The sequence below is a fragment of the Enhydra lutris genome, unplaced genomic scaffold (genome assembly GCF_002288905.1).
Source record: "Enhydra lutris kenyoni isolate GAN:26980312 unplaced genomic scaffold, ASM228890v2 scaffoldscaffold7, whole genome shotgun sequence".
Classification (NCBI taxonomy): domain Eukaryota; kingdom Metazoa; phylum Chordata; class Mammalia; order Carnivora; family Mustelidae; genus Enhydra; species Enhydra lutris.
Window position 1 is genome coordinate 30,856,995 of NW_019154091.1, and position 144,179 is coordinate 31,001,173.

The 144,179-nt window shown below is 38.2% G+C and overlaps 3 protein-coding genes, 1 long non-coding RNA gene and 1 pseudogene across 4 annotated transcripts; 2 read left to right on the forward strand and 3 right to left on the reverse strand.

The window, feature by feature from the left end:
* Positions 1 to 6,887: 6,887 nt before the first annotated feature.
* LOC111141950 (leucine rich repeat containing 10) lies at positions 6,888 to 7,811 on the forward strand. The gene has a single exon (XM_022494832.1). It carries the CDS (start codon positions 6,888 to 6,890, stop codon positions 7,809 to 7,811), a length of 924 nt encoding a protein of 307 aa, XP_022350540.1.
* A 4,228-nt stretch (positions 7,812 to 12,039) lies between these two features.
* LOC111142081 (chaperonin containing TCP1 subunit 2) lies at positions 12,040 to 30,108 on the reverse strand. Its single transcript, XM_022495030.1, has 16 exons — positions 30,012 to 30,108; positions 29,173 to 29,247; positions 29,005 to 29,070; positions 28,291 to 28,402; positions 27,470 to 27,546; positions 27,237 to 27,349; positions 26,113 to 26,315; positions 23,923 to 24,023; positions 23,604 to 23,731; positions 21,470 to 21,573; positions 18,352 to 18,471; positions 17,861 to 17,989; positions 17,564 to 17,667; positions 17,180 to 17,279; positions 16,084 to 16,225; positions 12,040 to 12,338 (listed from the first exon to the last, which is right to left on the reverse strand). The coding sequence occupies exons 1-16, from the start codon at positions 30,012 to 30,014 to the stop codon at positions 12,308 to 12,310; spliced, it is 1,608 nt and encodes a 535-aa protein (XP_022350738.1). The 5' UTR covers positions 30,015 to 30,108; the 3' UTR covers positions 12,040 to 12,307.
* A 3,743-nt stretch (positions 30,109 to 33,851) lies between these two features.
* LOC111142213 (fibroblast growth factor receptor substrate 2) lies at positions 33,852 to 59,187 on the reverse strand. Its single transcript, XM_022495239.1, has 7 exons — positions 59,090 to 59,187; positions 50,158 to 50,252; positions 44,342 to 44,433; positions 42,908 to 43,094; positions 41,937 to 42,095; positions 41,386 to 41,549; positions 33,852 to 39,586 (listed from the first exon to the last, which is right to left on the reverse strand). The coding sequence occupies exons 3-7, from the start codon at positions 44,405 to 44,407 to the stop codon at positions 38,636 to 38,638; spliced, it is 1,527 nt and encodes a 508-aa protein (XP_022350947.1). The 5' UTR covers positions 44,408 to 44,433; positions 50,158 to 50,252; positions 59,090 to 59,187; the 3' UTR covers positions 33,852 to 38,635.
* Positions 59,188 to 78,851: 19,664 nt separating this feature from the next.
* LOC111141959 lies at positions 78,852 to 94,833 on the reverse strand. Its single transcript, XR_002640230.1, has 3 exons — positions 94,743 to 94,833; positions 93,732 to 93,774; positions 78,852 to 78,908 (listed from the first exon to the last, which is right to left on the reverse strand). It is a non-coding gene; the product is annotated as an uncharacterized LOC111141959 (long non-coding RNA).
* A 27,900-nt stretch (positions 94,834 to 122,733) lies between these two features.
* On the forward strand, positions 122,734 to 123,083 carry LOC111142318 (annotated as a pseudogene).
* The last annotated feature ends 21,096 nt before the right edge of the window (positions 123,084 to 144,179 follow it).

Sequence of the window (144,179 nt, forward strand, 5' to 3'; positions counted from 1 at the left end):
GGCAACCCTGGCCTCCATCCACGGGATGCCCGGTGCCCTCTGAGTTGTGACAGACAAAAATGTCTTCAGACGTTGCCAACTGTCTCTTAAAGGGCAAGATCACCCCTAGAGAAGCACCACAGGCAAAGGCTGACAAACTGGGAGGACCTATTACCTTACAGGCAGAGCCGGGAGACACTCCAGCGAAGTAGAAAGTCCTGATCCGTGCTCTGGTAGCAAATCCTACCCTCCGCACAGCAGGGAGCAGAGGGTCTCTGAACCGGCCTTCAAGGAAGCCCGCTTCAGAAGAGGTGTCCCCTCACAGCTGGCTCCTGAGGGTTGCCAGACAGAATCCCCTCAAGGCCCGTTTTCCTGAGCGGGTCCTTTCACTCACTTGCAGGCTGTGAGGCGACTGCCATTCCACCTTCTGGTCCCCTCCAGCCTGGCTCTCCCTCCAGTGAGGCCCGAGTCCGTGGAACTCCCTCAGGGCCAGCGTTTCAAGGCACTGCTCACGTTGGAAGCTCCATTTTCTCAGAATAATTGTCTTGGCTCAGCAGTTGCTACTGAACCGATTCCAGCAGTTCACGCCTGAGAGACAATCTAGTGAACTTGACAGAGTATCTTGGGAGCTGCTTAGGAATCCATCATCGGACCTGTCCACGGCGGGACTCGGCCCATGCCAGGGTCATGGGCTGCAATCTCAGGGGAAACCCTCAGCTTCCGCCCCAGCACTGCACTCGGGCAAGTTCATAACAGTCGTTCATTCTACTGGCCACCCAGAGACTGTGACCTCCGTTCCAGGTTCTTCCAACTATCCTGGGTAAATCCGAGTCCTTCTCAGAACCTATCCTCTTTTACCTCCATGATAATCAGTGGTAGAAAAAAATCTATTTACTCAACATACATTGTGAGTCACTGGTTGCTAGTGATTGGAATTTCTGTTATCAAACTGAGAGCAATGCATCCTTCTTTCCTTCATTCAGACGCTCGAGGAAGGCGGGGAATTCTGTCTGCAGTTCCTCATTTATTTGTGGAATAAATTGATGCCCACTTTGTCTGAGGTGCTGTCATTATGCCGAGAGCAAGAGCGCAGAAGTGAATGCAATTGGCACAGCTCTGGCCTCAGGGACTTCACAGTTCTGCAGGAGAGCAAGACAACTAAGAAAGAAAACAAACGCAAACTGGGATAAGAGCTAAGACTGGGCGGGGGGGGGGCTGAGGGGGGTGGGCAGGGGGGACCACTGTAGAAAGGAAACAGCCTCACTAAATAGGGTGGAAATGCTTGCTAAGCTGAGACAGGAAGATGAGGAGCTGGCCGGAAAGCATTTTCAAGGAACCACATACATGTACACAGGCACACATGCACGTCTGCACACACACATGCATATACCCGCGCACCAGCATATATACCACATGCATGTATGCCACGCACACACACACGCACACACACACATGTGCAAACGTGCAGCCACACACACACACACGCATGAATATGTGCGCCACATACATACACACAAAGATATACATGCACACATGCAGCTACATGCACATGCCACATGCATGCACGCATAAATATGCATGCACAGATACATATGCACAGTACGCACGTGCATGCACACACACATGCACACACACGTGTACACATGTGCATGTGCACCGCACACGAATGCCACGTGCATGCACACATAAATATGCATGCACACACACAGATGTGTACACATGTTACACACACACACCCTTTGCTTCAAGGGAACACTTCAGGGCTGAGGGAAACGACTCGAGTACAAAGACCCTGACACTTCGTTCTCTGTATTACTTAGTAAAAAGGGTAGAAGACACTCTTATTTCCCATAACAATTACCACAACACTGGGGGATATATATGTAAGAAGACCTTGACCTAGTGGAGCTGGAGGTGATAGGAAAAGAGAAGCCTTTATTCCCAGGCCTAACCTTGGACTTCCTCCAAGATATATAGATTTTATTTTTTTAAAGATTTTATTTATTTAGAGAGCGTGAGCAGGGGAGAGGGAGAGAGAAACTCAAGCAGACTCCATACTGAGTGGGAGCCCAACACAGGGCTCGAACTCACGACCCTGAGACCACCACCTGGGCGGAAACCAAGAGTCAGATGCTTAACTGACGGCGCCACCAGGTGCCCCAACAATTACTTTTATAATGTGAAACTTTATACTTATATATCACATTCTAAATACATTGTAAGTACAATCAGTTGTGTGTGTGTTAAACTCAAGGTTTTTTATACAAGGTACTCTCTATAGCAGTACTGATGAGCATAATAAATCACATCTGTGTTCCTTCCTATATTTAGTGCTGTCTTTAGTACTTAAAAATAATATCTTCTGTTTGTAAATCAAGGGTTACTTCAGGGTGCCTGGGTGGCTCAGTGGGTTAAAGCCTCTGCCTTCAGCTTAGGTCATGATCCCGGGGTCCTAGGAGCTAGCCCCACATCAGGTTCTCTGCTCAGCGGGGAGCCTGCTTCCCCCTCTCTCTCTGCCTGCCTCTCTGCCTACTTGTGATCTCTGTCTGTCAAATAAATAAATAAAATTAAAAAAAAAAAAAAAAGGTTTACTTCACCGGCCAGTTAGCATCAGCTCATTTATTGTGGCTTGCTGAGGACCCACCAGGGGCCAGGCACAGAGTGGGAGACAGACAGATTGAACAGGAAGGCAGTCCCAGCAAATCTGCCCTCGTGGGGATTATAGTCCCTTCATGGAAGCGGAACAATCAGTTTTATAGGAAAGTATCATCAGCACGGTGTAAAATCACTAGATGGCGTGAAACCCCATCTGAGAGGTCAGGACATAACACACACGGTACAACAGCAGAAATCAGAAGAGTGGAGAGGGTTGGGGCTTGGGGAGGGCATCCCAGGTGGAGGGAGCTGCATGGGGGGGGGGCAGGGACGTCCCCTCTGATGCAGGACAGGTGGCACATTTGATTGCGCTCCAGGAGGCAGCAGGGGAGGAGAGAGCTCTCAGTGGACTGGAGAGATGGGCAGTGGCAGATCCTGGAGGGTCCTGTACGCCTCTCTGAGGAGTCTGGGCTTCGTTCAGCGGGAATCAGAAGCCCCTGCTGAGATTCGAGGTGGGGCTTTGACGCCACAAGGAGGCATTGCGGCAGACAGGTGGGAAATGGGTAGGTGGGGGCTGGTAAGGGCACAGTGGATAGAACAGCAGATGGAGGGCAGAGATGAAGCAGTCAGTGCTATTCTCCTGAAGCCTCAAGATCACAGCCCTATGTGCCTTGAGGAGTGGGGGGCTGTGAGCACGAAGCCCTTGGGAAACCTCCCAGGAACGAGTCATCGTCAGCAGCAGGCCTGTCTCCCCCATGTCTTGCTTTAAACCGCTGCTTTCTTACACTGTTCTGACACTCCCTTTCAGAGACTCCTCACCATCTTCAGTTCTTGGTTGAGCTGAGCCTTGAACATCTCCTACCTGTCCCTTAGATCAACCAGTACAGCGCCCTCTGGGGTCACAGGGGTCATGTGATGCATTTTATGTATTCACAGACATCTGTAGCCAGAAAGGATGGGGTCTTTTGTGAAGAGGGTCATGTGGGCCTATGAAATGCCATTGAATCTGCAGGCTGTCCCTTTGCCAGGGACAACCACTGAAGTGGGTAAATACACCAGTCATGGTAATGGTTAATCCATAACCCTCTGTGCTTCCTAAGGGATATTTTATTCATTTAAAACCCAGTACAAAAGCATGAAAAATGAGGGCAGGACAAACTATGAAAATACTGTAGTATGGCTAGTTATAATCCTCTCCTCTCTCCATTATTTTTGGTTTTTGTTTTTATTTTTGTTTTCTTTTATTCTGCTTATTTCCATCTCCAGCTTTGATTTAAAAAAAAAAAAAAAAAAAAAAAGAACTTTTCTCAACCATAGTGTTATCCTTAGCTACCTGCTCATATTTAGGGGCTGGTATTTAAGTGCCGAGTGGAGGGGCGCCTGGGTGACTCAGTTAAGCATCTGCCTTCAGCTCAGGTCATGATCCCAGGACCCTGGGATTGAGTCCCCCATCGGGCTCTCTACTCAGCAGGGAGTCTGCTTCTCCTTCTCTCTGCCTGTGAGCTCTCCCTCCATCAAATAAATAAAATCTTCAACAACAAAGACATAAAAAATGCTGCATGGAAGTTCTATGATGGCAGTTTGTCAGTTGGTGGGACTGTCACTCCAGGAAGAGAAACCACCATGCCCGCTCTGGTGCAATTGTACACTTAGTGAGCTAGAATCCTAGCTATCCTGTTAGCCACAAGATTCCCTGCATCTAGAACATAGTGGGTGCTTGATAAATATTTGATGTTATAAGGTAAACTTTTGGAGCCTCCATTCTCTCATCTGAAATGGGGGATAAAAAATATTTATCTAGGAGTGCCTGGGTGGTTCAGTCAGTTGAGCATCCAACTCTTGATTTCAGCTCAGGTCATGATCTCAGGGTCCTGGGATCGAAGCCCTGCATTGGACTCTGTGCTCTACAGTCTGCTTCTCTCTGTCTCCCTCTGTCCCTCCCACGCAGGTCACTCCCTCTCTAAAATAAATAAATCTTTTTTAAAAAATGTATCTGGCAGGTGTTCTGAGAAGAGATGGTAGATGGAAAGTACCTGGCACAGTGTTTAGTATTTAGCAGATTAGTTACAAATAATAGTAACAGGTAGCAATCACTGTTCTCGTTATTTCTAGGGGCAACAGGGCAGCGGCTCCATGACCATCTGTGGTCACCAGTGGCGAGGCTAAATATAGAAGCCAAGCACAGTCCTTGTTGAGAGGCTAGTTATTATAGTACAAATCAACAAAGCAAGGAGAAGGCTCAAGATAATAGCCTCTGACATTCAATGTGTAGAAGGTCCAAGGACGTTCAGTTTTGTACTGAGTTGTGACTGAGAAGAAAGGCGGGTAGTGGCATGGCATCACCAGAGAGCTCTGGAACAGCCGTTCACGCAGAATGCTCTTCTGCTCCGCTCAGGCTGTCGGGGGCAATTTGAGCAGTAAAGGCCCTGGAGGAGAGTAAAGAGTATGCCAAGCCTGCCCCAAACCCTAGCACTCTGCCCATACAGCAGGCAGGCTGACGGATTTTTTCTTTTGGAATAGGTTTAAAATATAGGTCTATAGTTTAAAAGAGAAAAAACATTCAGACAGTGCAAGAGGATACTTGCAGAAAGATGGAAAGGTCAGGATCACCCCAAAACCTTCAGGCAGATTCCCCAGAGATACTCACTCTTATGGCTCAGCGATCTTTTTATGCACAGACAGGAATATATGCATATTTGTTCACAGATGGGCTCATAAAATAATTCGGAAATGAGCCTCGCCCCACACACTTCACTTACCCTGAATATCTTTGCATATCAGTCTCCGTAGACTTACCTCCTTATTTTTAACGAATGTTCTATTCATTAAGATATTGTAATCCATACGCTCTCAGATCTGGATGGCTTAACAAAAGTGAGGTTTATTTGTCACTTACTAAATCCAGCGGGTGGCAGGGAATGTGTGTGCAGGAAGGCGGGGAAGTGTTCTGATCCTAGCACTGATTCAGGGATCCAGGATGACCAAGGCCCTGCCAACTTCAACATGTGACTTCCACACGGTGGCTTCTAAGGTCACCCTGGGTGTTGATATCCAGCAGGCAGATGGGGAAAGACAGTGTGCAGGAAGGCAAGGTTTGTTTTATATGAGCCAGGCCTAGAAGAGACGTGTAGCACTTCTGCCCACATTCCACTGGCCAGAATTAGATTCTCTGCCTGAGACCAGTACTAGGCCCTGTCCTGGCTGGCCAGCTGCTTCCTATGGCTGGACACTGTGGAGGAAATGCAGAAACCTTAGATTGGCAGTTAGCTGTTCTCTGCCACAGACGGCTGGAGAAATACATCCTCATTTATTTAAGCTTCAGGAGGCTGGCCTTCCTCTTCTCTCTTTTCTGCTTATCTTTTGTCAAAGGCAAACTGTAAACTATGGAAAACCATTACCTGGGAAGGGTATGTACACCAGTTCAGACGTGGTAGGGGTAGGGAGGAACACTATCAAGGAAAAGCCTTTAAAAGATGTGTATCTTTGACCCAAGAGCACATCTAAGGACATGTCCTGGGAAATTAGTGGATGATTGCTCACACTGCATGTACGAGGATAACTGGAAGCCAGCTAGGTGCCCGACATTAGAGACCTGTATGCACTTACGATGCCTCCGTATAATGGAATACAGGTGGTTAAAATAATTGTGTAGATACCTGCAAACACAAAAATATGTCCATATGTTATGATAAAAGACTCCTAAACAGTGTAAGTAAATTTTTTTTTTTTTAATTTATTTGACAGACAGAGATCACAAGTAGGCAGAGAGGCAGGCAGAGAGAGAAGGGGGAAGCAGGCTCCCCGCGGAGCAGAGAGCCCGATGTGGGGCTCGATCCCAGGACCCTGGGATCATGACCTGAGCCGAAGGCAGAGGCTTTAATCCACCGAGCCACCCAGGTGCCCCTGTAAGTAAATTTTTTAAAATAAATTGGTTACTTGTAGCAAAAAGGCTAGAGGATGTACATTAAAATGTTTACAGTATTTACCCGTGAGTAAGACATTAAAATGTTTACAGTATTTATTCTGGGGCAAGAGGACTATTTCCTTCTGTTACACATTGATATAATGTCTGAATGTTTTATCCTTAGAAAAAAACAGCGAAGCTATTTTCAGCTTGAAACGAACAAAAAAATGTAGATAAAGGCCACAGGAGCTTAGGTGACTGAAAGTGAGTCTGCAAGTCAGACCTGGCCTCCCAGACCCTGTGCGTCAGGCTGTCACCCGACACTCAAGTGGCTGTCATGAGCACTTTTCTCTGTTGAAGAGACTGGCTTTCGTCAGGCCGATCCCAGGTTATAAAGGAAGAGAGGAGAATGGGGCTCTGGGCAGTCCACCTCCCCCGGGGGAGCCCCTCAGCGAGTCAGTGGGCTGGGGCTCTCTGTGCCTCCACCCTCTGCATGGGGAACGCCATCCGGGCCCTGATGGCCTTCGTCCCCGCCGACTGCTGCCAGAGCTACCTGGTCAGAGACCTCCGGGAGATGCCGAAGGACAAGATGGTGGATCTGAGTGGGAACCAGCTCCGCCGCTTTCCCGTGCACGTGTGTTCCTTCCGGGAGCTGGTCAAGCTCTACCTGAGTGACAACCACCTTAACAGCCTGCCTCCGGAGCTGGGGCAGCTCCAGAATCTGCAGATCTTGGCCCTGGATTTCAACAACTTCAAGGCTCTGCCTCAGGTGGTGTGTACTTTGAAACAGCTCTGCATCCTCTACCTGGGTAACAACAAACTTTGCGACCTCCCCAGTGAGCTGAGCCGGCTCCAGAATCTCCGGACCCTGTGGGTCGAGGCCAACTGCCTCACGCAGCTGCCAGATGTTGTCTGCGAGCTTAGGCTCCTTAAGACTCTGCACGCCGGCTGCAATGCCTTGCGTCTGCTGCCGGCCCGGCTCCAGTGCCTCCGGGAGCTGCGGACCATCTGGCTCTCAGGCAACCTGCTGACCGACTTCCCCGCTGTGCTGCTGCACATGCCCTTCCTGGAGGTGATCGATGTGGACAGGAACAGCATCCATTACTTCCCCAGCCTGGCCCACCTGTCAAGTCTGAAGCTGGTCATCTATGACCATAATCCTTGCAGGAATGCACCCAAGGTGGCCAAAGGGGTGCGCCGTGTGGGAAGATGGGCCGAGGAGACACCAGAGCCTGACCCCAGAAAGGCCAGGCGCTATGCTTTGACCCAGGAGGAAAGCCAGGATGGAGAGGCACTAGCCCTGCCTTCTCTACTTCTTCCTCCCAACTCCTGAATGCTTCAGTTGTCGGTCGAGGCCAAGGACACAACTCTGGTGTCTTCTGGAGACCTTCTGGAGACCTCTCCTTTAGAGTGCAAAGGATTGCTCGGGGACATGTGGGGTGCCTTTGCAAAAAACTTCTGGCCAACATCTCTACCAAAGCGAAGCTGTGTGCTCTGGGGAGCATGAGGACTTCTTTGCAAGAAAATCAGCTTCTCCAAACAGATATGTTGAAACACTGAAGATCAAGAAGTGCTAGGACATTTTGTCCTTCTCCCTCTCCAGAAATGGCTGGTCACGATGCTCATGACCTCCTCGAATAAGGTATTTATTAAAGAATTCACCTGAGTTCTGGTGGCCTGGCTCCAGCTCTTTGCAGGGTATATCGGTGTTACTGTGAATGACCATAAGTGATATGAAAATATTGCTAATTCAGGCCACTTTTTAAAAGACATTTCTACCTAGTCAGTCAGACTCAGAGACTCTGTGCTGTTGCAAAGGCTCAAGATGAAGCTTTTTCCCTGCAGCTCAGTGCATGCCGAGAAGACCCCTGATGGAAAATGCCTCCTGATGGAGTCTGGCTGCCACTTCACACTTGACAGAGGTTCACGCTGAGCTGGTTTATCCCTAAGGGGTTTGACCCAAGGTCTGCTCTCAACTGCTTACTGTTACTACAATGCTAGAAGTCATCCAGACAGTAGACAACGTGGTCTTATCAAAATCAAGCCCAGTTGTAATCCTGCCTGGCTCTGTAGAGCACAGCCCTTCTGTTTACTCACATTAATGAACCAGAGCGGAACTGAATCCCATTCCATTGAGGGAAACCACATTTCCAGAGCCATATTAGAATAAAGGTAGTAGGTGAAAAAGGTTTACTTGAAACAGCATCTGGAAATCTGAGTTGCAGGTTGTGGTATACATAGGACACTTCTGACTCTAGCCATAGCTTCTCAGCCTTTGTTCTGATTTGTTTTGATTTTTGTAGATAGGGACTTTTGATGGTCAGTGTAGAGCTTAGATAGTTTGGCTGTTTTTTAATATGTAAATTGTGAACTTTTCTTCTTCCCACAAATACATCAACCTTAAAGATGCTGCTGTCACAAGGGGTGATTTAATATAGTACTTAATGTTCTTGAACCTTTCCATCAAGGACACAAAAAGTATAATCTTTACTAAAATGGTTTTGTTTTTAGTTACTTCTGCTGTAAAAGCATCTTTACCCAGCAAAGTCTGGTCCTAAGATGACACTGCACAGACTATTTTCATGTGTTTTCCTACTGTAAATATTTCTTGCTAAACCAGAGGAAGAAAGTTTGGTATGACAATCTCTTCCTATTGCTACCTCCCGCCGTGCAGAGTATCTACAGCCCGCTGATTAGACTGCCAAGAGGTCCTTTTAATCATTCCATGTCATAGGCTGTCAAATATTTAAGTCCTTTGTAACCCGTCCTGATTTCTATTAGGCAGCTAGGATTTAGTTTATTTTCTCATGTTTGACTCAAATCAAACTATACTCAGCTGATGCTAGAAACCTTATGCCAACAGAACTGCCTTCTGGGCTGTATCTATAGTCAGCCTTATAGATGGCTCATTTTCTTTTGACCCTGTCTTCCTCCTCCTGAGATTACTGGGCCCACCTTTTCCAATACAGCTGCAGGCTGCAGCCATGAAACAAGTGTGACACCAGCTGACATGTACACACTGCTCGTCTAATGAGCTAACTGCTCTGAACTGAGTCCAAATTATAAACATTTGGCACACAGTCAAGAGATTTTCTTCTAATATACAACAAACATTTCCCAAACAGTATGTTTAAGATTTCACCACTGATTTAAGCTACCCAAAAATGTTTTTGCTACAGGATTTCAATTAATTTTATCAAGTAACCATGTAAATGCATATTAACAGTTCCACAACCCGCTGATGTTTTCTTGAAATTCTGACATAATTAGAAAGTTCAAAAGGGGAGAAAGCACCACCACATATAACTTTTTTCTCATAATTTTAAAAGTCCCCAAATCCAAAATGTTATGTATCAGGAGAAAAATCTTTTTAAGATTGATTTGAGAGAGAGCACACAAGTGCACACATGGGGTGGGAGGGGCAGAAGGAGAGAGAATCCTAAGGAACTATTACTAAACAAGATTGACGGGATGGGAGGAATCAAGATAGTACTGAGACAGCCAGATACGTAGGCTATGAGCAGCAGTCACCACTCATGAGGCTAGATGAACAGGGAACAGCAATGTTATCCTAATTTCCCAAGAGCTAAAAGACATGAAGGGGCTACCAGCAGAACAGCACTGATAGGTCTCACAAGGATGCAGACATTTCCAGAGACAAAGAGCAAAAGCAGGAAAAAAATACCCATTTCCCTATCTCCACATCCTGCCCATGCCTCCTGAGTTAAACCAAAGGAATCTGAGAGGCAGTCAGCAAGGAAAGTGGGCCAGTGGCCTCCAAGCAGGCAAAAAAACGGATCCTCGCTTGAAGACAGTAAAAGGAGAATAAAGAGTATACATATTAACCTTCAAAGAAAAACTGAAAGCTACTTAGAATAGACTTAAAAATCCTAAGAACTCAGACAATTTTTCATGTGGTTACTATTTACATTCCAAATCTCTACTTCAATGTCACAAGTTTTGTGAAAAACTCACTGCTGCCATATTTACTGTTTCTGAGTTATAAGAAACTCCATCCTAAAATTCTTACAGGAATACGGGGGCCTATGCTGGCATTTAAGTTCTGATTGAGAAGACATTAAAATTCATGATCATGAGATAGTCTAGGTTTATGACAACAATGTAAGGGCTTCAAAGGTTATGAATTACAAAGAGGATAAGAGGCATGGGTGTATCCTTGGATATAACAACGAAGCTCCCATGTTTCCACCTCTTTTTAGATTAATACTTAAAGGTGTATTCTTTTTAAGACCTCTGGAGAAAACATGCCCAAGTATCCTTTTAAGATCTTACACCAGACTACCTAGTACTCTCAGCACAGATGTTTAAACCTACTTCTACTGAAACCTCTGTAGGTTTTCTTGGTTGTGATATGCTCACCTGTTCTACCGGAGGTGTGGAGATGAAAAATGATGTTATGACGTGATAAAGTACTTAAAAAAAAAACAGTACAATTCTCTTTGATAATCTCAGGAAGTTTCTCCTTTATGTGAATATTGGAGGACATACATACACCAGGACCACAAAAAAACACAACTTTTCCCAGTTTTAATAGCTTCTACAAAAGTAGTATTAAAATGTTCAAACTTCTTAGACAAAAACAAAACAGATTGGGGGCGCCTGGCCAGCTCAGTCGGTAGGCTTCTTTAGAAAAACAAACACAACAAAACAGGCTGTTTTATCAGCATTTCTTTGGAAAATCCTTTTGCTCCTCTATGGGAATAAAATATCTCTCCATTAAGGTAGCAGAGATACCTTCTAGGAACTCAACCTATGGCTAGGCTTTCTCTCATTTCTTGGGCATTCTGCTATACACTGACGCATTAATAACCTCCAAACCTGGGGCACCTGGGTGGCTCAGTGGGTTAAAGCCTCTGCCTTCGGCTCAGGTCATGATCCCAGAGTCCTGGGATCGAGCCCCGCATCGGGCTCTCTGCTCAGCGGGGAGCCTGCTTCCTCCTCTCTCTCTGCCTGCCTCTCTGCCTACTTGTGATCTCTGTCAAATAAATAAATAAATAAAATCTTTAAAAAAAAAAAACAAAAAACCTCCAAACCTAAATTCACCTTTAAACCATTAACTCAGTACATACCTATCCCTATTCCCACTCTTTCTTGAATCCATTTGCCAAAAACAAAAAAATCCTAAACCAACATCTAAATCTAACCACATCCATCTTCTTTAAGTGAGAGGATATTACCCGTTAAAGCATAAAAGATGCTTGAGAAGCAGCCTGTAACAACTTTTAAAATAGGACTCTTTCAACCCTGAAGTAACAGAAACCACAATCATTTTGTCCTATGTTAATAGACAGTATTTAGACGACACAAAATTATATTGGGAACTAAACTTTAAGATACTTTCACTAAACAAAATTAAACAGCTAATAAAGGTTACATATGATTACAAACCAAGAGATTAATCTATGTTTATCACATCTGACTTGGACTTGACAAGATCATTATTTCATAAACGTGTAAGATCAACCACTAGTTAAGCCGAACAACTCCATACTGAGAGAGTACAATCACTTGCTCCCATTAAATAAAAAAGTACAAACCACTAAGATAAGAACAATTAATTGTTCAAATTTTTATTTTGATGCACAGTATGAGAAATGAACTTTTAAATCAACTGAATTTTATGGAAAATGAAACAGTAAATAAATTAGACCCATGTTAAAATAGAAGGTCAGTTAAATGTCCAAACTTAAGGATATAAGAGCCACAGATAAACTTCGATTCCACAGTCTTCTTTAAAAGGTCGAAGTCTTTCAAACACAACTCTGCTATGAACTAACTCGTCCAGAGCTCAACAGCACATGGGAATGTTTAACAGGGGTGATGATCAGGAACACGTTTCCTGCAAGTATTACAAAACAAACACTTAAGAAAACGCAATGATAAAATTAAAAAGCATGATTGTAACCAAAGGTTTATATAAAATACAAACACAGCTGAAATCCTAAATTTTATCAAAACCATCATAACCAATTCTTTATAACAAGGATGTTTCTACCTCATTACTAACATCCCTCAATTATTACTATATTAGTAAAAAAACAGTACAGAATCTGTGGAATGTGAAGACCTGTAGGTATTTAATAATTTTCAACTTCTCATCCAAACACCCTATTTAACAAATACATATTCTCCAGAAAAAGATTAATTCAGGTTTTCAGCTAATGTGTTAGGGCATTTTACTAGATCAGTCATAGACAAAGACAGTTTACTCTTAATCAGAAGTTGTAAAATGACAAGGCTTTGGGGCCTCTAGATGAGAATCTCTGTATCACTTTTCTAAATGAATGAAAATGAATGCCAGTAGATAGGCTAATGACAGGGTCAGGTAACTCACCTAAGTATGAAAACACTGCTCTTCACATACATCTTAGATGTTAAACTTTTATTCTTTGGTGAGAAGGCATGGCAGGGTACTAGAGAATTTTTTTACTTTACACCTAAATAAGCACTGCCTCTAGAGTCAAGTATAACAATCATTTTAGAGAAGCAAAAAAAGTGTAAAAACAAATTCAGAGTACAACATACTGGAACCATATAAAGAAAAAGATCTTCCAACCCTGGAAGCTTATGGGAATATAATTAAGGATGCTAAAAGATACCAATACAGAAAAAGTTCTCCAGCAACTGTCAGAGGGCAACTAATCTGGAAAATGAGTCCCCTGGAGGTTAAGTATGAAAGAGTCCAAAAGAATCCTTTGGGAAGGTTGAGTTAAACACAATTACCCATGTTTCTTTATTGAAAATTACTGAGTACAGCTACTAAATTTAATTGACACTTAAACAGGGGCGCCCAGGTGGCTCAGTCAGTTAAGCGGCTGCCTTCAGCTCAGGTCACGATCCTGGGGTCCTGAGGTGGAGCCCTGCATTGGGCTCCCTGCTCAGTGGGGAGCCTGCTTCTCCCTTTCCTTCTGCCTGCAGCTCCCCGATTGTGTGCTTTCTCTGTCAAATAAGTAAGTTAAAAAAAAAAAAAAAAAAAGACACTTAAACCACTAAAATAGTGGTCTCAGATCAAATGAGGTATTTTAGTGCATATTTCAAATGTGGTTGAGGGTGCCAAGTCATGGAAAGATTTCTGAGGGTGGGTGTGGATATGTGACCTTGCCACCAAGCCAGAAAACTTAATGGACCTGTTTCCTTTTGCTATCATTCTGCTTAAAGGCAGGAGAAAACAGAACCAGACTCAACCATCTTTGCTTGCCCAGCTTCCAAGAAACTTTCAACTCCTCCTTCCTTCACCAGTGCTCCATTCCAAAATAGGACTATTCCCCATTACCCTACCCTACCAGTATCCAAGGTGGAGAATCTTCAGATTTTTTAGCCCAGTCCTCCTTCCACTACACCACAGTAGATTTAAATACCACTCCCCTTTTCTCTCCACATCCAAATCACTATTTTCTCCTCTTTCCTTCTAATAATAAAGGGACAACTACCATTCACAGAAGCCAGCCACTGATGTGGGTGCTACTGGGTTCTGCACAAAGAGATTCCTCGTGACAGAGTCCATTTAAGGTCCATCTCCTGATAGTGCTCCTCCTTCCCTTCTGTTCCCAGGGATAAGCTCTCCGTGCTCCCATTCCTTCTCATAGCTACTTAGCGGGCTGCTCCCTCTTCTGCATCCATCACCCCCCTACGAGATCACTCCCACATACAGCACTAACTGTTCACAGTAGAGACCCATGTCCTCTAGCTCCCATCACACTTCTCTGCTTCTGTTCACAAGAGACTCCTCAAGAAAGCAGTCTATATACACATCCTCTGTTTCTTCTTTTCCTGGCTTCATTGTACCTACTTCAGATTTTTGATCCCTCCACTCCACAAAACTGCTTGTCAAGAATATCCATGGCTTCTGTCGCTAAATCCAATCTTTTAAGGTCAATTTTCAGTTTTTATCTTACTTGACCAATATATTTGTACCGCTATGGCAGTTGATCACGCCCCATCCCTAAACACTTTCTTCATTTGGCTTCTGAGACACACATTCTCTGGTTTTCCTCCTACCTCAGGGGCACCCATGCTCCCAACCTTTAAAATTTTGTATTATGGAAAATTTCAAATGTACAAAAAAGCAAAGATTAGATATCCCCAGGTATCCATCACCCAGTTAATAATTACCCTTTATCTGCACTTCATGTTCCTTTTTAGTGTCCTCTGCCACTTGCTCTGAATCTTTCCAAACTTATTACTGGAATTCTCAAGTGTCTAGTGCCTAAAACCCCTTCCTTCCTTTAGCTACATTCCCTCTTTTGGGAACACTGTCAGTCTCATGGCTTTAAATACCACATGTAGGCCGACAATTTCTGAACTTAAAATTCCAGCTCAAGCTTCTCTACTTCAAGCTTTGATTACCCAACTGGTTTCTCAATGGAAAGCTCAAATGTCCAAGACTTGACACCCCCAACCTCCTTTCCAAAGTCTTCTGCATCTAAAAGAAACGTTCTTATCCCAACAAAACCTTAGATTATCCTCCATTCCCTTTCCTTTCACACCTTATACCCAAACCACAATCAAATTTTGCTGGCTTGGGGCACCTGGGTGGCTCAGTGGGTTGAAGCCTCTGCCTTCGGCTCAGGTCATGATCTCAGGGTCCTGGGATCGAGCCCCGTGTCAGGCTCTCTGTTCAGCAGGAGGCCTGCTTCCCTCTCTCTCTCTCTGCCTACTTGTGATCTCTCTCTCTGTCAAATAAACAAAATCTTTAAAAAAAAAAAAAAAAAAAAAAAAAAAAAATTCTGCTGGCTCTACCTTCAAAATCTTTTATCAACTCCTTCTCACCATCCTTACCTCCATCTCCTGCTATAAGCCACCATTGTCTCCCATCTCCCTGAACCACCACAACAGGCAAACTTGAACGTTTTAATAAGTACTAGTAAGAACAATTAAAATTATTAACTGAATCTTCAAAAGTTAAGATTTTCTGGCTACTTAACTATTTTTTGTGTGAATGAATTTCTGAAAGAACCTAACAACTTAGAAAAACTGACGAGGGGCCCCTGGGTAGCACAGTCAAGATAAGTATGTGACTCTTGGTTTTGGCTCATGATCTCAGGGTTGTGTGACTGAGTCCCACATAGGGTTCTAAGCTCAGCGAGGACTCTGCCAGTTTCTTTCTCCCTCTCCCTTTGCACCTTCCTACACTCGTGCTCTCTAAATATATAAAACTTTAAAAAAACAAAACAACAAAAACTGCTGAAATGGGAACATGTTAGGAACTCAGCACATTATGAGCTTAAGATAATCTATATGAAAAATGAACAGGACAGAAAACGACTGGAGCGGACTCAGCCTGGGGAAAAGACATTTGTTCTTACCACTACAGCCCTTGCCCCCATGCAGTCTGGTTCTTGACCTTTTCAAGCCTGGTTCTTCATGTGACCTTTCAATCCTGAGAGCTCCTCCATGTCACACACACGGCTTTCCCTTTATGCTTTCCTGACTTAAATCTAAGAGTTGTGACTATGTATTTTAAATAATGTGCATGATACTTTTAGCTGGGCAGAAATGCCTTTTACTATCAATTACAATTACCAAATACATGCAATTACCTATTTTTTGCTTCCTAAAAAATGTCTGTTACAGTGCTACGATACCTTGGTGCTGCTTTGATAATGTTGTCCACACGAAGAATCACCTCTGCTGCTTCAGCTGCGCTCAAAAGAACTTGTCGCTTCACCTGGAAACTTTCTGTTATACCCAGTACTGCCATATCTCCAATGGTACCTTCCTTCATATCTGAAAAAAGTAGTTATTAAATAAACAATAGTTTTAACATAAATTATCAAAATCTCTAATGACTTACAAGTAAAATTAATACTTTTATGAAAAGTGGGATTACAAGACTCAACTACTCAATTTATTTAGTACATTCTCATCAGCTTAACATTGAAGAAGAGCCTTTTAGAAAATTAAAAGGTCAACTACTGATCATCTGCACTAATGGAGGATAACTAGCTCAGGTAATGGAAAATTTACACAGAACACTCAATGACCTTTTCCAATGACCTTTTTCACATACACAGATGTACATGTGCATGCCTGTGTGTACATATAAATATATATATAAAATTATTACAGAAAATGTGCTTGTCACTAATTACCACGGATTTTTAACAAGCAGAAGAGAATTTAAAAGTCACCTACTTCTCCTCTTGTGAGAAAAGTACTTTACCTTCTGAAAGATCATTAATTATTCATTATATCTCTCTTCTCCAGTGGCAGGATTATCTACCCTCTATGACTATTCCTGTGTCTTGGACAGTACACTGGGAAATTTTTCAATTTGAATTAAATTTACCCTTTTGGCCACTGTTATCTATGTAAAGACTACACTCCAGAATGCCTCATATGTTTCCTGTGAGAACAGGATTTAATATAAGAATTTAATAAAGTTTATACTTACTTCAGGATATTAGTACTACTTACGAATTTAAGTCCTATAGTCACCACATAATAAATTACAAGTCTTCTAACTAGTTTTATACCCCTTATGGAAGAACAGTTCTGACAATGTTGAGAACATGAAGTTAAACATTCTCCTAGGAAATACAATGGTGACAGAGGCAACCACCACAGAAATCTTCTCTATGATTATCCTAAGAATTCATCTTAAAAATAAAAAAATAAAAAAAAAAACAAAAAAAGATTTTGGTAAAGAGTTACTCTTTACGTCTACAGTCGCTTTCTTACCCAGTCCAGCAGTCGTGTTGCCTTCACTATGGGCAGCTCGGAGCTGTGCCACCAGGTCCGCACTGTCATAGCCTGCATTATCAGCTATGATAGTTGGCAACTGTTAAGTGAAAAAGACAAATGGTAACTATTCTACAATAAGAAAGTTGATTTAGTCCAAACTAGCGCAGCTTTTTAAAATTATACATTTAGGAACAATGTAAAATTGTTCCTTTTAATTACTGCTCATAAAGATAAGCTCCAGAATCAAATTTAAGTGGTATGAACCAGTTCTTTTTCTTAAAGCCAAAAATTAGCAAACATGTCCAAGAGAGAAAAATGTATTCATTTAAAGAACCATCAATACTCACAAATGTGTAAGTTCAGATGTCTTTATTAACTTACCATTCTCAGTGCTTTAGCGTAAGACTCCATCGCAACAGCTTCTTTGCCTGGTGTTCTACTGGCAAGCTGGGTCACAGCATGAGCCATCAGCATCTCAGAACAGCCTGCAGATGAAAATGAAATTCCAAGGACTATGATGTTTAGTTATCTCCAACACACTGACTTACTGATTTCCCTTAGACATGTCAAACATTTTAAAATTAAATGCAAATGCATTACAAATTTTCTAAAAATCATTAAAGCCAAAACCATTACTATACTTGAATAAAACATGTTTAATATTTTTAAAACACTTACCTCCTCCATAAACTGTTCTAGAATCCTTCACAGTTTGGGCAAGAACACAAAGAGCATCATGCAAAGATCTTTCTGCCTCATCTAAAATTTGCTGAGTGGCACCACGAAGAACAATGGTACAAGCTTCGCCTAAAGTTAAAAGAAAAATATTCTTAGGTCACAGTGATTACAAAAAATAAGAGTTTGCCTTCTATTATTTATGTAGATACTGGTTATGATTATTATTTGGTTTTAAAAGCTAACATTTCCTCTCTGCTGTTACACATTCTTTTTGATAATTATCCATGTTCACAAACAATCATGTTGAATACACACTGTTCACAAAGGCAAGGTTAACATGAGTTTGACCTCGACTGAAATTAACATACACCCTAGGCTTCTCAGGAATTAAGATACATCATACTCTAGTAAATATAGTAACTATTTCTTTTAATGTCAACAGAGCCTCTCAAAGCCTTAGGAACCTTATCAGGATCTATATAATCACTCACCAAGGGCTACCCCAGAAAAGTGGATGAGTTTATCCTCTCCAATCATGACTTCCTCAATAAGCTTGCAACTTCCAAGCTTCACTAGTTCTGGGTGGTCAAAGGTAGATGCAATTTCACCACCTATGAACATAAACACATATAAATGCAAAATATGTTTAAAATTTGTTTTCTAAAGAGAACTAATGAACAGACTTTAAGTTGACTGCTTACCATATGCCAAGCACTCTTGAAGCACTTCATATAAACTGACTAATCTTTATAACAACCCTCGTAAGAGGTGCTCTATTATCTGATACAGAAGTAAAAAGAACTGAGGCAAAGAGATATTAGAGTTTCTTATTCAAGGTTACACAACTCAAACAAATATATGGTGAAGCTGGGATTCAAATCCAAGTAGTCGATCTTTAAATTTAAATGCACACACTGTATAATACTATTTCCCATAGGTTAAATTGGGACTTTAACATTTACTTTTAAGTCTGAATTTAAATTCAGATTCTCTTTTCATCTAGTACAAGACCAGTACCCCTATGATCCAATTTCCCAAAACATAAAGCATTTGACTAGTTCTATCATGTCAACAGATACAGTCATTAGAAACTGCTGAGAGGAACACCTGATACCTGCTAATCATAACTGAAATCTCACAATGCCCCTATAAGGCCCAGGAAAAGGGGAAATGTAACTGAGAATATCCCAGAGCAAAACTAATGAGGTATCAAAAAAGTGAATTATTTTGGGGCGCCTGGGTGGCTCAGACAGTTAAGCATCCAACTCTTGGTTTTGGCTCAGGTCATGGTGAGATCCAGTGGTCCACCAGGCTCACACTCAGCATGGAGTCTGCTTGTCTCTCTCCCTCCCCTTCTGCTGCTCTCCTCCCATGCACTCTCTCAAATAAATAAAATCTTTTAAAACAAAAAGCAAATTTTTTTATTTTTAGGTTTTATTTCTATTCCTGTTTTCTCTGCATCTCCCACGGTGTAAGCTAAAAGATTCAGCTATTTCCTTCCCTGGTTCTTAACTGCCAAAGGTCGGTTTCCACTTTAAAATCCTTTTCTCTAGTTCTTTACTCTTTTTTAAGAAAGTAGATTCCCTCTACCATCAACAACCAACCCCTCTTTTCCTACTCTTTATTGGTAAGTTTGATTAGTTGGTACTATGTATCTATTTTCTAAAAAATTTATTAAAACTCTGGTCTTTCCAACTCCACTGATTTATACTCATCTATTTAGCTGACTTTTTGACTTCTGACTGGCCTAAACCTGAGACTGCTGTGTGTTCTAGATTGAGACACAATAGATATTTAGGACACCAAACCTCCAAATGAGACTGATTTGGCTTATGAGAATTTTCACTTAACCTAAATTCACTCACTTATGTAGAATTTGCTGACAATGTATTTCCAGACATTTATAAACCAATTTCATACACCTTGACAACACATACACTAAGGATGGGAGGCACCCTGGGGTCAACTTTGCAGTGGGTTGTGCTTGGTACAGTGAATTTTCTTCTGAATATACATGGCAATTCATGTACCAACTTATGATATCAAATTATCCCATGAACGTGCTATCATTCACATTTATGTCATTATCTTTAATTTTGTTGCCTTAAAGGAGGAATTACACCATAAATTTTATCACCTTAAGCATCAAGTATGTAATGGCTCTTAAAGAACTTTAATTAGAGCAAGTAAACCCACTTCAAAGTAACTGATGAAAGAAAAATATCTCTTTTTAGGTCAGAAGACACGCTTCTCAAAATATTAAAGGTGGATTTAGAAGTTATTCTGAGATGAAACCAATTCTACTCTTTACAGTAATTAGTAATACTTTTTATTTCTAATACTTATGGCATTTGAAAACTGAATTCAACATTCCTAAGAGCTTTACATCTCAAACCCCTCTCCTTAATTCTCATTGCAAGTTCTCAAGTCAACTTTCCAACCCATTCATTCATTATCAAGGGCCTGAAAATTAAATAAAGGCTGCAAAACTTAGTCTTTCAAGGGCTACTTAGCAGTTACTTTAAAAACTATTACTATAAAAAGTAAACAATTTGCACACTATGTCATTTTGGCGTAAACATTTCTTACTTATAAATACATTTCTATTCCACATAACTGGGATTAGGAAACTCATACCTCTATTGAAGAAAATTACAGGATACTATCTTTTCATTATTCACTGCTGGATTGTTTCGCACTATTTCAACATTACTTCCACAATTTTTATTTTTAATTTTTTTTTAAAGATTTTATTTATTTATTTGACAGACAGAAATCACAGTAGGCAGAGAGGCAGGCAGAGAGAGAGGAGGAAGCAGGCTCCCCGCCAAGCAGAGAGCCCGATGCGGGGCTCAATCCTAGGACCCTGGGATCATGACCTGAGCCAAAGGCAGAGACTTTACCCACTGAGCCATGCAGGCGCCCCTACTTCCACAATTTTTAAAAAGGATTTGATGGGTGGCGGGGCGGGGGTGTGTGTGGCACGAACACACGAGTAGCAGCAACAGAGGAGGGAGAAGCAGGCTCCTCACTGAGCAGGGAGCCAGATGGGATGCGGGGCTGAATCCTAGGATCCCAGGATCATGACCTGAGCGTAAGGCAAATGCTTAACTCACTGAGCCTCCCAGGCACCACATTACTTCCACAAATTTAAAAAAAATCAACAAAAACAATATTTAAGAGCACTTGACCCATTCTCTGACATATAGTTAAGTGTTCAATAAAGTTATTATTACAACTTACTACCACAAAGGGCACAAGGCATTCAACTACTCAGCACCAGAAATAAACGAATAAACTAGATAAAACTTAAGAGAGTCCTTTTTGAAGCTTTAGTTTCTTTAGACAAGGAGTGGAACACTGGTCCTGTGGGTTTGTGAGAAAGGATCTGGTATCTTTAAAACAATGTAACAAAGGTAACTATAACCTATGGCAAATACGACAGATAATTTGGTATCTAAGGATGTCAAAAAAACTGTAAATCAGAATTCAGAATATTTTTATTCAAAGTCCCTTAAAGTATCTCTTTGTACTCTCAAAAGTTACATATATTAACCATCAATAAATCAGAGTGTTTAGCGTTAGAAATTAATGCCTTATTTCCCATACCTGTGACAAGAGCTAGGCGTTCCACACCTGCAAAATCTGCATGTTCAATCGCCATGACACCAGCAGCACCAAAGAGCTGCTCAGGATAATTATAAATTAATTGCCTACAAATAAAATAAAAATGTTCGCAATTATTATTTCACAAGTCTAAAATTCATCAAACTAAAAAACATGGAACCATTTTTACCTTACCAAATAAAAAAATACAGATTAGAAATATCGTATACAATAGATAAATTACACAACTTAGTGCCTCCATGCTAGCACTGCAAGCAAGTTGTTTTTTTTTATATTGCTACTGATACAGTAAACTAGACCGTAATTCTGAAAACCAATGTAGCAGAAATGCATCAAAAATCATATAAATGTTCCCAAGCTTTAATTTCACTCCTGAGGCTCTAGAGCAAGAATATTCAGATATTAAAAATCTTTAGTGAAAGTATGTATAAAAATTTTACAGAGAATGGCAAAACCTGCCAATGACTTCAATGTTCACTAGGAGTGTGCCTGTGTACAGTTTACCAATTATAAAAACTGTAATTTTAAGTAAAAATTTATACTGTTAGGTTAAAAAAAGGGCAAGTTACAAAAGTTAATAACGTGTTCACAGCTAAGTGAAAAACGGAAACTTGAACACCATACATACATACATACACAAGTCAGCTTAATTAAAGAATGAATTTCAGGAAGGTTAGACCTCAGATTCTGTTCCTTCTTTATACTTTCCTATTTTCCAAAATGCAATCTTATTTTTTTTAAGATTTTACTTTTATTTATTTATTTGACAGAGAGAGAGATCACAAGTATGCAGAGAGGCAGGAGGGGAGGTGGGGCCAGGAAGCAGGCTCCCCGCTGAGCAGAGAGGTCAATGTAGGGTCTTGATCCCTGGACCGAGATCATGACCTGAGCTGAAGGCAGAAGCTTAACCCACTGAGCCACCCAGGCGCCCCAGATCTTATTTTTTAGTAAGAGTAAAAATGACATGTTTAAAAGTATGGGATGTAAAAAAAAGGCCAAAATTTTTTTTTAATTAGTGTAAGGGACCTCTGGGTGGCTCAGTCAGTTAAGCCCCCAGCTCTTGATTTCAGCTCAGGTCATGATCTCAGGGTCGTCGGATCCCCACTGGCTCCATGCTGGACATGCAGCCTGCTCAGGATTACTCTCTCTCCATCTCCCCGCAAATATTTGATTTTTCACCAAATATTAACTGTCAAAGTTAACCACTGCCATTTCATTACTAGAATTAGGCTGTTCCTCTTGGTATTTTCACCATTTAAAAAAAAAATCTGAGAGATCTAAGCAGATGGAAAATTAGACACAAAGTCCCTGATGTGGGAATGAGCAAACAGTTCAAAGCAGTCAGGACTTCTTGCCAAAACTCCAGCCTAAGCTTCTGGGGGCAAACAAAATTCCTCTGCTGCCCACTCTAGACCCTGATATGAGGTAGCACACAGTACCACTGGATCCTAGGTACTTGACCCTGTAATATCAGGAACCCAAAGGTAGGAAATGGCCAGAGAGCCATGGAAGAAAGCTGTGAGCCCAGACTGCCTGCCACCTAGACACTGATTCCACATCATGCTGCCTCAGGCCACTGGACTGGATAGAGTCATGACTTTTACAGAGCCTCTTCTAGTTTTACTGAAAAAAATTTTCCACTGCCTTGCCTTTGGAAAAACAATCCATAAACATCTTTGATACTAACAATTAAGAAAGAAAACATGGGAAAAGTTACACATACTTTTTCATACAAATTAAAGCCCTAAAACTATTACTTTTCATTTCTTCATTCTTATTTTATTCCTTTGCTATTAGCTTTTTGCTATTTCAAAGTCCCACCATTAAATATGAAACTGAAGCTCTCCACCAAGTATATGTATACAACAGCCCAAAACTACAATATAACTGCCAGATCAGAAAACTCATTGTTAATATAAAAAGGTCAAGTATATTAACCTAAAACATCACCAAAATGGTGATGGAAATGCCTTGCTGTAGAATGGTGGGAAAAATACCAGTTCCTAAATAACAAGTCACTAATAAAATGAAGTATTTGCAAATGCCTTTGTAGACAAAAATCATTAGATTATTACAAATAATAGCAAAAGCAAAATTAGCAAAAGCACATACAGACCTGTTAATAAAGCAATTTATCCCATGCTTAAGAATTCGTTCAACTTTCTCCTTCATTTTCTCCTTTTCGGCATGTTCTATTTCAGCAACCTTTGCTGTAGAATCAACTCTTACCCTGGAACCAAATATCTAAGACAAAGGAGAGCATAAAAATAGCATCATTTTCATTACTCCTGAATCCCACAACATAAATACTTTTATGTAAAGACACTAAAATTATGTCTTTGAATATATTCTAGGTTTTTTTAGTGGAACTGCTTCAAAGCCTGAATTCATAAAGCAGCTAACAATTAGAATTCTAAGAAATGTAGTTAACATACCTTTATTTTGTCTGTATCCATACCAGTATTTGCAATGAGAATTTTAGCATTTTCAATTCGCTTTGGTTGATTTACTCCAATTTTTTTATCCAACAGAAAGCCTACAATACAGATTATTTTAGTAAATACTTCAAAGCTATATTGATAAATCTTTATCTCTGCTTTATCAAATTACTTTCAAAGAATCCATTTAAGTCCAATTCACCAAGTCCCTAGAACCTATAAAGCATTCCACTAAAGCAAATAACCATAAAAATCAATTTAGCAGGAAGAAATCTAAGGGCACAGCACAAACCTTAAGAATAAACACAGTACTCTGAAACTTTTGTTTCACATACATACACAATATGCAGGTGTGGATTGTAATTAAAGCTGGTTAAGTCCACTTTCATTAGCTTAAAACTAACACAACAGAAAACTGATTAAGATTCAGGAAAACGAGGTATTGCTAGAGAGTACTGAACTTTTTAAAGAACTGACACAGGTGATAAAATGAAAAACAAAAAAAACCCCAAAAAACTATGTATAATGGAGTCAAACGAACCTAACCCCTGTCTTGCCCATGCTGCTTACAGGCTGGGTGCGCAACCCTGAACAAATTAACCTTAGCTATTCATCTGTAAAACAAGAGTTAATCACAGCAGTAGTTTCCAGCCTACGGGCCTGCTATCTGGAATACTCTCTCCAGGCTTCTTTTAGATGCACGTGTAACTTTTACCTTTTTAAGACATTATCATCTTGGGTTTCTGCTCTAATCAGATGAACCTAATTTTCAAACACTAGGTCAACATCATGAGGAATATATGAGATTTTAAGTAAAATTTCCCATTAGAATGCTTGCACAGAACATTCAAAATGGTAGCTATCCTTGTTCTCATTATCTTACCCTACCATTAGCCTCTATTAAAAATGCTACACAGCCCTTGCATGTAAAATCAACAGTATTTTTAGAATTGTTACTCCTCTGAAACGGAGACAAATGGGGTGCCTGGGTGGCTCAGTTGGTTAAGTGCCTGCTTTCAGCTCGTCATGGTCCCAGGGTTCTGGGATGGAGCCCTGCACTGGGCTCCCTGCTCAGTAGGGAGTCTGCTTCTCCTTCTCCCTGTGCCTCCTCTCTCCACCCCCACCCCACCCCAGCCTGCGTGCTCTCTTCTCTCAAATAAATAAAATCTTTAAAAGAATCGAAATAGAAATATAGCAAAACCTGGAGTACAAATCACTGGTAAAGCACAACTTGTTCCTGTTTCTCCTCTATAAAAGAAAACGTTTACACATTCCACTCCATAAGCCATTTTGTAAACACGATATAAAGATGTTTTGAAAAATTCATACTCTAAGAACAAAATACACTGTTACTAAGGAAACAGCAGTTACTAAGACTTATTTACTACTTTTTAAGAACACCAACAACTGTAACCTCAATACCTACCAATAAATGATAGGACTTACACAAACTCTTCCTGAAAAAAGCCATTTAAGAAGAGCTTTTACTAAAACTACCAATTCTCTTTATTAGAGACTACACAAACTTCAAGGTATAGAGTAAAACCCAGAGATTATCAAAGAAATGCTGGGATGGTGTGAAATGAAGCACAAAGTATAATAAATGGATTAAAAAGACAAAAATAGTTCTAATATGATCTGTATTTTTTTTAAGATTTTATTTATTTACTTGACAGAGATCACAAGCAGGCAGAGACACAAGGCGGGGGGCGGGGGAAGCAGGCTCCCTACAGAGCAGAGAGCCCAATGCGGGGCTTGATCCCAGGACCCTGAGATGATGACTTGAGCTGAAGGCAGAGGCTTTAACCCACTGAGCCACCCAGGTGCCCCTGATCTGTATTTTTTTTTTTTTTAAGATTTTATTTATTTATTTGAGACAAAGATCACAAGTAGGCAGAGAGGGCAGGGAGAGAGAGAGGAGGAAGCAGGCTCCCCGCCGAGCAAAGAGCCCAATGAGGGGCTCAATCTTAAGACCCTGGGATCATGACCTGAGCCAAAGGCAGAGGCTTTAACCCACTGAGCCAGCCACCAGACACACCACCCATCTGTATTCTTAAAAAGACAAATTTTCTTTGTAAAGTGTCACCAGTCCTGACTAGCTAAAACCAAGAATCACTCTATAGCCCTCAATGTCTGATCAAAGCCTGTTTTCCCATATTCAACATATATATACATATATATATATACCTTCATCTAAATAGGAATCTGCCAGACTTCCTCCTAGCTTCTTGATGACGTGAATTGCCTCCAGATTACCAGAACCTTTCAGTCTGAGAACAGCTTCTACAGCTAACTGAGTAAAATGGTCTTTGTGATGAGTAAGAAGTTTTGAGGATAATGTTGTTCCCGCAATGTTCATTAAATCTTGGCGGAATTTAACTTCATCAGAACTAAAAGAGAAAAACCAAAAAGACTCATGCCTGTTTTTGAAATGCTTCTTCAAAGGTATCAATCCTATTTTTCTTTTTAAGAAAATACTTGTCAATAGATAATTTCACCCCAGTTAGGGCTCAAAGCCATAGCAAAAAAATTAAAGTTCACAGTAAACAAACAATGCAAAATTAAAGGATACTATTTTCCCCACCAATCAGACAAAAAAAGAAACACAAAAAGAGAAACACAAGCAAACAAAATACCAAATTCTTCAAGGACATGGATAAATAGGTATTGCTATACAGATACTAGAAATGAAAATTAATAAACGAATGAAATTAATAAAGAATTAAGAATGCAATTAAGAATGAAAATAAAGATTACTTATAAATAAAAATGCCATAAAATACATATACGTGTTTAGACCCAGCAATTATACTTCTTGAAACATTCTTGAAGTTTGTCACAAATATTATTATAAATCTAAAACTTATTAAAACAGACTATAGATAGGTAAATTACACTACAGTCACATAACCAAATGCGTACCCCTATTAAACTACTGCAGAAAATACTGACACCCAAATATATGCTTATTGATCAACTAAGTTAGAATGATTATGCAATGATTCTATTTGTTTTGTTTTTTTGTGATTTTTACCTACAAAAAACTGGAAACCCAAACTATATCTGGAGTGTAATGTGGGGGTTTGTTACTGGGGCAGGATGAGGCAATAGAGTCATATTTGTGTATGCTTTTCACTCTTTTTCAGACATCCTGCCTATTTTAAGCCTATTTAAAAAATTTTTTAATTTCAATTTTAATTTAAAATTTTTAATTTTATTTTCAGCCTATTTTAATTTAATTTAATTTTATTTTCAGCCTATTTTAAAAAGAATGTTAAATGTTTAAAATGGTATTATTTTGGTATACCAACCCATGATCAACTGCAGAATTCAACAGAGCTTGTCTTGCTGCCTTTGTGGCTTCTCTCCAACCCGCAATGATGGTCTGTGGGTGAATCTTTTTTGCAATCAAAGATTCTGCTTCCTATTAATAAATAGTAGAAGACATTCTTCAATAGAAAACACAAACAAAAGTACCTGACTACTTCTGATACAAGAGTAAAAAAACAATAAAATGAGGTTAAAGTTTCTCGGATACTCTTACCCTTAGTAATTCTGCTGCTAAGACAGTAACAGAGGTAGTGCCATCACCAACTTCATCATCTTGAACTCTTGACATATCTAGAACAAAGAAGCTAGTTAGTTAACTCATTTATATTTGATACAAATGCATTCTAGGGACGCCTGGGTGGCTCAGTCGGTTAAACCACTGCCTCTGGCTCAGTCATGATCCCAGGGTCCTGGGATCAAGTCCCGCATCGGGCTCCTTGCTCGGCAGGGAGTGTGCTTCTATCTCCACCTCTGCCTGCCCCTCTGCCTGCTTGTGCACTCTCTCTCTCTGACAAATAGATAGATAAATAAATAAAATCTTTTAAATGCATTCTAAATTACTTCTCCATAGCTCACCTAATTCTCCAAACATACCCACTACCAACCAGAATCTCACTTATCTAGGTTTCCTCACCTGACAAACTCTTTGGAACTTCTTACTCTGAACATGTTTTATCATTAAAAACTGCATGGAAGCACAGAGGCTTATATTTTAATAATAATAATAATAATTAAAAAGACATCAACTAATTGAAAAAAAAAGCCTATTTATTTATTTATTTATTTAAAAGATTTTATTTATTTATTTGACAGACAGATCACAAGAAGGCAGAGAGGCAGGCAGAGAGAGAGAGGGAGAAGCAGGCTCCCTGCTGAGCAGAGAGCCCGATGCGGGGCTCATCCCAGGACCCTGGGATCATGACCTGAGCCTAAGGCAGAGGCCTTAACCTACTGAGCCACCCAGGCGCCCCAACAAAGCCTATTTAAAAATGTGTTTTAAAAATGTTAATGAAAACTTATCATTTTCAGACTCACCAACTAAAACTTTAGCTGCTGGATTGTCTACACCGATGTTTTTTAGAATAGTTGCACCATCATTGGTTACCATAAGAGAGGCATCTCGTCCACTGCTTAACAGAATTTTATCCTAAAAGGAACATACTTGACTCAAGTTAAGATATAAATACATCTCAAGAATGCCTGGGTCAATATGTACTCTCATTTACTAATGTGTAAATACTCTGGATGGCAATTTGGCAGTATCCATTCAGACTTTTTTAATGCATACACTCCAAAAGCAAACCCTGGTGTCTGTCCCTGAAAACACTGTAACAGGGAGACACTAACAAGGTTGTTTCAGCATTGTAATAGCAAAAACAAATGAATAAATATAAAATATAAAAATCTACAGCAAAAGGGATTTTAAAAGGCAACCTACAGAAAAATACAAATACCTACAGTAAAAATACTTATAACAAAACACCTAATACATAATATGCACACATATCTACATAAAAACAAGTATTAGGAAGACTGACATCCAATTATAACTATGGTTCTCACTGGGGAGGGGATTGAGGAATGGTGTGACCCAAGGGGACTTTAGCTGTAGGAGTATGGTTTTGATTTTTAGGAAGGAGAACATACCCATGTCTTATGCATACAGGCATCCCAAAAAAGTGAGCTATTAACTAGATTTCCAATAACAGCTGTAAATCAGTATCAAAACACAAAAATTCTTTTTCTTACCATGCCCTTAGGTCCTAATGTGCTCTTTACCAAGTCTCCAACAGCGATGGCACCAATAAAAGAAGACTGGAGTAAAAATCAGAGATTGAAAAGTAAAAATCAATTTTACAGTCTTAAAATTCCTGAAGTTCAACTGCATCTTTAAAAGAATGGGAGAACAAGGCTTACCAGACGAGCAGTCTCTGCCCTCTCTTCATCAGCCCCAGCCTTGAAGATGTTAACAGGTGCAAGGGAAAGGGACGCCTAAAAGGGAAAAATCAACAATCAGTTTGAATACCGATTATTTAACGCGTATAGATACATTCCGCCAGAAATACATGTACATATTTAAAAGAAATTTAATTTATAGCACAGCGTAATTTTTCAAAGAAATGACGTTCTCCATCGCTGGGACGTTCATTCACTAAGGGGGCGTGAGGGACTTATACAACTTGTACAGCAAGGAGGGTTTGCCTTTGGGTCTACAAGTACTCTATGAGTAAAAATTATACACCAAAAAGAATGACTGTTAAATACCGCAAGACTTAAGATGACTTTAAAGATAAGACAGGCAGGGGGTGCAGACCACTCGCGCCAACAACCGCCAGGCGGACGAAGCAACGCCGCCGAAGTAACGCGGCCGACTCGCCTCCATCTTCACCCTCCAGCTCTTCCAGCCCTGCTGCTGCAGGCTCCGCCCCGGGAGTGAGGGCGGGGCCTGTCGCGCCGACCCGCCCGGGGCACTAGAAATTTCTCCTCAGGTTGACCCCCGGGCCTCGGGTCCTTAAACTATGGAGAGGCCGAGTCGGCACAAGACGCTGGCATGGAGGCCCACACCTCCCCGTCAGGTATGGAGGGCTTCGCCGGCGGACCCGGCGCAGGCCACACGCCGCGGCCCGCGCCATGTGCGACGGTCTCCGGGACAAACATGAGGAGCCTGCGGCCGTGGGAGGACAGAAGGGGCAGCGGGAGGCAGGGCGCGGCGGGACGCGGCAGGGTTTAGATAGGGCCAGCGGGGCCGGGCTCACCATGGTTCCGAGGAGTTCAGCACACACGCGAATTCCTCAGCTCACGCCCGGGACCAGAGGGAAGAGAAGCCGGAAATGACGGCACACGTTCTCCTGCATGGGGCGGAGCCCCGGAGGGCGCGCAGCTCCGGCCTGGCACCGCCCTCTGGGGGAAGGGAGGGCGTGCCGGTTTTGAGTGGAGGACCGCGGTCAGAAACGCCGCTCATCACACTGGGGGGCGGGGCTTTGACTCGCGCTCCGCCCCCTGCGGCATCCGCTCCGCACGAAGGAGGGGAGGATCTGACATATTGGGTGGAGCCGGGGAGTAGAACTCCCCGAAGAACAAAAGCAAAGCTGCGACGTGGAGTTGCTATAACAACGGAGTTTCTGCTCGCATGTTTAATTTTTCTTAAATTTAATCTTTAAAAATTTGCCTTAAAGTACCACATATACACAGTTTAAAGTGTTATATGCTAATAACGAAAAACAATTCACCGATCTCACCACTTCTTTCCTCAGAAGCAAGCGCATTCAGCTTTTTCAGTTTGTGAAGGTTCTGGGATTACGGTTTCCTTACTAAATATTTCTATTGCGATTTTAATTTTAAACGTTATTTATTGAGTTACGAGGAAGTGTTACAGTCCTTTCATTGAACTTTAAAAAGTGTCTTTTAACTGGACGTTGACTGTCTAGGACAAAGTCTTGTGAACTTTGATGGAGACATTTTATCTTTGCCCTGCTTGCTCATTTTCATGTATCACATTTCACTCGTTCTTTTCCCCTCCACTAGTAGAGATGACTAATATACTTTTACATAATGTGTTGGTAAAGACCAAGATTGAGTCCAAATATTTCAGTTTATTAAAAACAAAATTTTCTACTTAACTCCAAGTTGACTGCCTAGGACGGTTACAGTAAAATGTGCTTTAAAAAAAAAAAACTTTTAGTTTTATATCATCTACTGATACTCTTTTCTCCCTCTGAATAATTGATCACTTAGCAAATGCTTGGACTTACTGGTAATTGTTAGAGTTCACTAAGTGAAATAAGTCAAGCAGAGGAAGTCAATTATCATATGGTTTCACTTATTTGTGGACATAGGGAATAGCATGAAGGACATTAGGAGAAGGAAGGGGAAAATGAAAGGGGGAAACCAGAATGGGAGAAGAACCCTGAGAGACTATGGACTCCAGGAAACAAACTGAGGGTTTTAGAAGGGAGGGGCTGTGGGGGGGATGGGTAAGCCTGGTGACGGGTATTAAGGAGGGCATGGATTGCATGGAGCACCGGGTGTTATACGCAAACAATGAATCATGGAACACTACATCAAAAACTAATGATGTACTGTATGGTGACTAACATAACAATTTTTTAAAAATGGGTAGATGTTTACAATTTTTAATTGTTTTAACTCTTCAGATATACTTTAAGAGGGTTAGTTTACATCAGGGGTTGACAAACTATGGGGAGGGAACCAAATCTAACCTCCCACCTGTTTTTTTATGGCTAGAGAGTTAAGAATGTTTTTTACATTTTTTAAATGATTGGGGCAAAAAAAGAAGACTATTTCATGATACATTAAAGTTATATGAAACTTGTATTTTGGTGTCCATAATGCTTAGTTGGAACACAAGCATACCCATTTTGTTTAATATATATAGTTCTAAAGTTGTTTGTTTGTTTTTAGTAATCTCTACACCCAAAGTGGGTCTCGAACTCATGACCCTGAGATCAGGCGTCACATGCTCTTCTAACTGAGCCAGCCAGCTGCCCCAGCCCACTCGTTTTTATACTGTGCAGCGCGATACAGAATTATATACAATAGCAGAGTGGTTATGACAGCCTGTCTAGCCCATAAAGCTTAAAATAGTTATTATCTGATCCTTTCCAGAAAAAAATATGCTGACCCTGGTTTACACTATTCTCAAGGTCCATCATGAAAAGTGGTGTTCAGATTGGACAAATTGCTGTTTTAAATAAACCAAGATTTTGAAAACTTGCTCTTCTTGCAGGAAATGCACTTTAATGGGCAGATTCCAAAGCACATACTAAGAAGAGTCACAGTGAGAAGCTGAGATGCCTGCACAACATTGAAAAGGGTCGTTTTCATTGTGGACCAATGGACCCACAGGCCTGAGATTTACCTAAGCCTGAGACTGTGGGTGATGGAGAAACCAATCAATGCCCCTCCCTTCTGGAATTTAGCAAAGTTGGGGGGATAGCCAGGGGCATTTGGATGGAGGACAGAAACCAGGAGCTAGGACATTTGGAGCTAGGACGGAAACAACCAGGAGACCCCTTATTTGGGGACTCTAGGCAATCTGTCCTTTCCCCTTTGCATGTGTTTTTGACTCTTCCACTTTTCCAACTTACTTTGGTGTCACCCTTGTACCCAAGGGATTAAACGCTCAGCTTCTGGGACCAGGCTGCCTAGGTTTGGATTTCAGCTCCTCTGTTTACTAGCCTTGTAACTTTGGATGGGTTCCAAGGTCTGCTCACCCTTATCTATAGCTATAGCAATGGGAGAAATAACAGGATTTGGTGCTTTAAGCCACTATATTTTAGGTGGTTTGTTGCACAGCAGTACCTCACCTGTAAATACTCTTTCAACAATGCCTTTGAAGAGGCATTCATCCAGTGTAGGTTCCATTTTTACAAGAGCCTAAATCAATCTCCCTGCTTCATTACAATGTCACACCCTCCAGTATTCCTCTATGTTGATGTCAAAGTCATCTTTCTAAACTATTGTTCCTCCAATGGTTAAAATCCTCCAAATTCTCACCTCATTTAAGCAAAAATTCCTTCGTGTTCTACACCTTTGTGCTCTCATTTCTTCCTCCTCCTCTATCCCCCACCCTGCCTTTGCAATCTATGCTCCAGTAATATGGAACCCCTTGTCACCACTGAACAATCATGATCTATGTATAGTTATATACAACTGTGTCTTTTGTACCTTATTCCTTCTCCCTAAGACATCCTTTCCTCTCCTGCTCTAAATCTACGAAGACTCTCATCAGACACCTTAGGGATTACCTTCTCTAGGTTTTTCTTGAAAATCTCCGCTCTTAGACTGAGTTCGATGCCCTTCCTATGTGTGTATCTTTATCATACCACTTTTATTAATAATTGGAGTAACATTTTTTTCAATTCTCCTAAGGTATACAGCTAATACCGTTCTAGAAGTATCAGAAGAATTTATTGTATTTGTCTCAGGGCTTAGTTCTCCGGGATGGGGGCGGGGCAGAAGGGCACTGCCCCCATTAGAAAAGCGATTCTAAACTTTTGAGCACAAGGACTGCTATCTTTATTGGTAGCACAGGACCTAGTTCGTGCTCATCCATTAAATAAGAATAACGTGTGAATGGCTAGTCTTCAAAGAAACTCAAAAGAAAAATACAGAAATAATCCAAAGAAGTTTTAAATTTCTGAGAACAAATGCTCTAATTTCCCAAGATGCCATCTCTGCCACATCTTAACCAATCTGTGGGTTCCATGGTGTCTGGCACACAGTAAGCAGCCAAGCATACGTGGACTCGTCTACCCCTCCATTGTTTAAATGATCTCCATCTTGAGCTGTACCCAAATAGGCTTTGCAGTGCTCACGCTGTGACTCAAAAATAGGTTTGGAGTCTCAAAGCTGAGAACTACTAGTTTGAATGGCTACATGGATAAAACTGTGAGAGAGTCTGTCAAACACTTACAATTTCATTTCACTTTGATGAAACATGGTCTTTTAACCCATTCATTACACAATCGCTTTGAAAATGGGAGGCAATGATAGGAGACTAAGAAATAAAACCTCTTATCATAAAGTTTTAAGAAATGTATGAAATATAAATACAGGAAAACTTTAAATAGGTATCCAACCAAACTTTTATTGGGGTTTTATTGCAATCTACTTTCGGCAAGAAGGGGAAAGTAACCATAAGAACTCCAATCAGATTTTATTCAACAAAGCAGTTTTTCATGAATGCTTAAGGTCAGTGTATAGTCAGCTCAGATTCCAGTATCAACTTGAGTACCTCATTATGGAAATTTATGCCAGAATGACAACAGTAAGGCATTGCAAGATTCTAAATCATCTAAGATTAAACCATATTTTACATATAATTTTTAGGACAGTATACTAATACTCTACAATAAATAAGGATTTTAAAAAATGTGTTGCTTAGCCCTTGTTGAACTAAATTCAATTATTAGCTTATTCTTTAAGTACTCCAGTTAATAAAGGTTTGATTGTACTCCAAGAACTGTGACTTTTCCAAAGATAAAAAAATTAGTTCTTATTTGTTATGACAAAAATTAAGCTTAAAAGCACATTCACACTTGTCCTTAAAAGCATGTTTACATCATATATGAGATAACTTCTCATGCCTGGAGATATGGTTTATATGGCAAAAAGTCATATGCAAAGAATGACTAGAGGGCAATCCTCCCAGCTCCATGTCCTCCAAAAAGCCACACTTGGCCTCAGTGTAAAAGTTATATTTTATTGCCATGCTACAAAATGTATGAAGTTGGCACTGATAGGGAGAAACAGAGAACAAAGGGTGGGAAGGGATAGAGGGCAAAAGATGTTGTTACATATACAACAAGGTTTAATCAACAGTGGTAAATTTTGCCAATATTAAAAATGCAAACCAAAATTTAAAATGCTGATATGAAACAGCATTAATATACAATTTATGCATAGTACAGTATCACTTATGTCTTTTATTAGAGAAATATGGAATGTTTATAAAAGAAATTAACCATAGGGGATAAAATTCCTATTTCATATACAATTTGGCAATGGTAGTCCCACTGTTAGACAATTTTTATAAAAGAAAAAATTAAAAATCTAACAAGCTACCTTTATACAAAGTTGCTATATTTATGCCTTTACGTAGGAAAAAAACATTTATAATGCAAATTAGGACATACAATAATCTTACAGTATTATACAATGTAATGAAAATAAAAAACGTAACACAAAATTTTTCCTTTATAAAATGTATATTTTGCATTTACTAATGCAAATGTGGCACACCGGTGACTACTGTACTATTAATACCAGTCCGTTTCCATGCTACTATTATTGTCCAATTGTCATAGAACTGTAATTGTATTGATGCTACAAAAGAATTGTGTTATACCAAAAAATGAGGAAGTAGGAATGGGGAATAGGGGTGTAAAGAACAGGATAGATAGGGTGCTGGTTTGGGCAGAGTATACTGTGGTATGTCATAAAATATCTGTTAGTTTTTCAAGCCAAAAACATTTTCTATACATTCTGTAATTTTGTACCAATGCCTTTATTCAAATTTGGCAAACATCAAGGAAAAGGTAATTAGTACCGTATACCTCACATATCAGAAATATGAACAAGATGCCAATACATCAGTTACTTCTGAATGTTGTCTCTGATGGTATGTCTATTTCAAGGAGATATATACATATATATGTATATACATATACATATATATATATTTATACACACACACTACACATTGCACAAAACACTTGGGCATTATGGGTTAGGAACAGCACAGTGGGGAGTGGGAAGTACTTTTTAGCTTGTTAAAACCTTTACCTTGAGGCAAAAATATGGTGGCACATTATTGGGAAATTATGAAAACATAAGGCCCCTGTCCCATTTTTAATAGAACATTATTGAGGTACATTTTTATATGTTGTGCCACAGATTTTTTTGAGGAGGGGAGGAATAAACAAAGACTAGCTTGACTTATAACATTGAACTGTGGGGTCAACATTAGTATCTATAAAAAACAAAGATTGCTTGGCAAATTTTCATAAGTCCCAAATGTGATCTATTCTGGATATACTGGGAAGTGAAAAGCTTTTTGCTGAGTCTTCAAGAGTAAAGTGCATATCTCATCACTCCACAGCAGCAGTAAATAAAAGGAACTATTTGCCAATCTTCCTGGAGGGAGGGAAGGCACCATATTTTCAGTTTTAAAGGAAGATGAAACTGGGAAGTAAAAGACATGACAAAAAAACACAGGTAATACCCATATCAGTTTCCAACCTCTGATCTGGGATAAAAAGCTGTTATCACCTGTATGGATAAAAGAGGACTCTATTGGGGGGAAAGCATATGAACGATGATTCTATTTCCAAAACCAAAAAGTGGGATCCCATGGTCTACCAACGGAAACAGAGTATCTAAAATTAGGTCTGTCTCAGAAAATCTGAAACATATGGCCACAATTATATCCCAATAAAATATCTCATTCTAAAATGCACCTAGTAACAGGTACATTCTTCCAGGACAGAGCTTAATGCCCATGACTAGACTACGGCAAAGGACAAGTAGTGTTCTACATTACTTTTTATTAAATAGGAACACAGGTGATTTCCAGAGACATCTAGAAATAAACACCAGTTGTATACATCTTCCTAATACTCATAGTATCTAAAATCAAATTCTTAGCAGACAAATTGGTCCCATTTTCATTTTTAAAGCACACAGTATTTAAAGCATAACCTGCAATGATTATATTGGAGCTACCTAAAATACATAAAAACTAATTAGAATCTGGAAGGAAAATGAAAATAATGAGGAAAAAAAGAAAATAAAGTATCCAACCTCCAAAATGAATCAATAGGTCAGCCCTTTCATTTGGAGGTTCTGTCTTGACTGCTTGTTTTGGAGAAAACCACCATGTACTGGTTCCATCATAATTCTTATTCCACATTACAAAAAACCATCACATAAATTTGGCACGATTAGCAATCTACTCAGAAGAAAGCATAAATGGAACAATATATTAAAAATGGAAACTGCACACCTCTACCACTGCTCTCTTTTTAGAGAACAGGGAACACTTTATTAAGCACCAAGTTCACAGAAAAAAAGAAGAAGAAAATTCTGCTATGCACATAAACCAATGGCACTGAAAATAATAAAGACGCCTTTAATAATTTATTTTCTTTATAATGGTCCCACTCTATTATTCTGCTAATCCATCCACTGTCCTATAATTATTTACTCATCAGGTTGGGTGCTCTATGACTGAAACCTTTTCATGCTCAATTAACCTTAGTTACATCTGGCAGAGAGATCCAAATCATGATCTCAAACTTCCTCCTATTTAGAGAAAACAGGAACCTAGCCTTTCCACTGTACCGTTCCTTGTCTTCTCTAGCGTTTGAGAAACTGGAACACTCTTGATTTTCCAAGAGTTAAGGATTCATGGACTCTCTTCAGTTTATATAAACTTCAATTCATTCTAAATCCTAAATTATGACACAATCTCATTGCTCTAAGACTTCCACTGTACCTGCTATGCTGGCAACACTCCTAACATTCTAATGGAATCAAGGGATAACCGAAGCTCCAGCCACGAGTGAAAGGAGAGCAGAGCTGAGGAGCACTACTGTGGGCAAAATATAATTGCAGCCGCGTGATGAGGGAATCACTGTTAAAGTGCTGGGGAGGGTGCCCACAGAGAGAACACAGTACCTTTAGGGAACTTTGCGTGTTAAAAGTAGCTTCCTTTTTTTCCTCGGCTGTTCAAGAGATCACCTATGGACACAAGTGAAGTTTCAAATTGAGCGAATGTTTTCATCAACTTGAAAAGTAAACAGCATATAAATAAATACTGGACAAGGGCAACCCTGTTATAGAATAACAGTAAGTTCCAAATGAACCTTCAAAACCACAATTTGACAAAAATGCAAACGAAAAGACAACGAACATGTAATCCAATTTCAAAACTATATACAAACTCGAACATTTTAAATGGAAAAAAAGACATTAAGCAACAAAATAAGACATCCCGAACACCAAAGGAAAAAACTGAAGGTAAATGGCAACCTAATGGCACAAATGCCTCCAGAAAACAATGTCACTGTTCATAATCTACAGGAGAGAAACTTGCAGATCGTGGTTCAGATTTCCAAATGTTTTTGGGTAAAGTGACCTGAGACTGATTTCTTGAGTCTAGTGTAATTCTGATTAAGATATCTGGGCATGCCCTTCAAATGACATCATGAGATGAGTAAACAGAAAATCTTGTCTCCTTCCTGCCTTTCAACACACCAAGAGCAAACCATATTCCCAGGCGCATGACTCTTCCTAGTAACGCAGAAGGCAAAGGAACTGACTGGTATATAAGGAGGTGTGGTACTTCTATTTCCTTTACATGTTTTGGCTCAAGTCAAAAAGCCTACAATTAATGAAATACAGGATTCCTCATGCTGGAGGCCATATACCATGAATAGTGAATCTACAAATATTACTTTCAACGCCTAGAGTTATCTGTTAGCAATGCACGTTATCAAGAGGCTTTATAAAATGTTTTAAATGCCAACCATGACTTAGACATGAATGATATGCGTAAGTCCAGACTACTGATAAAAATCAACCAGCATGTCACTCGCTTCAACTCTCATTTTAAATAGGCACTGTGAAAATGGGAATGCTGCTGTACAGTAATGAATAGTACATACTGAAATTAGTGTTCTTTAATGAGTACCTGCTCTACATTAATTCCCTTTAGTTAAAGAAGCACAGGAAATATTCAGAAAAAAAATCTTATCAGTCTATAAAAGGAGTTAGTGTTTAGAAATGACAATGAAGCACTTGCATCTTCATTGGTTAAAACTTCACAAAGGTGCAAACAATGTACCGCTTTCCAGGCTCACATGGGCAGGTCAGTACTATTATGTCTAGTCTTCCTAGATGTACCATCGTCTCGCGGCAGCGCTTTCTGCAAATTTGACATAGCAGCAGTTCTCTCGATGTCTATCACAGCATACAGCTCTGTGCGCCTGGTAGGGGTTTGCGGAAGGGGAGTGGTAGGCGTTTTTGGAGTCTGAGGGTTGTCAGAGTCACTGCCGCCTTCCAAGTCCACCTGTATGTAATTGAGCTGCCTGTGTTCTAAACTGGGGCGTCTGATATCAAAGTTAAAGACTGTCGGCGTACAGTCCCGACGCCTCGAATATTCTATTTTGTGAGCACTTGCCGGCACTGTTACATTCTCTGTATTTACATAGTTATGCATTGGATCTAGATTATTATGGTAGCCATTTAGAGATGGGGTCTTTGGTCCTAAATTGTCATCTTCATCCCTACTAAGCTTGCGGGCTTCCCAAACAGGAGGCAAAGATGGTAAATTTTCATAGTTTAATAATGCAGTTCTTCTCTGAGCTGAGTTGTTGATATTCTGGGTATCTGAGGTACTGCTGGATGTCAGACGACCTCTCCTGACCCCTGAGGCACTAGGAATAGATAACCCATTTATATTTTCATACACCAGCTTGTTAACAGAGGGCACATCTCTTCGCTCGTCACTGTCATATCCAGTGTCCCATTCTGTGCTATTGGCACCACTTCCGCTGACTTGGTCTCTTCCAAGTTGCTCCAGTTTCTCTTTTTCCATTAACTGCTTTTGAACAGGGGTTGGTCCTAAGACAAATTTGACTCCTTCGGGTTCAAGAAGAATCTGAGGGTCCCTGTCCTCAACACGACTTGGTTCTTCTTTTGGTGTGTTGCTTTCAGCATTCGAAATCCTCGCCTCCAATGGGACATGCACACTTGTGCGGTTTTTCCGCTCTTCTTGCACTCCTGTAGTGTTGACATAGGTATGTACCTAAAGCAAAACAGAAGAGTGGACAATAACCAATAAAAGGCTGACCATATCTGTTAAATTTTATCGATTAACTGTCCCTCTCCTTCAAAGCTTTTGTCTTTGTTTTTCACTAATAAAAAGGTGGGGAGAGAGGAGGAATGTGGAAACACTTTCTTCACTTGATAAAAGAATAAATAACTCCGGGGTGCCTGAGTGGCTCAGTCAGTTAACCACCTGCCTTCAGCTCAGGTCATGATGTCAGGGTCCTGGGGCTGAACCCCAAGTCAGGCTCGCTGCTCAGAGTGGAGAGTCTGCTTCTCCCTCTCTGTTTCAAATAAATACATAAAAATCTAAGAAAAACAAAAACAAAAACAGAATAACTACTCTAAAATAACACATAACGTTGTACTTGATATATGAAAAGCATTCTGTCAAAAAAAAGTCAGGAACAATTGGGATTGTCATTTTGATGTTTTTTAGAAATTCTCATAATGTATTGAAACATAATTTAGAAATAAGGAATAACAGGGACGCCTAGGTGGCTCAGTGGGTTAAAGCCTCTGCCTTCAGCTCAGGTCATGATCCCAGGGTCCTGGGATCGAGCCCCACATCGGGCTCTCTGCTCAGTGGGGAGCCTGCTTCCTCCCCTCTCTCTGCCTACTTGTGATCTCTCTCTCTGTCAAATAAATAAATAAAATCTTAAAAAAAAAAAAAGAAATAAGGAATAACAAGCATTAAAAAAAAGAGACAAATTTATCATGATTTGCAGATAATGTGACCAAATAAAGAGATAAACCCTGCCAGATTTAATAAGAGTTCTATAAAATGCATTGGTATAAAATAAATGCAACCTACTAAGAAATCATCACTATTTAGAAAAGGCCAACGGTATTTTGGGGGAACAATATAAAATGTTTGTGGAAGACTAGGGGCACCTGGGTGGCTCAGTCTGTTAAGTATTGACTCTTGATTTTGGCTCAGGTCATGATCTCAGGGTCATGGGATTGAGCACTGTGTTGGGTTTCTGGCTTGGCGGGGTGGGGGGGGAGGGAGGGGGGGCAGGTTAGAGGTGAAGCACGGTTGCGGGGGGTGGGGGGTCTGCTTCGGATTCTCTCCTTCTCCCTCTGTCCCTCCCTCCATGCTCACAAGCATGCACGTGTGCACGCGCTCTCTCAAATAAATAAATCTTTAAAAAAAAAAAAAGTTTGGAAGACTATTCATAAAATTTGAAATAATTCAAAAAATGCAAAAACTGAGGGAAGTGTAATTATAGTAACTAAGAATTCATTTACTATGTAAAGAACACAGAGAAACAGATTTTAAAACAGTAAAAATTTCCTAATGATATGTGACATTTGGTTTACGAGAGATAAGAATAACTAATTAACATACAGACGATGTTCAACCAAATACTTCACTCCTCAAATGAAAAACAGAATAGTTAGAAACATTAAAGAGCCTCATACAAACATTGGCAACGAAAGCTACCTTGCTGCTAGTAGCGCACTGATATAAAAAGCAGTACAAATTCCAGTTCCATTGGAGGTTATTGTAACCGGAACTGACCATTAGTTCTATCCGTCCTTCCCTACACATGCATCTCTCCTGTGAGTCCACAGGCTGCTGTGATGCTATGTCTTCCTCCATACCTGTACGTATTTGGCGTATGTTAGAAAATATATGCTGTTTCCTCTGATTCTACACTACAAAAGTCATAAACAGTGAAAGCTAAAATTCAGACTGAAATTTCCACGCATCAGCGCAGCAATGCTTTAACTCCACCCAGTCTGTCATCCCATTAGACAGTAGCGCACGCTTACTTGCTCCTCAGCCACAAGCAAAGGATGTGTAGATTCTTCACCCACGGAAGGCAGCCGTGCACTCCCCACGGAAGGATGTCTGCTTGACGGATGGGAAGAAGCATCTCCGAATGAGGGATATCGGGGATATCCATTCGGTAAATTCTGAGCAGCAAACCCTGGAGCTGAGGTTTTGTTTATTGGTTTAAGAAGAAAAGCAGGATATGGGGGGGAAGACAGAGATAAAAGTGAATGAGAATGGAATCTAAGCTGAGAAAATTAAGCAAGGTGTTTCTGGTAAGACGCAACAGAAACCAGAGCACAAACAACATCCTCCTTCCATTCCAACTTTCCATTCACATTTTAGATAATATAGAACTTTTAATATTTTCCTACTTAAAATACTAAAAATATTTATAATTATAGCTCTAGCAGCTTAAAAAAAAGAACGGACAACCATTACACTTATCTTAGCCAATGGTGATTTCTAAGGCGTTATAGATTAAATATCCATAATTCAAAGTTTATGAATGTCTATTATTCAAAATACAAGAGGGAAAACTAGTACTGACTTGTAGGTGTTCGAGGTGTTCTGGGGACTTCCAATTCTGTCTGATGATTATTCCTTTCGACAACTGGCTCTTCCACCACATTTATACTATTATTTTGCATAATTTCTTGCAACATGTTAAATAATTCTTCTGCACGGGCACACTTAAAGGCAAAGATTCCTATAAATATAAAAGAGAAGGGGAAAATGGTAGCTGTAGCTTTAAAAAAAATACAGGAACACCTGTCAAAGAACAGAACTGTAAAGTAAGCATTCTATGCACTGACAGGAAGAAGGGTCTTTTAATCAAATGTCTGATAAATTAATGATAGTCTCTGTTTCAAAACATAAACCCAAAAGGAAATTCACAGAATAATTTTCCTATATCCAAAACAAGGCAGACAAAAACAAGATTTGAACACTTCCTTTGGTCTGCTTTTTAACAGCAGGGGGCACCCAAGTCACCATTACCAAGGTGATCCTTCACCATTTGTCTGTGCCTCACTCCATGGTTTACAATCCTTACCTTGTTTAATTATTACAAGAGTTCTGTCAAGTAGGGATCAGCATTCCTTTCTGACAGACAAGAAATCTGATGTTCTACAGAGATCATGTAACTTGTGCAAGGCCTATCATGCAGCAGGCCACAAAAAACCCAAACCATGTTCAGTCTGACTCTAAAGTTTAGGTTCTTTCCCCACGAAGTTGTAACAATAAAGATACATAGTCAATTTACTGGAGCTAATCAACTACTGAAAATCTTAAATAATATGAGTCAAAATTCTGGACATAGAGAATGTGCTGAGTAAATGCCTGATAAATGAAGTCATGGTTTACGGCATCTCTTTTCTTAACAATCCACTTAGGGGATTTTTTTTTCTATCAGGAAAAAAGTAAAGTATTAATTTAAACATTGTAAATAGAATAACTGAAAGAATAATTTTCAAATGTGATACTGTTTGGAGAAGAAAAAAAATTAAAGGCTCCACCGACCTTGTCCAGTCTGACACCTTCGGCCACTTTCAAAAGAAAAGAGATTTGAATCATAGCCATAGCGCCGCAGGCAGAGGTAGTGCCATTTTACCGAGTCACGTTTCCGAGTATATAAAATCAGTTCTGTGTCTGTCAGTTCCATTATGCCAGAACCTAACTCATTCCCATCATCATCCACATTAATGACCTAAAAAAGAAAATTTAATTAGTACCACCCTAATGTTCCCGCTGGACAGTCATACATGTATTTCGCCAGTCTGTCAGTAAAAGGCACTGTCGCTGACTGGTTCAGTTATTTGCTCCTTTGTTAATCCATCCACCAGCCAACGTGTGTGTAGCGCATGGGCTATGCAGCAGTGTAAGTCCTGGTACCACCCACAAGAAGCTCACATGCCCAGTGAGTGCATCAGACACACAAACATGAAGTCAACAACACAAGGCTGTATGTGAGCAACTGACAAATGGGTGCAACCAAGGCTGCAAAAGGCAGGAAGTGTGGCCTAGGGTGGCTGGAGATGCCTTCACATGAGAGGAGGAGGGACTTGGGCTGGGCCTCAGGAGAGAACTGGTGGGTCAGGGGTTGTGGGGCATATCCTGAAGGTGCAGTGCTACAGCAGACATGAAAAAAGTATGTTTCCGAGAGACCAAGACAAGACCGGCACAGAGTTCACGGAAGGGCAGGCCTCGCACTGCTGAGTTTAGGAATCGGTAACACTTTGAGAGAACAGTCTGTATTTCTGGGATTGGCAGAGTGCTTTCCAAGTATTTTCCCATTTAATCCTCAAAACAACCCTAAACTGCAGGTATTATTTTCTCCACTGTACAAAACTGGAACAAACACACAGTGATAAGGTAACCTGCCCAAGTCACAAACCTACAAAGCAGCAGGGTTTCGACTTGCACATGGGACTGTGTGATCCAGAGGCCATGATGTGTAACAACCTGAGGTCAGACTATGAGAGACACTAAATGGCTGTGGAGAGGTAAGAAATGGAGCATCTGGGCTCTAGGTAACAGAACACCAGAAGTTTTAGAATGATGAAAGAGGATGATTAATATGATGTCAACTGTAAGATGGATCACAAAGGTGACTGACTCAAGGCAGAGTTCAGCTAAGAAACTATCCAGGCATGAAGCAATGACTGGGAGGTGGTGACCAGACTGAAGAGGCACCTATAAAATGGCATTAAAAAAAAAATTTACTAGAACTGTATGGCTCTAAATTGGATGGAGAGGACGAAAGGGAGAGTAAAAGAGGATTCCACACTGTCAGTAAGAACATATTGTCATCATTTGTTAAAACAAGAAAAGGCAGAGTGGACACAAAGAGAAAAAGAAGAGTCTAGAGATAAAAGTGAGGAAGTAAGATATATTATGTGGAGAAAAAGAATATCCGACTAGGCAGAGAGATAGAACTCAACCAGTTTTACTAACCTTAAACTTGTTCCGATGGTTATCTGGGACAGTGTCTTTATCTGGACAGCTACAACAGCTACCCATGGCTTCTTCAGAAGACCATGTGAGCACTACACGAAAGATAATTTGGAAAAAGTTATTAAATGTAGGATACAAAAATCACAAAACAGAAAAAGACTTTAGAAATCATCTAATACAAGACCTGCATTATCCTGATGAGGAAATTTAAGCCCAAGATGGTACAAGGCTGAGCTAGATTTCACACACTCAGCTGGTAAACTCTGCTCAGTGACAAGGAAAATAATTTTGTGAGGCAGTCTTCATAGAAATCTCAAATTTCCAGTTTAATTTGCAAAGGTCTGCCTATTTTTAAATTATCTTAAAAAAATTAGGGTTTCATCTCATATGGAACCCTATTTAAATAAAGTCATTCGTGGAATTAATCCTTAATGGTTTATCAGAAATTTCATGTCCCTCTTTTAATAAATTTCCAAAGGGATGTTGGACTTCAAGGTTGGAAGGTATTTTGATTCTTATTACTCATGCAGTATATCCTTCATGTACCTCACCAGGCAGAAGTTGATTGGTAAATAAGACACACAAAAAAATTTGGAATAGTTCATTAAGAGAGAAAACCCAACAATCAAGGAGTAACTCAACGTAGAAAGTATCAGCAAAACTGATAGAGCGTGTCTGTCTAATCCTTCTTTCCCACACAAGGTTAGAGATAATAGATTATAAGTGACATTAAGTGTTCAGGAAAACACCAAATGAACAAAGAAAAAATTTAAAACATCACTTAAAAAAAGGGAAGAATCAGAACGAACATGACAATATTTGGAAAGGGGAAGGGAAGGAAGCACAAGAAGCTATTAGATTAAAAAAAAAACACAAATCTGATAAAACCAGCTTAAAATTCTTCAAGGGCTCTTCACTACCTTTAGGAAAAAATTTGAAGCTCGTCAACATGACATGAGGTTCTTTATAATCTCATCCCCGGCTACAGATCTAGTCTGAGCTCTGTCTCTGTTTCAAGCCCTCCCAAGTCACATTCAACAGTCCCCCAGAGCAACTTGTCTTCCCATGTCCTTCCACACTGCTCCTTTCCCTTCTCAAGACCCAACTGCGCAGTTCCTTCACAGAGCCTCCTCTGATTCCAAGCCACTGGGAGAGTCATACTTCTTGCATAGCCCCCAAGGCACCCTTGGCTTCCCAGTATCACAGCATTCTTCACATTGCTTCCTTAGTAGAAATTGTGACAGATCATCTGTTTACTTAACTCTCGCTCCTACTCCACCACAAGCTCCTTCCCAAAACTAATTTGCATTTCCCACGCCTAACATGTTACCTAGCACATAGCAGCACTCTACGTCTCTTGTGAGCTGGCTGGACTGAACTGTACTAAACAAAGGTAAAGGATGCTGGCAGGTGTGAGTATTAAGCAGATGAAAAAGTGTACTGGTACACAAACCAAAAGAAGTAAAATAGTAAATTAATTAAGACTCATATGTGGCAGCTTACTCTAAGTAATACGCCAGCGAATAACCAGGCACAAAGATGATTAAGTCACAGTATGTACCTCTGAAGAGTCATGAATTTAAAGGGAGAGACAGACATGTAAACAGATAACGCATTATGATTAAACATTGTATGAGAATATGAGAAGGGTCCTGTGGGCACAGAAAAGGGAGCAAGTAACTTTCTGGGTTAGCGGGGCGGGAAGCACCATCTGAGCTGGTATTTAAAAAGGTGAACAGAAAATAGTTATTTTCTTGGCATAAAATAGACACAAGTACTTGAGATAGATAAGGGTACAAAGAAGGCAAAGACAAAAGTCATGGCAGATCATGAAAGGCAGCACCGCATTCAGAAAAAAGGGAGGTGTCTAAGATGACTGGAGTACAGGGTCGGCTGTAACACAAGTATGGCCAAACCACAGAAAGGGTCCTGAACAATGAGATGGGGGTCTGGGACTCCAGGTAACTGGAAGCTAGATGGCATCCAGTGTCTTCCCGATCAAATGAACATTACTCTCTCACGGCATTTATCACATTCTATTATAATGTTTATCTGTCTCAACATTCACATCACTGTGATCTCCCTGAAGATAGGAACCTTATCTTCTGAATTTTCAAGGGCACTAAGAACATCACCTGACATAGCCGTGTCTTAACGTGGCCCACAGGGTTTAATTTAAAAAAATTAATACAGGCATATCTTGGAGATATTGCAGGTTTGCTTCCAGACTGTGGCAAAAAAGCAAGTGTCACAATAAAGTGAGTCAAATCAAGATCAAGTTTTTGGTTCCCTGATGCCTATAAAAGTTACGTTTGCATTATATCGCAGTCTATTCGTGTGCAAGAGCAGTATGTCTAACAACACAATATATGTACCTTCATTAAAAAATACTTCACTACTAAAAATGCTAACCATTTGGGTGCCTGGGGTGGCTCAGTCGTTAAGTGGTTGCCTTCACTTCAGGTCATGATCCCAGGGTCCTGAGATCAAGCCCCACATCGGGCTCCCTGCTCACCGGGAAGCCTGCTTCTCTCTCTCCCACTCCCCCTGCTTGTGTTCCCTCTCTCGCTGAAATAAATAAAATCTTAAAAAAAAAAATAAAAATAAAAATGCTAACCATCATCTAAGCTTTCAGGAATTCATTATCCCTGATCCCAGTTCATCATAACAAATATAATAATAATGAAAAAATACGGTGAGAATTACCAAAATGTGACACAGAGACCCCAAGTGAGGAAATGCTATTGGAAAAATGGCGTTGACAAACTTGCTCAAAGCAGGGTTGCCACAAACCTTCCATTTGTAAAAATCACAGTATCTGCAAAGCACAATAAAGCCAATTCAGCTCAACAATGATTAATGAAAAGTCTAAGTGCAACAGAACCAGGAATGCCTGAAACTGCTTAATAAATTATGGGATGAGAAAGAGGCAAAAGATTACTAAAAACATTTTTTTTAAGTAGAGGGAAAAATGATGGAAACAAAGTCTTCTTCTTGAAATTACACATCCATCCTCACCACTGACCCGCTCCTGAACATGAAGCGCTAAGAGATCACTCCAGTGCAGCTTCTGCCACAAAAGGTAACGCCTCAAAGGAATGTTTTTGGTTTTGTTTAAGATTTTTTTTTAAATTTATTTATTTGACAGATAGAGATCACAAGTAGGCAGAGAGGCAGGCAGAGACAGAGAAAGGAGGAAGTAGGCTCCCTGCTGAGCAGAGAGCCTGATGCGGGGCTCCATCCCAGGTCCTGGGATCATGACCTCAGCTGAAGGCAGAGGCTTTAACCCACTGAGCCACCCAGATGCCCCTCGAAGGAATGTTTTTAAGCTATTTCTTCAAAGGAGTAGAAAAATCATTCTTTTTGTTTTGTTTTGTTTTGTTTTGTTTTGGTTTTAAAGGATTTCTTTTAAATTACTTTTTAAGTCATCTCTATACCCAACTTGGGGCTCAAACTCACAGCCCCGAGATCAAGAGCCACACACTCTACCGACTGAGCTGGCCAGGGACCCCTAAAGAATCATTCTTTGACTTGCCACCTTCATGGGCTACCTGTCAAGGCAGCACCTCCCATGCTGTCAAGGGTATGCAGGTGGTGGTACAACCTACTTGAAAACTCTATCCACACGGAATGTTCCAATTCAGCTCAACAATGATTAATGAAAAGCCTAACATGTGACCTAAAAGCCTTGTATGCCATACTAAGGAGGATGGATTTGCTCCCACATGTGATGGAAAGCCAGCGAAGAATCCAAACCAGGAAAGTGAGGTGCTTAGGACTTCATTTTAAATACATCTACCTGCAGAATAAATTTAGGTGGCAGTTCAGTTCAGAGAAGAAAAACCAGTTGGAAAATACTGAAAAATGAAATATGCTACAGACCTAAAATCAGAGCAGCAATACTGGGAATAAAGACAAAAGAAGATGAATTTTCAAAATATTTGGGGAGACCAGTGAGCAGTATGGATCAGGTGGCAAGGCAGACAGGAAGGAAGAGGCAGTTTCCAGAGTGGCAGGTGATGGGCGCTGGTTCTACTCCCTGAGACAGAAAACACCATGCTGGTCTGCAAGTGCAAGTGATGGTGGTTAGCTCAGCTTGAGACAAGTAGAGATTCTAGAGAACAACCAAATGGAGATATGCAATAGAGAGTTAAATACATGAGTGTGGATTTGAGGAAGGAGGTAAAATATTGATACACATGTGGTATTTGAAGCCATAAAACAGAACACACTGCCCAAGGACAGTACAAGGAGGGGTGTAGAGTTCAAATTCTAGGGAATTTCAATTCCAATTCTTGGAAACGTGGAAGTACTAGAGGAGACAGAGGAAGTAAAGGAGGAAAAAAGAATCAGAATAATACCAACTGAAAAAAGAAAGTGTCGAGAAGGAGGGTTCGATTCAGAACCTTCTGATAGAGGCAGAAACCAAACTGAAGTGAACAAATGGAAGATAAGGAGGAAGTAGCCCCCCCCCCCCCCCCGAGAATGGAAACTGCTCTTTCAAGAACAGGTTCAAAAAGCAAAGGGCAGAATGCTTTGGTGTAGACAGACGTGGTTTCAAAAGAAAATACGTTGCTTGAGTTATTTGTTTTCAGATGACATAGACTGATGCAGGTTTGTGATCAATAGATCAAGATAGGTTAAAATTTTTAGGAAAAAAAAAAAAAAAACAAAGGAAAAAGATGTGCTACATGATAGATCAAGACTGGAGATTGGAGGGGAGACTGGAGAAGAGTTGCAGGAGAAGTCTGCCCCTAGAAGTAGGAATGCCTTGTCCTCTGAGGAGAGAGGGAAGACAGTAAGGATGGGTGGAACACAGCAGAGAAGCTAAGTAGGTAATACCTATCATCCTAAATGTCCTTTGTGCAAAAGAAGGCAAGCCTGCAGCATGAGGGACCTGGGGAGGACGGGAGGATTACTCACAGAGGGGCTGCCCGAGAAAGGTAGCAGGATGATTAAGCAGGCTGCCCAGAGAGCTCAGCGGAGGCTGGAAAGGAAGATTCGCTGCTTTTACAGCAGCACTCAGCAGTTCAGACGGCACACTGTTCAAGTGACCCGGGGTCAGAGGGTAAGAGGACAAGGAAATTAAAGGATACTGGCAATAATGGGGGCCTGAAGTGATAGATCAACCAGGTCTGGTCAGGATAGAAGTAAAGGAAGAGGCCTTGATGAAATGGACAAAAAAATGGAGGCAAAAAGGAACAGGAAGCCTCACTAAGGCTGAAGAACAGCCTTAGTAGGAGTGAGAGCCTGACACAGCTGGAAGACAAAGAGACTTGAATGCGGAGTCTCATCTGCATCTCTGAGTCCTCCTCCTGAACCACAAACTCTGAGGCAAGGGGAAAGGCAACATACTAGATATTCTGCATTAATGACCACCAGATTCATATTTGGAGACCACATCTGAGTTGTGCAAGACCTAATAATGTACACTAATACTGTGAACACTTGATGAGAAACCATACGGCCTCACCATCTTGCCCAACCAAATTTATAACTCAGCAAAAACGTAACTATGCTCTCTCAAGAAAGCAACACGGGAAAGTAACCAAGGGTACGTTCAAGGACAAAAGGTAGCTACTGTTTGGGAAGATCAACACTGCAGCAACCTGGCTATTTTAAATTGGTAAACACTGCCTTAGTTTAATTAAAGCCATCTGTCCTTATTCGTTGGAGGTGACAGCAAGTCAGGAGGCAACACTGACTGCATTCAAGAAAACATAACAAAACAAAACCTAAAATCTCTTGTTTAAAAGAATATAATGGGAACTTAAATTTTTTTCTTTTTTTTTCCCCAAAGGTAAACCTCAACTTACCTAGATCTGGCCATTAATACTCTTAGCCTCTTCTGCAGCATCAGGAGTTTAATCATACTTCAAAATACCATGTTTTCTTTGTTTGCTGACTTAACCTAGGAACAGAAAAAAGTCAAGAACTTATTTCTTTTTAAAACAATGATTTCCTTATGAGACTTCTGGTAGCACTGTTAGTTCAATTAATCTATTTCAATAACCCCCAAAGTATAAAATTCTGATTCATATTAGATTTCTTTTTAAAATGAAAATGACATGTACAAGTTATCATTCACACAGTCAAGTAAAAATGCTATAGTCTAAGTTCTAGAATGTTTGGGTATCAGAACCTTTAGAAGCGGCTGACTCTGGCTTCTCCACTATAGCTACGACACTGGACAAATCACTTCTCTCTATACTTAGTCTCCTCAGCCATACAATGAGAGGACAGACCAAACCACCTCTGAAGTTCCTTTCCAGCTAATTTCACCCAGTGGTAGACTAATTCTCCACCTCCAGTCACTTTTCTTTTTTTTTTTTTCTTATTTATTTATTTATTTATTTGACAGAGAGAGAGGTAGGTCACAGAAGGCAGGCAGAGAGCGGGGGAAGCAGGCTCCCCGCCAAGCAGAGAGCCCGATGCGGGCCCGATCCCAGGAGCTTGAGATCATGACCCCAGGAGCCCGAGATCATGACCCCAGCTGAAGTCAGAGGCCCAACCCATGGAGCCACCCAGGCGCCCTCCAGTCACTTTCCTTAAACTTCACCATCACTCCTCCCAAGACTGATTTTAGAATCCACCCACCATACCTAATCTAGAAGAGCCCTCCAGAACCAAATCAGGAGTCAGGCATCAGGACACAGTCGATATGAACAAGCATGCCACGCAGTCACAGGATAATGATACGCCTTATAGCAATAAATTACAATCTAGAGTTTCAAGAGATTTCAATAAACTTTTGGGAAATTTCTGGTCAATCTATTCCTTTTTTACAACACAGAAGAAATCAAACTCAAGCACGGGTGCTAACATTTACTGAATAACTATACTGTATCAGGCATTACGGGTTTTGCTAATAGTCTCATTTTAATCTACATATTGACTAGAGTTAACAAACGACTGGTATCCAAAAAGAACATTTTAAAATCATGAACCCACATGCAAACAAAATTTTCAACTCTGGACTTCAAACCTATATACAAAATAAACAGACTGGCCAGGTGCTTGCTTGGGCCACCCATAAGCTGCAACGATACCCTACGTTAGAAGGGGAAGCAACCCAGGGCCTCTGCCTCAGAACACCCTGTTTTTCTCTAGAAGCTTAATATATATTATCTTATATGACTATAATTATATGATTATGCTTTGTCTTCAGCTTGTAAAATTATCTAGCTGATTAGCTAAACAGAAATCAATTCTCTTTTTTGAATACATATTGTTTGTTCACCTCTCTCTTCTGGGAGATATCAGACAGCCAATTAACTCAGGAAGATCTCTCTTCCTCTTTTTTAATCATTCCATTTATAAGCATCTCACAACTCCCATCTTGAAATAAGTTTTATCATAGTAAATATGATTAAAAGAAGGGAGAGTGATCCTTCCATAACCATAAATCAAGGAAAAGTCTTAAGTCTTGAAGTGAAACATATTAAAGAATCTGTGTACCAACCTACACAGCTCTTAAAAATACTAAAAAGCATCCAACAAAATCTCTGAAAATTTATTCTGTTCCACCTTTAGACTTTTTCTTTTCTTAATATTCTTTAAGTAAAAGACACATAACATAAAATTTACCTCCCTACCTATTTTTAAGTGCACAGCTCAGTCCTATTAAGTATATTCAATAGTGTTGTGTGACCACTTTCCAGAACTACTTCCTCTTACAAAATGGAAGCTCTGTACCCATTAAACAGCTCATTTCCCCTTCCAGCTAATCCTGGCAACCACTATTCTACTTTTTCTTTTAATGAGTTTGACTACTCTAGGCACCTCATATAAATGAGATCATAACAGCTTTATCTTTTTGTGCTTCTCTTAACTTCATTCACTAGGCATAATGTCCTTGAAGTTCATCTATGTGGTAACAGATGTTAGAATCTCCTCTTAAGAGGAGCCTGGGTGGCTCAGACCTTAAGCATCTGCCTTCGGCTCAGGTCATGATTCCAGTGTCCTGGGATCAAGCCCCACATCAGGCTCCCCGCTCAGCAGGAAGCCTGCTTCTCCCTCTCCCACTCCCCCTGCTTGTGTTCCCTCTCTCACACACTCTGTCAAATAAATAAATAAAATCTTAAAATAAAAATTAAAAAAAAAAAAGAATTTCCTCTTAAAGGCTGAACAATATTCCACTTACACACACACATTTTGCTTATCCATTCATGTACTTATGGGACATTTAGCCACCTTTTGGCTACTGTGAATAATGATATAGCTATGAACATGAATGTACAAGTATCTCTTTGAGACCATGCTTTCAATTCTCTTGAATACAGACCCAGGAGTAATACTGCTGACCACCTGGTGATTCTGCTTTTTTTTTTTTTTCTGAGCAATTGCCATGCTATTTTCCACAGCACCTGCACCATTTACTTTCCCATGAGCAGTGCACATGAGTTCCAATTTCTCCACATTCTCACTAACATGTTTTCTGTTTTTGTTTGTTGGTATTAGCCATCATAATGGGTGTGATGCGGTATCTCAATGTAGTTTTGATTTGCATTTCCCTAAATAATTAATGATCTTGGGCATCTTTCCATGTGCTTATTAATCATTCATGTATCTTCTTTGGAGAAATGTCTATTCAAGTCCTTGACCTATTTTTTAGTTGGAATGTTCTTGAGTTTTGGACTTTTAGAAGTTCTCTATATATTCTGGATATTAATCCTTTATCAAATATATGATTCACAAGTATTTTCTCCCATTCTGTGGGTTGCCATTTTAGTCTGCTGAATAGTATTTTTTGATATACAAAAATTTTTATTTTTCGTGAAGTCCAATTTGTCTATTTTTACTTTTGCTTCCTTTGCTTCTGGTGTCATACCCAAGAAAGCACTGCCAAATCCAGTGTCAAGAAGCTTTTGTTTAATGTTTTCTTTTAAGAACTGTACTGTTTTATGAATTATATTTAGGTCTTTGATCCATTTTGAGTTAATTTTTACGTGTGGTGTTAGGTGAGTGTTCAAGCTCATTCTTTCACATATGGATATCCAGTTTCCCCAGAACCATCTGTTGAAAAGATTGTCCTTTCACCATTGAATGGTATTGGCACTTTTGTCAAACTTTAGTTGACATAAATATGAAAGTTTGTTTCTGGATTCCCTATTCTATTCCATTGGTCTTGTAAGTCTATCTTTATGCCAGTACCATACTGTTTCTATTACTGTAGCTCTATAGTAAGTTTGAAACTTGGAAGTGTGAGTCATCCAGTTCTGCTACTCCTTTTAAAAAATGTTTTGGCTGGGGCGCCTGGGTGGCTCAGTGGGTTAAAGCCTCTGCCTTCGGCTCGGGTCGTGATCCCAGGGTCCTGGGATCAAGCCCCCCATCGGGCTCTCTGCTCAGCGGGGAGCCTGCTTCCCTTCCTCTCTCTGCCTGCCTCTCTGCCTACCTGTGATCTCTGTCTGTCAAATAAATAAATAAAATCTTAAAAAAAAAATGTTTTGGCTATGTGGGGTCCCTTGAGATTCTATATAAATTTTAGGATGGGTTTTTCTATTTTTGAAAAAAATATCATTGGAATTTCGGTAGGGATTGCACTGAGTCTGCAGATCTCTTTGAATAGCATTGACATTTTTAACAATATTACATCCTCTAACCCATGAACATGGGGTGTGTTTAGTTATGTATTCTTTAATTTCTTTCAGCAATGTTTTGTAGATTTTATTGTACAAGTCTTTTACTCCTTAACTTAATTCCTAAGTATTTTATTCTTTTTCTTTTGTGTGTGGAATCTTTCAATACATATAAGATCACATCATCTGCAAACAGATAATTTTACTTCTTCCTTTCCAATGTGGATGCCTTCTAGTCCTCTTTCTTGCCTAACTACTCTTGCTAGAACTTTCGGTACTATGTTGAATAAAAGTAATGAATGTTGGCATCCATGCCTTGTTCCAATCTAGAGGAAAACCTTTCAGTCTTTCATTACTGAGTCTGATCACTGTGGGTTTTTCATAGGTGGCTTTTATTATGTTGAGGCAGTTTCCTTCTATTCCTTGTTTTTTTAATGTATCTATGGTGAAAAACTATTGAATTTTGTCAAATGCCTTTTCTGCATCAAATGAGATGATCATGTGGGGTTTGTTTCTTTCATTTCATGAATGTGGTATATTACATTGACTGACTTTTCTATGCTGTACCACTCCTGCATTCCAAGAATAAATCCCACTTTGCCATGGTATATTATCTTTTTAATATGTGACTCAATTTGGTTTGCTGGTATTTTGTTGAGAATGTTTACATCAATGTTCGTAAGAGATATGGGGGGGGCGGGGTGTGCATCTGGCTGGCTCACTTGGGTGGAGCATGTGACTCTTGATCTCAGGGTGTAAGTTTGAGCCTTACACTGGGTATAGAGATTACTTAAAAATAGAATCTTAAAACCAAAGAGAGAAAGTCAATTATCATATGGCTTCGTTTACTTGTGGAGCATAAGGAATAACACGGAGGACATTGGGAGATGGAGAGAAGGGAGTTGGGGGAAATTGGAGGGGGAGACGAATCATGAGAGACTGTGGACTCTGAGAAACAAACTGAGGGTTTTGGAGGGGAGGGAGGAGGGGGGTTGGGTGAGCCTGGTGGTGGGTATTATGGAGGGCACGTATTGCATGGAGCACTGGGTGTGGTGCATGAACAATGAGTTCTGGAACACGGAAAAGAATTAAAAAAAAATTTTTTTTAATTAAAAAAATAAAATCCTTTAAAAAGGGGGGGGATATTGGTTTATATTTTTCTTATAGTGTTTTTGTCTGGCGTTGGCATCAGGATAATGCTGGCCTCACAGAATGAATTAAGGGGTGCTCCCTCTTCTTTAGTTTTTTTTTTAAAGTTTGAGAAGAGCTGATACTAATTCTTTAAATGTTTGGTGGAATTCACCAGTGAAACCAGTCCTTTTCTAGTCAGGATATTTTTAATTACTGATTCAATCTCCTTACTAGTTACAGGTCTATTCAGATTTTCTATTTTTTTGTGATTCAGCCATGGTAGGTTTTGCTTCTAAGAATTTGTCCACTTCCTCAATGTTATCTAATTTGTTAGTAAAAACTGTTCATAGCACTCTCTTATAATCCTTTTTATTTTGGTAGAATCTGTAATGATAAGAAATGAAAATGGGGAGAGGTTTTCATTTCTTATTTTAGTAATTCAAGTCTTGTCTCTTTTTTTAAATTAGTCTATCTAGCTAAACATTTGCCAACTTTGTTGATCTTTTTAAAGAATCAGCTTTTTTATTTCTATTTTCTATATCATCTATCTCTGCTCTAGACTTTATTATTTCCTTCCTTCTGCTAGTTTTAGTTTTAGTTTGTCTTCTTTTTCTAGTTCCTTAAGTTATAAAGTTAGCTTGTTAACTTGAGGTCTTTCTTATTTTTTTAATGTATTAAGCATTTATAGTTGCAAATTTCCCCAAGTACTACTTTCTCTGGGTCCCATTAGTTTTGGCATATTGTGTTTTACTTTCATTTATCTCTAATTTTTTACACTTTTATCTATTTATTTGAGAGACAAAGAGTGAAAAGAAAGCACCAGAGGGGTACCTGGGTGGCTCAGTGTGCTAAGCCTCTGCCTTTGGCTCAGGTCATGATCTCAGGGTCCTGGGATCGAGCCCCGCATCGGGCTCTCTGCTCATCAGGGAGCCTGCTTCCCACCCATACCCTGCCTGCCTCTCTGCCTACTTGTGATCTCTGTCCATCAAATAAATAAATAAAATCTTAAAACAAAACAAAAAAAAAAGATAAAATCTTTAAAAAGCAGGGGGGAGGATCAGAAGGAGAAGCAGACTCCCCATGGAGCAGAGAGCCTGATGTGGGACTCAATCCTAGAACTCTAGGATCATGACCTGAGCCAAAGGGAGATGCTCAACTGACTGAGCCACCCATCTGTTCGACCTATAACCCTTTTAAATCTGAAGTCTACCTCATCTGATATTAGTATAGCCACTCGTACCCTCTTTTGGTTATTATTTGCATGTAATATATTCTTCCACCATTTTACTTTCAATCTATTTGTCTTTGGATCTCAAGTGAGTCTTGTGTAGATAGCATATCATAAGATCATGTGTTTTTATCCATTCTGCCAATCTGTGTTTTAACTGGAGAGCTTAGTGCATTTGCAATTAATTACCGATAAGGAGTGACTTCTGTCATTTTGCTCTTTGTTTACTATATGCCTTAAGCTTTTTGTCCCTCATTTCCTATACTACTGTCTTCTTTTGTGTTTACCTGGTTGTTTTATAGTGAAATGTTTAAGTTCCTTTCTGATTTTCTTTTTTGTGTATATTCTATAGCTCTTTTCTTTGCAGTTACCATGGGGATTAGATTTCACATCCTAAAGTTATAACAGTCCAATGTGAATTTATCCCAGCTTAACATCAATAACCTCTACTCCTTTACAGCTCCATCTTCACTCCTTTCAGTTACTGATGACCCAAACCTACTTTATATACTGTGCGTCCAAATAGATAAACTAATCATTCTTCTAAATGTGTTAGTCTCTCTCTCTTAAGATTTTATTTATTTATTTGAGAGAAGAAAGAGAGAAAAAGAGAGCACAGTGGTGGGGAGGGAGACAGCAGGCAGAGGGAGAGGGAGAAGCAGACTCCCAGCTGAGCAGGAGCTCAATGTGGGACTTGATCCCAGGACCCTAGGATCATGACCTGAACCAAAGGCAGACACTTAACTGAACCATGTAGGCAACTCTGTATTAGTCTCTTATATAGAAAACAAAAGAATATTCAGCATGTCAGTCTTGTGTCAGGGATTAAAAGACTTTATGGGCTTTTTTTTTTTTTTTAAAGATTTTATTTATTTGATAGAAGACACAGCGAGAGAGGGAACACAAGCAGAGGGAGTGGGAGAGGGAGAAGCAGGCTTCCCACTGAGCAGGGAGCCCAATGTGGGGCTCGATCCCAGGACCCTGGGATCATGATCTGAGCGGAAGGCAGAAGCTTAACGAGCCACCCAGGAGCCCCTATGGGCTTCTTTCTACACAAAAACACATTCTGAGTTCCTAATAACTGATATACCACAGCACTCCTGGAATGAACATAACCTAAATAGGTGTCCTGCATTTGACTCTGAAACATGAATGCTTTAGAGACTATCCATGACTTGTTAACTGTCTTTGGTTTCTTCTCACTAGCAAAAGACTTAGAACCAAAAGGTGATTTGGAGGTAGTGAGAAGAGGAGGTAGCTATAGACACTATATGGAGCTATAATCTTGTTGTAACATGGAAGTTACTTTGTAAAATAGGTGTATCAGATCAACTATGACTCCACACTCAAGAAGAATACAATGATTTTGTCAGGAAAATTATCAAGAAGCTAAAAATTATACTAAATATTGTCTATTAACACCTTATTTTTCTATAGCAAACTGATTTTAAAGTCTTCATTGTACACTAGACATAGATTCACTTGGATTATCTCAATCTATACAACCACTCTATGAAGTAGGTACTATCATTATTTCTATGTTCCAAATGAAGAAACCAAGACTTGAAGAAGTTAAATAGCTTTTCCAAGGTCAATAGCTGATAAGGAGAGCCAAATTAAATCCAAATCTGACTCTAAAGCCTAAGCTCTTATTAATTACTATTTATAAAAAGCTTAAACCAGTGCCTAGTATACAGTAAGCAATTAGTAAATGCTAGCCACTGAAATAGTAACAATAATTTATTTTAAAACGATGTTTCAGATGGCAGTCAGTCAACCATTCTGTGCCTAAATTTCCTCATTTATAAGATTAGAATACCTATTTCACAGAGTTATTGTGAAAACCAAATTCTAGCTCTCAAAACACTAAGAAAAATATATAGTGTTTAAAAAGACAAGGAATTATTATATCACTGCTACAGGTAAAATCCTGTCTCTTGTATTACAAAGGAGCCTTTTCCACTATAAGCATAGAAGCCTAAAACTTAAGCACTATCCTCATAACAAGAGTTACATTAATAAATTTAGTAAAGCCGTCTTAAATTATTCCAATATGATTCTTGCAGAATGACAAGCAAAGAGAACACTGAACTCTATTCATGAGTGTGATTATAAATTTGGTGCTTAGGAAGGTATATTTGCTCTTGCAGTTCACTAGCACTGAGGGTGAATTTGGCTTATACTACAGTAGTTCTGTTCAAATGTAGCCAGGACAGAATATCTATAGTTAGAAGCACAGCAATATAACTCTAAAATTGGGGCACAGCTAACTGCCACATTTAATTACATTAAAACAATCAAGAGAATGACATTTAAAAAACTTGTTCTTTATGTCAATGGTCTGACTAGTTATTGGGACATATTGGTTTCCTGATTATTCTTAACACTGCTAAGGACTTTTTATTCTTTATATTACTCTGACGAAGAGTTAAGAAACAAAAAACAAGCTAAGGGGAGAGATTTCTCAGTATATTTCTGCTAGTCACCAAAACCAGAGCCATTCTGTGAAAAGTAAGGACACCTGCAACATAGTTTCCTTGTTAGCTGAAAACTGAAGTACCACAATCTCACACACACACACACACACACACACACACACACACACACACACAGTACCCAACTATTTTTTAAGCATCTATCTACGAATATGGTTGTATCTGCATATTCTTAAGTCCATACACGGAGATTTTTCTCCCTTTAGGTTTTTTATTTTACTAGCGTCTATGTTGGTGAACTACTTTGCAATTCATAGCCATCTAACCACACCACCCTCCTTCTTAAATTCTTCAAAAAATCGATTACATTACTTACACACTTCATTCAATATCTGGTACTTTATTTTCTGGAAACTCTTTATGTCTAATCTAAATTCCTGGTACTGCAATTTAAACCAGATTCCTCTCATTTCTGTTTTCTCTGTAAGAGATAAGTAAAACCAGCATGATCAAGAAAAATTAAGCACATACCTATGTATATTTAAACTGTTAACAATTCATTTCCTGTGGATAAATCTAAAATATTAACAAAGTAACATTTCCTTATTTCAGATATAGTTGTTTGACTGAAGCTAGCAAAAAATTACTTAGTAGGTAACAATAATTTATAAACAATTATCAATATTAAGGAGAGAATAAAAAATAAAAAATTGAGTTCATTCATTTTTTCCATCTTCATACTGAAACATTCAACAAGTTATTTCCTGAGCACCAATTCTCTTTGCCAGACACTGAGTTAAATGCTAGAAATAAGATACAGACATATTCCCTGATTTCAAGGAGCTTATTATTTGGTGAAAGAGGCAGACAAGAAAATGAAAACGTGATTGAGTTACAAACCCATACACAAGTGCCATCAAAACATCTCACAGCAGAAGCAAAGACAAGTGACAGGAGGCCTCCTGAGAAAGGTAACCTCTAAGTCAAGTCCTAAAAGACTGAAGGGAGTTTGCTAAGGCACGGACAATCCAGATCAAGAAGAGTGCAGGCAAAAGCATGGAAGCATAAAAGGACATGGCCTGCTCGAGACGCAGCAAATAATTCTTTACAGCTGGGATGTAGGGTATGCATGGGAAAATATTAAGAGATATGCAGAAAGATAGGCTCATGCCATTTCATGAAGGGTCAGTTTGCACTTCCACAGTTCACATTCTCACTTATAATCTTAAAGATGCCACTAATATCTTACCAAGATACTGTCCTATATAAGCAGAAAATCTAGAGTCCGTACAAGGAGAATTTCTAATTCCAAAGAATACAGTTAATGATGTTTTACTGTCTATGACACCCGAAGTCTAACCTATCAATCACAGTATCCATCAATAAACATAAGCATTCTCCCAACAGCACCTAGACTTGCCTATTGATACTCCTTTGAGACCTAAAAAGTTACCCACTTCAATCTCATATTTCACAATGAATTGGAAAAAGTCCTTTTTTTTTTTAAATAATTTTCCATTTTTAAAAAAATTATTTATTTATTTGACAGAGATCACAAGTAGGCAGAGAGGCTGCCTACTTTTCCGGTGCCCCGGAAAAAGTCATTTTCAATCATACACTTTAACTTTTAAGAATGAAATGAAAGAATCTATAGCTATACCTTTACCATTTATCTACCTATCAACAATTTTATGTGTGTACTTAGCAAATACTCAGAAAATGATACTAAAATGGCTTGATAAAAATAAAACAAGAGAAATTAAAAAGGAAGATGATATAAAACACCACTTTGCCTTTAATTATACTGGTCATTATTCAATCCTGGAGTCATCTATAACCTTGGAATATACTTATACCCAGAAACACTGGTGATGAAATTTATACAATGGGGGCGCCTGGGTGGCTCAGTTGTTAATCATCTGCCTTCGGCTCAGGTCATGATCCCAGGGTCCTGGGATTAAGCTCTACATTGGGCTCCCCGCTCAGCAGGAAGCCTGCTTCTCCCCCTCCCACTCCCCCTGCTGTGTTTCCTCTCTCCCTGTGTTGCTCTCTTTCAAATGAATAAATAAAACCTTTAAAAAAAAAAAAATTTATACAATGAAGTCTGTACATAATCTCTGACCTAAGATAGAAAAACACAACTAGAGATGTGCAAACCCAACAGATGAGTCACTCTGCCTTAGCTAACTCAACAATGTAATCAGTACCAATGGCAACAATCTGAACACCTTCAATCGTAGGAAAAAGTATCATCAACCTCGGGAACTCTCAGAGAAACTCTCAGTTTAGTACTTTATGCTGTCACATAAAAATATGTACAAGGAAATCAAATACCATCCTCCAGTAACATCAAAGTGATAACATTCTATGTAACAGGTCACAGAGCTCTCTCCCACCCCTACACACAACACCTAAACCCAAAAAAAAAAAGACTAGACCAGAATACACTGAAATATTAACATTTGTTCACTGGTGGCAGGATGAAAAGCAAATTTTTCTCTTTATATTTTCTACAGTGAATTGCTTTTATAATCAACAACTATTAACTAAAGAATATACAAATCAATACTTCATTAAAAACTTCTTTTGAAAGAAAAGCTATAAATGTCAAAGCAGAGCCCAAAGGCAGACTGCATACAAAACAGGTTAGGGCAGAGTGTGAAGAATGCAGTGGCCAAGGGAAACTGCCAGGAGTATTTAAGTAGGCATAACCTAATTAGTAAATTCTAGAAAACTGCCAACACACAGAACTTAACATCCACTCTGAGGCTAAAGGTGTTCACAGCCAGCAGAGTTATGCTCAGAATTCACACGTCTTAGAGGAATGTCCTGAAAGGCTCCTATAATACTACGAATTTGTGGAGATATATGGCTTGAGTTTATTTCAAACAAAAATAATGCAGTTGGGGGTGACTGGCCAGCTCAGTTGGTGGAAGATGTGACTCTTGATCTAAGGGTTGTGAGTTCCAGCCCCACACTGGGTACAGAAATTAAACAAATAAAATCTTAAAAAAATAAATAATAACAATACAGTTGGATATCTGGTATACAACTGGCCACTGAGGACTTCCAGAAACATTCTTCAGTTCTATGATGTGCTCTTTAAGTATTTCTCCTCTACCTTTAACTTGTCTAGCACCTTCCTGCAACCTATGCCCAACCCTTAGCTCTAAGGCCTAAAAATGTCACTCCAGAAAGATCAGGATCTAGAGACCACTGGGATTACGTAATCAAATCCTATTTCAGACGTCTGAAAAGCATCACAAAAGTTATTACTCTGATACCCTCAGGGCAAAATATGTTCTAGAACTCCATTAAGCAATAAGAGGGGAAACTAAATCAATAACAAATGTTTCCCACTCTAACATGACAAAATCAAATACATTTTGTCCCTTAGAGGAAGTGCCAGTGGAATCAAACAGACTGCATTTTGATAGAGTTTCTTCCAAGCTGTAATGAGGCTGATTAACCTGTATCAGGCTATCTGTCCCTACTAAACTAACACTATATGGCCAGTTCCGGGTTTGTGTCGTTTTTTAAAATGTTTTTTAACTCTTTGTTTATGGTCACCCTCATTCTCGGCTGGTAGTACAACAGGTCCTAGAACAGTCACTTAAACATGTATGTGCATTTTTTTTAACTTCTAAGTCCTTGAGGACTCTATAATCGGATAACTAAGCCTATTAAGAATAGGTGCAAAATACAGCCCTGCACTCAGAAACAAAGGAATATTTTATGTTAAAATGCATGGTATTTACTTCAAGAGCTTTATTACAACAATTTTAAGTGTTAGAAGCCTTTTTTGCTTACTTTCTAGTCCTAGCTATGTTTAAGAAAATAGAGGCGACCAGAAAAGATCCTTAGGTATGGAGGCCACAATAACAATTATTTATTATTGTTAGTATTTTGTTATTATTGTCAATATCAATGGAGATACACAGTTTTTCATCAAAGCTAAGACACAACTGAGTTTAAAGCTGATATTTTATACACCACTAAGAAAAGAAGTTGCCAACTGAACTATGACATGCCACTGATTGTAAGATACACCTAAATTTCTATTAATAAAATTGGAAAAAGTTTCTTAGAATCAAGAATGAAGTACAGCATACAGTCAATAAAAACATTCAACTCATTACAAATGACACTAAGGGAAGTGTGTTAAAAATCCTTTCTTTGCTCCTTCCCAGATGCTAGAAGATAGTTACAATGAAGTGACAGGATTTCAGAGTGTCCAAAACCAATGTTCTTTTGAGCCTTGGTAAATACTTGTCTCAAGAACAATCTTTCGGGACGGACAGTTGGGAACTATTTTCTTCATTCTTCAAATGGAGAAATGAAGTTAAAAAACTAACCAAAATTTTACTAAAAGCCAAATTTAGAATTTTTAGTTTCTCCGTCTACCACTTTAATTAACAAAGACAATATGCACTCTTTATCTAAAGGTTTCATGGTTTTTTTTTTACATCAGTTTTTACCTTGATCTTAAACTCAGGATATCAATCACACAAGGTCAAGGTAATCCTGAAGAGCTATCTTCAAAAGTACAGCTCAGATCACTGCGGTTATTCCCTTTGAGCACAACTTACGATAAAATATAATTTTAAAGCAATGGTGAAATCTTTCTTTTTTAAGGGCAAGTGTGGAGAAACAAATGTCTACAGAAAAGAGAATTTCTAAGATGTTTTACTCTGTCTCACTTTCCCAGTATTTTTTCACCAGCACTGGCTGAAAGCTATCACTTTACTCCTTTTAAAAAAAGAAATCTGTGAACTTAATTAATTCAACAGTTAGCTACAAAGAATTATTAGTCTCATATAATTAGGTACATGTAACATTCTTGTCAAAGCCTCTACATGCCAACTGCAAATGTGAATTCTCAAACTAGAACCCTGCTAAATAAGGTAGAATGCAGTGAAGGCAAGATCTTATTTCTCACATAATTGATAAATGGCCTACGACAGCTCTGCTGTCTTAATATATTTTAATATACCATATCAAAATCTAAAATACAAGGCTTTGCTTTTAGCATGCTAAATTTCTCCAGCAGAAGATAGTATCAATCTCTGATAATGCCAGCAAGGCAGGATGACAGAATGAAAATACCATGGGCTTTAGGGCAACAGAAATCTGAACTCTTACTTAACCTTTCTGAATTTATGTTTCCCCATAGGCAAGTTAAAAACATCACCACTACCTACCTCATATGGTTGTTTCAGGTTTGGAGTAGGTGGCAGTAATAACAGTTGGGGGCAGGGTCTGAATTAGGGTAGTGAACAATGAAAATGGAGAAAGATGGATTAGAGCAAAATATAAACATGAGCATCAATAACATTTGATGACTGATTAAACTGGGAAGGAAAGCAAGACTCAAGGTATGTACACATTCACTGACCTGGGCTGGGGAACACAGGAAGGACACAAGGTTTAGAGAAACAGGTAAGCTCAGTTTTGAACACATTGTGATGCCTATGGGATATCCAAGTGGGAAAGAGATCTGAGCTGGAGATAGAAATCTACATCGTCAACTTATGGAAGCAAGGCATGAGACAAGATGAGACTGCCCAGTGAAAAGAAAAGTAAGACCTACAGAAACTCAGAAATACCAGTATTTGAGGGGACTGCAAAGGAAGGAAAGTCCACAAAAGAGACTGGACAGGCACTGTACAAGAACCCAAAAGAAAATCTCGAAGAGGGTGCTATCACAAAAGCCTAGGAAATACAATGATTCAAGGTGAGATGGGGTAAGAAACAGTCTCACTGGAAAGACTGTAGAAACTATGTAAAGTTAGTTTGAAGAAAAGAATATTTAGCAGTAAGGATAAGCAGAGCAGAAACAGTCAGCTGTCATCAAATTTCTTTCTGCTTCATGGAGTAACAGACTTCACTTACTCCTGAAACAGAAATCGGACCAAAACACAGAAGTCTGTGAGAATAAAACAGACTTCATCTTCTAAAAAGAATTGCGTTTCCAGTCACTAGCAAGGTTCAATAGATTCCACTACTGGTCAAGAAAGGGATGAGATGTCTTTGACCTTTCTTTCAATTGAAGTAGTTTCCAAGGACTAAACTAAATCCGAACACCTGCATTAAAAGGACAAAGGGAAAGATATAGCAAAAAGGTTTTTTAATATTTAGTAATATAAAGTAATGGTTCTATGAAGTTTTGAAAATCATTTCCAATTAATTCTAAGTAAAACGCATAAAAAAGAGAAAGGCGTTTTTTAAAAGACTGATTTAACTTAGAGAGACAGCATGTGCACGTGAGCAGGGAGGAGGGACAGAAAAAGAGGGAGAGAGAATCTCAAGCAGACTCCCTGCTCAGTGCAGAGCCTGACATGGGGCTGAGTCTCATGACCCAGAGATCATGACCTAAGCTGAAAATCAAGAGTCAGACCCTAACTGACTGAGCCACCCAAGGCACTCTAAGAAAGGCATTTTTAACCTTGTGAGTCCAAAGTAAAACATTTAATATGATATAAAAACTTTTAGAAAGTTGTCCAAGATGGTGGCATAGGAAGAGCCTGAACTTACTTCCTCCCATGAACATACCAAATCTACAGCTACCTATAAAAAATTCCCACTAAGAAAGAACTGAAAACTAGCCATCTGAACAGCTCCCCCCAAAAGGGATAAAAGGGCCACATCAAGTTAGGTAAGTGAGGGACAGACATGGTCTCACCAACTATTCTACCTCCTCACCCCAACCCCACAACCACCCACAGCAAGTCATCTCATAGTCTGAAGCCTCTCCCCAGGGAATGAAAAGTCTGTGCCCCACTTCAGGCACCCCAACCCCCCTATACCAGAGACAAGTCCCCAAAGACATCTGGCTCCGGAAACCAAAAGGGTTTATGTCCAGGGGACCTGGAGAGCTGTGAGGTTCTGAGGTACTCCTTTTGAGGGACTTGTGTACGGACTCACTTATCCCTGGATCCAGTGTAAAAGCAGCAGTTTGAGAGGTAACTGAATTGTATGTGAAGGAGATTTATTTACTAATCTTAAAAGTTATCTGCTAGAGAAGCAAGAACCAGTTGGGAGTATCTCTGGGCAAAGAGGTACCAGCAAGTGCCATTTTTGTACTCTCCCTCTACCTTACCATGGCAGGCAGGCACATGCAGACAGAGCCGTGCCAAAGCCATGGGCATGCCCCACCCCCAAAGTTCTTTCCTTGCCTTGCTAAAACTGCAGGCTTATTCTACCCTTGGCACTCTCTAGCCGTCTCATAAAACCCACGGGTGAGCACAGTCCATACAGTGGATGCCCCTTGACCACCTGGCCCCAGTAGCCAAAGGGGCTTGCATTTCTGGGCTCCACAGGACTATAAAAGTCAGAAAGACAGTTCTAAGCAGGTTATTATACCCAAGGCACTACACAAACAGCAAACAGAAACATACCCTCGGTACCAAGAGGTACAGGCTTCAGTTCTGCCACACACTTATTACAGAGGTGCTCTCAGGAAATGTAAGCCAGGGAGGCACCATCTGTGCACCCTCTCTGGGCTGCACCACAGATCGCTGGTACTTCCCAGAAACGAGCTTACAGACTCCTCTGAAGCCCTGATTTTTCAACTGTGGCCCGGGGGAAACCTCCAGAACTGCTGGTCTGGATGTCAGCAGGGTTTATGACTGCAGTCCCTCAGTACTGTATATATTTGCATACTTTAAAAGCCTGAGGATCTGGCTCCCAATTGGCCTGAAACCAGGTACTGATTGAGATCATTCCCTCTGGAACACTGGCAGGTCTTGGCACATCCTCATCAACTAGGACCTGTTGAGAATAAATCAGGCTACTCAGACAATCACAAAGGTTTGAGAAACAACCAAGAGCTAGAGCAAGGTTGAACAATAGGTTCATCTAGGTTCATCACCTACACAAGGCCACTCCTTCAAGACTGGGAGAGATAGGTCATTTACCTACTACATAGAAACAAATGCAGAAAGACAAGCAAAATGAGGAGACAAAGGAATATGTTCCAAATGAAAGAACAAGATAAAGCCCCAGGAAAGACCTTAATGAAACAGAAATAATTTATCTGATAAAGAGTTCAAAGTAATGGTCATAAAGAAACTCACCAATCAGAAGAAGAATGAATGAGCACAGTGAGAACTTCAACAAAGAGGCAGAAAATATAAGAAAGTACCACACAATAAGTCACCAAGATGAAGTATATACTAAACTGAAAAACACACTAAGAAGGGTTCACCAGCAGACTGGATGAAATGGAAGAAAGGATCAGTAACTTGTAAGACAGAGTAGTGAAACTCAACCAAACAGAGCATCAATCAATTAAAAGTGAGGAGAGCTTAAGAGACTAGTAAGACAAAATCAAGCAAGTCAACACTCATATTATAAATGTCCCAGAAGGAGATGAAAGAAAAAGGGGCAGATAACTCATCTGAAGAAATAACAGCTAAAAGCTTCCCTAGCCCGGAGACAGAAACAAACATCCAGGTATAGGAGGCACTAAGAGTTCTAAATAAGATGAACCCAAAGCAATCCACACCAAGACATATTGTAATTAAAATGTCAAAAGTTAAAGATAAGGAATCTTAAAAGCAGTAAGAGAAAAACAACTTGTTACATACCAAGGGAACCCCCATAAGACTGAATTTTCAGCAGAAACTCTACAGGCCAGAAGAAAGTGGCATGATATATCCAAAGTGCTGAAAGGAAGAAAGTTCCAACAAAGAATATTCTACCTAGCAAGGTTATCATTCAGAATTCAAGGAGAGATAACAAGTTTTCCAGACAAGCAAAAGCTAAACGGACCTTTTAAGAAATGTTAATGGGACTTATTTAAACTGAAAAGAATAAGAGAAGAATAACTAATAAGAAAACACAAACTAAAACTCTCATTGGTAAAGGTGAAAATATAGTAAAGTTGGTAGATCAACCACTTATAAGCTAGAATGAAGTTCAGAAGACAAAAGTAGTAAAATTAATTATAACTATGATAATTTGTTAAGGCATACAACAAAATAAAAGATGTAAAATATGACATCAGGGGCGCCCAGGTGGCTCAGTTGGTTAAGCAGCTGCCTTTGGATCGGGTCATGATTCCAGGGTCCTGGGATCAAGTCCCGCATCGGGCTCCCTGCTCAGCGGAGAGCCTGCTTCTCTCTCTCCCCCTCTCCCTGCTGCTCTGCTTACTTGTGCTCTCTCTCTAGCTCTCTATCAAATAACAAATAAAATATTAAAAAAAAATATGACATCAAAAAACTGTAATAGAGCCACAAAAGATAATGAAAAAAAGTCTAAACACAACACTAAAGAAAGATATCAAAACACAAGGGAAGAGAGCAAGAGAAGAAGAAAGGATGAAGAGAAGAACTGCAAAAACAGCCAGAAAATTAATAAAATGGCAATAAATACATATCTACCAATAATTATTTTAAATGTAAGTAAACTAACTTCTCCAATCATAAGACAAAGAATGGCTGAATAGACTTTTTTTTTTTTTTTTTTTTTAAAGACTCATCTATATGTTGCCTACAAAAGACTCACTTCAAATCTAAAGACATACAAAAACTGAAAGTGAAGGGATGGGAAAAGACATTCCATGCACATGAAAACGGAAAGAAGGCTGGTGTAGCCAAATTCTGATCAGACAAACCAGACCTTAAAACAAAACGTGTAATAAAAGACAAGGGTATTACATAATAATATAGGGATCAATCCAACAGAAAATATAACATTTGTGAATATTTGTGCACCAGCATAGGATCACCTAAATATAGAGAGAAAGTATTAACAGTCCTAAAGACAGAAATCAACAGCAATACAGTAATAGCAGGGGATTTCATATCCCACTTGTATCAATGGATAGATCATCCAGACAGAAAATAAAGGAAACATTTATTTAAATGACACATTAGACCAGATGAACTTAATAGATACATACAGAGAACATTCTACCCAAAAGCAGCAGAATACACATTCTTCTCAAGTGCACAGGGAACATTCTCCAAGATAAATCATATCTTGGGCCACAAAACAAATCTTAACAAATTTAAGATGACTGAGGGGAACCTGGGTGGCTCAGTGGGTTAACTGTCTGACTTCACTCAGATTATGATCTCAGGGTCCTGGAGGAGAGACACGATGGTGGTGGGAAGCATGTCCCTGCTTAGCAGGGAGTCTGCTTCGCCCTTTCCTTCTGTCCTTCCCCCCAGCTTGGGCACTCTCTATCAAATAAATAAATAAAATCTTTAAAAAAAAGTTAACAGGACTGAAATAATAAGCATCTTTTTCAACGACAATGGTATGAAACTAGAAATCAGTTAAGAAGAAATTGGAAAAATCACAAATGTGTGACAATTAAACAACATGCCATTGAGCCACCAAAGGTCAATGAAGATATTGAAGAGAAAATTTTAAAAATACCTTGAAATAAATGAAAATGGAAATTCAACCATCCAAAATCTGTGAGATACAGCAAAAGCAGTTCTAATGGGGAAGTTCACAATGATACAAGCCTACTTCAAGAAACAGAAGAACTATCAATCTAATTCCATACCTAAAGGAACTTGGGGGGAAAAAAAGAACAAAGCTCAAAGTTAATAGAAGGAAGGAAATAATAAAGACCAGAGCAGAAATAAATGAAAGAGAGACTAAAAAATACAATAGGAAAAAAAAAAAAATCAATGAAACTAAGGGCTAGTTCTTTGAAAATATAAAAAAAAAACTTGAACCTAGACTCACCAAGAAAAAGGCTCAAATAAAATTAGAAATGAAAGAAAAGTTACAACTGACACCACAGAAATACAAAGGATCATAAGAAACTACTGAATGAACAATTATGAACAATTATAATCCAACAAACTGGACAAAGAAAAAATGGATAATTTTAGAAACACAACTTCCAAGACTAAGTCAAAAAGAAACAGAAAATCTGAATAGACCAATTACTAGTAAGAAGATTGAATCAGTAATGGAAAACCTCCCAATGAACAAAGGTACAGGACCAGACTTCAGTGGTAAATTCTACCAAACATTCAAAGATGACATTAATACGTATCATTTTCAAACTCTTCCAAAAAACTGAGGAGAAGGGAATGCTTCCAAACTCATTTACAAGGACAGCATTATGATGTACTAAAACCAAAATCAAAATCACCACAAAAAAGGAAGTTACAGGCCAATATCCATAATGAACATAGATGCGAAAATTCTCAACAAAATATTAGCAAACCGAACTCAAAAATATTAAAAGGATCGTGCATCATGATCAAGTGGGATTTATTCCAAGGATGCAAAGATGGTTAAAATTTGCAAATCAAGCAATATGATACACCACAATAACATGCTAACAGATGGAAAACAGACTCATATCTTAACTTTGTGCTGTATAAAATATCAAATTATGTTGTATATCTGAAACTAATAGATTCTATGCCAATTTTACCTCAATTTAAAAAAAAAACTTTTGGGGCACCCCTGGCTGGCTCAGTCAGTGGAGCATGCGACTCTTGATCTTGAGGTTGTGAGTTCAAGCCCCATAATGAGTGTAGACATTATTTTTAAAAATAAAATCTTAAAAAAAAAAAACAAACTTGTAAGCCTTAAGCAATTTTTACGGTTGATTTTTAGCCATAATAATCCTGTTTAATGTCATCAAAACCTACCCAACTGAGTTTTCATAACTTGTACTACTAAAAAAGTAATTTTTTCTCTTCTTTTTAAAGCCCAAGCACATGAGTTTGTTTGTTGGCTTGTTTTTAATGGCAAAATTTAAAAGTTATTTGCAATTCTGGCCATTTTCCATTTGACCCTCCAGAGCCACTCTGCTCTGTTCCCTGAAAGCCTGACCTGCATGGAATGCCAAAAGACCAGGCTGGCTGTGACTCCATTCCCCCATAGCTTTTCTGATGGCTCCTATCAGGCAACCCCCTCCTGTAAGTATGGTTCTTGCTGGTTCAGGTACTCATCTGCTCCCCTGTCCCTCTCAGATCTAGAAGTGGTAACAGCTTCCTGCTATTGCTAACTAGCCTGCTCATCTTTCTTGCTGGTTTCCTTTAATGTGCCTACACTTTGCAAATAAGCCCATCACTGAATTCTTTTCTATTATACTTGCCAGTGTCCTGTTTCCTGCCAGAACACTGACTGATACAAGCTGCTACTGATGTTTTCCATACAGTAATTATGTATTGCCCTCTAACCACTGGAGAAAACACCTTATGAGAAAAGAGCCATGGTCACCAGCTTTTATGTTTCTTACTCAAACCAATTAAAATACCTAAAAATAGAAAATAAAAATTACCAACCTAAAAATAATTAAAAGGGAAAAAGATCTTTTAATGAATTTTTAGGATTAAAAAATCTCTTTAACTTTATTGAATTTTATTATGATTAATAACCCCAAATCTTGTAGTCATCCTTGACACTCTCTCACTTTCCAATCTATTAATCCTTTTCAATCTATCTTCAATATATCCCAATTTCAAACACTGCTTACCCTCCCTACCACTGATTCTCTGGCTTAAGTTACCACCATTTGTCTGAATTTTTGAAATAGGCATCTAATTAATCTCTGCCTCTGCTCTTGTCCTGGTCCAGTCTTTTCTCAACAGAGCAACCAGATTAATTCTATCAAAAAGCGTTACTGAAATTTTCTTCAATGGTTAAAAAATCATGACTCATACATAAAGTAAAATAATATATCCAAGATATTATTTTTCATTAATAAGGGAGTCATTAAAATGTTACAACTGGTTCAAAGAAAAATTCCAAGAACTACAAACACACAAAGAACAGGAATTCTGGTGTAAATTTACAAATTGATGTAAAATGGGTCTATTTACAGGGCAATAACCAATTGTATTCTGCTAGACACAATTTTAATTTGCACTCCTATAAAAGAGAATTATGTACTTCTTTAGCAGTTTTCTGCAAATTACAGAATTGTATAGTAACTCAAAGAAAATGAGACAGAGATAAACTCAATGGATGAGCAAGATAAAAACCTGCTTATCGTTTTCTGCCCATTTCAAAGCTGTTCACAACTTTTCTAGACAAAACTTTGCAGGTCTCCTTCAATTCCCCTAAAAGTCAAAAATTAAAGACCCTTTTTTTTTTTTTAAAGATCTTATTTATCTGTTTGACAGAGACAGATCATAAACAGGCAGAGGCAAAGAGAGAGCGGGAAGCAGGCTCTGTGCTGAGCAGAGAGCCCAATGCGGGACTCAATCCCAGGACCCCGAGATTATGACCAGAGCCAAAGGCAGAGGCCCAACCCACTGAACCACCCAGGCGCCCAAAATTGAAGGCCTGGACTACAAGATCCCAAATATTTTAGTATTGTTCCTTGCCCTTCCGGCTCCCATTACAGATTTCACATACTAACTTTCCCCCTCCACATCTGTTCCAGCCACACGGGCCCCCTGGCTGTTTCTGAAGACAAAAAGCAGGCTCCTACTTCAGGGCCTTTGCAACTGTTGTCCTGTCAGAAACCGTCTTCCTCCAGATATCCTTGCTCCCTCACTTACTTCAGGTCTTTACTCAGATCAACTTATGAGAGAATTTTCCTGAGTATCTTATATGAAATACGTAAACCCCTACATCAAAACAGTACTCCCTTTTTTCCTTTTCTTTTTCTTCCACTGCTATATTATTCTCAAATGACTTATTTCCAACTAGCATGCTACATATTGACTTATTGTTGGATTCCCTGCTTCTCTCCTCCACCAACAGCACAAAATGTAAACTGCACAGGAAGGCAAAGACTTTGTTTTCTTCACTGCTATCTCCCCAGTATCCAGACAGTGCCAGACACATACTATATGCTCCGTAAGCTTCAGATGAATGAATACATAGGTACTGAATAATGGATAATGTTTCACAATTACAACATACTTACTAATAAATTTCGCCCTGAATTTCTTCAACATAAAACATAGCAATAAAACTACAACCAAGGGGCGCCTGGGTGGCTCAGTGGGTTAAAGCCTCTGCCTTCAGTTCGGGTCATGATCTCGGGGTCTTGGGATCAAGCACCGCCTTGGGCACTCTGCTCAGCAGGGAGCCTGCTTCCCTCTCTCTCTTTGCCTGCCTCTCTGCCTACTTGTGATCTCTGTCAAATAAATAAATCAAATCTTTAAAAAAAAAAAAAAAAACTACAACCAAGGGGCATCTGGGTGGCTCAGTCATTAAGTGTCTGCCTTTGGCCCAAGTCATGATCCCAGGGTCCTGGGATCAAGCCCTGTGTCGGGCTCCCTGCTCAGCAGGAAGTCTGCTTCTCCCTCCCCTTCTCCCCCTGCTTGTGTATCCTCTCTCATTGTGTCTCTGTCAGATAAATAAATAAAATCTTAAAAAAAAACTACAACCAAATAATCTTACATTTTAACTAATTAACATGTTACTTAATAGTTACTTCTTAAGATTATTTTTTAAAATGGAGCTCAAAATTTATTACTTAGATTGGTCTGAACCCTGACAGTTATTTCATGAAAAATGCTTTAAAATTCAGCATATGGTACCACAAAATTTCTCTCAGAAGCAATGTCATCCTGTGGCTGTCAAAATGAGCAATTTTACACAAAAGACTTGGGTGGCACCAGATGTCCTCCTTCTCCTACTACACAGATTCAAATACTGTTATTAGGACTGCAGTTACAGCAGAGGTGATACCTGAAGAGTCTAAGTGGGCAACTCGATTATCTCAAAATCATTATCCAAGCCATATTATTTTCACCAAGCTACATCACTCCTTGAAGTTCTATAGTCTTGGCATAGACGTAGGTGAAGGTGAATAGACTTCGAGGGTTGAGACTACTATTTATGTTGGATTTCTGATCCTGAATCTTTCCCTAAGCTCTTGTAATTTTTAACATCAAAAGATGCCTAACAAATTAGTATGTTCTTTGCATAACATCTGAATTACCTGCCATATGCAATTTCAATACCAATATCTTTGGTCTAATATTTGGTATTTCTTTGGAATTGTTATTTGGTAGATATTTCTGCTAAAAGAGAAATACGATTATGTAAGTAGAAAGCAGGAGTCTGGAATATCACAGGCTACTGAAACGGTTTAGCTATTAATATTAGTTAGGTTCTTCAAATATTTTCTCTCTTTACACTAGCTAACTCAAAAAATCTGCTTAAAAAATCTGTTTAAAAATTCAAAGGACAAAAGGGCTCCTCTTTTTCTTCTTCTATCTACAAATAAACCAAAAGTAAAGCTAACAAAATAAGGCTGTGTTCCTCTTGTTGACACGGTTGCAACTGTTTAAGATTGGGTCTGTTAGCATGTACATTTTCAGTTTTTAATTAAAATGCCACAAATTAATATGTTTATTTTTTCAAAACTAAGTATGTTAGTAGGGAAAAATATCCAGTACACGCTTCCCCATCCCCACCCCCCAACAAGAAAACAGGTGGGTTGGAGGCAATAAATGCTATTTTCCTAATATATGGCTCCAGTGACACCTGCTTTAGTAATAAAAAGATAATCAAATCACCATTCAAGTGTCTAAGGCAAATTTAGTCTGAAAAACAGAGAAATAATTTATTGTTTAAAACCACTACTCTTTACTTTTTTTATTTTTAAAGAAGATTTTGTTTATTTATTTGATAGAGGGATAGAGAGCACAAGCAGGAGGAGCGGCAGGCAGAGGGAGAGAGGAGACACAGGCTCTTCACTGAGCAGGGAGCCCGATACGGGACTCGATCCCAGGACCCCGGGATCATGACCCGAGCCAAAGGCAGACACTTAACCAACTGAGCCACCCAGGCACCCCCAGTAGTCTTTAAATTATTAAAAATGTGTTAAGATTAAACTAATGTAACATTGTGTATTAACTACACTCAAATAAAAAATTAATTAAAAATATGGTAAGATTTAGACTCCTGGGCAGTTCAGTTACTTAGGTGATAGACTCTTGCTTTCAGCTCAGGTCATGATCTCAGGGCTGTGAGATAGGACTCCACACTCAGCAGGGAATCTGCCTGAGATTCTCTCCCTCTCCCTCCACCTCTGCCCCCAACCCCCAGCTCCTGCACGCCTGTGGGCACACTCTCTCTCAAACAAATAAATCTTTAACAAAAAATGTCATAAGATTATATCAAAGAATAAGAGAGGACTTTCAAGTAACAAATTATACATTCAAAGGTATGGTCAGTATTTTTTAATAAAATTTTTGATTTAAAGATAAAAAATTTAAAATGATACTAAAAAGGACTTAAGATCAATAAATACAACTTTCTACCACTTGTGAGTACGCCAAAAGCTGGCATTAAATACAACATAATAAATGCTGGGTCTGTTTATAAGAATCAATTATGCAACACCCTTAAGCAAACTGTTCTTTAACTAGACTTTTAAAAACTTGGGTTGCTCCAGGAGTAATATGTTTTTAAGAGTGGAATATGAGCAAAAATCTGGTCTAAGTTGTTAAGTACATGATTTCTGGGTATAAAAACGTACTTAAGGGACTTGTTTTGTTTTGTTTTTTTAAATAAACTTTATTTTTGTAACAGTTTCAATTTAGAGAAAAAATGGGAGGATAGTACAGAATCCCCAGATTGACTCCACAGCTGGTGTTACACGTTAATAACATGTTACTTTAGTATGGTACATTTGCTACAATTAAGAAACTAATATGGGGGCCCCTGGGTGGCTCAGTGGGTTAAAGCCTCTGCCTTCGGCTCGGGTCATGATCCCAGGGTCCTGGGATCGAGCCCCGCATCGGGCTCCCTGCTCAGTGGGGAGCCTGCTTCCTCCTCTCTCTCTCTGCCTGCCTCTCTGCCTACTTGTGATCTCTGTCTGTCAAATAAATAAACAAAAAAAAAAATTAAAAAAAAAAAAACTAATATGGATATATAAGTATTAACTAAAATCCATATTTTATTCAAATTCCCTTAATTTTCACATAATATGCTTTTTTTGTTGCAGGATCTTATTCAGGATACCATATTACATTTAGGAGCCCTTAGGCTCCTTTTGGCTACGGTTTCTCAGATTTTCCTTGTTTTTGATGACCTTGACAGTTTCAGGGAATACTGGTCAAGTATTTTGTAGAATGTCCCTCTACTGCGATTTCTCTAGCGTCTTTCTCATGATTAGACTGGAGTCATGGATTTTGGGGAGGAAGATCAAGTAGGTAAAGTGCCATTTTCATCACAGCATATCTTTTGGAACAAACTACCAGTATGACTTATCACTACTGACCTGGCTAAGGTAGTGTTTACCAGATTTCTCCACTGTGAAGTTACTCCTCCCAATCTCCTTTCATTAGTGTATTCTTTAAAAGGAAGTCACCATGCACAGAGCCCACACTCGAAGAGTGGGGTTCCGCTCTACCTTGCTGAAGATGGACTATCAACATCAATTATTTGGAGTTCTTTTGCACAAGAGATTTGTCTCTTCACCATTTATTTATTCAACAACTTATTTATACCATATGGAGCCATAGGTATTTATTTTACACTTTGGGTTATGATCCAATACTACATTACACTTATTTTCTTGCTCAAAATTTTCCACCTTTGACCACTGGGACTTCTTTCAGTTGGCTCCTATGTCCCTTTGACATAATCCCATCATTGTTGAGTTTGTTTAAGCACTTTCTTACTTTTTGGTACTACAAGATGCTCTAGGCTGATCTTATATATTCCTTGCCCTAGTCCTCGAATCAGTCTTTTCTCCAAGGAGCCCTGGTTTCTTTTCATAGAGAACTGTATTAGAAACCAAGATCTGAACCAGGTTTGCTCTTGCCACTGGGAATTCACTGCTTCCGGGAGGGCCTGTTTTTAACTGAATTTTATGTTATTTTGGGGTAACTTGCATAACAAGATATAGAAATACATTCATGCACAGACTGTACTAGACCTATGGAGTTTTAAAATTAGTTAATGCAATTACAGATGTATTTATCATCATTTTACAGATTTTGAAAATAAGCTGAAAACCATAAAGGAGACTGATTTATATATATATATATATATATATATATATATAAAATTGGGACATGTCCTTTTATTTTGAAAAAGGAAAGGGGGACAAATTCATAATGTCAGAAATACAAATGATATGTCATTATGATTTCTGTAGGTCAGCAAGCAGTTCAGCAACTTTTTGGTCTCAGGATCCCTTTATACTTCTAAAAATTATTTGAGAAATTTTTCAAAGAGCTTTTAACTGGATTATCTCTTGGTACTTACCAAATTAGAAGTTAAATGTGAGAAATGTTTAAAATATTAATTAATTTATTTAAAAGGATACACTTATGAGGTGTTAACATAAATTACATCTGTATGAAAAAAACTGTTTAAAAAAACTTATTTTCCAAAAAACTTGGTAAGTGAAATATTTTTGCAAATATCTGTAATTTCTGGCCTTATAGAGGACAGCTAGTTTCTTAAGACTGATTCTGCAATATGCTGTTTTGGTTAAAGTATATAAGCATATGAAGAAAATCTAGCCTCACAACAGATATACAGTTGGGGAAGAGAATATTTTAATCATTATTTTAAATAACTGTTGATATTCTTGAAACCATAACAGAACTCAACAAATAGTAGTTTCCTGAAGGCTAATTACACTCTGGATTCTAAAACCCTAGCCATGAACTTCTCATGTTCTATTACATTAAAATCCATTGATTTATCTTGCACTTTGAATGGATCTTTGACCCTTATGTGATTTAGTATCATTACACATTGGCCACCTGGAAAATATTGATTCAATGAGCTATGCAGGTGTTCCAAATTGACACAATTCAGAATACAATACGAAGAAAAGAAAATGCCATTCTTTAATATCAATATCCACTTCACAAGAAAAGCCTTTAAGTATCTGGGAAGCTGTCAAGCTCACAGTATTAGGTACAAGTTTTCCAAAATTCTAAATTTTACTTGAAAATTTTATTTTAAGATTGGCTACAAATACAGCTGTTTTTCTTTTTTTTTTTTTTTTTTTTTTTAAAGATTTTATTTATTTGACAGAGAGAAATCACAAGTAGGCAGAGAGGCAGGCAGAGAGAGAGGAGGAAGCAGGCTCCCAGCGGAGCAGAGAGCCCGATGCGGGGCTCGATCCCAGGACCCTGAGATCATGACCCGAGCCGAAGGCAGAGGCTTTAACCCACTGAGCCACCCAGGCGCCCCACAGCTGTTTTTCTTGAAGTGTTAGGCCCACTTAGTTCATTTTTGGAAAAACAAATCTCAAATACATTAGTTCAAATAACCGAAAACTTTCACTTTTTCTTTGGGGAAAAAGAAAGGAGGTTTTACAGAAAAAAGCAACTAGTTTAGCTCACACCTTGGTTGAGCATGCACTTTTTCTGAAGATGACTATCATGCTTTAGTACACAGCACGAGTACTCAAAGTCGAGATCTAATGAAATTAATATTTTTGGTGGTTCAGTCCATTAAGCGTCTGCCTTCGGCTCAGGTCATGATCCTGGGGTCCTGGGATCGAGCCTGCATCGGGCTCCCTGCTCAGTGGGGACTCTGCTTCTCCCTCTATCCTTCCCCTATGCTTGTGGTCTCTCTCTCTCTCAAATAAATAAATAAAATCTTTTAAAAAAGAAATCAGTATTTTTATTGCTTCATCAAGAACATTCTTTTTGGGCGCCTGGATGGCTCAGTTGGTTAAGCAGCTGCCTTCGGCTCAGGTCATGATCCTGGAGTCCCAGGATCGAGTCCCACATCAGGCTTCCTGCTCGGCAGGGAGCTGGTTTCTCCCTCTAATCTGTCCCCTCTCATGCTCGCATTCTCTCTCTATCTCAAATAAATAAATAAATAAATAAAATCTTTAAAAAAAAAAAAAAAAGAACATTTTTTTTTAAGGGGAGGAGGGGCAGTGGGAAAGGCTAAGCAGGGAGCCCAATGCAGGGTTCAATCCCAGGACCCTGGGATTGTGAACTGAGCTGAAGGCAGACACTTAACCAACTGAGCCACTCAGGCACCCCACATCAAGGTCATTCTTAAATAAAACTAGATTTTTTTTTATTTCTTTATTTTTTAAACTGGATTTTAAAAAAAAAGAAACTATGAATGTATGACAAAGAAAAAACATTAATAATTGGTTTGGTGCCACCGCCTTAATCTGTGTTCAGGTGTTAGCAGTTTTACTCACCATTGCTTTTAGAGCAGCATTGCAAATGTCAACACAGTGGAAAATTATGAAGATAGTTTTGACTTTCCAGATCATCTGATATCAGGGACCCACATAGGTCCCCAGTACAGTCCGAACACTGCTCAAAATTAGATAGTCAAGGGATAAGATAATATTACAATAATATCATACCAAAAAATGAGAGATTTTAGGTGAAAGATAAATTCCTAGAAAAAAATTAACTTGCCTAATCTAATTCAAAAGGAAGCAAAAATATGAATAGTCTTAAAAATCTTAAAATATTCCATTAGGAATCAAAAAATCCTCCCATAAAGAAATTCTAGGCCTAGATGGCATCACAGATGAATTCTGTCAAACATGCAATTAAGAAATAATTTTACATAATATATGACAGAAAATAAAGATACCCTCTCTGAATCATCTTGAGACTTGTATAACCTTGATACCACGCACAGCACAATAAAAGAATATTAGAGGCTGATGTCCTTCATGAATATTGGTGCAAAAATTCCTAACATACTAGCATAGCAAACAATGTCAAAGGTTGGTTTAATATTAGAAAAACCAAAATAATTCTTCATGTTAATAAACAAAAGAAGAAAAAAAATCAATATTAATAGTTTCAGAGAAGATAAAACTTTTTCAGAGATTTCTCTCAACAGAAAAGTGAAGCTTTAAGGCTGTTTCTGGGAGATCCAAGTAGCCAAAAAGGACTAGCTTCCTGGCCTCAAGAAAAAATGAAGCCACAGTACTCCCAGAAAGGGGAAACCGCTGCAACAGTAAGGTGCTACCAGTATCATTTTTTCCAAAAGAAAAAAAACTAGGGTCAAAATCCTAACCAAGTTTTTTTTGTTTGTTTCTTATTAAATGTGGTCATGCTTGGTGTGCCCTCACACATCTGTTCCAACAGTCTAACAAATTTCTTGTAACAGTCAATTTGGAAGACAAAGATGGACTATAATGCTGTCCCCAACTTTCTACGAATCATCTGTACTAAAGGAGAAATGAATGGTACAACTGTTCTTTCACTATTACTCAGAATACCTGGGTATACTTACCTTTTTCCTTTTCTTGTTGCTACTCACATAAGGGCTCCCCATATAAAGGAAGCAATACTGTTCCCACTGCCACAGATATTAAGCAAGTTCAGTAAAAACCATCTTGTCCAATTTAAAACAGAACTTAAGTTGGCTAAATCAGAAAACTAAGTGTAGGTGTAGGTGTGTGTACCTTAAACATTTTATTTTAGCTTACACATAAAAAAAAAAAAAAAAGGAAAGAATTATCCAAACTTAAAAGTTAGGAGCTTTCGGGGCGCCTGGGTGGCTCAGTGGGTTAGCCTCTGCCTTCGGCTCAGGTCATGATCTCAGGGTCCTGGGATCGAGCCCCATATCGGGCTCTCTGCTCAGCAGGGAGCCTGCTTCCTCCTCTCTCTCTGCCTGCCTGTCTGCCTACTTGTGATCTCTATCTGTCAAATGAATAAATAAAATCTTTAAAAAAAAAAAAAAAAAAGAATTATTCTCATGATGCATGGAAGGACCAAACATCCCCACCCTAATTTAAACCTACAGATGCTTCCCCATGACTTCTGCCAAAGTCCACATAAGAAGCTGAGTACTCAAGTTCTGAAGAAAAACTGTCCCTGATGGGGAAAAAAAATGTTACAGAAGGAGAAAATAAAGAAAATAATGGACATTACTCAGAGATATAATGGTCAAGAATTTAACATAATTATTCAAAGATGTCCTCAGATCCAGGAAGCCCAAAGAATCTCAAGTAGAATTACAAATAATAAAATAAAAAATAAAGTTAAAAAAAATTCAATACATTCTATAAAACTAGGAACACTAAAGGAGGTGAAAAAGCTTAAAAAACAGTCAAATAACAGATTATTTTCAAAGGGAGGGCAATTTTACTTCTCAACAGCAACAGTGGCAGTCAAAACATCAAAATAATGTCTTCAATGTGATGAGAAAACTTAGAATTCAATACACAGTGAAATTATCTTTCAAGAATGCAGATGAAACAAACACATCTTCAGTTTAAAAAAAAAAACCACATACACTGTCATCCACCTTCACCAAAAGACTTTCATTAAAACAAATTCTGAAGAATGTACTTCAGGTAGAAAAAAAAAGTTTCATATGGAAGGTCTCAGATAATGCACCAAGGAAACAGTAATAAAATAATAATGTTTAAAAAAATTTTTTTAAAGATTTTATTTATTCATTTGACAGAGAGAGAGATCACAAGCAGGCAGAGAGGCAGACAGAGAGAGAGGAAGGGAAGCAGGCTCCTACCGAGCAGAGAGCCCAATGCGGGGCTCGATCCCAGGACCCTGGGATCATGACCTGAGATGAAGGCAGAGGTTTTAACCCACTAAGCCACCCAGGCGCCCCATAAAATTTTTTTATATATGCAAGAGATAAATATATTAAAACTCAAATAATAGACAATAGTGTTATAGATTTCTGGAAGGAAAACAATCAGAGCATTTTAAGTTATTACATTATTCAAGAATAGATTAAAGATACTGATTTAAACTCTTCCTTTTAGAAAGGACTTCTTTAAAAAGCTAGAGCAACCATTGAAAAAATAAATAACATTAATTTACAAACAAGAGTACATGTGTGCAAGGTGTTAGGGGGACTGAAATGAGAAAACATGCCTATATGAAGGCTTCAAACACATTAACTCCAAACAAAACACTGGAAGAACAGGAAGGAAGGCGAGGAGGAAAAACAGACCACAAGACAGAAATCAATCTAAATCTACCAGTATCACAACTGACTAAAATTCCAGTAAAAAATATTGTCATTCAGAACAAAACACAATTTAACCATACCCTGTTTATAAGACACAAACTAAAATACAGGACCAATGAAAAGCTAAAGGATGAAAAATACTATTAACCAAAAGCAAGCTAAAACAGATATATTAACCCAAGAAAACAGCCAACCACAAAAAACAAAACTATAAGGCAAAATAGTTTTGAATATGGCCTTTCAATCCAAAAAAAAGTTCGACTTAAAAGGAAAAAAATTGAAACGTAAGTACTTAATAGCACAGAATCAAAATACATAAAACAAAAATTACCACATCTAGAGGAGAAACTGCCAAACCTACCACCATGTGAGAGGCATTAATACGCCTTTCTCAGCACAGAAACTGATAAGTCCCAAAATCAAACCAAACCCAAAGCCAAACAACACCTACGCAAACCATGAAAGATGTAAGTAGAACAGCTAACAAGCTCACGAACATATATGAAGAACTACACTAAACAACTGATTTTACATTCTTTCCAAATGCATATAAACATTCATGAAAACTAGCCATATACCAGGTCTTAAAGTTAGTCTCTACAAATTAGATTATGGTCTGTGACCATGAAGAAATCAACTTGGAACACTATCACAGAAATTATATTTACAAGCTAAATATGTTGAAATTAAATATATGCTTTTGTAATAATTCCTGAGGCAAATAAGTATTTTTTTTAATGGAAAAACACAAAAATACTATATATCAAAACTTGTAGAAAGGCAGCTCAAATGATACTTAGAGGCAAATTTAAGCACTAAACACCCAAATTCAAAAGTCTTTGTAAAAGGACAGAAAAAAACCAAAAACCTAAAAGTTCTAAGAAAGAAGAAAGAAATAATAGCAGGCCCTAAAAGAACAGAAAATATTTAAAACAAGATGATAAACTAGAAGTTCATTCTCTGAAAGAGTAATTAAAATTATAAACCTCTGGAAAAACTAATTGGGAAAAAGATAACACAAACTAATACAAAGGAAAAGGAAACTTTACAGATGTTATAGGGATTAAGCTGATCAGAGGATACTGTGGACAATTTAATGATAATAAATTTGAAAGTTTGGAAAGATTTTTGAAAAGTTTTTAGAAAAATACAATCTATTAAAAATGCATCAAAAAGATTTAGAACTCACACTTTCCAATTTCAAAACTTACATTAAAGCTACTGTCATCAAGCATCAAATCACCAAGTGTGGTACAGGCTAGAAGAGAAATATAGATCAAATGAAACAAAACTGAGAATCTAGAAATAAATGCATACATTTATAGTCAACTGATTTTCAAAAGAGGAGCCTAGATAATTTGATATAGAAAGAATAGTCTCTTCAACACATGGTACCGGGACCTCTGGATTTCTAATTGCAAAATAATAAATTGGGACCTCCACCTTATACTATATATAAAAATTAACTCAAAATGGATCTAAAACCTAAATGTAGGAGCTAAAACATAAAACTTTTCAGCACACAAATCTTCATTCAAGTTTCTTTGATACCAAAATCACAAACAACAAAAGAAAAAAAAGATAAACTGAACTTCATCAAAATAAAAAACTTTTGCGCTTTAAAGGACACAATGAGATAAAATGAAAAGACAAAAGAGCTAGAGAAAATATCCCGAATATATAGAGAACTCTTACAATTCAACAATAAAAAGACAATTCAATTTTTAACAGATTTTTAAAAAAGATTTTATTTATTTATTTGACAAAGAGAGCACAAGTAGGCAGAGCAGCAGGCAGAGGGAGAGGGAGAAGCAGACTCTCCGCCAAGCAGGGAGCCTGATGTGGGGTGGGGGTGGGGGGCTTGATTCCAGGACCCTGGGATCATGACCTGAGCCAATGGCAGCCACTTAACCAACAGAGCCACCCAAATGCCCCAATTTTTTTTTCAAATATTTTATTTATTTATTTGACAGAGAGACAGAGAGTACCAGAAGGCAGAGGGAGAGGGAGAAGCAGGCTCCCAGCCAAGCAGAGAGCCCAACATTGGGCTTGATCCCAGGACCCTTAGACCACGACCTGAGCCGAAGGCAGATGCTTAACCGACTGAGCCACCCAGGTACCCCAAGACAACTCAATTTTAAAATGGACAAAAGCTCTAAATATACATTTTTCCAAGGAAGTTATACAAAGGCCAATAAGCACAGGAAAAAATGCTCAACATCGCTTGTCATTAGGAAAATGTACATCAAAACCACAGATTCCACTTCACACCCCCTAGGATGGCTATCATCAAAAAGACAGACAACAGGGACGCCTGGGTGGCTCAGTTGGTTAAGCAGCTGCCTTCGGCTCAGGTCATGATCCCAGCGTCCTGGGATCGAGTCCCACATCGGGCTCCTTGTTCTGTGGGGAGCCTGCTTCTCCCTCTGCCTCTGCCTGCCACTCTGTCTGCCTGTGCGCTCTCTCTCTCTCTCTCTCTCTCTCTCTCTCTCTCTTTAAAAAAAAAAAAAAAAAAGACAGACAACAGCAAGTGTTGGCCAAGATGTGGAGACACTAGAACCCTCACACACTGCTTATGGGACTGTAAAATGGTGCAACTGCTTTGGAAAACATTTTGGCAGATCTTAAAAAGGTTAAATATAGTGTTACCATATGAGCCCAGCAATTCTATCCCTAGACACACAACCAAAATAACTGAAAAATCTGTGTATGCAAAAACTTGTTATTTGGAGATTCATAGCGGTATTCATAATAGCCAAAAAATGGAAACAATCCAAATGTGTGTCAACTGATTAATGCATAAACAAAATGTGGTATATCCACATAATGTAATAACAGTCCGCCAAAAAAGGAAAAATATACTGATACTGGCTACAATGTGAATAAACTTCGAAAACATTACACTAAGTGAAAGATCCTAGACAAAAGAGGTCCCATATTATATATTTCTATTTACAGGAAATGCCTAGAATAGTCGAATCTATAGAGAAAATAGATAACTGGTTGTCAGGGATGGGTTAAGGGAGAAGAGCGAGTGATTGCTAGTGGGTACAGGGCTTCTTTTGAGGATAATGAAATGCCCTAGAATTAGACAGTGGAGATGGTTATACAATTTTGGGAATATTTTAAAAATTGAATTTTACACTTTAAAGGGGTGAATTTTGTATGTGAATTACATATCAGTTTTTAAAGGACTGTAAAAAAAGGACTTTTTACAGTTTTTAAATGTATCACCGGAGCATTTAAAAATAAGAAATAGAGAATCTAGACAGAAAAATAATTATTAAAAAATCAAACAGTGGGGCACCTGGGTGGCTCAGTCACTTCAACGTCTACCTTCAGCTCAGGTCATGATCCCAGGGTCCTGGGATCGAGCCACGCCTCAAGAGCTGCTTCTCCCTCTCCTCCCTGCTCGTGCTCTCTATCTCTGTCTCTCTCCCAAATAAATGGAACTTTTTTTAAAAAATTGAACAGTTAGTTTAAAATCTTTCCACTAAAAAAATCATCAAATCCAAATAGTTTTACAAGTAAGTCCCACCAAATGGTGGAGAAACAACAAATATATAAAAAAAGAAATAATTACAACTTTAAATGAATTCTTCTAGAGAATAGTGAAAAAAGAAAAACACTTTCTAATTCATATCAAAATCCAACCAGGACAAAGGATGCCAACACCATTCAATGGAGGAAAAGACCATCATTTCAAGAAATGATGCTGAGAAAACAAGATATCCACATGCCAAAGAATGAACTTGGACCCTTACCTTACACTTTATACAAAAATTAATTCAAAATAAAGTCCTAAATATAAGACCTAAAAGTATAATACTCAGAAAAAAACTAGGAGTAAAGTTTCATGACATTGGATTTGACAATAATTTCTTGGCTATGACACCAAACCCATAGGCAGCAGAGGTAAAAATAGATAAACTGAATTACACCAAAATTAAAAACTTTTAGGCATTCAAGAAAACAATTAGCAGCCTGAAAAGGCAACCTAAAAGACACAGGAGAAAATATTTGCAAATCATATATCTGATAAGCAACAACAGTAACAACTACACAAGTAACCTGATTAATGGGCAAAGGACTTGATCAGACATTTCTCCAGAGAAAATGCACAAATGGCCAACAATTTTATGGAAAGAGCCTCAACATCACTAGTTAATAAGGAAACGCAAGTCAAAACTACAATGAGATACTACTTCATAACCATTAGGATGGCTACTATCAAAAAAGAAGCAAACAGAAAATAGGGGTGCCTGGGTGGCTTCCGTTGGTTCACCATCTGACTCCTGATTTCAGCTCAGGTCATGATCTCAGAGTCCTGAGATCAAGGCCCCAGCTCCAAAGGCTCAGGTCGCCTGAGATGGAGTCACAAGCCCCACAGGCAGCTCTGCTCTCAGCAGGGAGCCTGTTTCTCTCCCTACCCCTTGCCCGGCTCCCTGCTTATGTGTGGATGCCCTCTCTCGATCTCTCTCAAATAAATCTTTAAACACACACACACACACACACACACACACACACACGGTGGGGGGTGGGGTGCATGGGTGGCTCAGTCCTTAAGCGGCTACCTTCGGCTCAGGTCATGATCCTGGGATTCTAGGATCAAGTACAGCATCGGGTTCCCTGCTCCATGGGTAGTCTGCTTCTCCCTCTCCCACTCCCCCTGCTTGTGTTCCCTCTCGCTGTGTTTCTCTCTGTCAAATAAATAAATAAAATCTTAAAACACATACACACACACACACACACACAGAAAATAAGTGTTGGCAAGTATATGGAGAGGTTGGAACCCTTCGTACTGCTGGTGGGAACATAAATGGTGTAGCTGCTACGAAAAGCAGGATTGCAACTCCTCAAAAATTAAAAATAGAATTACCACATTATCAGCAATACCACTTCTGGGTCTGTATCCAAAGGCATTTAAGGAAGTGTGCAGAATTTATTTGTACGTTTATGTTCACAACAGCATTATTCACAATAGCCAGAAGGTGGAAGCAACATACTTGTCCACTAATAGATGAGCAAATAACAAAATGTTTATACATACAATGGTATATTATTCAGCCTTAAAAAGGAAATTCTGATACATGCTACAACATTATACTAAGTGAAAAGCCAGGCACAAAGAGATAAATACGGTATGATTTCACTTCTAGGAGATATCTACAGTAGTCAAACTCATAAAAATAGAAAGAATGGTGGTTGCCACGGTGATGGGGAGGGAGAGATGAAGAGTGTTTAATGGGTATAGAGTTTCAATTTTGCAAGATGAAAAAGTTCTGGAGATTAGCTACACAGCCAATGTGAATATACTTTACACTACACTAAACCATACATTTAAAAATGGGTAAGATGGTAAACTTTATAATACGTATATTTTAACACAGCTAACATTTAAAAAGAGAGATATGTTAAAAATCCAACCAGGATAATATAAGAATGGAAATTTAAAAGCCAATCTGACTCATGAACATTAATGTAAAAATCCTAAACAAAATTTAAGCAAACCAGATCTAATAATTTATAATAATAAAAAAAAAGATAATCCCTACATGACTAAATTGGGTTTATCCTAGCAATGCTTAGTTAACCTAATTTGAAAAATCAATGTAACTGACTACATCAACAAATTAAGGAGAAAAACTTTCAATCATTGCTGAAGTTATACAAAAGCCTTTCAGTATAGTTCAGCATCATTCATGATTTAAAATGAACAGATAAACAAAAGTCCTAGCCAGGTAGGAACAGAATGAAAACTTCTTTAATTTGGTAAAGACGGTCATTTAAAAAAACTACAAGTATCATTTTAAACCGTGAAATTTGGGCTCCTGGATGGCTCAGGGGGTTAAGCCACTGCCTTCAGCTCAGGCCACAATCTCAGGGTCCTAGGATCGAGCCCCACATCAGGCTCTCTGCTCAGCAGGGAGCCTGCTTCTCCCTCTCTGTCTACTTGTGATCTGTCAAAAAAATAAATAAAATCTTTTTAAAAAAATAATAAACCGTGAAATTTGAAAGCATTTTCTAAGGTCATGAACAAGACAAGAAACAAAACTGAGTATCTGAGATATCGGAGATAGTATGATTCAGGGGTAGACAAAAGATCAATGGTACAGAAGAGAGAGTATAGAAATAAAACTACCTATATGAAAACTTGATTTATGACATAAGAAATTTCATATTATCAGGGAAGAAATGAAGAACAATTTTAATAAACAGTACTGGGATAACCAATTATCCACATGGAAAGAGTGAATTCATATCCCATACCTGTCACAAAAATCAATTACTAGGAGATTTGAGGATTAAATGCGAAAGGCAAAACCATGAAGCATTTAGTTGATAGAGAATGCCATCAAAAGTTATCAAGGCATACCATGAGAATAACCAAATGAATTCAATGATCAAATTATTTTCATCTTTTAATTTCTCTCCATATTTTATAAATTAATCAGTTAAGCAGCAATTGTGTCAAAGCACATAGATTATCTGAATAAGAACAGGATACTTATGTAACACAGAACTGCCAATATCCAGTGACTTCACATCTTAAAGATACTGCACATTTATGTTCTCATTTAAGATCAACCTGTTATTGTCAGGATATGTTAGCAAGGATAAAAAAGCAAAAAACCTCATATTCATTCAGTAAGTGTCTATAGCAATGGATATGGCTGTATCTCATTTCAAATATTAGCAATGATGTCCACGGTAAAATCTAAATAGTATTTTAGGTAAGTGGGCTTGTTAGTTTGACACTTCCCACTGTTCCTTGAATTTTATTTTTTAACCAAATGCCAAACCTATCTTTAGAAGCTTCAGGGAAGAAATACAATGTATTAAGATCTCCCTTGGGAAGAGAAAGAACTATTTTAAAAAGGGGGAGGGGAGAAATGGACCAAATAGACAACATACTCTTAGGAGTTTCAAATAATTCTAAAACTAAAAGTGCCCAAGATATAATTACAAGGAACACATCATTCCCTTGGGGAACTAACAACACAGTATATAAGATAGAAAGGGATGAGATGGAAAGAACATTTATCCCAAGATAATTTTTGTCCACCATATGAAAGTGTGTGTCCATCATACAAAACAAACTCAATCCCAATGTATCTACTACCATCAAACACCCTCCTCTACACCCAAAACACACACACACACACACACACACGTACTCATACACAAGGTAGATGTTTTCAATCTAAACTGTAAGCCTAAGGCTCACATGGAAACAAAACGATTTTAACCACACACAAGCTGTAGCCCTCAGATTTGTAGTTTCTCCATGCTGCCCACACAGCACTTTGTGAGCATGTGATTAGGAGGAATGATGCACAATCACACCACATTCCTTCCCTCAGCTCACACATCAAGAACTTGCCCTCTCAGCTGCATTCTTCTCCAAACAGCCCTGGTCACCTTAGCAACCCAATGCTCCTAATATGGACAGCTGGTCCATTTAAAGTCAGCCCTTCTTGGCAGGAAAAATGCTTGTTCTTCAAACTGGGCGAGAGAGGAGAGGTTTTCCTTTCAACACACATTGCAGGGGCTGATTTAACTTGGTCAGCACTTTTGTTCTGTGGCAGCAGTTTGTGTCAAGTTTCAACCTATTCGGAGTTTTTGGTTTTTTGGTTTTTTTCTTTTTTAAATTCGAAAGCAAGTGGCTTTAAAAAAAAAAAGGGGGCAGCTCATATGGAATTCTAAAGAAGACTGGAACGTGAAACAAAAAAGGTATCTGAAATAACTGTATTCTTTTATAAAAAAAATAGTTATCCACATTTTTTAAAGTTCATATTTACTTAAATCACATTTGAAGTCTTAATATACAATAAGAAATCAGAGTCAGAAGACTTGGCTTTTTAACACCACAGCCTATTTTTGAATAACAATAACATTACTAAACTTCAAAGTCCTATAACTCCAATCTACTCAATAGATTATGAGACAATCTGGGTTCCTTTATCCCACCACCTACATGTGAAATCTCTCACAATCTTTTCAGAGGATCAAATGTCAATGAGGTATTGAAACCAAATGGTTAGTATATCCAAAGACACTCCAGACCTAGAATGCGCCAGGATAAAACTGGATTACTCAAAACCAAACTTGATCTGTACTTATACCACTAAAGCTGGGCCTGAACCAATTTAAGTCACTCAGGGGAAAAAAATACAGGTTTATAACACAGTTTCCCTGATTTTCATACTATAAACAAATGATTTGGGGGGAAGGGATTACCATATTCTGAAATATGTGAGATCATATTGCTTATTCCATTCCCACAAACTGGGGATTCTAATTGTCCCATCCATCTACCTAGACCCCAAATCCTTAAGTAAACAGGCATATTCTAAACTTAAAAGAAACTAAATTTATGCTATTTGTTATAAATTGGAATTTTTTAAAAGATTTCATTCATTTATTTGAGAAAGAGAGAGTGCTAAAGTGTACAAGTGGAGGTGGGGGTGGTAGAGGGAGAGGGACAAGCAGATAACCCACTGAGTGGGGAGGCCCACATGGGGCTGGATCTAAGGATCCTGAGATCATGACCTGAGCTAAAGGCAGATGTTTAACCGACTGAGCCACCCAGGTGCCCTAAAATGGAAATATTTTTGAAATAATGTTCTATATTAACAGTAGCAGACAAAAGTGAAGTGAGTTTATTAAAGCTTTTTAATGAACCTTAAGGTTAAGTGACTATCAATAATTATTCATTGGTTATATTTTTGTTTGTATATATATGTTTTTAAAATGTTTTAGGCTATGAGGTTCTTCCAGGTCAGAAACATTTCTTTTAAATTAAAACTAGTAACTAAATATCCTATATAGGGCAAAATATCAGTTGACAGGGTGGCAGTATAGATTAGTAAAAAAAAAAAATCCTAAAGCTCACTCCACTTCTAGTTTCATCATTTGTAAAATGGGACTGTTTTACTTATGCCATCTCTTAAGATAACAAAGTGAAAGTAATGAAATTACTAAGCCATATAAAATACTCAGAAACCAATCAAACTAGAAAAAGGGACTATGTTACCTGATGTCTAATCTAATTCTCCAAACTGTTATTTTTAAAAAGAGTGTAGGGAGTATTAAACAATGCATGGGATACTAAATCAGTAACAACCTCCAGAGTTGCTGGTCTTCCCCCCAAAGATCTTAAAAATACTTAAGTATTGACATATAAATAAATAAGCTTCAAACTGGCTTCACTTTCAGCAAACATGAATTCCCTTACCCCTTGCCATTCCATTACTGAATCAGTAACATCTTCTCCTAGCTCCCAGAACAAAGTGCCCCTAAAATCCTCCTTCCACACAAATTGCTCCCCACAAGGTACCTTTAGCTTTTTCTATCTGTTGGAAGCCCTTCCCTGATCTGATCACAGCTGTCATTATCCTTCTTCTTAAGTCAGGAATCACCCTATCCCCTCACAGAAGTGTTCCTCTTTCTATCCTTTTCATTGGTGCAAGGCATACCATCACCATGGACACAGAGCTTCTGAAGTTCCCACTCTCTGGTAGTTTCTAGTTAGGAGATCCAAGAGAAGCTGCTTTGCTAATAATGTGCTACTACAGATGAAATTGTATTTCTGCATCCCAAATTTAGAAACCTACATTTGTACTGTTCTTACTCTGTATTAGATTCGGTGATGGGAATTCACAGAATATGGCTATGCATCAAAGAAATACACTACAAGGTAGAAATTAATGAAGTAATAGGTAATGGGGAAGTTCCAAAATATTACCAGTATCTTTCAATTATTAAGTTATTGTGGGCTAACACTGAGACCAGAGCATTTTAACACACTGTTTCTAGAAGAAAAATACATGTTTTTGTTAGGCCCCACAATTCTTTCCTTTGACTGTTCTAACAGACTCTTGGCCTTTGAGACAGATGTTTATGTTTCCTCTTCTCTTCCACAGTATTTAATTCCATCTTTTAGATACAACTTTTTTTTTTTTATTTGTCAGAGAGAGATTACAAGTAGGCAGTAGAGAGAGAGGGAAGCAGGCTCCCCGCTGAGCAGAGAGCCTGATGTGGGGCTCGATCCCAGGACCCTGAGATCATGACCTGAGTCGAAGGCAGAGGCCCAACCCACTGAGCCACCCAGGCACCCTAGATACCATTTTAATATAAAAAAATGAACACAAATTGGACTTCTCTTAAATGTTCATTTAATGTTCCTTATACATTTAAGGAATTTTACATTAACAGTTTCATTTTAATAAATAACCTAAAATACAATGTACCAGTTAGACAAAACAAATTAAACAAACACTCAGCAATATGGCCAGGTTTCAGAAATAAAGAGGGAGGTGAGTGAAGGGGACTACAAGAATTCGACTAAAGCCTAATGTATAATTAAAATACATGAAATAATAAAACCTTTTATATGACATAAAGGGATACATATCAAATATATTAAAGGGTCACTTATATAGAGACTAGTTATAAAGGAATACAGAAAAACAGTCCTTTAATGAACAGTGATGATGGGTATGACACAAACTAAGGAATATCACTAACTCAATACTCCAGTAATTGAGATTAAAAACTGATACTTCAAGCATAGCCATCCTCTTTCACAGTAAACAGAGTTGCTCAAGAATTTAAACAATTTTTTAAATTGTGGTAAAGTATATATAACATAAAATTTACCACTTCAACCATTTGCTAGTGTACAATTAACAATTTTTATTAAAGTTGTCACTGTCCTTTTAATACCTTTTGACAGCGTAGGAGGATGATACTATATAAATATGAATAATCTTGTTTTGATTATCTTCTACTCTAAAAAAAACTATGAAAGAATCTGAGCTTTTATAAACATAGGTATTTACTGAACAGGAGAGCCCTAAGGATATCAGATAGCATGATCCATCACCAATGTATCACAAGCTGTATTAATGTTTAAGAATTCAAACTCCATTTGCCCCAAGAACAGGGACAAAGGACTAAAATTAAATCTTCTGAAATTTCTGTTTTCACTTTAAGCACAATAGTCCAAGAAAAGAACGATCTGGATTTCTCCTGAAGCACTGCCTTTGAGTAGCACCTGGAGGGTCAGATAGTGCTATATACGCAGGTTCCATGACTCTCTCCCTTAACCCTCCAAAGATAGAAGAAAAATACACGGGAAAAGCTTCACAAGAAACCTGGAAGTGAAACGGGTCACTTCATGAGCCAACGGGTCTCTTTATTTTAACCCTGTGTTTTCAGTTATCAGGATAAAAACTGACCTGATTAAATCTGTGGTAATTTCAAAAATAGGTGGGAAAGATGTGTTTGAGAGCCCATGTTCCCCTCAGGACAAAGGACAATAAATGAGAAACAGTTATTGATCTGAATAATACATTTTATAAGCATTTTTCCAGTTGACAGATTAAATTCACCTGCAGTGATCACTACTACCCGTACCAAAGAGTTCCCGTAAATGTAACCTGTTAAAGCCAAGCAACTGATTTTAAGTTCCTAGCATAGGGTAATAAGCACACCAAGAGGTGATTTTACTATCTACTCACTTGAACATATCATCCTTCAGAAGTCTAAAGAGTCTAACAATCTAAATCAATGTTGATTTAAAATTCATTGTAAAGATGATATTTGGAATTTTTTTAATACTAACTGTTACTAAATATTTTACTAATTACCTAGGAGAAAGCATTCCACTTTTTAAACTGAATGTAGGAGTTCTATAATTTTCATAGGTGGAAACCCAGGTAAATAATCTCCCTTAATTTAAGGCCTCTAATAGAGCCTCTATGACTCCTCTACCACCCCAAGTCATTTAGGTAATGTCCACTGGGGTAAAAAGCTAAGTGGGTCCCAAAGGAAGAAGAAAACTTATTTTCTAAAATGGACAAACCCAATCCTAAGGATCCTAGGAATTAAGTTCCTTAATAATACCAGGAATAAGGATACCATGAAAAGCAGTATTTGAGTTTCAAAGGTGACTACTTTTATCATACCCTTTTAATCTTAACTTCAAATAACATGAGATGTACCGTGTTTGCAAATTCTGAGGTAGTAAAGGAGGAGCTAAAAAATTTGTGATACTCTTGTAATAATCAAGAAAAGATATGAAATAAATATAGGGAAAGGATTAAAAAATAAAGAGTAATTAAGCCTATATTCAACTATATTTGTTTACTACTATAGTAACAATTTCTTACCTTGTGGAATTCTCTTCTGAGAAGAATAGATACAATTCTGTTCCTAAAAATATTTCAGGTAGAAAAGTTAAAAATCTTGGTTTTAAAACAGGAAGTCTCTTAAAAATAAAAAGTTAACAAAATGCTGATATAGTACATTCAGAATGTCATGACATTTGGTATTACCAAAACTTAAGAGACAGTAAGTCTCTTAAATAAAGTAAATAAGTATAAAAAGTATAAAGTTTATAAAGTATAAAAAATAAAGTATTTTAATATTTGTATTAAAATATTATAAAATTCATTATTTTTATTATTACAAAAAGACTATTCTACTGACTATCAAATCATTTCTTCTAGGTACATAGTGATGTCTCAGCACATTTTCATATTCTAAATATCGGTACTCAATTGGGTTTTACTCTTATCAAGATTTGAGATCCTGAAAGGTAGTTTTTAGGTGTACTCCATATGTCATAAAATTCATCCCTTTAAAGTGCAAAATTTAGTGGTTTTTACTATAGTCACAAAGTTATGTAACCATCACCACCATATTATTCCAGAACATTTTCATTACCCCAATAAGAAACCCTGTACTAAAGAGTACATTTTTATTCACAGGGAGAAACATCTAAAACATTTAATTTCAAAATATATAAGAGAAGCATACTCTTCACAATACTATGATCAAAATGATGGTTTTTTAAAAATGTACAGAACAGAGACTGGGAAGGAAAACAAATATCCAAACATTTTTAAAGGAGCTGCATTCAGATAGTGGTAACAGAGTGACTCTTTTTCATGTATTTCCTCTAAAGCTCTGATTTTATAAAACTACCTTTACGGGTCTTAAAAAGGTACAACACAGGCATACATTCTGTAGAGCTACACGCTCTAATTTGTACTACAGTCCAAAGTAACAAGAGAAATACAAGCTGACACTTAAGAAAATGTCCATTATACTTTCTAGTAAATATTTTTCAAAGTAGATAAAATAAGTATAAAGTTTTAAAAAATTCGGGCCACACTTACTAATCTGGTTGAAAAGCCACAGCTGCATCTTACTTTATGACAAATTGACTGTTTCATCACTTTTGCATCTGGGCGTCTACTTCTTAATGGTCATTTCTGAAATAAAGACATAGTCATTAAGAACATATCATAACAAAAACATCAAATCTTTAAGGACAATTTCCTAAATTTTAGTGTCTATAAAAAGAGTTATCAAAAAATTTCCTGAGCAACCTTCTAATAAAAAACATTAACAGGGCTGAGGATGAAGTGAGAGAGCTCGAATACATGCTGTCACCCCATGGGACCAGAATTATGTTACACATACTGAGTATAAAAATCTATAAATTCTTCAGTCCTAAATGCCTTCACCCAGCAGGGTCTTGCAATTCCTAAGAATGCCATGTACAGACTGGAAGAAGAAAAGAAAAAAGGAAAAAGAGAAGCCCTAAAACTCCACATTTGGAAAAAATAAATTAACTGATAATGTATGTTTGTATCTTTCCCCCCACACACCCCTATAGAAAGAAGGGTCCAGAAGAGATTTTTACTGGCTTTATTTACTGATATCTTTTGAGCACTTAGGACAATGACTGCCGTGCAGTAAGTGCTCGGTAAATATTCATTGAAAGAATGAATAAACTGATGAGTGATGTAATTTTAATTGATGAAATATTTAACCTGGTACTATTTCAAAATGGTAAATCCTCAAAATAACATTTCTTCCACACATATACCACTGCTATCAATGCCAACTACATCATCATTATTGTATTTTCCCCAGCAAACAAAGCCCATAATTAAAAGACAAGGCACGGTACCAGCCTTCAAGGAACAGAACAAAGGCATACGTCACTATGTAATTTTGTTACTGCAATCTTTGGGGGAAACTCCAAACGGGGAATTGCTAGATATATAATTTTGTTAAATATTGCTAAATGTTGCAAGTAGGCTATTTTTTTCTTATTTCTTTTTTATTTTCTTATTATTATTTCATTAACACATAATATATTATTTGTTTCAGGGGTACAGATCTGTGATTCACCAGTTTTACACAATTCACAGCACTCACCATAGCACATACCCTCCCCAATGTCCATCACCCAGCCACCCCATCCTTCCTACCCTCTTCCACTCCAGCAACCCTCAGTTTGTTTCCTGAGATTAAAAGTCTCTTATGGTTTGTCTCCCTCTCTGGTTTTGTCTTGTTTCATTTTTCCCACTTCCCTTATGATCCTCTGTTTTGTTTCTCAAATTCCTCATATCAGTGAGATCAGATGGTAATCATTCTCTGACTGACTTATTTCACTTAGCATAATACCCTCTAGTTTGCCACATCACTGCAAATGGCAAGATTCCGATTTTTTATGGCTGCATAATATTCCAGTGTGTGTGTGTGTGCACGTGCACGTGTGTGTACCACATCTTCTTTACCCATTCATCTGTTGATAGACATCTAGACTCTTTCCATAGTGTGGCTATTGTGGACGTTGCTGCTATAAACATTTGGATGCACATGCCCCTTTGGATTAATACATTTGTATCTTTGGGCTAAATACCTAATAGTGCAATTGCTGGGTCATACGGTAGCTCTATTTTCAACTTTTTGAGGAACCTCCATACTGTTTTCCAGAGTGACTGCACCAGCTTGCATTCCCACCAACAGTGTAGGAGGGTTTCCCCTTTCTCCGCATCCTCTCCAACATCTGTCGTTTCCTGACTGGTTAATTTTAGCCATCTGACTGGTATGACATGGTATTTTGAGGTTTTGATTTGTATTTCCCTGATACTTAGCACTTTTTCATGTGTCTGTTGGCCATTTGGATGTCTTCTTTGCAGAAATGTCTGTTCCTATCTTTGCCCATTTCTTGACTGAATTATTTGTTCTTTGGGTGTTGAATTTGATAAATTCTGTATAGATTTTGGATACTAGCCCTTTATCCGATATGTCATTTGCAAATATCTTCTCCCATTCTGCCGGCTGTCTTTTGGTTTTGCTCTTTCCTTTGCTGTGCAAAAGTTTTTTATCTTGATGAAGTCCCAATAGTAAAGTAGGCTATTTTTTTTTTTAACATGTATGTTCTTTAACCACTAGTTGTGGAGACAGGAAGAAATATAAGAAATTCTTTTACATGGAATAAAAAGTTGACAAGTCTCAAGAATAACCATGAAGGAAACCAGTAACTCTCTACTTCCCATACTATACCTGAATTAGTATTTCACACAATGCTATTCTTTTTGTTTAAAAAAAGGGCGGGGGTGGGGGGGGGAAGACTACAAATATTAATACAGACCTCGGGGTTTTTTCTTTCAAAAGGAAAAGAGCATTGGAAGGATAAACCAAAATCATTGTTAAATGGTTATCTAAAGGAAAAAGAGAAAGCAGGATGGAAGGGACAGGGATGAAAGTCACGACTTCACAACCTTGTTTTACAGTTTTTATGCTGAAGACATGTTTTAAGATCAAATGAACATCAAATGGTAATGACATTTTGGACATCAAAGTGGTAATGACTACCACTGATTGAAACATTAAATATATATTTTTCTTTTAAAGATTTTTTTATTTGAGAGAAAGACACTGCACATGAGCAGAGGAAGGGGTCAGAGGGAGAGAATATACAACCAGACTTCCACTGAGCGTGGAGTTCAACGTGGGGCTCCATCCCATGACCCATGAGATCAGGACCTGAGCGAAACACCTAGAGTCAGATGCTAAAATGACTTAGCCACCCAAGTGCCCCCAAAACATTAAATATATTTTTTAAAGGGGTGCCTGGGTGGCTCAGTGGGTTGGGCCTCTGCCTTCGGCTCGGGTCATGATCTCAGGGTCCTGGGATCGAGTCCCACATCAGGCTCTCTGCTAGGCAGGGAACCTGCTTCCTCCTCACTCTCTCTCTCTCTCTCTCTGCCTGCCTCTCTGCCTGCTTGTGATCTCTCTCTGTCAAATAAATAAAATCTTTTAAAGAAAAAATATATATATATATATTTTTAAAAATCATGGTTGTCTCTGGAGGTTGCTACAAGTACTAACCTATTACTCTGAAAAGTTAAAAAAGGGAAAGAACCAAGCACTTATCCTGGCTTTCTTATATGAAAAATACCCTACAGTAACCAAGCAGTTAAAAAGTGAAAGCTCTTTTTTATAGGATTCCAAATTATAAAATTTGAAATTCCAAATTATAAAATTAGAAATATAAATATAAAATTAGAAAATCATCATTTCGTAAACCCTAATGAAATAATGGATGTAAACAATGATCGATGGGGGCGCCTGGGTGGCTCAGTGGGTTAAAGCCTCTGCCTTCGGCTCAGGTCATGATCCCAGGGTCCTGGGATTGAGACCTGCATCGGGCTCTCTGCTCAGCAGGGAGCCTGCTTTTCCCTGCTCCCTTCTCTCTGCCTGCCTCTGCCTACTTGTGATCTCTGTATGTCAAATAAATAAATTAAAATCTTTAAAAATAAATAAATAAATAATGATCAATGGTTGCTAAAACCATTAGGTAAAAAACTAAAAGGAAATTTTATAATAGATAAATCAAGTAGACAAACTTTGAACCCAGCAATTAATCTTAACATCATTTAAAAATGGGTCAAACACTATGTGCAGAAATATTCATCGTTACCCATTAAGTGTTCATCCTGGGAGCTCCAGTTTCAAAAGACATCCATAATGTTACCATTTTTAACATTTCCACTCTAACCACCATGGTCCCTGCCACCTTAGTTCTCATCCGCATTACTCTAATAGCTCCCTATCTGATCTCTCAGCCTCTCCCTTTGCTCACCTCAATAAGTCAGTCAGATTAGGCCTTTACAAAAGAAAGTCAGATCATGTTATTCTTCCGCTCAACCCTCTGAGTCCATCTCACCAGTCTAAAGCCAAAATCCCTAACAAAGGCCATAAGGACCATGATCTTATATTTCCCTTTCACTTCTCTTGAACATGATCTCTCACCATTCTCCCCCTTGTTAACTCCATTCCAGCCACATTGGCCTCTTTCCTTGCCTTAAACACTTCAAGCATGTTCTCACTTCAAGGACTTGTCTTTCCCTCTGCCAGGAGCACAGGTATCTGTCTCATTCCTCCTCCACTTCCTCTAGGACTTAGTTTTTACAAGTTATCTTATCAAGAGATAGGTCCTGGTACCCTAGGTGAGCCCAAAATACAAAATATCTGCCTCAGATATTCTTATCTGGCAGAGAATATGTAAGGAGGAATATTTTGGAGATGGTAATTAACCGAAATATGAAAGTGACCAATTACTGTATCTTTGTGCCTAAACATCTGCAGAATTACATCGCCCCTTTTAAAAGGTTCTTAAGGTCCCAACTTCAAGGAATTAAGGAAGGTGAAGCCACAACAGTGGTTTGTTTGGTTTTTTTTTTTGGGGGTTGTTGTTTTGTTTTTAAATCATCTGTATCATAACTCTAGGAAGGAGTGGTAAATGATTTAAAAATTAAATGAGTCCCATTAAAGGGGAACCTGGATGGCCCAGTCAGTTAAGCATCTGCCTTCGGCTCAGGTCATGATCCCAGGGTCCTGGGATGGAGCCTTGAATTGGGCTTCCTGCTTAGCAGGGAGTCTGCTTTCTCCCACTGCTTATACTCTCTTTCTCTCAAATAAATAAAATTTTTTAAAAATTTATCTTTTTATTTACTTGACAGAGATCACAAGCAGGCAGAGAGGCAGGCAGAGACAGAGGTGAGGGAAGCAGGCTCCCCGCTGAGCAGAGAGCCCCAATGTGGGGCTGGATGTGGGGCTCGATCCCAGGAGCCTGGGATCATGACGTGAGCCGAAGGCAGAGGCTTTAACCCACTGAGCCACCAAGGCATCCCAAAATTTTTTAAAATAAATAAATAAATGAGTCCCATCAAAAAACAACAACTAGCAAAATAATTGGCCCTTTCCTCCACTCCTTTAGGGATTTCTCTTTGGGATTACATTATAAAGTTCCAAGTAATCTCAGAAAAAGTTTAAACTACTTTCAAATTTGTTACCTTTAGGTACCATGACCACCAGAAAGAATCAAAAGAACTCACTAACTCTAACATGATTAGACTAGCTATGACACGGTAGGGATGTTTGAACTTAATTATTTTTCTTTAAATAAACAAACTCCCCTGGGCTAAAACCTACTCTGCCTTTTAAACATCCTGTGGCTGGCAAGCTTCAGAGTCTTAAGAGAGATAGCCAGGGGACAGAGAAAACAGCAAGTATGACTCAGTGATCACATTTAATAGTCTCAGAAGACCAAAACAAAGATACCAGTTCTGGCAAGAGATCTCTAGAATTGCCCCAAAACTGACTTATCCACATACCTTTCATCTGAACAATCTATTTTCACTTAGTTTAAGGTTCACAAAGCACTTGTTATGTGCCTATCAGACCTTAGGTACAAAAATAAACCAAGAGTACAAGAAAACAAACAGCAGGGATTCTAAGAGTTGGATGATGAAATTTAATGTTAAAATCAGCTTTGTCGGGGGAGGGGGTGTTGAAGAGAAGTCTCGGGTATTTTTGTGCAGAAATACCCCCACTCATTTAGAAATCAGACTTTAGCAAGTTCAACCACTTCAAAGAAGGCTTGTGATATCAAAGTAACCTTTCTTGAGCAACTCCTTTTTTTTTTTTTTTTTTTTTTTTTTTGGAGAGTACCTGTGCACACAGAAGGTGGCAGGCAGGGCAGGGCAGGGCAGCAGGAGAGCAGAGACAGAGGGAGAAGGAAAGAGAATCTCAAGCAGGCTCCACGCCCAGCACAGAGCCCCAAGCAGGGCTTGATCTCATGACCCTGAGACCATGACCTGAACTGAAATCAAGAGTCAGAAGCTCAGCTGACTGAGCCACCCAGGTGCCCCTTCTTGAGCAACTTCTGTGTACCAGTTATTTACATTAGCTCACTTAATTCTCAGAACTTTTCGATGGAAAAGCTATTAACAAAGCACACGGAGTGGTTAAATAACTTGTCCAAACCAGAAAGAAATACCTCCATGATGCAAAATCTTTCTTTTCACTAGTATGATCTGTAGTAAACTGGAATGAAATTATTAGTCACAAATACCACATCTGCCCTATAGGAGTAACATGTAAATCTAGGCAGCTCATACAAGAAATATGTTCCATTCTTCAAAAGCTGCTTTAGATAAAAGGACAAAGGGGAAAGTTCACTGTCACATATATTGAAAAGAAACCTATGGCATTAAGAGATGAATCAGAAAAATATGCTACACTGAGGTCTAAGGGAACTGGGTAACTAAACTAGTCACACCATGCCTCAGTAACTAGTATTCTCTCACTATGACTAACTTATATCTCCTCTAAGTCACTGATGGTTATTCCATACACTCAGAGAAGTCAGGCAAGAAACACTAAGATATAATAGATTGGGTACACAGGTGTTTATCAAAAATAGTTTCTGTACTTTTCCAGATGTTTGAAATATTTCTTTCACTCCTGGTAATATAGATATAGACAAATACAAACATTAAAGTACCCCATTCATTTCTTAAAATTTAAAACAAAATTAGTAGAGTTAAGATTGTAATTTTCCTTTTCTAGAGAATTCTCTTATGTGAAACACCTTAGTTCCTGACTCCATGGGATAGGATAACACTTACTGGCCTCACTTCTTTATACTGAACAGAACCTAATGTTTAATGAGTCATCAATCAGAAAATATTTTGTAACCTGGCGATTCACAGACCTGTAACCCTGGAGCTAATAATACATTATATGTTAATAAAAAATAAAAAACTAATTTAAAAAATTTTGTAGAAATATTTTTTCAGAAATGTAAATTTAATTATTATTAGATGCACCCATTGCCTATGACACAATAAAATAAAGTAACATACCTATTGTAAAATAAAAAGACAAATACAATCAGGACACATCACTGGGGAAAGGTAGCCTTGCTTCACTAAATGTCCTTAGTTGTGTAAAGAAAGTGAAAACTCCTTGGAACGAATTATCCCCATTGACTAAAAAATGCACCATTTAAACAATGGACTTCTTCACAGAGAAGAGACTCAACAGATTGATGATTTAAAGTTTCCAAAGGCCTAAACAGATATGCTGGTCTTCTAAATACTTGACTGTGACCTGGAAATCGTCAGCATAAATTAACACTTAAAAAAAAAAAACTCTCTCAATTTTAAGGGAAGGACACACTTCCCCAGAACACCAATTATGAATAATACAACCTTATTTTTTTTCAAAATAACTTTAGGATTTCAGTGTTTCTTTCTCAATGACGAAATACTTTGTGTGCAGGCCTATCGTTAAGACTAAATAAAGATAATGGGAATGCCTGCCTGGTTTTCAAGTCAACATTGGGGGCATTACCTACAGCTTTGTTATTTTATTTTATATTTTAACAAAATGTAAGTGCATAGCACACACAGTATTGTTTCTTAAAACTTTATCACATATACAATCTCTTCCTACAGTTAATGTTTGTCTTTTTCTCTCTCTCCTTCTTTACCCTGGCACTCACACACACAGAATGAGTAACTATTATTTTTAAAGCCTTTTGTTTTGTACACAAACATGCTAGGCACACGCTGGCCATGATATAAAATGTATTTCTTAGTAAGAAACAACAGGACATCTTAACACGTGATTCTACCTAGAACATCAAGGTAAATATTTCCGGAGTTAATTTCTTCAGTGTCTTCAACATTACACATAACAAGGACATTTATACAAATCTAAGTATCAGAGTCTACAGGTTTATTGTTTTTCATAAATTTTAATACTACACACAATAAAACAGTCACTAAGGAGAGTAGCCTGATTTAAAGCAGGTTTACCTTTCTTTCAGGGAGTGGAGTTACTTGAATACTGAAATACCTCAGTATTTGATACCTTCTTCTTGAAGATGCTGTCATCATACGTATGTGTCCCAGGAACTACAACCCAACACCATTAATGCCCTCAAAAGGAGAAACAATTTTTATAATGCTCACTTCTACCCTTTTCTCTTCTAGGTGGTAACCCGTAACTTCAAAAAACAGAAATCAACCAAGAAAGCGTTGTAATTTTTTTCTAAATTCCTCCTTTATCTGTTAGGAGGAAAATATCACCTTCATTCTTTAGTAGTTCTGGTGGGCTCTAAATAGTTTTCAGCAATATATTAGAGACTTTTTTTTCCACAACCGAACTTTTTTTAAGATACTCTCTCATGATGGGTATTGTACAAGGGACAAAAGAAGGAATGACCAGTGTCTTCAACCAGTTTCCAGCAAATTAAAAAGCAGAATTCATGTCACATGAAAGGACCTTCAATAAATCCATATCCTGAAGTACTAAATACAAGCTATACCTGTTTTCTTTGAACTTCAGCTATTAAATACTTTTCTCCTAAAAATCCATACAACTTTTAGATAATTCAAAGGAATTCAGTGGCCCTACATAACTTATGCCTCCTTCATGATACATAAAGAACTTGCTTAATATTCTATATTTAAATGGCACGTAGAAGAGGAAATGCTAGGAAGGAGGGTGAGAAAGACAAGCCTTATAAATTGGCCATATTAGAAATAACAGAACAAATTTTGAGAGTAATGGGGGGGAAAAAAAACTGTGAAATCATTTTACATTTTACAGGTGAAGAAACTGAAACAGCTTATGAGCAAAGAAAGAACTGAAGTTCACATTATAAATGGTATTTCCCCCCAGAGCTACCCATTCCAACAAATTTATAGTAATTATTTTAGCTTAATGCATACATAATACAATCAGAACGGAGTGCCATGCTGGAGTTTAAAGGAATGCATGAATTCTGAATACAGTATGTAAGTTAAGGGAAATCAGAAATGGCCCATGTGTCCTTTAGGAATGACAGAATTCGAACAAGTAACCTGTTTCCTTGCTGCAGCTCTTTAGGTCAGTCTCAGGTGGACGGATCACTGTTCTGGCCCAGCAGGACATCTCTTAAAAGATGACTATTTAAATTCACATTAGCTAACGTCCATAAAGATAAGAAACTTGTCTATATGCCAACATCATATTTTCAACCTGGTAGCTTAATAAAAGGACTACTGCCCATTTGAGGACCACTGGCCCACTAAAAATGTTTAAAAAAAAAAAAAAAGAGGGGCGCCTGGGTGGCTCAGAGGGTTAGGCCTCTAGCTTCGACTCAGGTCATGATCCCAGGGTCCTGGGATGGAGCCCGGCATCGGCATCAGGCTCTCTGCTCGGCGGGGAGCCTGCTTCCTGCTCTCCCCCACCCCCAGTCTGTCTCTCTGCCTAATTGTGATGTCTCTGTCAAATAAATAAAAAAATAAAAATCTTTAAAAAAAAAAAAAAAGAGGCATAAATCTCAAAGTAAAGTAGCAGAAAAGCCGAGTAAATAACAATTGCATTTATACAAAAATCCTTTGTACACAGCCAGCATTGGACAAAACAAGAAATTCATAGAAAAATAGTTCTCAAATTAAAATTTATATCCTAAGAAAGATGAGACAGAGGTAAGGACAAAAAACATAATATATTCAGTATTAAAAATGTAGTATGTAAAGATGACAAAAATCATTTTTAATTTAAAGGACATTTACCTTACATCATGTATTTCTCTAGCACCCAACCCACATTTAAACTGCCTACAAGAATATGTGTGTGGGGGCGCCTGGGTGGCTCAGTGGGTTAAGCCGCTGCCTTCGGCTCAGGTCATGATCTCAGAGTCCTGGGATCGAGCCCCGCATCGGGCTCTCTTCTCTCTAGGGGAGCGAGCCTGCTTCCTCCTCTCTCTCTGCCTGCCTCTCTGCCTGCTTGTGATCTCTCTGTCAAATAAATAAATAAAATCTTAAAAAAAAAAAAAAAAAAAGAATATGTGTGTGGAAGGGCCTTGATCTACTCACTTTCACGAAAGTTATAGCTGCCCATTTAGTCCCAAAGGCACAAATGGATAAAATAACATTATTATAAAGCTCTATTTTGGTAGCACAGAAAAATCTGCAGGACAGACAGACTTGTGCTAAAGCAATAATTAACCAGAGTTGTGGTTTATGAAGAAATACTCTAACTTGGCTGACATCATAGTAACTATGGGAGTTTTCTCTTTATGATTCTTCACCCCCCAAACCAAGTTGGATACATCCCAAGTGAAATAAGAGCTCCTGTTTATTACTCCTAGATATCACATACTTTTTTTAGCTTTAAAATAGAAGTGCATAAGTCAATTTAAAATGCAAACTGGTACAGAGGCTTAAAACTTACTGTTTACTCTAGAGAAAGCCTTGATTTCAACTTTAAAAAAAAAAAAAAAAGGCCTCAGTGGCTTTCCTAAAGCAGGGGAGGGGGGGTTCCACTGTGTTTCGGGCTGCCATTATAAGCAACAAAGGACACAAAGAATGATGCTGATAGGAGGATAACACGTGTTGTATGCCCCCCCCATTCCTTTCATATGTATTTGTCTGTGTCTCCCTGGTGGGGGTGGGGGGGGTGTCATTCTCCCTTCCTGTGTGTGTGTGTGTGTGTGTGTGTGTGTGTGTGTGTGTGTCTCGTTCTCCCTTCCTGCCTCAGTCTTGGTCACTCTATGTCCCCTCTGCTTCTTGTCCATCTGTCTCCCTCACAATCAGTAACTGGCTTCCAAGCACTGATATTCCAAAAGAAAGCACTGTATCAGGCTATAGCATGTGGCAGAGTCACAAAATGAGAAACTATAAATCACAAAATGAGAAAAAGAATCAGAAGTTATTCAGTCAGTTGAAAATATAGAAAGTTAAAGCCACAAATTTTCAACTGCCTTTAAATACATATATATACGATACATAAGATTTTAATAAACTGAGTAGTCAAACGGATTTATTTACAAGATTTTGAGATAAATATATTGGGAGGAGGGGATTTTTTAAAGAGTCAGTTTAATACAGAAGTTGTAAGCACAGGCTTTGGAATCATAGCTTTGAGTTTGTGTCTCAGCTCTGAATGGGCTAACTGTATGATCCCTCTTGGCCTATTAGTTCATGTCTAACACTGTGAGGATGATCTATGACAGAGCTTGTAAGACACTTTTAGCACAATGACTATCACACAGTAAGGACTCAACACGTACTACATATAAACATCATATGGAATCAATAGTTTATCTTTTTTTTTTTTTGGTCTGCCCAGCATCTAATCTAACTTTCCCTTAAGTTTGGGAACTTCCCCACCTTATGATTTCAGAAGGTCAAATAGTTTTCCACATCTTAAAATTGAGAGTCCACTTCCCCCCACTAATTTTATGATTTCAAAAGTTAAACACTTTCCCACATGTTGTATACATGTAGGACATGGGCTCTGCCAAACACACATGCCCAGCCCAGACTATGAATGGGCAACTAGAGGGCAGGCAAAACAGAGACCAAAAGGAGCTCTCTCCCACATTAAGGTGGAGTAACTGTAGCAAGGTCAAGTCCCGGGCAGAGGTGGCAGCATTCAGAGCCATCCAGAGCTAGCCATGTCACTGGGGCAGGCTGTGGCGTCTGTCAGTCTGTCTCTAGATGCTACCAGCATGCTCATGGGAATCATTGTGCAATGTGATTTTGGGCATTGTTTCTGGCTGCTTAGCCCTGAATACTGGTTCTCTAACCCTGGAACAACAATTTGATGAGCCCCTGAGCTCTACTCGGTATCCTTTTAAAATACGCAATATGCTTGAATTGGTTTTTACTGCCACCAGGAATTCTTACTGACAAATCAGGTAAGGTTTACATCCATTTTTCACTTGCCCCACCACCACATGGGAAAAGAGACTCTATTTTAAATCTCTCCAGAAATACAAAAGTATTGTTCACTTTCATCCAACTGCTTTATCCTGTAAGGCCTTGGAAATCTTATTTTTATACATTTTAGATAACCAGTTTCCTAATTCAGAAGATGGGAAATAATTCATCAATTTGAGATTTCTTTCAAAGGAATACAGTCAATAATAAGCAATGACACAAGAAAGTGTAACTAAATGCAAGGAGTGACTATTATTGAGGTAACAGAAATGACCCTAACACGCCTAAAACCACCTTGTATCTATTCTCAACAGCTTGCTTTTGGGCAGGAGCTATTCACTTGAGGTTCTACCACCAAGGGGCTCCCTCTGCTTCTTAAGGGTCATCTTAAGGTCAAAATTTTAAAAATTATTATCAAGAGACCTTAAGTAGTCCTCTTGTAACAAACAACTCCAAAAAATATCTGTATTTAACAAAACTATTCAATTCTCTGTTAAAACGGGGGCACAGCAATAAGTGCCTAATTGCCACAGGCTGATTTTTCAATATATAAAACAAACTCCTCTTCCTCTGCCAGATTTCTCTACAGGGATATTTTACAGTTCAGTAATGCTTTTTTCCCACTGTTTAGAACGCTGAGGCTCAAATATGTTAATTTTATTACCTGTCAATATATATGTGATACAAGGTTTGTTTTTGTGGGGAAGGTAAAACTGGGGAACTAAATGTGTTTTGTTTTGTTTTGAATCTCAGGAGCCAGTTATCATATAGAATTAAAACTATGCTTTAATGACTAGAAGAACAATCTAAACAAAATCATATATAGCTTTAAAAAGACCTGATAGTCTTTTCAGATTAAAATTTAGAAAAAATAATCAAGCATTTGGAAGTGCATACTGACATCTAATATATACCTAATGCATAAAAAATTCAGTAGAAAAAAACTTGAATTTTGGCAGAGATTTGTGGGGGAAGAAAAAAGGCCATAGATTTTTAAGGTTCATGACAATTATGCATTAAGTGTCCTAAATTATGTTATAGGATAGAAGTAGCTGAGGCTGTACGAGTTAAACACAGTTTACCCAAGGAACTCATCTTCTGATTTCTAGCTGAGTAATATCATTAAAACATCTTCAGCCTGTCCTTCAAATTGAGTCAAAATAAAGTTAATGGAGCACCATATGGTTTTAATTCCTGGATTTAAAAATAACAAAAAAAATATTAAAGCCAAGGCAAGTGATTTCAAAATCCAACTGTTAATAGTCTTTTTAATATAAATAAAGGTCTGATTTATGAAACTTTATATATACCCTGGCCTTATCAATATAGAAAAAGTCATCAAGAAAAGTAAAGACTTTTTATAGTGTCCTAACTTCATTTCTATATAACTTGATGTGTTACAAAGCGAAATCATTTCTGCCTATGTGCTAAGGGATATTTCATTAATCACCAATTATAACTTATTGGTTGTAATTTACAGCAAGAATTATACCTAAACAACAAAACTGAAACTTATGCCATTTAACAATGACAAAATTTTTCTGGTTATAATCTACCTGCCCTAAAAGAAAACTATTATCCCTTACAGAAAAGTTCCTTTGCATTTGGTTAAAGCTAAACATAGCTTTCTACTTAGGGAGTCAAAAGAAAAAGTTCACATAGAACCTAACTCTTCTTTAAATGAGACATGTTCAAAAAAAATAAAATGAATGAGACATGTTCAAGTCAGCCTCACAAGCTAACTATATCTATGTTTCATGAGAGGCCTAGAAGAAACAAGACTAAGGAGGCCCTAAGACTATTTCTGGAGTACTACTCTATAATGAGGAGTAATTTATGGTATCAAACAACAGTAACAATCAAAATGCTTTAAAAAGGAGGCAAATGAGAGCTAACAAACCCCTATCAGAAAAAGGCACAAGAACAAAAAATACCTGAAAATCCAAAGAGAAAAGGGAGTGACTAGGTGTGTAAAGAGACAAAGAAAGTTTAAAGCTAGGATTACAAACCCAAGGTCATATACAGTACTGCTACCTCCCCTCCTTCAAAACTGGCCGAAACAGGTGAAAGAGCTTGGAGCTTGGCGAAAGCCTCGTAACCTCTAGATGGTTATAACAAACCAACGGGAGTTGTCAGACCAAATGAAACACTGCCATTCCTGGTTTAGAATGACTGGAGGAAGATTAGAAAGAAAAACCACTGGGAATGAGTATAAGGAAAAAGAGTAACAGAAAGAACCCCAAATATCTACTGAGTTGTTTTTTTTTAAGGTTACATACAGTGTTTGATTTAATCTTCACAACAACCTTTAACACAGACCTGAGCACTTTACCACTCTTCTTAATGGATCATGGAATTCAACAATTGACCCAACCCTCTATCCATCCTCCCACATAATTTGACCAGAACAGATTTGTTTTAATTATATTAAATATCATGTTTTTTTATTGAAAGCCTGGAAAATATAATGGATATACCTAAATTTATATCTTTTTTACTACTTTTATAATTAATATTTTAATGAATACCTTGTACATAAATTTCTGTGCACATTTTTATTCCATTTATAAAGTGGATATAAATGGAATTCTGGGTCAAAGAGTGTGAGTGAGCACATTCTGCCAGAACATCTGATTTTAATATTACTGAAATGATGAAGGGATGATGGTTCCTTGAGAAAAACAAGTATGCCTTCTTCTCCCCTGTATCCACAATGCTTAGGTGCATAAGCAAGTTTTCCATAACTGCTGAACGGAGGAGGGTTCTCTTCCCTCAGCACAAAGTTTCAGAAGGGTGATGTTAGAAGACAACAAGCATGCCAAATATCAAAGTCATCAATGAGCTGCCTAAAACTCTTCTTAGGAAGAAAAGAGCACGAATATTGACACTGCAATCTAATATATTTCTGTTGAAGAGAATCTGGGGATCTTAGATTATATTTAAAGAATACTGAATTTTAACAGGTATATAACACATGGAGGACACTATTTCTCCCAGCTTATATTATTACCTAGATGCCATAATCTGTTATTGTCCATGGAGATCATTCCAGAACTTGTCCATATACAAAATTCAAAGAACTAAATATTTTAATAGTAGCTAGATTGGTCATTTTACTTTTTCTATCAAAAATCATCATCTATTATCATCAGATTCTAATGATATTATAGGAGGTAATCTCCCCATAAAGATGAAAAAAAGCTTCACTATAAAACTACGTGCCAGGCATTGATCTAGCACTGCAGAGGTATTAATTTAATCCTCACAACATTACATGGTAGATATTTTCTCTATTTTACAGGTTAAAAAAAAATAAAGCACAGAGAGGTTAAGAAACTTATTTATCTGAACCCAGGCATTCTCACCACACCTCTATTCTCCACACAGAATTGACCTCCGGTAACAACCAAAAAGCACTTAACGGTTACTGGCATAGCTTTCAGTGGACACTCGTGATAAAGGGCATGATGACAATATACTTGCCAGAAAACAGGAAATGCAATCAATACAGATGTATTATTTTTTCATTTAGTAAATAGTTATTTACTACTTACTATGGACCAAAAGCTGTATTAGAATGTGGAGTACTCTCCAAACCTTGTGAAACACTAGATCTAAGAAAGAAAGGAGACAGATCATACAATGTAGTTTTCTAGTGTAGACAGATCTAATATAGTTAGAATAAAATAAAACTGACAGGTATTATGGCCCAGAAGGAGAAATTAATTCTGCCAAGGGCACTCAGAGCAGTTGCACAGAGGAGGAAATACCTCAACTGAATAACAGACTTGTACAGATATTTCTAGGTAACAGTCTATCCCCCCAAAATCACTGGCCACAGAAGGGCCAGGCTCTCACTGCTATGAACGGGCTGCAGCAGCAGAGAATACGCCTTAGCACAGCGCCACCATCGTAGGTCAGCTCGGGGGAGGGAAGAGGAAGCTGTAATAGGTCTGAGGGATCAGAATCAGCCAAAACAACAGGAACCAGGGATAAAAAAGTAGCATATCCATGAATCCTAATTTGATAGCCAATATTACTACCAAACTGCCTTTATTTGTCTGACACACCTGTATCTAATTTAAAAACAAAACAAAACTGGGGCACCTAGGTGGCTCTTGATCTCAGCTCAGGTCTTGATCTCAGGGTCATGAGTTTAAGCCCCATGTTGGGGTTTAAAAATAAATAAATAAATAACTGGGCGCCTGGCTGGTTCAGCTGGTTAAGTGTTGCTTTCGGCTCAGGTCATGATCTCAGGGTCCTGGGATCGAGCGCCATGTCGGGCTCTCTGCTCAGCGGGGAGTCTGTCTCCCTCTCCCCCGCCCCTGCTCATGCTCTCTCTTGCTTTCTCTTTCTCAAATAAATTTTATTTTTTAAAGATTTTATTTATTTATTTGACAGACAGAGTTCACAAGTAGGCAGAGAGGCAGGCAGAGAGAGAGAGAGAGCGAAGCAGGCTCCCTGCTGAGCAGAGAGCCCGATGCGGGACTCGATCCCAGGAACCCGAGATCATGACCTGAGCCGAAGGCAGCGGCTTAACCCACTGAGCCACCCAGGCGCCCTCAAATAAATATTTTTTAAATGAATTTTAAAAATGATAAATGAGGCATGTTGCGGGGAGAGGAGACCTTCAGTTAAGCAAGACTGACTTTGACTCGTTCCTGAAACTTCACCTTAAAAGTTAACAATTTTTAGAAGTATAAAACCCACAAGAATAAAGAAAACGAGGAAAGACACAACAGCAAATGAGAGAAGTCAATAACATTCCAGAAGCCAGAAAGGGAGAAAAGTGGTAACTAACAGGAGCAAGAAAGCTGAAACCTAAATCCACGACGAAGTCATCGAGAAACAAGATGGTGATCACAGAAAGCAGAAATGGCTGCGAGGGGCTGCGGTGGAAGGAGACATGGGAGTTAGAGTTTGATAGGTACATTTTCAGATTGGGCTGATATAAAAATTCTGAATACTGACGGACAGTGGTGATTGTTACACAACAATGTGAATGTACTTAACACCACTGAATTGTACACTTTAAAATGGTTACAATGGAAAAATTTAGGTTATGTGTATTTTATCATATTACCACAATATTACCACAATAAAAAAGAGAAGTAAGTGGATTCATGCTGGAGAAATTCAAATAACGGAAGCCTGATGAAGACAAAACGCAGCATAGGGTGAGAAACGAGATGACAGACTGAAACTTCATTTAAGTGGTGCCCTCCCAAACACCAATCTTCTCAGCCCTGATGAAAGAAAGTCTAAAGATGAATCTCTGGGGAGGATGGAGCAGAGACCTCAATCTCAGGAACACAAGCCACAACTGAAAGCGAGATGAAATCCCTGACTGAAAAACAGGAAGAATTATGTGAAAGTCTGCATTCCACACAGGATACAGAAGGCAGTCTCCGAGAAGAAGATGGGACTGACAGATTGCCTGATATATCCAGCCATACTGAAAGCATCTTAGATTTGTCAGAGAATTGCGAATGGATTAGTAACAGGCACAAAGTACATAAAATTCCAAGCTCGGATAATTATTTGAAAAAACAATTAAGCGGGACAATAAAGGAAATGCAATCCCAGTGAATTTGTGACTCAGCTGTGAAAATTATTTGCATAGTCATAATAATTTAAATATTAAATAAAGAATTTACCCCCAAAATCCGATATCCTATAAAAGGAACATGACAGAAAAGGAAGTTTATGTAAATGTTTGCAGGCAGTAGATTAATTACGATGACTAATCCTCATTTTTCTTAGAAGGAAATAAAAATGAACTACTACTAAAATGAACTACTGTCTAAAATGAAAAGCCAACACAAAGCAGAACTGACTTAGAAAAATAAAGGCAAGTATCAGAACAAACAGCTAAAAGAACTAAAACTAACTGCCTCTAAAGACTGGGAATCAGAGGTAAAAAGAGGAGAGAGGAAAACTGCTGTTTCTATACGCTTTGAAATATTATTCTTCAATAAAACTATATATAAACAAATATACTTTAATTTTTGAATAAAAATTTAAAGAGGTAAAGCTGATTTTGTCATGTTAAAAAGATGTACAATTGTCTCAACTGAGTATACATCATTTTTTTCAAACTATTATGTTGATTTCTGTCAATTCTACTGAATTTTCAGTAGTATTGAGGCCCAGTGTACTAAATACCTTTCTTGTAACACAATTCACGAACTGATACAGTATGCAATTCACTGGAGAAATACTTTGGGCATGTAGCAATTCTAAAGCCTAATTGTTTAAAACTACTCCATGAACACAGTGTTTTATTTATTCCTTCCCCCCCCTAAGAATATATATTTAGATATATTTATACAAAAGCTTATATTATTTGTAACTCTTGGGTCAAATCCAAATTTTGACATTTTCAATGGCTAGCATTTGTAAGCACCAGGGATGGTAGTGTTTAATTTACCTTTAAGTCTGAATGTCAAACAATACAAATGGGCAAACTGAAAGGCTACCTCATGGAAAAATATACAAAGTACTAAATATGCAAAAGAAAACAGGAAAGAATCTTATCTGCAAGAACTGTAGCAACCTGCAACTTTTTAAAAGTCACATTCTTGTGGGTACAAATTCACCAACTAAATATAATCTAATTAACATATTTCTTCTACACAGTCAGAACCAAGAACCTCATTCCAGAAAAAGAAAACACTTCAAAGCACAAGATTAAAACCATGAGCAACTACATCAGAATCTATTAATTTTTTTAAATTAATGAAGTTCTTTTCATATAAATTTAAAAAACCATGAATCTTGGTTTCCCCTTCTAGTAGTACTAATAATAAACAGTGCTGATTTACAACATATAACTGCTCAATTTCATGTATGGACTACATAACAGATTTCCAAATATAAACAACTTCTACAAAGGCTTAAGAGCCTTAAAATCATATACAGTAATCCCCGGCCTCTTGTCCATGATTTTCTTTACCCTCGGCCAACCACAGTCCAGAAGCAGCAGCTGATTCTCCTTCTGACATAGTACCAGAAGATCAATGTAGCCTAATGCTACATCACAATGCCTACGTTATTCACATGACTTCATCTCACCATGTGGTCACTTTGTCATCTCACATCATCACAAGAAGGGTGAGTATAGTACAATAAGATATTTTGAGAGAAACCACATTCACCTAACTTTTATTACAGTGTATTATTGTAGTTGTTCTATTTTATTAGGTATTGTTAATCTCTCACTGTGCCTATTTTACAAATTAAACTTTACCGTAGGTATGTATGTATAGGAAAAAAACACAGTGCATAATGGGGTTTGGTTCTATCTGCAGTGTCAGGCATCCCTGGACATATCCCCTGCAGATGAGGGGGTACTAGTGCATGTTATATTATTTACACTGAACAGCCATACACTGAAACAAGAAACAGTGATGGATACAGCAACCAAAGAAAACTTAAGTATTTATCAATGAGTGTCCACATGTTAAGAAACATGAAAGGGAGAGATGCATATGAGACAAGACTCCTGCATTCAAGGAGTTTGAAATTTAGCAATGCAGAAAAGGTATGAAGTGTGTGGGGTGGGGCTTGCCAAGACTAAGACATGAAGACAATTCATGAACAATATAAAAGAGTGAAACTGCTGAGTATTAAACTATGAAATATAAATGATACTTATAAATTTAGAGAAGAGAAAAATAATGGTTGCCTTGAAAATGGAAAGAGGCCTTGAACTGGGCTCCAAGTAGAAAAGCATTTGAAGAAACTTGAAGAGAAAGATCAATGGTTCTCTTTCTAGATTTTGCTGTATACTTAAACTTTTTCATCATGAAATACTGAAAGCAAATGTATGCAAAATTTTTAAAAAGTAATCTGAGAGAGAACTGATCCAGAAAAAGGAAAATAAATGAAGCAGCAAACAGAGAGGAAAATTATATACGAAGAAAAAATAAACCTTAACCAACAACCATATTATCTTGTGTATCAATAAATGTTCATACTATTTTGACTAGCCTCATTCTATTATTTGAAGAAGAACAGGAGTGTTATAGTCACACTTCCATAAAGAGACTAACAAAGTTTTGTTTAGCAACAAAAGTATGTAAGAATAGCTGAGATTTCCAGACTCCCAGTCCTATAATCTATCTATTATACTGCATACAACTTTACATGTTAAGTATTTTACAGTGGATTGACTTCATTATCAAACTCAATCTCCTCTAACAACCAAGAGCATTAGAATGCTACAGTCACTGTAAAAAAGAAACAATACCCATTTTTGAGTAAGTATGATTTAATACATGCTAGCCAAATGGGTCTCACTTAAGACCATCAAACTTTCATGACCAGAACCATGGTCTTTCCAATAAATTGAGACATGCTACCATTCCAGTGTGTCTTCTAGACAACAGGCCATTCTAACGGTCAGAGAAAGGGAGGATGTTGCTAGGCAGCAAATTTCAGAGCTAAAGTCATGGTTTCAAGAATTCATATACAGAATTTTTTCAGTGTTTTTTTCTAAGTTATTTTGGTTGTAAACTGACAGCAACATAAAAAGGGATTAAAAATCCCTGGGGCATGTGGTTGGCTCAGTCATAGAGCACACAACTCTTGATTTTGGGGTCAAGAGTTCCAGCCCCACATTGGGTATAGAGATTACTAAAAAAAATAAATAAGTAAACTTTAAAAAGAGAAAGAAAAATGCTTAATATACCTAAATGAAAACATTCATGAAATGTACAAGTTATTATGCCATATGGTTATCCGTCACAAACTTATTAAAAGCTTTCTCAGAAATTATACTACTTGTTATACCTAAATTTTTCCCTTCTTTAAGTTAATAAGGTCTTATTAGCTTTTGCACATATACAAAAGTGTATTCCAAACTAGATTAATATTCATCACCAGGGCACCTGAGTGGCTCAGTCAGTTGATCATCCCGACTCTTGGTTTTGGCTCAGGTCATGATCTTAGCATTGTGAGATCAAGCCTCACATGGGACTCTGCACTGAGCTGCGAGTCTGCTTGTCCCTCTCCCTCCTTTTCTGTTCCTCCCCCTGCTTGTGGTGGTGTGCTCGCGCTCGCTCACGCTCTCTCTCTCTCTCTCTGTATCAAATAAATAAATAAATAAAGTCTTTAAAAATATATATCCATCACAAACTGAAAAACACTCATTGGTCTAGCAGGTAGGAGCCATAGTCCCTTGCATTCTCTCTTCCTTCTGTTTCCGCATGGGCAAAAGCACAAGACTCCTATGCTTCCCCATTACATTCCCACCTGAAACAGCCCTGAGCAATAGCCAGGTGCTTCCTCCTCCTCCTACAGAAAGCCACCACCGAATTAACTGATCCCATTTACTTAGTATACAAAGGGTGTGATTAAGTTTCTTTCCAATATTTTTTTAAAGATTTTGTTTATTTATTTGACAGGGAGAGAGACAGACCAAGCAAGAGAGGGAACACAAGCAGGGCAGTGGGAGAGGGAGAGGCAGGCTTCCTGCTGAGCACAGAGCCTGATGCAGGGCTCGATCCCAGAAGGCAGTCGCTTAACCAACTGAGACACCCAGGCGTCCTCTTTCCAATATTTTTATGTGTGTTTATGTGTGATTGGGAGGAGGGGGGAAAAGAAGTCTTGAATAGAGGCACAAAATAACCAAGGACCTTCAGCCCTCTAAAGCAGCTGGGGCACAATGAAAAAAGCAATTGTACCTGCAGTGGAAGACCAGAGCCTTAATCCCAGATCTGCCACTTTACTACTACTTAGTTGAGTGACCACCTTCGAGCATTTCTACTTGCCATGCTTAGCCTCCAATGGCACATCTTGGAAACTACCTTAACTTAGCAGAGTCTTTAATGATGATGATGATGATGATGCAGATGCAGAAAAAGGAGACAAAATGGAAGCAGCGGCAGAGGTAAAAGAAACAGAAATATAGAAATAGAAATAGAGAAGTGGAGCTGATGGCGGGAGCAGTAAGCCTTAGGAATTGGTAAAGAATTGAAGGCTGCAACATGAACGAACTGGAGAATCCTATGAGTCTGGTAAATAACTAAAAAAAACACATGAATGGTCCTGTACACTGTAATTTAAAATCTTATTTAACCAACATTTATATAGTGATTATGTGTATCATTATTCTAAGCGCTTTACAATTTATTTTGTCTTCATAATAGCCTTATGACATAGGTATCCCCATTTTACAGATGAACAAACTGAAGTAGAGATAATAAACCACTTACCCAAGTCACCCAGCTAAGTGGTGGAGCCAGGATTCAATTTCAGGGAATCTGGACCCTAAAACCCATGCTCTTGTGCAGCCATGTAGCTGTGGATGGATTATTTCTACTTACCTTTGGATATATTGTGTGATTTTTAGTACACATCTTCCTGACCACATCTATTTTAGATTAACATTTAACATTTTAGGGGCGCCCAGGGGGCACAGTCGGTTAAGCATGTGACTTCATTGGGGCTTTGGTTGTGATCTCAGGGTCGTGAGATCAGCCCATGACAGCAAGAAGTTGGCTTAAGACATTCTCTCTTTCTCAGGTGCCTGGGGGGCTCAGTCTGTAAACGTCTGCCTTTGGCTTGGGTCATGGTCCCAGGGTCTTGGGATCAAGCCCCGCTTCAGGCTCCCCATCCCAACATCCTGGGATAGAGCCCTGCAGCACCCAGCTCCCCGCTCTGTGGGAAGCCTGCTTCTCCCTCTCCCACTTCCCCTGCTGTGTTCCCTCTCTCGCTGTGTCATACAAGTAAATAAAATCTTAAAAAAAAAAAAAAACCTTCTCTCCCTCTCCGCCCTACCCACACCCCTCGTTCACGCACGTGCTCTCTCTCTCTCTCTTTCTAATAAATAAATCTCATTTTTAAAGGGGAAGCTAATGAAGATTTTGTTTTGTTTTTTTAAGATTTTACTTATTTGTCAGAGAGAGAGAGAGCGCACAAGCAGAGGGAGAGGATGAGGGAGAGGGAGAAGCAGACTCCCTGCTGAGCCAGGAGCTGGAAGTAGGACAGGATAGAAAGACACCATAGCAGGACGCTGGGATCATGACCTGGGTCTAAGGCAGGTGCTTAGCAGATTGAGCCATCCAGGCCTCCCAATAAATAAATTGTAAAAAAAAAAAAAAAAAAAAAAAAAATTTAACATTTTATTATCTGTATCCTATCAATAAGGAAATAACTATAGTAGGTATCAAGAACAAACGAGAAAGTGAGATAAGTGTTTTATCAATCATATTCACAAACTCAGTAACGAATAGTAACAATCACTAAAGTACTACATTAGCCTTTCAGGAATTTATTCTTTTTAACTTTTTGAAAATATATCAGTTCATGTGCCATGCACACACACAACGCACAGAATATGGACTATTGTGTATTAAATTATAGTCTGTTTCAATGATCGTGTATTAAACTAGTTAAATACTTGACCAACAAAATATTCCCTAATGGACACAGACACCATTTCACTGTAGTTACATTTCACTGATAACTATAAAAAACTCTATGTAATTATATCAGACAATTTTTAATTGCTGCCACCACAAAGTTTTATCTAATAGTTGAGCATAGTATTAATATTTATTAAACAATCTCATTAAATATATTTGTTATTAATAGTAGTATATCATATTCAAATAATTTCCCCTAAAGAATACATATTGGTACTTCCCAAACTTATCAGCATATTATATTTGTAGTACCATTTTAAAATACTGGATAAACCATAAAGAGGACTAAAAGTTAATTTTAATTTTATGGAGGATTTGGGATCAAACTGAATGTTACACAACCCAATTAAAACAACAAAATCAAATATATTCTTTGGAATATAGAACCAAAAACCAGACTTTGAAAAGTCTTATTAACATTAAGACAATAAACTAAATTTTGAAACCATTCCCAGAAGTGTTAATGCTACATGTGACTCTTCTCCATAAGGAGAAATTTATGCAAAATAAGCATGTCTTAAAAGCCAACTCAAAACAGTGTTAGGGTGAAAATAAAAGACATGTGAAGACAACTTTACTGAACACTAGGAGAAAATTTTAGGTTAAAGTAGTATAAAAACATTAACTGAAGAATATGTGAAGAGAAAAATTAATGAAACAGAAGGGGGGGTTCTAATTAACCAAAGATGAAAACAACAGAACACAAACAAGGAATTCATATGCAGAACATTTTTTGGAATTTGCATTGAAAATTAATGGTACAGAGTAATCATCAGAAAACACGAGGTCTCATCTAAAACATAAAGAGCGTATATCACATTTTCCCATGCATACTCAATGAAGACTTTCCCTCCATTACAAATAGACAAAAGGTTTTTGTTGGTACAATTTACTATGCCTATTCGCAGCCCTAGGATATTTTTGCACCCAATCTCAAATTGGAAATGGGATGCTATCTGTCCTCAAAATGTCGAGTTACTGGCAGAAACGTAGCTCCATGTCTAATAAAACTTTTATGCTCCACTACAAGTCTTTTAAGTGGTATTCTTGTTTACTTGTAACTAAGACCACCTATGTATTTTAAAACATAAATCAAAACTTATGGGACATACTGTTCACTGATTCAATAGATCTGAATTTTTCCCTAATATTAGAATACAATCTTAGTTAGCACTTACTAAACCCTACTGCTAAACAAATTAATTTATAGTATATGTATCCTTCATTTTATGGAATTAGTTTTCCAAGGTTAGTACACAGTGAATCCTACTTTCCCACCAAAGCAGAGAAATGTTTCCAAAGAAATACACTCCCAACACATAAGCCAGAAACTGTCTACTGCAAAGGAAGGTTGACATTTCCTTTGTTTCCATTTCCTCATTGGTAGTATCAGGTACCATATGACATGCAGTACTCCTTAGGAATGAAAAGTGGAAACATGTTAAGAATTAGAAGATTTCTACAACCAGATGCACAACTGTGACCAACTTAGGAAGTATGGAATTAAAACTGGCTGTCCATTTACTCACATCAGACTCCATGATTCTACTTTGATGATGAAGGAAAAGTGTGTGTTTTTAAAGTTACACAGTACTGCATTAAACAGAAAAGACATTCTTATATCATAAGAATTTTTCTATCTGAAAAAATATACTTTGTAATGGGATGCAATTGCTAACATAGTAGACAAGTTATTTTCCTCTATAAACTATACTTTGTTTTGTTCATTTTCCTAAATAAACTCTCATTTCCATCTCCCAGATTTACGCTTTAAATTCCTTTAAAAGCTCTGTCTTAAAAAATCTGTAAAGGGGCACCTGGGTGGCTCAGTAGGTTAAGTATCCAACCCTTGATTTCAGCTCAGGTTATGATCTCACGGTCTCGGCCGGGCTCCATGTTCAGTGTGGAGTGTGCTTGAGATCCTCTCTCTTTCCCTCTCCCTCTGTCCCACTCCCCCCACCCACACTGCTCACATTCTCTCTCTCTCTCTCTCTCTCTCTCTCTCAAATAAATAAAATCTTTAAAGTCTGTAAAAATATTTAACTAATACCAATTTTCCTTTCTGGGGGGCAAAAAACCTTTGGTGATCTCATTTCTATGAAACAGCTCAACTCTGAGCCTGAGCCCCAGGGGTGAAGTAGGCCTTCAGAACCTACCCTTCTCCTCTGCTTTCTCCCGAGCCACTATTACCCATCTCATTCCTAGCACTGAAGAGCAAAATGCAGAGAAACACTGCTCCACCACTCTGGCTACTTCGTACTAACAGCTTCTGACTCAAACTCCTCTTAGGAGCCCAAGAGAAACCCATTCCTATCACTGTAGAAGCTCGTGATACCTAATACATGTACTGAGTAGAGCTGTTGATGGTCCTCTTCACACACAGCAGTGGCAACGGCACTGCTTACTGACAGCCACACAACAGTGGCCATCCGTAGTATGCAGAACTGTAAGATCCAAGATCTCTACTTCCCATGGTACATACCCTGCACTATCCATGGGGCTGTGAAGATAACAGATTTCACTTCCATGATAAAGCTGACTTTTAAAAAGCTGACTTTAAGAAAAAGTGATTATCCAGGGGGACCCGAGCTAACCACACAAACCCTTTAAATCTAGGTCTAAATAAGACAGAGAAGTCAGGGAGACTGGAGGGTGAGACACACTAGACATGAGCAACAATCTCCCCAGTCGACTTTGTAGATGGAAAGAGCCATGTGGCAAACAATACAGGCAGTATCTACGAGCTGAGCGTGGCTCCTACTTAACCAGCAAGGAAATGGGAGATCAGTCCCACAACTGCAAAGAAGTGAGTCCTGCTAACAATTTGAGCTTTGCAAGTAAGCTTTGGAAGATCCTCTACACAAGAACTCAGCCCATATGACAACTTGATTTCAGCTTTGCAATACCCTGAGTAGACAACCCAACCACACCACACCCAGACTTCTGACATACAGAACCCTGCGCTAGTTAATAAATGGGTGTTGTTTTAAGCCACTGAGATTGTGGCAATTTGTTACACAGTGACAGAAAACGAATACAGGGACTCCTTGGAGGGTAAGGGTATAGGCTGCTACTGCGGCAGATTTCCATTTACCAAGAGCAACACCACAACAGGAAGGCCTGATACAGAGCATACAGTTGACCGAAAACTAAAGAAGGGTCACCATAATGAAGAACATGCTTGGAAACTGCAAACTGCCCTGCTTTCACTTCCTTCATATTTATCATTACTAGACCAAACATATTCATTTGTCTGCTGCTTCTGTCATTCACCGGAATGAAAGCGCCATTAGAACAGGGACAGGTCTCTCATTCTCTGCTGCACACCGAGCACCTTAAAAAATGCCCGGCACGTAGGCAGGCAATACGTATTTCCTGAATTAGCCATCTATAACCCAAATTCAAACCATGTTATATATGAAGTTTTTTAGACTGAGAAACTGAAATAACTACATTATCAATTGAATATGCTGCACCCAGCAAAGTCCATCTTAATAAATAATTTTCCTTTAATACAAAACAGAGGGGCACCTGGGTGGCTCAGTGGGTTAAAGCCTCTACCTTCGGCTCGATCTCAGGGTCCTGGGATAGAGCCCTGCATCCGGCTCTCTGCTTGGCGGGGAGCCTGCTTCCCCCTCTCTCTCTGCCTGCCTCTCTGCCTACTTGTGATCCCTGTCTGTCAAATAAATAAATGAAGTCTTAAAAAAAATCCAAAAAAAGATACATGTCTCTCCATATACAGTTGTTTCACAGATGCTCTTACAGATGCCTGAACAGATGCAATCCATTAAAGAATATTTGCAGCCTGGTAAACATATCAATAATAACAGAATGGCATTTTGGTAAACAATATGATCATGAAACCCCAACATAAAACTACTGAAGAATTTATTTTCAGTTGATGGGGCCAGTTCAAGTCCTTGCTTCTTTCCACACAATCACCCCACCTCTGCAGAGCCAGAGCTGAAGAATCCTAATATCCCTGAAGAAACACAGAACCAGAAAAATCTCCAGGTGAGCAGTAGAGCATATTTCTACATGGTGGATCACATTTCCATCTCGTTTCTTTGTTGTAACAAATCGCATGTTGCTCAAAATAGGTTTAAAATAAGTTTAAAGGCCCTAATACAATATAAAAGAAATATCGTAATAATCATACTTCCACTAGATACAGATTCCAGACTCGGGCACTTTCCAGAACATGTAATGGCAAAAGAGATACCCAATTCTCTTTTAACACATTTCTTTTCTGCCAGAATCAATTACTTATACAGCACTTCCCAACTTAAACAAGGTACATTCCTAAAAATGATTTTTTGGTTGGTTGCTTGGGAGTCATGAACGTCTTTCTGCCCCAAAGAATCATTGTTCTAAATGATGGTTAGATGATGCAGTACTATACTTCAGGATGGTTATAGGGTTTGGGGCCCCTGCAACTGCCGCTATGTATTTGTCTACTTACACTTGATCTCATTCTTTAAAATGGGGCAAGGGACTAAGGCTGAATCATTGTATGTATCAATTTTTTTTCTCAAGTACTCCAATTCCTAAATAAAACTTTTTTACATTTAAAAAGGTTAATCTTAAATCGGGACCACCTAAATTCAGCTTGAAAAAAGGTGTGGAAAGCACATATTCTACTTAGATAGATATTCCTGAAAACAAATTTTATAATGCAGAGAAAAACAAAGCACTATTATAGGTAATTCACAGAATGATTTTAGCACTATAAACTCAAAGAACTTCCAAAATTTATTCAGAGTTCAAGGACAAATTTTCTTTTTAAAGACAACAAAGAGCTTAGATTCCCGGGCTGCAGCGGGAGGCGCGTCGGTTAGTTCCCGTGCACCGGTCCCCGCCGTTTTTCCGCCAGCATGCCGATGTTCGTGGTGAACACCAACGTCCCCCGCGCCGCCAGGCCCGACGGACTCCTTTCCGAGCTCACTCAGCAGCTGGCGCAGGCAACCGGCAAGCCGGCCCAGTACATCGCGGTGCACGTGGTCCCAGACCAGCTCATGGCCTTCGGAGGCTCCAGTGAGCCGTGCGCGCTCTGCAGTTTGCACAGCTTCGGCAAGATCGGAGGCCCGCAGAACCGCTCCTACAGCAAGTTGCTGTGCGGCCTCCTGGCCGACCGCCTGCGAGTCATAGGATCTACATCAACTACTAAGACATGAACGACATGAACGCGGCCAACGTGGGCTGGAACGGCCCCACCTTCGCCTGAGGGCCACACCTGCCCAACCGGCCCGCACCAGGCCCTGCCACCCGCGATATTGTGCCCACTTCGCCCCCAACCCCCACAGCGACCCCCACTTCCAAGTCCGGACAAATAAACGGTTTGGAGGCTTGGGGGGGAAAAAAAAAAAAAAAGACAACAAAAATAAAAGTAAAGTGTTAATACACTAACTTCACCAATCCACCAAAAGTTAAAAGAACTTCACACCTGTGAAGTGTTGGTTCATACCCTGGAGTATGACAGAGAGACAAAAACTGCATAATAACTATTCCTCAAAATTATTCCCTATCCCTATAAAGATGTACAATCAAATTTCCTAAAAATAGGATCCGAAAGGGGGGAGGGGAATTCTATTCCTCTTTAGGGAAACTGTAATTGTGTGCATGCGAATGTGCATACATAGGTAAGTGTATTATGTATTTGTCTACATATATGGCAGCCTAATTCATGCTTATGCCTGGATCTACAAATTAATCATTACTATTGAAGTAACTAGCCCTGCTAAAATCTCTGTCATAAGCATAACATGACTGAAATAATGTTTTAACAGTTACTTATTTGAAAGCCATGAATCTATTTCCTCATAAATGTCTTGTTCTTTCTCCACATTTTTATTCACTATTTATATATATACCCCAGATAAAACTTGCTAACGCACCAAGAAAGTATTTTATCAATCTCTACATGTTTGCCAGTGGGAACTGGCTGAATCCAAATATATCAGAATTACCAGAATGCAGAAACTTCTTAGTGTGCACTAAATGGACATAACCATATCCTGATAATGCAAGTTATCAAAAACCTTTCCTTCATTTTTCAACAGCATCACACATACCTTTTTGAAACACCCTAAGACTTCTGGGACATCATCGCTCTCTCCTGGTTCTCACTTGTGTGACCACTCACTGCCTGTTTCCACAGCAGATTCCTCATCCTCTACCACAGCTCAGCATCTCCCAAAGCATGGGATATATACCACAGTAGGTGACACATATATAATAATGAATCGTTTCATGAGAAAGTTATTAGCTTGTCAAGCCCTTGAGCCTTCTAATTACAAAGTCTTACTGTTTTTTTGTTTCATTTGGTTTTTTTTATTGAGTAAACTTAAACTCAGAGTATTTATCCAGCTAAAATTTAATACTATTCTATTTGGTGTCATCACTTTCATTTTTCCATTGCCAACTGCTTAAAGCAAGTTATATTTGTTTGCCATTTTTAGCACCAATATAATATTCCCCTTTAAAATAAATGTATTTAAGTTAAAAAGTCACCTAAAGAATAATAAGGGAATAACTGCATTTTGGAGTGGTCCTTGAAACAGTGATACATCAGAAACACTGTTCTGACCAGAACTGTGGCTATTTCTAAACTCAATTCTTCCTCCACATTTTCTCACTGTGATCACCCCAAATACTCAGCGAAGCTCCATATTTCGATTTCAGATATTGTGCCAGAACATCTGATGCTACACCTTCAAATAAAACCCATTCTCTTCTGGATCACTCTATCACTACCAACACCACTTCCAACTTCACCATCAGAAGCTAGCCAAATTCCCCTTTACCACTATTCACACAATCTCAAAACCTAGGCATTATCTTCGTCTACTCACTGATTTCCAGCAGTTACTAAATTCACTCATTCCCAAACACATCTTGGGTTCCTGTAGCACATGAATAAAATTATATCATCTTAGAAAACCATTTTCTTTTAAAACTTCATAATCTATGAGAAGAGAATCAAGCCTTGTAGACTCTTTCTCCAAAGTTTTGAGGTAGGGGTGCACTCAGGAGGACATAAGATTAAACAGAACTAAAAAGAAATGCCTGAGAATATTAAAGTGGTTATATTTCTAAATGATAGAAATAAAAATAGGTACCATCTTCCCCACATTTTTCTGTATTTTATACATTTACTGTATTTTTATAATCAAGAAAAAATATATTCTACAAAATATTCCCATCCAGACTCATTTCTCCTTCCCTATTCAAGCATTCTGGTTCAGACTCTCATTATGTCCTCTTGCCTAGCCTCTAAACTGACCTTTGTGAAGTTTACTGCCCAAAATATTATACATACAGTTATAAGAATAATATTCTTGAAAAGTTATCTTTACTAAATTACTCTTTTATTCCACAACCTTTAATGACTCTCTATTGCCTGTAATAATAAGAGTTTTCTGCTCTAGTAACTTTTCAGGTTAGCTATTATAATCTAGACCCAATCCTACCAATATAAAATAAAGGAGGAAAACAGTATTATGACAAGTCAAATATTAATGCTTTATCAAAAAGTTAAATGTAAGTTAAAACTATTTAAGATTCTAAATCTGGCATGCTGTTAGTAGTTCTGTAGATACTATTTCTCAATATTCCTAAAAATTAGGAATTTCTCAAAATTCCTAGAATTCCTAACATTTATTATATACTCAATTTTGAGAGACTCCCATGTTAGAGAACTACACCACCAACCTAGACTGAGTTTAGCACGCAAACTACAGTCCAGTTAGTCAAAAGGTATTAACGGGTGTATCCACACAACAAGGATATACTTATACTGAACAAGGATATACTTATACTGAAGCAGAGATATGAGAAAATAATTAATGGAATTTCTAATGGTATAAAATCAACACTAGTAGGAAAGTGCCAGGCCACCAAGCACAAAGTAAATTAAGCCAAATATATTCAATGTAGAGATTTTCTTCTAGGTCTTCGTTTATTTGAAGCAATTGGTATCTTTGCTCTATAATATATCACCTAAAGGTTCTAACTCTGTAATATTTAGAAGGTATTTACTTAGCACTTTTTTATGCCATTTCTTTTTTTATTATTATTATGTTCAATTAGCCAACATATAGTACATCATGGGTTGATGGGCAAAATTTACATAAATACTGAGGCCACAAATGAATACTAATGGCACACACACAAAAGTTAAAATTAAACAGACTTAATCAGGGAATGTCCTATTTTTAATTAGTATAATCCTTCAGGGTACCTGCAGCTAATCTCTTCCAAAGGCAATGAAACAGTACATTTAAGAAACAAACATTAAAATGACAAGTGCCATCATTTGTCATTTTAGCAATACTCAGCTTAATTTCCTAATTCTTAGATGGTGGCATATTTTAACATATTCTAAGGCCACTTTAAGCAATTTTTTAAACCACATTAGATTTTAATGGAAGCTTATCAAATTCCTAACATCCACGATCCATCTTAATTAACTTAAATGGCCTGAGACAGAGTAAGACCAAAAGGGCTGATGCCCAAATGTCTGAGTACTTTGCTGAAAAGGCTGAGCTCCAGCATACCCAAAGTGTGTTAGAAGCAACTTTTAAAATGCACAAATGTAACAATTATTTTTAAACCAACAATTTTAGAAAAATAGCAGTTCCTATCTAAAGCTTATATAAATATAAGACATTGGGTTTGCAAATGTCAGCAGAGTTTTAAGATCCCTTTCTAAAGTAATAGTCTCCTGTTTTGCTTGGTATCTTAATTTGCCTTTAGTTTCAAAACTAAGCTTGCCAACACTATTCCTCTCAAAACCTCAGGAATTCCATTACTAGTTTTAAGCTAAATTAAAGGAAAATAGACGCATTCAACCCATGGCAGAAGTATGCACAAAGTGTTTGCTGATGCTCATAAATAGGCTGAGAAATTCAGACATGTCTGAAGGACAACGGGTCTATAGTCAACTCTGTTTTGCTCCACCATGGAACCAAACAGAAAGAGAATTATTGCTACCACTTCAAGGGGGACCAGCCCAGATACCTTTAAACCAACTAGGATATAATAGAACATTCTCTTTAAGTCAGAGCCTTTGTGTATGTCTCCTCTTCAAGGAAGAATGGTTAGAGTACCCTTTAAAAAAAATCCATATGAAGCCAAGATGTCACTGTCCTCTCCCCCAAAACAATGCTTAAAATGCCCTCAACACTGCTCACCCACTTGCCTCCAAAAAAATATAAAAGATTTTTAAAAAGAGAGCTAAAAATGCTTTACAGATGGTTCTTTGTCTTATCACTAGAAATCTTTTCTATTCCACTTCCCCATCCTCAGCCTCTATAAACCTTCTGACATTTACAAACATGCTCACTCTCCATCCCTCTCCACCACCTCCATCAAGCTCTAATTCATCTCAAGTCACCTGAATCCCAGATATCAGGATCTCCTGAATGGGACTGATAAAAGAGTGCAAGTTACTGAGAAGGAAAAGGAAGGAAATCCTATCTTTCTCACTTCCCTGCTCCCTCCCTAACCCTGTCCCAGCACAACCAGGTAGCAACAGAAAGAAGGAATAAACCACCTCAGGCTCACTCTATTGGTCTTTCTCACTCTTTTACCTCCAACTCACTCACTGCCCACCTCCAGGCATTCTGCTCCTCAGGCTTCACCCTATCTAACCCTAGGCCGCCCAAGTGGTGGAAATCATAACCCAGCTTCTTAAGGTAGGGATGGAGCCAGATGAATGAATTTCCACCAGTGTTTTAAAGGGTGTTTTGAATACATTGTGATATAACGGGTTACATCATTTTTTATGGCCTGACCAAGTACGCTAAACACCATTTTTTAAGACTAATTAGAAAAATAGGCTCCTAATTCCAAATTTTTTTCAACTCCCATTTCCCCTATACCGAGCCCTTAGCCAAAACCCTTTTTAAGCAATTCATTTACAAGACAGAGGCTACCTATGTAAAAGAATAAAATTCTAATGACTGCTAGTAATTAAAGCAATCCATTTTGACAAAGTAAACAAGCAAATGTCAGTAGCTTGTGCAATGTGAGCAATCCATTTGCAACTACCTTATTAATAAAAATGAAGATAAATCTAGTTATAAACAACACAACCAATTGGTGATCATACTTATGCAAACACTGCCTTATAAAACTAATATTCTAACTTTAGAAAATGAATACACCAAGAACAATTTGTCAGTATCTATCAAAAATTTTAATGCATATATATAGTTTTGGCAAAGAAATTATACTTCTACAATTTAAAGTACTGATATATTTGCACAGGAGTGAAATATATATAAAATACTACCACATTATTTATAAAAGATAGGAAAGAAGCTTAATGTCCACCAAAAAGGGAATTTATAGTATATTCAACACAATGGATTGGACACAGCTAATAATAAAAAGAGTAGATATAGTTGTAAATGTAGAAAATTCGCTACAAACAGCAACTATCTCAAGGGAGGGGAGGACCTACAAGACAGGGAGGTAGGAAGGAGACGTGCTTTTCACAATGAACCCTTTTGTACCTTTAAATTTTGGATCATGTAAACATACTGCCCTTCTGGTTAAAAATGAGTAAGTTAACGGGCACCTGGATGGCTCAGCTGGTTAACTGTCCAACTCCTGATTTCTCCTCAGGTCACAATCTCAGGGCCCTGAGATGAAGCCTTGTGATGGACTCCGCACTCGGCGGGAAGAGTACTTGAGAGTCTTTCTCTCTCTCCCTCTTCCTCCATCCTTCCCTGCTCGCACGCACTCTCTCTCTCTCTCTCTCTAAAATAAATAAATAAATCTTATTAAATAATGAATAAGTTAAAAATTTGTTAATAATTTAGAAAATTCTCCCTGATCTTCTGATGGATAAATAGTTCTACTTGTTCATCTGCAGGCAATGTTAAGTGGGACTGAGAACGTACGCTTCTAGAGGTTACCCAACAACCAACATCCCAGAGTAGAGGGAACATCTCCTCCTTAGTGAGAATGTGTACAACTGTGGCAGCTTTGCATCACTCAAAGCAAAGTATAAGAGATGAAGAAATACGTGAAGAATTTATCTCACTCACTGCAACTTTGATTACATAAATAAAAGTGGATGCACTATAATTCTGTCAGCACTCTTAAAAACTGTACTTTACCAAAAGGAAAAAAACTATCTGGTTGAAATTCCTGGTTAGGGTCTAGATCACAAATGGCTATATGCACCAGAAATATTTAGTAAAGAATCTAAGTACCAAAATCACTGAATCCAAAAGGCAGTTAAAAAACAGAGAGAAGGGGAAGGACAAAGTCGTGGACAATAAGTTTCCAATGGCAAAGTAACAAACTTTTAAGATACCATTTTTCGAAAGGAATTCTTCTCCTTATCTCTTAAATTCCAAGTAACATTGAAGAAAGTGGTCCCTCAACTAAAACTCAAGAAATTAAAAGAAACAGTTCACAAACTCTAAAGCTAATTTTTAAATATTGCTACGTAATATGATTTTTGGTTTTGCTACTACCTGAAAAGAACAAATAACAAAGCTGCTAATACTAATCTGATGCCCTCTTCCACCTCTGCTTCAGACGTTTATTACAGGGGCGCCTGCGTGGCTCAGTGGGTTAAGCCTCTGCCTTCGGCTCAGGTCATGATCTCAGTGTCCTAGGATCGGGCCCCGCATCAGGCTCTCTGCTCAGCAGGAAGCCACTCTCTCTCTCTGCCTGCCTCTCCGCCTACTTGTGATCTCTCTCCCTGTCAAATAAATAATTTAAAAAGTCTTTTTTAAAAAAAGTTTATTACAATCTGACTGCTGAATTATAAAACCAGAAAACTAGGGAAAAAAATATTGAAGGGGGTGGAGTATATAACATGGTAATTAATAATTAGGGAGAGGATCACATTTATTTTTTGTAAAGTAAGAAATCCTTTTGGGGCGCCTGGGTGGTTCAGTGGGTTAAAGCCTCTGCCTTTGGCTCAGGTCACAATCCCAGGGTTCTGGGATCAAGCCCCGAATCAGGCTCTCTGCTGAGCAGGGAGACTGCTTCCTCCTCTCTCTCTGCCTGCCTCTCTGCCGCCTACTTGTGATCTCTGTCTGTCAAATAAATAAAATCTTAAAAAAAAAAAAAAAGAAAGAAAGAAATCCTTCTATTGGATCTCTTGTTAACACTGATTTGCATCTGAGCACACAGCTATATTGCTATGTACCATTCTAAATTTACAGACTTAATCATCTGTTTAAAACAAAACAAAACAAAATCAAACTGTACAGCACAAAGATTTGTTGTCATAACCAATTAGTCTAATGAGGTCTAGAATATATCAAGTAAATGAAAGATGCTAGCTGGCATATCAAAAAATCTATATATTCCTTGGCCAGATTCAAATACTTAGACCAATGCAAACACCAAACAAACTCATGAAATAAAGATGTACTTAAGAAAATAGGAGGTAAAAAAAAAAAAAAAAAAAATAGGAGGTAAAAAACTGCCAATTATTATGTGGGGTTTACGTATCTTGACATTTACAAAGAAAAAGGGCAAGAATGTTATCAGTTGACAATTTTCATTTTCATTCTGTATTTTTTACTAAATTATTCTTTAGGCTCAAGAGTATTTGAGGTACTTGATACACTCAATTAAAGAGCACCGCTAAAAAAAGAGTACTGCTAATAATAATATTATAATCAAAGTCAGGGATTAACAACTACACAAATGAGTATTTAAATTCATATCAATGGTTCCAATCCTGAGTCACCAAAGGTAAAACCACCAAAGGTAAAACCAAGAGCTCCTTAAGCGATTTTCAAGATTTAGAAATAGCCTAATAATCTCATGTACTATCTGAAATACAGCTTTCTATGCTAACTAAAATAATTAAATTTCTTTTTGGAGGGCTGGAATTTAAACTCCATGTGGCAACACCAATTATCTCATAGTGATCAGAAGCCCCGGTTGTAGTGATCAAAAATAGAAAACCTAATGAATTATTATGTAATATATGTATTTTATTTTGTGGCAAGACTTTTTTGGATTCTAACATCTGGAAATTAATGGAAATTGAGTATTTTACGTTTTTCTTTTTTCTTTTTCTTTTTTAAGACTTTATTATTTATTTATTTGAGAGAGAGAGATCACAAGTAGGCAGAGAGGCAGACAGATAGGAGGAAGCAGGCTCCCCACTGGGCAGAGAGCCCGATGCAGGGCTCGATCCCAGGACCCTGGGATCATGACCTGAGCCGAAGGCAGAGAGGCTTTAACCCGCTGAGATATCCAGGCGCCCCTCTTTTTTTTTTTTTTTTTTTAACTGTTCTAAAAAAGCAAAATGTAAACTAAAAATACACACCAGATTCTAAATATTGACAAAACATTTATCAGGAAAAGGTTAATGTGTTCTGGGTGAGCACAGAAAGAACCTATGAATTACTGGCTCAACTGATGCTTCATGAAATAACAAGTAATAACATGGATAAAGATGACTGCTCAGATCCCAAACTATGAAAGAAATTTCATAGGGGGAAGAGCAAAGTTTATGTCTGTGTTCTCCACTCCATCTTCCCCGTTAAGTTTTCATTTCACAATTTCCTCAGCAGTTACAACACTGCAAGATTTTAGCCATATTTCTCACATACACACATCCAATACAAAACAAAACAAATTACTGTAAGCCTAATTTTCACCTAGGTATGTGCTCTTATTTTTTATAGCTCTTATTTCTCTTTTAGCACAAAAGAAATACTTAAGTGCAAAATAAAACTAGGACCCAAGATGTGGAATAACCACAAAAACCCTACCCCCAAGCACAACCTGAAGACCACTCACGTGTACTCACTGAACTGACTAAATCAGATGACCTAAAAGCCATCGAGCACCTCACAGTAGGTATGAGGACACGTTATATTTCAATCTATTCACATTTCAGGTACAAATCCTGGACTCTACCACTTATTATCTGTCTCAGGAATGTTATTCAACTCTCTGAGGCCTCAGCTTCCTCATCCGTAAAATGGAAGTAAGGTTCATAATTCAGTAGAAACTCTTTTAACAGTCCTCTATTTTATCATCTTACAGAAATAATGCTCTCCAGTCCCTCCATAAATCACCCCCTGATGCCCACCGAAGGCTGACCACTTGCACCTGGTAGAGTCTTCTAAGCAGACCACTTTCTTAATGTGCCCCCACCCTTCTGCTCACCAAATGAGCTAGACATTTAACAAGAGCCAGCTGTTTCTGACAGATTCTGTCCCTGAAAATTGTGTTGAAAAATTCAAAAAGATTCAAAGGCTAATTAACTTTTAAAAAGTTATTATGGAATTATGTGTACATAAAACAGCTTTAAAAGAATAACAAAAAAATCATAAAACATAGAAAGATTTTACAGAACACATTGAAAATGCCTTAAATTCTCTCTTCTATAGGAAAGGGATACTGTTATGATATCCAATAGATAATGCCTCCTGGGTGTAGACTAAACCAAAAAGATGATCAGATTTCCTTTCCTTTTTTTTTTTTTTTTTTTTTTTAAGATTTATTTATTTACTTTGGAGAAATAGAGTGCAAGTGGGGGCAGGGCCCAGAGGGAGAGGGAGAGAGTAGCTTAAGCAGACTCCACACCGAGTCCAAAGCACAAGGTGGGGCTTGATCTCAAGACCCCAAGATCACGAGCTGAGTCAAAACTAAAAGTCAGATGCTTAACTGACTACACCACCAGGGCACTCCTAGACAATCCAGATTTCTAATCAAAGAACTCATCAACAAAGAAAAACACTGACGCTGTAGAGGGAAAGAAACGGTGAAGGAATGTAGTGTATATTCAAGTTAGTATTACAAATAATGTATCTTTTTTATAATTCCCTGCTAATCAAATTTCTCAATTATCTATTCCACATCACGTATGAGATCTTCATATCTAGCTATCCCAAAAATTTAAGGGAAAATTGTGAAGACTAAATAAAGAACTTGCACAGTGCATGGCACTTAGTAACATTCAACTAAAAACTTGTTTTACTTTAAGGGTTTTGTTATTACCCTGACAGTCTACTGCTCTAAGAATATAATATTGCTGTCTTCTGAAACATACGGAAAAGCAAAAAGTGTACAACTTCCTTGTATTGTTATTTTTTTTATTCATGCACATTATACATGCCCCATACATTATTGGTGATATAACTTCTGTGGTGGCCGTCAAAAAAGGGAAGACATTTAATCCTAATGAATGCCCCAGATTATACAGAGTCCCTAGGATTATACTTAACCATAAGGATAAACATCACAGTAATGCATTAACATGATTCAATGACCGTGCACCTAAAGCTGACAAGAACATAAGAAAAATGAATGAGGTGCCAGTGTGTTACCATTGGAGGGAGCGGCCATTCTCTGCTGAGGGAATAGACGGGAAAGGTCAAGGATCCAGACTTAGGATAGTACTTAAGAGATAATGGCAGAGACCAAAGAGAACCAATGCAGAAACTGGCAATCATTTGGCAGGTAACAACTGCCAACTACGGAGGTTACAGTTAAGGTAAAGACAAGCATCTGGTGATTCAACCTCTTGCTCGGAACTGTTGAACACGAACGGAGATATTTAAATGCTTTTCTAAGTTACTTAAAAGTAAAATCACATCTTTAAAAGTTCATGTCATTCTGACATTACAACCAATTTTCTTCTTCAAGGAAAAAAAAGTTACATAAAGAACTGCACTCTAAAATTAGAACAATGAAGTACCTTTTTCACCTTATTAATTTGGGGGGGGGGGCAAGGGAAGTAACACTAATATCCAATCTAAGAAGGATATGTGAAACAGTACTAGTAATACTATCCTCTTGAGAAGCAATGTGACCAATGTTTCAAGACTAATAAAGCTTCATATCCTTCGGCTCAGTATCACACATCTGGGAATCTGCCCTAAGGAAATAACTAAAAATATGAAGAAATCTATATGCTCAAAGGTGTTTTCTGCAACATTTCTTATAATAGTGAAAATTAAGTATGATGGTAACAGAAAATATTTAATATAACATTAAGTTAAAAAAAACAGACAAGATTGAGCACATACTAAAAATAGAATATAAAACATCATATGAACGAGGTTGTAAAAAACTCCAAAATGATGACTATTAGAGTGGTGGTTTCAAAGAATGTTTTTTCCATTGTCTAGCATTTCTGAAATGTTATTCTACTTTTAGAATTAAAATAAATTATATTTTTAAAATATGTACCTCAAAAGATTACATACTGTATTATTTCATTCACATAATATTCTCATAATGGCAAAACTAGTGTTGGGTAGGGTTGTGAATATACAGAGGTGACGCTAGGGAATTCTTTGGTGGTGATGAATGTTCTGAATCTTGATTATGGTGGTTACACAAAACTGTACATGGGATAAAACTGTACAGAACTACATACATACACAGAAATGCAGGTTTTTAAGGTATCACCACTGGAGAAACCGAGTAAGGAATATATAGGACACTACTGTTTTTGCAACTTCCTATGAGTCTCTACCTCAAAATAAAAGATTTTTTTTTTAAAAACATGTGCTGGTGAATATATTATGCTTTTTTTTTGAGGGGGTGGGAGATAAAGGAATGTAAAATGAGCCATGAAATATAGAATTTCCAAGACACTACTACATATTAACTATGCACAAAACCACATATGAGGCAAATAGCAGTCTTTAGATTGAACCATAACTTACTTAGGTCAGGTTTTAATAAAAGGCTTTAATAAAAGGCTTCAATTTAAATGAAAGTATCAGTCAATTTTCAGAATATGCTTAACTGAATAGTTCTGAATCTCAAACCTTATACTTATATATTCCATTAAGCAACAGCCCTCAGAATCCTCTCCCTTGCCAGAAAAGTTTCAACAGATATAAATATGATTTTCTTACATATATTCAATTTAAATACATAAATGACTAATACAGACAAAGGATATAATAGTTCATGACCTCTAGTTTGTGCTACATGACAGCAACCACATCCATCTTAACCCTCCGTCTTAACCTCAATGCCTAGCATGGTTCTTTTTTTTTTTTTTTTTTAAGATTTTATTTATTTATTTGACAGAGAGAGATCACAAATAGAGAGGCAGGCAGAGAGAGAGCGAGAGAGAGGGAAGCAGGCTCCCTGCTGAGCAGAGAGCCCGACTCGGGACTCGATCCCAGGACCCCAAGATCATGACCTGAGCCGAAGGCAGCGGCCCAACCCACTGAGCCACCCAGGCGCCCCCCTAGCATGGTTCTTGATACCTGGGCTCGTAAGAACCATTTACTGACTCACTAACTCAGTGAATGAATGCATGTTCTAGCCAAGATTCAATGCCCAAGTCCCTCCAGCTTTAACCAAGAATGGGACATAGAAAGTAAGAGGTCAGAGAAAAAAAAGGCATGAATTTAGCTAGGGCCCAGCTTCTACCAATTCACCAGGTCAAAAGATTACATTAACTGACACTTCACCCTAGTTTATCAGGATAAAAAGTGACTTTAGGAAAACCTTGAATCATTTCGTCCCATCACCTAAGTCTTAAAAGAATTGTTTAATAACTAGAAAAAGAATTGAACTAGTATCAGAAAGTCCACCTCACTAATCTTCATTACCTAATGTTTTCAAGAAAACCAAATTTTCTTTGCTATAGGCAAATACATCAAATTTTTGAGCTAAAAAAAATCTTAGCTAGAGTTATGCAAAGCATCAGAAACCCCTTCCACACAAGCTCTAAGCTCTCAATGATTATATGTACATAATTATATATTATATATGTAAATATAAACACAAAATACATAAATAACATGATTACAATAGAACTACCTTATAAAACACTCGTCAGGGGTGCCTGGGAGGCTCAGTGGGTTAAAGTCTCTGCCTTCGGCTCAGGTCATGATCCCAGGGTCCTGGGATCGAGCCCCACATCGGGCTCTCTGCTCAGTGGGGAGCCTACTTCTCCCTCTCTCTCTGCCTGCTTCTCTGCCTACTTGTGATCTCTGTCAAATAAATAAATAAAATCTTTAAAAAAATAATAAAATAAAACACTTGTCAGACAGCAACTCATGTCTATGTTGTTGGGTTTTTAAAAAGATTTTATTAGTTTATTTGGCAGAGAGAGAGAGGGAGAGAGCACAAACAGGGGGAGTGGCAAACGGAGGGAGAGGGAGAAACAGGTTCCCCATGGAGCAGGGAGCCTGACCTGGGGCTTGATCCCAGAAACCTGGGATCATGACCTGAGCTGAAGGCAGACGCTTAGCTGTCAGAGCCACCCAGGCACCCCTATGTTATTTATTCATTCTAAAGTCCAAGGTACTGATGGTGTAACAGTGAACAAGTCACAGACAAGACCCTCAGATTACAGTCTATCTAGTAACCTAAAAGGCAAGCATAGCTAGTAAAAAGAATCTTAAGAAAACCAGGGTTTAAATTCCAATGCCACCTCTTATTAGCTATGTCTCTGAGTCTTTATTTCCAGGACTTTAAAATAAAATCATAAAATATGAAAATGCTTAGCAAACTAGAAGGCCCTATATAAATGTAAGGTATATTACTATACTTAAGTTTTTCATCAAGAAAAAATAAAACACTAGGATACTTCCCTACAAGTTATTTACTACTTGTAAGGGGAAAAAAGTAACTATACAGTAAATAAACCAGATAAGACCTTCGGCAAAATTTAAGAAAACAGGATACTAACCTCCAGGGGTTTATTTATAAGCTCTAACCTATACAATTTTAAAGTGCTATTAAAAATCACTCCCCTGGGTGGCTCAGTGGGTTAAAGCCTCTGCCTTCAGCTGAGGTCATGATCCCAGGGTCCTGGGATCCAGCCCCACATCAGGCTCTCTGCTCCACGGGGAGCCTGCTTCCTTCTCTCTCTCTGCCTATTTCTCTGCCTACTTGTGATCTCTGTCAAATAAATGAATTAAAATCTTAAAAAAAAAAAATCACTCTGCAAAATTAATACAGCAAAACAAACAGCAGAATCATATCTACAAAGACTTCAGATATTGGAATTATCAGAGACAATGTATAAAATAAGTATATTTAATAGGTTTTTAAGAAATAAAAGATAGCTTGACAACATGACCAAGAAAAAGTATAAAAAGAAAAAAGTATAAAAATAAGGATAAAGCAGTTGTAAAAAGGAATTACATGAAACTTCTAAAAATGAAAAAGGTATAGTAAATAAAATTTTTATTTTTTTTGAAGATTTTATTTATTTATTTGACAGAGAGATAGCAAGAGAGGGAACACAAGAGGGGGAGTGGGAGAGGGAGGGACCCAGATGTGAGGCTCAATCCCAGGACCCTGCGATCATGACCTGAGCCCAAGGCAGACGCTTAACGACTGAGCTTCCCAGGCGCCCCTAGTAAATAAAATTCTTAAAAAACTCAATGAACATGCTACAGCATGGATGAATCCTGAAGACATTATGGTAAGTGAAATAAGCCAGACACACAGAAGGACAAATAGTGTATTATCCACTTATATGAGGTACCTAGAATAGTTAAATTCATAGAAAAAGAATGTAACATAGTTCTTGCCAGGGGCTGGGTGGAGGAGATAATGGGAAATTATTGTTTAATGGGCAGATTTCAGCTCCTGATGATAAAAAAAAGTTCTGGGGATGGACAGAGGTGATAGTGAATGTACTTAATGCCACTGAACACTTTCAGATTTAAAGTGTTAAATTCTACTTATGCATATTTTACTATAAAAAAGAACATAATACTTAAAAAGTGAAAAAAAAATTTAAAATTCAATAAACTAGCTGAACACAGCTGAAGCCAGAATTAGCTAACTGGAAGAAAGGATCTAATTATCCAGAACACAACACAGAAAGACAAAGAAATGGAGAATAGCAAAGACAGGTTAAGAGGCATGGAGGGTAGAGTAAGAAGACCAACTTCAAATACCAGTGAGGAGAAAATGGCCAAAATTTCTCCAAAATGGTTGAAGATACCAATCGTCAGATTCCATGGCCTACTGAATTCCAAGCTTGATAAATAAAGAGAAATCAACATCTAGACATATCAAGATGAAAGTGTGGAAAACAGATTCTAAATATTCTAAATATAGTTTAATAAAAGAATGACAATTAGATGGATTACAGAGTTTTCAACAGCAATAAAAGCCAGAAGAGAATGGAATAAGATCTATAATGAACAAAGAAAAAAAATAACTGCTAACATAGGATGCATACTCAGAAAACCCATCTTCAGGAATGAGATGTAGATAAAAACATTTTCAAACAAACTAAAAGTTTTCCAACAACAGACCCTCACTGAAGAAAGTTCTAAGGGATATATTTCAGGCAGAGAGAAAATGATCTTAGACCCCAAACAAGAGGTCTGAGATGCAAATGAAAATGATGAGCAAAGATACTTGTAAAGCAGAGGCAAATTAAAGCAACAGTGTTTAAAAAAGTAATCATATCTAATTTGTTGGGAGTCAGGGAAAAATAGAATAAAGGAAAACTACATTAAGTTTAACTTCCAAACTGGAAGAGAAAGGGAAATGAAATTTTCTTTAATTCATGAAAATTAAAAGGAAAAGGGAATGATTAACACAAAATTTAGATGGTGGTTTCTTAGGAAGCGAGTCAAAGAACACAAGTGGTAAGGAATATAAATTGACTTCAAAGATACAGGCAATGCAATTTATTTTACAATTGTTTAAGTTGTATATTCAGTATACTGTATGCTTTTGTAACAAAAGTAAAATTTTTAAGTCAACATAGAAGAAAAAAATCAAGACTAGTGATCACTCTCTAAAAGCCTAAAATACTTCACAAACTTTGGTCTTAAAAATTGAAACAATAGGGGCGCCTCAGTGGGATGATCTGTTAAACCTCCAACTGGGTTTGGGTCAGGGAGGTGAGATCAATGCAATTCCATGCACCTGCACAAGCATGGAATCTGCTTAGAGTTTCTCTCTACCTCTCTCCCTCTCCCCTTGTCCCTACCCCCAACATGTGCACGCCAGCTCGCACGCGCTCTCTCTCTCTCTCTCTCTCAAATAAATAAATTTTTCAAAAAAACTGAAACAATAAAAATATTATTTCATTTAAGAAATACTTATCGAGGGCCTAATTTTGCCTATAAATGAGCTGAGGGATGGCATGAAGATTTCTAACATCGCTTCTCCGTGTCTTCCTAACCCTTGAGAGCAACACTATCTAATACAGTAGTCACTGGCCGCAAGTGGGGCTATTCACACTGAAATCAATTAAAATAAAACAAAATTTCAAATTTAGTTCCTCTGTAACACCAGACACATTTTAGTGCTCAGTAGCCGTATGAGGGCCACTAGACCGAAGAGCACAGATATAGAACACTTCCATCATTACAGAAAGTTCAATTAGACACTGCTGCTATATTTTTATAACATGAGAAATATACTGGTAATTGAATAATCTTAAATGTAAAAGAACATCTTAAAATTGATTAAATCTCCTTTTAAAGGCATTTTATTTCTATGAAACTACAGCTCCTTGATTAGTATTCAAAACAGTTTGCTGTTAAAAACATATAAAAGTGTCAATAATTGTCCACCATCCGAACAGAAACCAACAGAACACAGCATTTTTTTTTAAATGAGTCAAAATGAAGCAGTTAAGCATAGTGCCACTAAACCGTCATGCAAACCATGTCCTAGAGATATGAAAAATCCACAGGATGAAAATAGGGCCCTTGGGGGCACTAATTTTAGTTGACTTTAAAACACTGTTTACATATACATAAAATACCAAAACATGAAATTCATTTGAATTTTTAAAAATAAAACCCTACAGGAATCATGAAATTTTCTACTTATAGCAGGACTCTTCGGGCTACCTCTCCAGACTTCTGAGCATACCATTCATTTCTGCCAATAGGAATACTTTGGAGGAAAAATGTAAGCATTGTTAGAATAAACGTATTCCATATGATTCTTTAACTTAGAATGAACAGTAATATACAACGAAACCCTATAAAACAATAACATCCTTAATATCAAAAGAAGCAAAACTCCAGTCTCCTTTAAAATTAAAAGACAGGGCGGGGCGCCTGGGTGGCTCAGTGGGTTAAAGCCTCTGCCTTCGGCTCGGGTCATGATCCCAGAGTGCTGGGATCGAGCCCCAAGTCGGGCTCTCTGCTCAGCAGGGAGCCTGCTTCCCGTTCTCTCTCTGCCTGCCTCTCTGCCCACTTGTGATCTCTGTCAAATAAATAAATAAAATCTTTAAAAAAAAAAAAAAAAAAAGGCAGAGGGCCTAAGCTATTTCAGCCTAATCTGAAATTTTGCTTTAGGCATTCTAACATATTCAGTATTTCTACAGCACTCCCAATTTTTAAAGTTACCTAACCAAAACACTAAAAGGAAACAAATGTTAAACCTTAATTTAACAGTCATTTAGGCTAGATCTGCACCTTAAATTTTCTGCACCCCCCACCCCCATGCTGCTAAGTGAACAAGGGAGTCAAAACGCTCCTCATCTAGACAACTGAATGCAATTTCAATAGCGCTTATGCTAATAATTGGTTGGTGTCCCCAGGAGGACTTCTGTGGCTCCACTTACATAACCCATTATGCAAAGTGCTGAACCATTCTTTCTCTAGAAAGCATTCTGAATACTGATATTTGTACAAGGTTTACTTGCTTTATTAAATAAAAAAGCTTTTCTTGATCTAGCTTCAAAGATCTTCCCTGCAAAAGAGGCGAAAAGGAAAGCCAATTTCTAATATTTCACTATGTCAAAGGCCAGTTATTTATCTTGTTGACTAATCAACAGAGTAATGACTTACAGCAGCACCCCCAGGCAGCCCCCCAAGTTCACCAGTTTCCTCTTGGGACTCTAGTTGAGAAATACAGCCCTAAATAATTTGAAGCAACTTGTATGAACTGAAAACAATCTGAACTGCTCCTTGAAAGTCTTAATGTAAAACTCGACAACATTAAACTAATTCAGCAGTGATGAGAATCAAAATACAGTCCCTATAGGGTAAAAGAACAGTAGAATGTACCCCAAACCTAACTTGACTATGTATAATATACTGGATGAGTAATCTCCCCCAATTCCCTGGCTCCGTTTAAGCCAAGATTTTCAGATTTCGCAGAACCATCATCTTAAGAACAAAACTGGAGGACCAGCATAGAGCTGCCAACTTTTATTTTGCCAAGAACATTTAAAAAGAAAATAACTACCAATTACCACCACCATTACTTCATAAAAGAACTAATATGCTTACCTCAAAAATGGTAAAAGATAATTTTAGGGAAAAAATTATCTTTTAAATTCAACAGATTTAGCTTCATGAAAAGTGAATCCATTCTCATTTCAGACAAGTGAAAACTCTGTGATGGACTGACACCTCTCCACAGTCCAGCACTGGGGAACCACAGGTGTAAGCAGCTAACTCCCACTTGGAAAAAGAAAACAACAGTAGGACAAGCCCAAACCAAATATTAACCTCTTCAATAATGAGGAAGTAGAGGCTCCGAGAGGTTTAGGGACTCTCCCAACATCATATACCGAGAAATCTGACACAGGTCTGTCTAATTCCCAAGTCAGAATTACTAACCATTATGCTAAGTTTCCTCTAATATTCTTTCAGTGGTATAAAGATCCATCCTAAGCCAGTCACCTTTGTGACCAATGACAACCGAAGAATTTCCAAGACAGCTGGCTAGAGGTGTACTTCCCTGGCCATCACTCAGAGACCGAAGCTAAATGGAACTCCTGACCTTTGCCTCATTAATACCAGGCTCACTGCAACTAAGCCAACCAGCCCAGACAAAGCAGACACAACACCCCCTGCCTCCAACGGGACTGACGCAGGACTCAGGACATTCCCAAGAGCCTGTGATATAGTAAAAAACATATTTCTCCAAAACAAAAGGAATGTGTTAATCCTCAAGAAGGAAATAAACACTTCCCTGGAAACGCAGTCTAAAAATAATAACCTCGCCCTCCAAAAGTTACAAATCTGAGCCTCATTCTACAAACTATTACAATCTTTTACATATTAACACACAGGTTCCCCATATTTAAATATCAAACAGAAAACTACATGTAATTCCATAAGTCTATAGTCCTTAGTTTCCAAATAAAAATACATAGTTTTTATATATGTATCATTACATTATGGACAAAAGTATCTTATCATTCCATCCCTCTAGGATAATCAGGACATGAAAGACAAAACTACCTGTGTTGATCAGTACTTATAAAAGAGAGTTGGGAGAAAAATATGTAATTAAATACCATTTTCCGGGGCACCTGGGTGGCTCAGTGGGTTAAGCCTCTGCCTTCGGCTCAGGTCATGATCTCAGGGTCCCAGGATCAAGCCCCTGCAGCCCCCTGCAGCGGACTCTCTGCTCAGCAGGGAGCCTACTTTCCCCACTCTCTGCCTGCCTCTCTGCCTGCTTGTGATCTCTCTGTCAAATAAGTAAATAATAATCTTTAAAAAAAAAAAAAATTAAATACCATTTTCCAGGAAAGGCACTACTAGCAGCCAGTAGAAATAGGAGGGGCAAAAATTGTATTTGAATATTCAAAGGCCTTTGATATTGAAACCAAAATTGAAAGTCACAAATATGAATAAACAGAATACCTATCAGAGATCTGCATCCAAATCCTCACATATCACTTGCCAACAAATGCCCAAAAGAAATGACCAAACAGCTCTTAAGTAACTAAAGCCTAACGCTCTGGAACAAGTGAATCTGAAAGAGTTCATCCTCCATGAAATGGAGTAATGACAGCATTATTTTATCTCCCAATTGGATTTTCCCATGATCAGATTCTTTGTACTCCATCTGAATCTGCAACGAGAGAGCAGAATACAGTACAGACTATCTTTTCCTTCTGTTTTAAACAGATGCCATCTAAAATAAAGGCTCATTTTTTTTTCTTTCCTTGTAAACTCCCTCTCAGCTCTTTCATCTCTTTATACAGACTCAACTAGTACATCTCTTTGTATTATTCCCTACACTCATGTTTAATATATGCCCAGCATTGACCTCTCTCATGAACTACAAACCCAGATTTCCAAAAGCCTCTGGGCAAGTCCAGTGTTTTGCAAGTATATAAAAAACTCAACATATTCAAAACTTATCTTCTTATGCACCTCTTTGCCTATATTTGTACTAAGAGTACGACCATCCCCATGACATACATTTAAAACGAATGTAATTTTCAACTTCCAGTTTCTCCAAACTTTCCCCAACAATCCCTCCTCCACCCACCCCATCTCAATGCCACTGTCCTTACCCAGTATGGATACTATATTGAAAGCCTACAACAAACCATTTCACATACTACACTATTAGACCTAGTAGTTTCTCAATACCTCCTAAATGCTGAACTCTTAAATACAGCATTTACAAATACAGCAAACATGCTCCTCAACCCAGACCCACTTAGAATTTCAAACCTCATCTCTTATTTCCAGAAATGAACCCTATATTCTAAGCAAGCTGTCCACTAAATTTTCTGGGTATACAATGAACTTTCCCACCTCCACCCTTGTGCTTACATCACTCCCTTTATTTGAAAAGCCTTCCTCCACCTACTCCCGACCCCTAAATTCTTATTTTAGAAAAGTCTTACCCTCTGCAATGTGAAACTCAGGCTACCAGTTCATTGAGACGTAGCATGATATAGTGGAAATGCATAGGCTTTGGCACCAAGCGGACCTGGATTCACACTGAGGCTCAGCTACTTAATACATTGGAGCACTGCCCTCCTTATTTATTAAGAAAAATGCTTATATGTTGTTATGAAGCTTGGAAAATGTATGGAAAGCAACTAGCACAGAGCACGATGCTAAGTGCTCAATAGCTTCAGAGTACTTCTTTACCTCCACCACTTTCCACTTTTTAGCTGATTAGTCCATTAAAAATGAACCCATTTTCCTTTCATACAACTACAAACTTCAGGTCAAGCCCCTCATACAGTAAGTATTTACATATTTTTATGTAAATATCTTACATCCCCTTCTAGATTTCAAATTCCTAAAGACCAAATACTTAATCTTTGTACCCTATAATGCCTAAACCGTGTTTTGCATGAAACACACAACACCCACCTATGATTAGAAAAAATCTGTAATATGTTTGAGCAATACAATATAGCTCTTCATGATTTCTGACATACCTTAGAAAATTATTGCCAAAACATGAATTTTAAAGGTTATGGCTGTATATTTGTTCCTACATCCATTGCCCAACATAGCTTGATGCCTAACATAGCAAAAATTCAGTACCCATTGACTTGAATAATACAATAAAATTTACAATGCAAATATTCATATTTGTTTATTATTTATTTATGTAATATTTATTGAATGGACTTGAACATAATAAAATTTACAGTGCC

Coding starts and splice junctions, on each gene's coding strand:
- LOC111141950 (XM_022494832.1), top strand. CDS start 6,888: ATGGGGCTCTGGGCAGTCCACCTCCCCCGGGGGAGCCCCTCAGCGAGT.
- LOC111142081 (XM_022495030.1), bottom strand. Junction 17,280..17,563: donor ACGCTAAAGCACTGAGAATG/GTAAGTTAATAA, acceptor TTCACTTAACAG/TTGCCAACTATCATAGCTGA. Junction 12,339..16,083: donor ATTATCAAAGCAGCACCAAG/GTATCGTAGCAC, acceptor TAATACTTGCAG/GAAACGTGTTCCTGATCATC.
- LOC111142213 (XM_022495239.1), bottom strand. CDS start 44,407: ATGGGTAGCTGTTGTAGCTGTCCAGATAAAGACACTGTCCCAGATAAC. Junction 43,095..44,341: donor ACCATCGGAACAAGTTTAAG/GTTAGTAAAACT, acceptor TTTCTTTTTTAG/GTCATTAATGTGGATGATGA. Junction 42,096..42,907: donor AAGGTGTCAGACTGGACAAG/GTCGGTGGAGCC, acceptor TTATATTTATAG/GAATCTTTGCCTTTAAGTGT.